The following is a 144179-nucleotide window of genomic DNA, read 5'->3' as shown; positions in this document are numbered from 1 at the left end:
TATAGTGCAGAAATAGGGATATGAAACATTACAAAATGTCCATTGTTACAATGGGTGCGGTTACGTTCACAATCAACGTGTCATTATTTATAGTCTACATCCGTTCCTGCAATATGTGCAGGGCCCATTCTGCAAACCATCTTCACTCGAAGTGGACCTAGGTGCGTGTTTATTTGAAAGGAATGCAGACTATCTTTTCTGTGCACAAAATGAATCTCCTTGTGGTACAATAACTTGAAAGATACCTCGTCCTAACAAACAAGCTAAAAACGTTGATTTGTACCAACTAGAGGCGGCACAACATTGGCAATGCTATCTGGAGTTCCTTTGATAAAACCTCTCCAACTGAGGGATGTTTGTTCTTCAAAATACTTCGTTACGTTTGTCAATTTGTTAAGGTGCCTCCGAGGCAAGTCGCACGTTAATATAAATGGAATTTAGATTCGTTAAGAGAGTGAGATATTGCTTGAAAGAGTCGCAACATCAAAACACATTTTGCTACAATGGAGAAGACGTGGGGCCAGAATTCACAGATGGATTACATGTTCCTGTGTGAAAAAATGTGGGCGAATGAAAATTAATACAAATTTCCACATCTGTTTTGCCAACGTGTCACACAATTGCGAGTTACCGTTCAAAATGAGAGTGTCTAAAAGCGTTGCACACAGTCCTCTGGCGGAGTCAATGCTCTTGGTCCTCTCTCCCGTGTCTTTAGTTATTTCTAAGAATGGGCAATTTGTATACCTGGATGCTGTCGGGGAGAGTATTTGCTTCTTTAACGTTGTTGTATAACTCCGCACTCAGCAACATTCCACCTATATGGCAGCGGTCTATAAGTAATCGAGTTTGGTCCAAGCCATATAGTGATGAACAGTATGAACATCGGTTTATGTGATTATGATATGATGACAACCAAGTCAGCGAGCCTGACTACCCAATCCCGTTAGTCGCATGTTACGACAAGCATGGGTTGCGGAGGACCAGTTCTATCCAGCATATTCACGGGTAGATCTGAAAGTGGAGTAAGACGATAGTACTTGATGCAGTACATTGTTTAGGTCGGGACGCAATAGTTGGAATGCCATGTAGTGATGAACAGTATGAACATCGGTTTATGTGATTATGATATGATGACTATGAATGGGAAGGTGTTTCTCACCACAGGCGGTAATATCACTCATATAACCAACAACTAGTCAATAGTAACAGCATTGATCAACACCTGGCAGCCCACAAAAGAATCGTGGTATATAGATGACAATTGACACGCTATCTACTCCCAGTAACATTGACCATGTCTGCTAACTTCCACGTTAATTATCTGATGATACCTGAGTCCAAATCAAAAATGCATTTTGATATGAGTCAGTAAATTCGGATTATCGAAACATGCAATTGTTTAACAAAACATACACACAGTGTGGTGGATTTTGGGTATTTTTTCAATCATCTTTTCGAGCATGCTAGTTGGGTAATTTCACAGGAAACATCTCGTTCCAACTACTGATCAGATTATAGCAGTTATTGCAAACACGATTCCGAGAATAGAGTTAAGTCTTACAAAAAACAGCGTAGAAGCAGAGAAATATGTTTACCGTGTAAATTGAATTTTGTTCTTTGCAGAACGTGCTTGTAGAAAATTAAAACAAAATCGTTTGATGGTGTCATGTGAATATTGCCCACTTTCCTATCTCGGCTTCTTTTATTGCCCTCTGGACATTTATTTGTTTCCACAGCCTAAGTTAGAGAATTCCGTCACCATTGCCCGCAAGAAATAATTAGTGAAATGTTCTCACAAAGTCAGATCCCAAACACCATCACCACAGGAGCTAGACCATCGATCTGATGAAAGCAGTGATAAGGGAGGTCGATTGGCATGGGAAGGGAGTGGGACTAGGTCACATGTGGAAATGTAATGGGCTTTCCTTGTCTTTACAATGTGCATACTCAAATACTGACAGTAATGGTCCGGTATAAATCAAAACTTCAGACATCTCAATATACGATTCAACTGCTTTATGCAGGGGGCCCGTTTCCAAATTTCATTTCTTCAGGATATTTGCACTGATGGGTATCTCCAGTGTGCCCAAAGCGTTTCGAATCTCTTGATGGTTTTAAATAACAACTTTTTTATCAGCAAAGTTCAAGCATCCGCCTACCATTCTGACCTAAGGTCCTTGTTTGAAATTGTTCCTCTTTCAACAATACTTGAGGAAAAAAACAGTTTCCTGACCCTGGATGGTCTGAGGTATTTACAGGTGCAAGAAATTCCCTTTTGCCACTAATAAGGGTATAACATGAACAACAGTATCGCAAACAACTATGCCTTTCATTAGCTAGTGTATTATGTAAGTATGTAACCTCGGTCAACACATTCTACAACTTGATTTGAGTCCGATTCGAATAACAGGACTCTAAAGGGGTGGTCACATCTTACAGACACACACGTAGTTGAATGTAGTTCGAGATGAACGTAGTAGACCGTAGTACACCCGTATTGGACCATAGTTAAACGTGGTTAGGCGGAGTTAAGCATAGTCCTAATTTTTGGTTAGACCACACAAATTTCAACACATTCGAAATATCTCTACGATTAGCATCAATGCCAATGTTACCGTGGTTTGAACGTGGTTGAACGTGGCTGACCCTAGTTGTACGCACTGACCCTTTACTGACCCAACGGCACTGTTGTGTTGACTGCAGTACATCGTGGTGACATGGCATTACGATCAAAATACGCTTTACTATGTTAATCACGACGGTTTAGTATAATAGCGTCCATGATCGTGACACGTGACCTAGCCAGTTTAACCCAATATTATCACTCCGGATCTCTTGAGATAACTTAAGTATATTAGAGTTTGGACGCTAGATTTAAATGTGCATGATACATAAGTAAGAATTTCTTGCTGACTTGACGTTTTGTTAGTTGATTATCTGAGTAAGACGCCCAATCTCTGTTGATAAAATTCTCCGTCAATATGCGGGATATTGTTTGCCAGAATGAATTACGAAGAACTCCATGAAAATCATAAACCTTATTAGAATTAAAAGCTCTGTGACGAATATACTTGTATAGAAAAGAGATTTTAGTCACTCATATGTAAAACAACATTTATTGAACCCAATGAACAATAAATGCAGATGGCCTACAGATACGCACACTTCAAGTCCTTGATGGATCGACCTAGATACTGTTTTAGAACATTTGAAGTGTCCCATCGGACCTCACATGGTCCCTGAAACGCCCTCTATCTTCGTAGGTGTAATGAGGTAGTGATACACGTCTCTATTTAAGGGTTGTCTTGCCGAGGTACAAATGTATCGAAGTCGATCAACAGAACGTTGTTTGCACGATGATACCATTTTCTTTCTTCTATCTTTTTTTATTTTTGAAATGAAGGGAATAAATTTCTGGGGCGTATCTGCAGTCCTTCATCCTTACAGTCATTGCATTTCCAGACTGCATGACACCTCCACCTATCGACTGAGGACAGTAACAAGTTTGCCACAAGGTTACATGACAGTGTGGTATATAAACCAGCTGATAAATTGCACGCGATCATTGTTATAGGAATGACCAATGCAATTTTGACTATCAAGTCTAGATTTACACAATTTACATGTCAAGCAAGTGAAAATCTAGCTTGACAACGACATTGTAATCTATGTCGAAACGACGTCTATTCAGAATGAAGAAACTGTGTGTCCATAATAAAAGTCTTCATTCTTCATCTACTCAGCTTCTAAAATGCCATTCCAAAAAGATATAAGAGAGCACATTTAATATCTGTTCATTACTTTTTAGTTTTTAAGACTTTACTTTTAAGACTTTTTAAGATTTGGATGTGATGATGGGGTGTTTGTAGACATTGTAGACTTGTGTTGTATTTGTGTACAAGTGACACGTTGCGATTCGGTTGAAGGCAGTTTTGTGCTGGCGCCTAGTCCATAAAGCCTCCATCGCAATATGTTATTTGTAAGCCCTTGATAAATAATGTTACGCTTGGGCGTAACGTTACGAACGCTTTGTGGATGTGGAGTCTGGTTCACATATCTTGACAAGGAGACAAGACCCGTCTGAAACTTTCTATGCCTATTTCTGGATCATTCCAGTGTTGTTTAGAGGATCCAAGTTCTAGTAATTATTGTTTTGTTGCCATGTTGGCGAAGGTTACCTTGGTTGTCCTTCATCTGCAAATGTGTCAAGCAGCGGACGATATCTAGGTTCAGCTTAGGGCTTGAGATAGTAAGGGTGGTGGTGTAGTATATTCAGGTACCTGAATCCACATTAATAAACAATATACCTGGTAAGATTGGAAACCCGATAAACGGGGTACAGCTCTGTTTCAAGAGTATATTCATCTTCAACTATGATATAATTCATCTTTTCATTTACGAAACCAAACACGATTCTTCTTGAAAATAATAAAATGCAGACTTTATGAAGAAAAAAACAGAAACAGGCGCCCTTACTTTTGTCATATGTGATAATGCACGTTTTCAACTGAAAATGCTCTTCGCCAGTCGATTTATGTAACACCACCTACGCCATAGTCAAAATCTTTCTTGAATTCACTTATTCGTAATTGTGAAGCACATGTTGTTTCTCCGCGTTTAGACTCGTGAAGGTCTATAAAAGGCGACTAACGGGATTGGGTGGTTATGCTCACTGACTTGGTTGACACATGCCATCGGTTCCCAATTGCACAGATCGATGGTCATGCAGTTGATCACTGGATTGACTCTCCCAGACTCGATTATTTACAGACCGCCACCACATAACTGAAATATTGCTGAGTGCGGCCTAAAACTAAAATTCACTCACTCACTCTCCACATTTAAATAATTTACGGAAACACGTCAACCTCATATTTCTAGTAATCATGCCTGCAATTTTCTTGCCTTAAAGAGACACGATGCTCCTTTTTCCAAAGAACGGAAGAGTATTTGATTATTGCTTCCTGATTGTTTTCACAGGGTAGAGAAACACAGAGGCAGATCAGGAGCAATGCTAATTATATCGAGTCTCACTGATGAAATACCTAAGGATGTGCCTCTCTGATCAGGTGCGTACGCTTATACCTGTTATACTGACATCAGAGAAAAAAAGCTGCCATATCTGGACAAATCTCTGTTGGATGCTGATAATTCCCCCTGATCCTCATTGAGACTATGCCAACTGTAGACACTTGACATTTCTCCCAATGAGGATGTACCACATTTGGCCTCTTAAGAATGTATGGACACAACGAAAGCACTTAAGAATGCATGGACAAGCTAGTCTCCCTAATGGAGAGAGCGCTCGTCACTTATGTTCAGTAGGATCACCCAGTTAATTCCAGTCCTGTTGGAAAGACATTTAGCTTCAGCACACCGCCTGAAAGTTTATTTTTGAGACTAAATTATACCAAAGTGCATTCTTGACTCTGAGCTTCGCATGAGGTTGTTTCCTTTTGAATTCGTTGTTTAACGCCGCACTATTCACATTAACGACAGCAGAGAGGAAATAATCTGGACCGGACATCAGGTAGTACGATAGATAGGTCATAGTACAGTTTCAGATACGAGGGTACTTCAGACGAACATAGCAGAGGATACTCAGATGACATTTAGTCCCAGGAAGGATATAAGGCGGAAACTATTACACTGGGTGTCATTATTAGGAACAAACATGGATGGCGTGCATAGGACATCAGTGACTTGTTAAGACTGGCTTAGAATCAAATATGTAAAAAGAATAGCCTGTGTCTGGCGTATAAACGCACAACGTCATAGATTGCCTTGGAACATAGGAGGCCATCCATGTACCTCATTTTCTTTGAAACTTGACTTGAAACATATTTGGTGTCAATGTCGCCATCTGCCCAGCATAAGAAATCATGATGACGTTCTCGGGGTATCATTAGAGAGTGTAGACAAAACAATTAATCGTATTTCAGGTGACTGGGACAATAGAACTGAAAATGTGGAATGTAAGAAATTTGGTTGGTAAATATTCAATAATTAAGGTCCTAATTTTCTCATTTTTCTATTTGTTTCCATTGGAACTATCCCCACATATCCTCTATTGATTCAGCATCAACCTCTTATCCAATAAATAATACAAATCACACGCAGACTAACCAGATGGTAATACGCAAGTGATATGCTTATTTTTATCCAAGTCTTCAAGCGATGTTTTGTATCATGACGTAATGGTCAACCACTACTCTGTTCTACACAATTTCACACAAGGACGCATCGCACTTCCAGTCTGGAAGAACATAATTGTATTGTGCAGTATTATTCCAAGGATTCATAACTACGGAATTGTCAAGGTTCCTCCATCCGGAATAATTCCGATTTCACTTTTAGATTACCCCTGACAGATTCTGTAAGGTAGATTGACAGTTTACGGGTTCGCCTTCAGTTGATGCAGATGTGGAATAAAACGTGGGTATAGCTAATTATCAGCAGTCGGAAAAGTTCCTTCGTAAGAAACGTGTTTGAGATTTGCAAATAATGTCACTGCAGTTGGAGGACAACTCTCATTTTGACAGACAATATTAATAATTCCACGTTCTTACCAAGATATACAAGACAGTCCATGACAAATGTACAGATTGAATTAATTGTAAGAGCAAGAATGGGTTTCTGGATTAGCCATAAGGTCCTTCTTGACTCTGTCATTACTGAGCGTAATTGCAGGGTTTGAAAACTGTCTCTAATGTTACAGACGAGCACAGGTGATATAGGGGACTAATGAAGGGGTTAGGTCAGAGCCAAAATATTTTGACAGTGGTATTTGAAAGCTGGCTGACGCATCAGTAACATGAAACTGGCCAAATGATTAGGGAAAGGAGATTGGTGAAAAAGTGTCCAAATACGCTGTTAAGACAGCTTAAATTCCACTCCAGTGTTCACTTGAGGATGCAAGAATAGAGATGTTTGAAGAGTCACTGAGCCATAGTCAATTTTGCCATCCGTTTTACACGTGTATGATCGGTCGAACGAATGCCCAAGCCGTGTCTAATGTGACATTTGATTTGCTTCTTGAAGCAGTAAACGACATCCAAAAGACAATTGCCGTATTATCAATAAAGAGAAGGACAAACCTGGATTTTATATAAAATGCACGTATTATAAACTAATGAATTTATTTTATATTACAGTTTTTTTCGAGCGTTGAGTCGACTGTTCTAGGGTTATTTTGATCGGAAGTGGTAGGGCACTCTTCAAAGCCTGTAGGGTCTTTGCAGAATATGTTCCATATGATACTGTTGCTGCCAAATATTGAAACAGATGGTTCTTAAAAGCCATTTATTAATTTTCTGTAGGGTGACGACCGCATTCGTTGAAGACAATTCCCGTCAAATACGTTATGAATGATCCTAGAAGAATACACCCATGAAGATCCGGGGTAGAACCCATACTTGCCACAAAGGGCTTGTCGTAACATGCAGCTAACGTGATTATCACTACAACTGGGACCTGTGAAGGTCCCGCGTAGAATAGGCCTTCAGGAATCAATGCTTCCCATAAAAGGCGACTATGCTTGTTGTACGAGGCGACTAAGCGGATCGGGTGGTCAGGCTCGTTGACACATGTCATTGGTTCCCAACTACGCAGACTGATGCTCATGCTGATGATCACTGGAGTGTCTGGTCCAGACTTCATTGGTTACAGACCGACGCTATACAGCTGGAATACTGCTAAGTGCGGCCTAAAAATAAACTCACTCACTCACACACAGACTAGAGAATACTTTGTGAATAATGCTGGCCACGTATGTCGTGAATGATATTAGCCAAAACCATTGTGAAAGTACGTTGTAATCTTTACCAGACATATTTACACTACAAGCAATCCAGCTCTCCCACCAACAAATAATGTGAAATGTACAAACGTTTAAAAATATACCAGTCATGCAATAAGGAATACCGAATTTATCTTACTCATTTATATCAATATATTGAAACTGGTGACAGTTTACTTGCATACTTGTTCATCTCCATGGTCACCTGTTTAAAGGTTAAAAATTACATGTTCAAAGTCTGATATACATATATGTGCCAGTATAGTCACTTTAGACACACATGTGCGCAGTCTGTAACATAACCTTGTCGGGGAAGGTGTGTTGGACACAACATCCAGTGTCTCTTGCGTGCGTCTGTATGTTGTGAGTATGGAATTCGAGCATTTTACCCACACTTTGAGTTGACCAAAAACGATATACTGGAATGAATACCTCTCAATGCGACACCGAACCCAATTCACCTATTCACTACATATCATGTTCAATGCAATGCGGATAGTGCCCACCATAATACTGTATTACTTTCTGTTAGTAACCTAATTCATGCGACGTGTATCAAGTTGATGATAAAATTGTCATACTTACAAAGAAACAATTATCGTTCCCCTCCAACAAGAGACGTTCACAATACATTTGATGACAGATCAAAAAGCCTAATACACATTCCCTGTCTACAGGAAATTAGGAAGAAAGTAATTTATAGTGCAGAAATAGGGATATGAAACATTACAAAATGTCCATTGTTACAATGGGTGCGGTTACGTTCACAATCAACGTGTCATTATTTATAGTCTACATCCGTTCCTGCAATATGTGCAGGGCCCATTCTGCAAACTATCTTCAGTCGAAGTGGACCTAGGTGCGTGTTTATTTGAAAGGAATGCAGACTATCTTTTCTGTGCACAAAATGAATCTCCTTGTGGTACAATAACTTGAAAGATACCTCGTCCTAACAAACAAGCTAAAAACGTTGATTTGTAGCAAGTAGAGGCTGCACAACATTGGCAATGCTATCTGGAGTTCCTTTGATAAAACCTCTCCAACTGAGGGATGTTTGGTCTTCAAAATACTTCGTTACGTTTGTCAATTTGTTAAGGTGCCTCCGAGGCAAGTCGCACGTTAATATAAATGAAATTTAGATTCGTTAAGAGAGTGAGATATTGCTTGAAAGAGTCGCAACATCAAAACACATTTTGTCAGATTGGAGAAGACGTGGGACCAGAATCCTCACCAGATGGATTACATGTTCCTGTGTGAAAAATGTGGCCGAATGAAAATTAATACAAATTTCCACATCTGTTTTGCCAACGTGTCACACAATTGCGAGTTACCGTTCAAAATGAGAGTGTCTAAAAGCGTTGCACACAGTCCTCTGGCGGAGTCAATGCTCTTGGTCCTCTCTCCCGTGTCTTTAGTTATTTCTAAGAATGGGCAATTTGTATACCTGGATGCTGTCGGGGAGAGTATTTGCTTCTTTAACGTTGTTGTATAACTCCGCACTCAGCAACATTCCACCTATATGGCAGCGGTCTATAAGTAATCGAGTTTGGTCCAAGCCATATAGTGATGAACAGTATGAACATCGGTTTATGTGATTATGATATGATGACAACCAAGTCAGCGAGCCTGACTACCCAATCCCGTTAGTCGCATGTTACGACAAGCATGGGTTGCGGAGGACCAGTTCTATCCAGCATATTCACGGGTAGATCTGAGAGTGGAGTAAGACGATAGTACTTGATGCAGTACATTGTTTAGGTCGGGACGCAATAGTTGGAATGCCATGTAGTGATGAACAGTATGAACATCGGTTTATGTGATTATGATATGATGACTATGAATGGGAAGGTGTTTCTCACCACAGACAGTAATATCACTCATATAACCAACAACTAGTCAATAGTAACAGCATTGATCAACACCTGGCAGCCCACAAAAGAATCGTGGTATATAGATGACAATTGACACGCTATCTACTCCCAGTAACATTGACCATGTCTGCTAGCTTCCACGTAATTATCTGATGATACCTGAGTCCAAATCAAAAATGCATTTTGATATGAGTCAGTAAATTCGGATTATCGAAACATGCAATTGTTTAACAAAACATACACACAGTGTGGTGGATTTTGGGTATTTTTTCAATCATCTTTTCGAGCATGCTAGTTGGGTAATTTCACAGGAAACATCTCGTTCCAACTACTGATCAGATTATAGCAGTTATTGCAAACACGATTCCGAGAATAGAGTTAAGTCTTACAAAAAACAGTGTAGAAGCAGAGAAATATGTTTACCGTGTAAATTGAATTTTGTTCTTTGCAGAACGTGCTTGTAGAAAATTAAAACAAAATCGTTTGATGGTGCCATGTGAATATTGCCCACTTTTCTATCTCGGCTTCTTTTATTGCCCTCTGGACATTTATTTGTTTCCACAGCCTAAGTTAGAGAATTCCGTCACCATTGCCCGCAAGAAATAATTAGTGAAATGTTCTCACAAAGTCAGATCCCAAACACCATCACCACAGGAGCTAGACCATCGATCTGATGAAAGCAGTGATAAGGGAGGTCGATTGGCATGGGAAGGGAGTGGGACTAGGTCACATGTGGAAATGTAATGGGCTTTCCTTGTCTTTACAATGTGCATACTCAAATACTGACAGTAATGGTCCGGTATAAATCAAAACTTCAGACATCTCAATATACGATTCAACTGCTTTATGCAGGGGGCCCGTTTCCAAATTTCATTTCTTCAGGATATTTGCACTGATGGGTATCTCCAGTGTGCCCAAAGCGTTTCGAATCTCTTGACGGTTTTAAATAACAACTTTTTTATCAGCAAAGTTCAAGCATCCGCCTACCATTCTGACCTAAGGTCCTTGTTTGAAATTGTTCCTCTTTCAACAATACTTGAGGAAAAAAACAGTTTCCTGACCCTGGATGGTCTGAGGTATTTACAGGTGCAAGAAATTCCCTTTTGCCACTAATAAGGGTATAACATGAACAACAGTATCGCAAACAACTATGCCTTTCATTAGCTAGTGTATTATGTAAGTATGTAACCTCGGTCAACACATTCTACAACTTGATTTGAGTCCGATTCGAATAACAGGACTCTAAAGGGGTGGTCACATCTTACAGACACACACGTAGTTGAATGTAGTTCGAGATGAACGTAGTAGACCGTAGTACACCCGTATTGGACCATAGTTAAACGTGGTTAGGCGGAGTTAAGCATAGTCCTAATTTTTGGTTAGACCACACAAATTTCAACACATTCGAAATATCTCTACGATTAGCATCAATGCCAATGTTACCGTGGTTTGAACGTGGTTGAACGTGGCTGACCCTAGTTGTACGCACTGACCCTTTACTGACCCAACGGCACTGTTGTGTTGACTGCAGTACATCGTGGTGACATGGCATTACGATCAAAATACGCTTTACTATGTTAATCACGACGGTTTAGTATAATAGCGTTCATGATCGTGACACGTGACCTAGCCAGTTTAACCCAATATTATCACTCCGGATCTCTTGAGATAACTTAAGTATATTAGAGTTTGGACGCTAGATTTAAATGTGCATGATACATAAGTAAGAATTTCTTGCTGACTTGACGTTTTGTTAGTTGATTATCTGAGTAAGACGCCCAATCTCTGTTGATAAAATTCTCCGTCAATATGCGGGATATTGTTTGCCAGAATGAATTACGAAGAACTCCATGAAAATCATAAACCGTATTAGAATTAAAAGCTCTGTGACGAATATACTTGTATAGAATAGAGATTTTAGTCACTCATATGTAAAACAACATTTATTGAACCCAATGAACAATAAATGCAGATGGCCTACAGATACGCACACTTCAAGTCCTTGATGGATCGACCTAGATACTGTTTTAGAACATTTGAAGTGTCCCATCGGACCTCACATGGTCCCTGAAACGCCCTCTATCTTCGTAGGTGTAATGAGGTAGTGATACACGTCTCTATTTAAGGGTTGTCTTGCCGAGGTACAAATGTATCGAAGTCGATCAACAGAACGTTGTTTGCACGGTGATACCATACGCAACAAATACACACATTCTGATATATCGATCAATATTTAGTCGGATGCCTGTAGCTAAGGTAAAAAAGTGTGTCAACTTTTTTGACACCACTGATCACGGCATTATGGAGCTCCAGTCAGTCGTTGGGAACTGGGGAACAACATACAACCACCATAGCGATATTGTCATCTATTCAACTTACATTGGTAATGGTGATAACAATCAATGTCAACACTCAAATGAGAGATCAATTCCATTTTCTTTCTTCTATCTTTTTTTATTTTTGAAATGAAGGGAATAAATTTCTGGGGCGTATCTGCAGTCCTTCATCCTTACAGTCATTGCATTTCCAGACTGCATGACACCTCCACCTATCGACTGAGGACAGTAACAAGTTTGCCACAAGGTTACATGACAGTGTGGTATATAAACCAGCTGATAAATTGCACGCGATCATTGTTATAGGAATGACCAATGCAATTTTGACTATCAAGTCTAGATTTACACAATTTACATGTCAAGCAAGTGAAAATCTAGCTTGACAACGACATTGTAATCTATGTCGAAACGATGTCTATTCAGATGTCTATTCACGCTTTGTGGATGTGGAGTCTGGTTCACATATCTAGACAAGGAGACAAGACCCGTCTGAAACTTTCTATGCCTATTTCTGGATCATTCCAGTGTTGTTTAGAGGATCAAAGTTCTAGTAATTATTGTTTTGTTGCCATGTTGGCGAAGGTTACCTTGGTTGTCCTTCATCTGCAAATGTGTCAAGCAGCGGACGATATCTTGGTTCAGCTTAGGGCTTGAGATAGTAAGGGTGGTGGTGTAGTATATTCAGGTACCTGAATCCACATTAATAAACAATATACCTGGTAAGATTGGAAACCCGATAAACGGGGTACAGCTCTGTTTCAAGAGTATATTCATCTTCAACTATGATGTAATTCATCTTTTCATTTACGAAACCAAACACGATTCTTCTTGAAAATAATAAAATGCAGACTTTATGAAGAAAAAACAGAAACAGGCGCCCTTACTTTTGTCATATGTGATAATGCACGTTTTCAACTGAAAATGCTCTTCGCCAGTCGATTTATGTAACACCACCTACGCCATAGTCAAAATCTTTCTTGAAATCACTTATTCGTAATTGTGAAGCACATGTTGTTTCTCCGCGTTTAGACTCGTGAAGGTCTATAAAAGGCGACTAACGGGATTGGGTGGTTATGCTCACTGACTTGGTTGACACATGCCATCGGTTCCCAATTGCACAGATCGATGGTCATGCAGTTGATCACTGGATTGGCTCTCCCAGACTCGATTATTTACAGACCGCCACCACATAACTGAAATATTGCTGAGTGCGGCCTAAAACTAAATTCACTCACTCACTCTCCACATTTAAATAATTTACGGAAACACGTCAACCTCATATTTCTAGTAATCATGCCTGCAATTTTCTTGCCTTAAAGAGAGACGATGCTCCTTTTTCCAAAGATCGGAAGAGTATTTGATTATTGCTTCCTGATTTTTTTCACAGGGTAGAGAAACACAGAGGCAGATCAGGAGCATTGCTAATTATATCGAGCCTCACTGATGAAATACCTAAGGATGTGCCTCTCTGATCAGGTGCGTACGCTTATACCTGTTATACTGACATCAGAGAAAAAAAGCTGCCATATCTGGACAAATCTCTGTTGGATGCTGATAATTCCCCCTGATCCTCATTGAGACTATGCCAACTGTAGACACTTGACATCTCCCAATGAGGATGTACCACATTTGGCCTCTTAAGAATGTATGGACACAACGAAAGCACTTAAGACTGCATGGACACAACGAAAGCTAGTCTCCCTAATGGAGAGAGTGCTCGTCACTTATTTTCAGTAGGATCACCCAGTTAATTCCAGTCCTGTTGGAAAGACATTTAGCTTCAGCACACCGCCTGAAAGTTTATTTTTGAGACTAAATTATACCAAAGTGCATTCTTGACTCTGAGCTTCGCATGAGGTTGTTTCCTTTTGAATTCGTTGTTTAACGCCGCACTATTCACATTAACGACAGCAGAGAGGAAATAATCTGGACCGGACATCAGGTAGTACGATAGATAGGTCATAGTACAGTTTCAGATACGAGGGTACTTCAGACGAACATAGCAGAGGATACCCAGATGACATTTAATCCCAGGAAGGATATAAGGCGGAAACTATTACACTGGGTGTCATTATTAGTCACAAACATGGATGGCGTGCATAGGGCATCAGTGACTTGTTAAGACTGGCTTAGAATCAAATATGTAACAAGGATAGCCTGTGTCCGGCGTATAAACGCACAACGTCATAGATTGCCTTGGAACATAGGAGGCCATCCATGTACCTCATTTTCTTTGAAACTTGACTTGAAACATATTTGGTGTCAATGTGGCCGTCTGTCCAGCATAAAAAATCATGATGGCGTTCTCGGGGTATCATTAGAGAGTGTAGACAAAACAATTAATCGTATTTCAGGTGACTGGGACAATAGAACTGAAAATGTGGAATGTAAGAAATTTGGTTGGTAAATATTCAATAATTAAGGTCCTAATTTTCTCATTTTTCTATTTGTTTCCATTGGAAGTATCCCCACATATCCTCTATTGATTCAGCATCAACCACTTATCCAATAAATAATACAAATACCACGTAGACTAACCAGATGGTAATACGCAAGTGATATGCTTATTTTTATCCAAGTCTTCAAGCGATGTTTTGTATCATGACGTAATGGTCAACCACTACTCTACACAATTTCACACAAGGACGCATCACACTTCCAGTCTGGAACAACATAACTGTATTGTGCAGTATTATTCCAAGGATTCATAGCTACGGAATCGGTTAGCTGCAGAGCCGTCAAATATGTCGAGGTTCCTCCATCCGAAATAATTCCGATTTCTCTTTTAGATTACCCCTGACAGATTCTGTAAGGCAGATTGACAGTGGAATAAAACGAGGGTATGGCTAATTATCAGCAGTCGGAAATTTCCTTTCGCAAGAAGCGCGTTTGAGATTTGCTAATAATGCCACTGTAGTTGGAGGAGAACTGAAGCGGTAAACTCTCATTTTTGACAGACATTATTAATAATTCCACGTTCTTGCCAAGATATACAAGACAGTCCATAACAAATGTACAGATTGAATTAATTGTAAGAGCAAGAATGGGTTTCTGGATTAGCCATAAGGACCTAGTTGGCTACTCTGTCATTACTGAGCGTGATTGCAGGGTGTAAAAACTGTCTCTAATGTTACAGACGAGCACGGGTGATATAGGGGACTAATGAAGGGGTTAGGTCAGAGCCAACATATTTTGACAGTGGTATTTGAAAGTTGACTGACGCATCAGTAACATGAAACTGGCCAAATGATTAGGGAAAGGAGATTGGTGAAAAAGTGTCCAAATACGCTGTTAAAATAGCTTATATTCCGCACCAGTGTTGACATATGCCCCATTGGAACTTCTACCTGGCACAGAACGCCATGCATGGCAGACGTCCGTATGATCAGTTCACTTGAGGATGCAAGAATAGAAATGTTTGAAGAATCGCTGAGGCATAGTTCAAATTTTGCCATCCGTTTTACACGCGTATGAACACTGATGCGAAATCGATCCAACGAATGCCCAAGCCGTGTCTAATGTGACATCATTTAATTTGCATCTTGAAGCAGTAAACGACATCCAAAAGATAACTGTCGTATTCTCAGTAAAGAGAAGGACAAGCCTGGATTTTATGTAAAATACACGTATTCCAAACTAATGAATTTTTTTATATTACAGTTTTTTCGAGTGTTGAGTAGACTGTTGTAGGGTTCTTTTGATCGGAAGTGGTAGAGCACTTTTCGAAGCCTGTAGGGTCTTTGCAGAATATGTTGCATATGATACTAATGCTGTCAAATATTGAAACAGATCTATTGTAGACAATGTATTGTAGACAATCCCCGTCAAATACGTTATGAATGATCCCAGAAAAGTATATGTTGTGAATGACACTAGATAAATACATTGTGAATGATGCTAGTAAAATACATTGTGAATGATCCTCGAAGAATACACCCGTGATGATCCGGGGTGGAATAGGTCTTCAGGAACCCATGCTTGCCACAAAGGTCTTGTCGTAACAGGCGACTAACGGGATCGGGTGGTCAGACTTGCTAACTTGGTTGACACAAGTCATTGGTGCTCATGCTGATGATCACTGGATTTGCTGGTCCAGACTCGATTGCTTACAGAACGCCGTCATATAGCTGGGATACTGCTGAGTGCCTGATAAAACCCAACTCACTCACTCACACAATGGACAGATAGAGAAACAATAGCACTTCCTTTTACAGTTGATGTGATGACAGACACTGCCAAGGGAGATGACCAATAAAGGCCATAAATGTCATATACGGTAATCAATGGGAGTGACAAAGAGGAACAGGGTAGCTGACAAAACAATGATACTCTGCGGTAGTGATAAAGATTAAGAATGTAGATTGAATAATAACTAAATATCATATGGCCTAAACTTGGCTGTCCTTAAGTAGACACTGAAACTTTGCAAACGTTTAAAATGATACGGACCATGCAATAAGTCATACCGAATAAGTTTTAATGTTAAGAATTATATGTTCAAAGTCTGTTTTACATGTGTGTCTGTGGAGTTCTGTTGGAAATTCGTAAATAGTGACTCGGTAAGAGCAAAACTCTTACTGTTGAATAGTTTGTTGTTGTTGAATATTTCAGTCTAAGTAAACTTATCCTCAGTACTTTTCGTTACACTCCACCACTGAGTCTAACAAAACCTTATGGGAGGTCGCGTCAGGTAACCTTTGAGTTTGACCAATCAGAACACAGCTTACCATATCGGGAAAGTGCACATTCGCACATCCCTTATGAACTTTTCATCTCTAAAAGGTTCGTACCCGAACGATTCTGAATGCTATTTAGCGTACGAGCGCTCCCGGTTGATGCACACGGCGTACGTACAGCCATGACAACGGTGTGTAAACAGTCGCTGAAAATGGTGTTTTAGAGAATATATGCAAGGATGTTATCTTGCGGAAATATTAGCTAATGGTAACCATGTCATCAGAAACCCCAATGCGTATATACTGCAGGTCAAATAACTGTGTTATATGCTGATTTTTGTTTGTGGAGAGATCTGTGTCAGTGACCTGAATATTTTGAAAGTCCCTCCGATCCCTAAATAGTAGCCGTTGTCTGATTGGTCTATTTAATCGGCTTGCATTTGATTAGACTGTCATTGGTCACTCAAAGGTTACCTGACGCGACCTTCCACTAGGTTTTGTTAGACTCAGTGGTGGAGTGTAACGAAATACACCGAGACGAAGTTTACTTAGACTGTTGAATATTTCAATTCAATAAAAGCTCAACGCGTGTTCCTGCATCTACTTTGTCTTTGTGTGTTTCCTTAAAGAAAACGATTCACTTACTAAATTGTGATACCTATTCCAGTATTCCCTGTTATAATGGCTGTAGCTAAGACGTCACGACTTGGAGGACAATAAATTGTGCACATTCAATTCCATTTCCATGGAGATTTGGCGCCTTGTTCAGTATATTACGAAACAAGCGGAGCCAAAGACAAAAACCAGTGTAGCACTTTAGAAACACGTGTGTCTGTAACATAACTTTCTCATGGGAAGGTGAGTTGGACACAACATCCATTTTTGCTTGCGTGCGTCTGTATGTTGTCAGTACAGAATTCGGGCATTTTACCCATACTTTCAGTTGACAAAAAAGGATATATTGGAATGAATATCTTTCAAAGCGACATCAAACTCAATTCACCAAATCACTCCATATGATGTCCAATGCAGTGCTGATAGTGTCCATGATAATACTGTATTCATCGTTGTCAGTAACATAATTCGTGTCATGTGTATGAAGTTGATCAGAAAATATTCGCAATCCACATGATGACTGATGAAAAGGACTAATACACATTCGATACCCACGTTAACAGGAAAATGCCGAATGGTAGTTTTGGCGGTTTCACAGAACAGTGCTGTAATTTGTAATGCAGAAATAGGGACATGAAAATGTTCATTGCTACAATGGGTGCGGTTACGTTTACAATCAACGTGTCATTATTCATAGTCTACAGCCGTTCCTGCAACATGTGCAGGGCCCATGTAGCAAACCATATTTCTACAAAGTGAACCTTGGTGCGCGTGTATTTGAAAGGAATGCAGACTGTATTTTCTGAGCACAAAGCCTATCCCCTTGAGGTGCAATAACTTGAAAGATATCTCTAACAAACAAACAAGCTAAAAACGTTGATTTGCACCAAGTAGGGGCGGCACAACATTGGCAATGCTGTATGAGGTTCCTTTGATAAAACCTCTCCAACTGAGGGATGTTTGGTCTTCAAAATACTTCGTTATGTTTGTCAATTTGTTAAGGTGTCTCCGAGGCAAGTCGCACGTTAATGTAAATGAAATTTAGATTCGTTAAGAGAGTGAGATATTGTTTGAGAGATCCGCAACATCAAAACACATTTTGTCAGATTGGAGAAGACGTGGGACCAGAATCCACACCAGATGGATTACATGTTCCTGTGTGAAAAAAAGTGGGTGAATGAAAATTAATACAAATTTCCATATCTGTTTTGCCAAATGCGTGTTGCCGTTCAAAATGAGAGTGTATAAGCGTTGCACACAGTCCTCTGGTGGAGTCAATGCTCTTGGTCCTCTCTCTCGTGTCTTTAAATATTTCTAAGAATGGGTAACTTGTATACATGGATACTGTCGCGGAGATAGTCGTATCCTAATATATATAGTTACAACGTATTTCGAATATTCTAAAACCTCAGTTGTGGAAAAGCACATTTAGCGTTACGTGTTTTGAAATCACAAACTACATCTGATTACATTAAAGAAATTTAAGCATATACCGATGTGGGTGTTACTCGGGTGTTTCGCTCTCCGATCAGTTTCGGCCTTTCCTACACCAATAGAGCTATTCCGTTAAATCGATATTTGCTAGAAAATAAATATATTGAAAGGCAAAGATTATGTTGACAATAAACAAATTAGCAACGAAAACAGGTTAGTAATTTCTCTCGTAGTATATTTGGTGTTTCTTTTAAATGAATAGTCGAAAAAGACTGGAACGTCTGGTGTTTGCTTCCTTAACTTTGTTGTACAACGCCGCACTCAACAATATTCCAGCTATATGGTAGCGGTTTGTAAGTAATCGAGTTCGGTCCTGATATGATGACAACCACGTCAGCGAGCCGGACCACCCAATCCCGTCAGTCGCATGTTACGACAAGCATGGCTTGCGGAAGATCAGTTCTATTCAGCTTATTCACGGGTAGATCTGAGAGTGAATACGAGTGAGAGTACGACGATATTACTTTATACAGTACGTTGTTTAGGTCGCGACGTATCAGTTTCTTGGGATAAAGTTCCCAAAATATGCACCACGTTGAGAATATCGCAACTGTATCAATCGACGAGCACGGGTAAGTCTTGGATTAGAAGTCACGATCAACAGATCCGCATATGAATAAGCAGTGCAACTCGACTCTGTGATCTGAAGGGCCTTACATGTAATAGTGACGTTCACCCGTGCGGACAGAACTGAAATATTACATATATGTGATCAATACACTAATAATAAATCAATCTGCTCCAGACTAGGGATTATATATTTGTAATTTGGTAAGGCCAAATGCAGTTCTTCACATGATTATACAAATTGAAGTCAATATATTTTGAGAATCTAGTTCCCCTTCATGCACAGTGATGACATCAACATTGCTTCTCGGGGTTCCATATTACACTCTTTCCTCAGTGGATTGGTTGGTGTTTTTCACCTCAGACAGTTATATCAGTTATAAACAAACAAGTTGTTAATAGTAGCAACATTGATCCACACCGGGCAGCCCACAAAAGAATCAATATAGATGAGAGCATACACGCAATCTAACTAATCTGCTAACTTCCATGTTAATTATGTGATGATCTTTGAGTCCAATTTAAATATTCATTTTGAAATGAGTCAGTAAATTCAGACTGTCGAAACAGGCAATTGTTTGACAGTGTATACCTGTTTAGCGCGCACAGAGTGGTGGATTTTCCCATCATCAACGAGCATGCTAGTTGGGTAATTTCACAGGAAACATCTCCTTCCAACTGTTGTTCAGATTATAGCAATTACTGCAGACATGATTCCGAGAAAGGAGTTAAGTCTTACAGAAAACAGTGTTAAAGCAGAGAAATATGTTTACCGTGTAAATTGAATTTTGTTCTTTGCAGAACGTGCTTGTAGAAAATTAAAACAAAATCATTTCATGGTGCGAGGTGAATAGTGCCCACTTTGCTTCTTTTATTGCCCTCTGGACATTTATCTGTTTCCACAGCCTGACAACTTAGAGAATTCCGTCACTATTACCAGTGTATGAAATAGCGTCTGCACGGCTGCCCGCTGCTTGCTAGTTACATGGCGGGCTTACAACTTTTTTTGTAGCCTGCCATGTGCGCCAATAGATTTTCCAAGCGTATATGTTTGACCATGTCTTTGACTACGAGAATTTTTTTAGAAAATAATTTACAATTGTGATAACTAGATGATGTCTGTATAGTTCATGATCAGTCAAATGAATTAACAGTGACAACCAAGTCATGGTCTTATTAAATTTGCTTTTGCACATGTTTAGTTTTACCTCACTACAAGTAATTCATTAATTACTTTCTTTTAACACTATATCTCAGTTTCCTATATTTAATACACGACAGGTTACATGAAACAGGGCCGGCAACACTTTTTAGCATTCAGCCCTGTAGGCTTCCAGTCCTTTTGAAGGAGTTTCATACATTGCCATTACCCGCAAGAAATAATTAGTGAAATGTTCTCACAAAGTCAGATCCCAAACACCATCACCCCAGGAGCTAGACCATCGATCTAATGGAAGCAGTGATAAGGGACTTCGATTGGCATGGGAGGGGAGTGGGGCATAGGGACATGAGGAAATGCAATGGGCTTTACTTGCCTTTACAAAGCGTATACTCAAATACTGACAATACTGGTATAAATCAAGACTTCGGACTTCTCAATATACGAATAAACTGCTCTGTCCCGGAGTCCCTTTTCCAAATTTCCTTTCTTGAGGTAAGCATGGGGGATGAACATCCACTCGTCAGGATATTTGCACTGATGGGTATCTCCAGTGTGCCTAAAGCATTTCCGATCTCTTGCTGGTCTCAAGATCTAACGATTTTTATCAACAAGGTTTAAGGATGCGCCTACCATTCTGACCTAAGGACCTTGTTTGAAATTGTTTGTGCAACAATACTTGAGAAAAATACAATTTCCTGACCCTGGATGGTCTGAGGTATTCTAATTTGCCACTAATAGGGGTATGACATGAACAACAGTATCGCAAACAACTATGCCCTTGATTTAGCTATTGTATTATGTAAGTATATGACCTTGGTTAATAGATTCTACAACTTGATTTGAGTCCGATTCGAATAACAGGACCCTAAAGCGGTGGTCACATCTTACAGACACACACGTAGTTGACTGTAGTTAGTCAAGAGATGAACGTAGTAGACCATAGTACACCCGTATTGGACCATGGTTAAACCTTGTTAGGCGGATTTAACCATAGTCCTAATTTCTGGTTTGACCACAACAAATTAAACTCATTCAAAATATATCTACGATTAGCTTCAATGCAAAGACCCTACTGTTTCTGTGGTTTGAACGTGGTTGTACCTGGTTGACCCTAGTTCTTCGCAGTGACCCTTTACTGACCCAACGGCACCGTTGTGTTGACCGTAGTACACCGTGGTAACATGGCATTACGATCAAACTACGGTGTACTATGTTAATCACTACGAACTTGTATAACAATGTTCATGACGGTAACATGTGACCTAACCTGTACGTTTAACCCAAGCACATCACTAAAGATCACATGAGATAACTTAAGTATATTATAGTTTGGACGCTAGATTTTAATGTGCATGATACATAAGTAAGAATTTCTTGCTGACTTGACGTTTTGTTAGTTGATTATCTAAGTAAGACGCCCAACCTCTGTTGATAAGATTTTCCGTCAGTATGCGGGATTGTTTTCAAGAATGAATTACGAAGGCCACCATGAATACATTATTAGCATTAACGACTCTGTGACGAATATACTCTAGAAAAGAGATTTCAGTCACTCAGGTATATAACAAGTTTTATTGAAACCACTGAGCAATAAATACAGATGGCCTACAGATACGTACACTTCAAGTCCTTGATGAATCGATCTAGATGTTGTTTTAGAACACTTGGAGTGTCCCTTCGGACTTGACATGGTCCCTGAAACGCCCTCTATCCTCGTAGGTGTAATGAGGTAGTGATACACGTCCCTATTTAAGGGCTGCCTTGCCCTAGTTCATTAGTATCAGTGGTGCCCTTCCTGAACACAAGGAGACCAACTATTGTACATGATTGGCGTTCACCATCAAGCAAAAAGGTCTAAATAACAACCTTTCTATGCATATCACGCTACTACGTTTCATCAAGACAAGCATCATAGTCCAGAGCAATATCGTTATTTGTGTCCGAGGCATAAAGTATCAGATACTGTGATAGTTATAGACCCCAAACGCGGGCTCCGACATGATTATGTTTGGAGTAGGTTGAAGTACGACGGCCTATATCGGAGTGTTGAGAACTGAAATAAACAGTGATGAAGGGTATCGACTTTTGTCTTGTGGTTGCTTTGTTCACTTTTAGATTCTGTTTTAGAACATTTAAATATTATTTTGGCTTGCGCTAGAAAAATGTCAGTATCTGTTGGAAGAGTTTGACTAAACTATCACAGAATTCGAGACTTTGTGGTTATTTGTGGAAAATGCCCAAAACAATATATATGTCGGACGTCGCCAATGAGCGGACTTTACTGTGTTTTAACCACATATAATGCAGCCTGAAGTGATGTAGATCCAATTGTCTCTTGGACATGTGCATCGTCTATAGTAACGTGAGTACTCATCCTCATTATTCCGGTAAGATGTCCAGGCAGAAACACGAGGCTACTGCAACGTCTCCGTCATCCACATAACGCCTTCGTCCATTTCAGTGAGTCACTGTTGGACTGTAATATCATAGTGTCCTGTAACTAAAACAAGCCATGACGACATCAGTATTGGAATAGAAGTATAGAACCCTTTCCATATACTTCAGAAATAAACTAGCATCCCCCAAAAAAAGAAACCAAATATTTTTTTCTGGTCTAAAACAAAACTAAAGCAAAATATGCTAACATTACTTTTTTATTGTGAAAAGGAATCACTCAGCAACAATATTTAATGGATAACAAGAAGTAAAACGTCGCAGCTCGTGATCTACTATCACATGAATGACACTGGGGTGCATTATTAAGTATTCGATCACCAGTGCAGAATCGACCGAGAGCTTTCACAACTTTCTCGGCAGCAAATATTGTTGAATACCGGGTGTGGCCACCCATAGCAGGACCGAACCCATCGTCGAACTGAGTAGGTGAGTCTTCTTGCTCCTTGATAAGGAATCTAACACCATTCGTTTTGCATGGCAGCTACCAAAACATTCCTCGTCAATGGTTGATTTTGGCGTTTCTGAATATGACGTCCCAGTTATTTCCAGAAGTGCTGAGTTGGGGACGGATCTTGAAGAGCTGGAACTTGCTTTCGTCAAAAAAGTTCATTTTTCACCAATTCCGCTGTTGCCAGTATGACACAGTCCTGGTTCATCTCGATCTGGCACGTAGGTGTTGGCACATCAACGTCATGCCCTTGAAAGGTCGACTGGCACGCCGACCATGAATGTGGAGTCGTCAGGCCACAGTCTGATGACTGGTTGTCCAATGCTTTTGGCGTTTCATGACGTCACAGTGACCTTTCGGCTCCTCAAATGAGAAACCCGCGAATACCGGTCTTATTGTTGGGTCATGACTTTCGATCTACCACTCTTTGACCTGTCTGCAGCACTGACAGTCTGTCGTAGACATGGGACAAGTCTTTTGATGCATGATGTGCGGCATCCTATGGTTACAGCCACATGCTCTTATGTCTGTTCCATCTGTAATGATGTAACAGAATAAATCTGGTGAGCTTTTATGTCTTAATAGATACGGGTAACTTTGTGTACAGTTTCCATTTTATTCGTGGAAACTCGGGGTTTTTTTCACAACATACGAAATGCAGGTGCAAATGTTCGCTGGGAATAGACATGTTGTGGTCGAGATATGTATCGTTTAGCTATTTTAAAAAAACCCTGATAATTTACAGTCGTTTTTATTTTGGCGGCTTTTCTTTTGGTCGCTAGTTTATCTGCTGAAAGCAGAACCCATTCTATAGTTGTGATTCTGCCATGAGAATATTTTTCATCAGTATTGTAGCTGTACAATGTATTTGAGTCTCAAACAGGATTTTCAGTGACTGTCACTATGCGACACGATGACAGGGTATGTGTTTATGGAAGGCCAAACATTTAAAAGTATTAGAAATTGGGACATGACTGATGGGTTTATGGTCGCAGTGGATTCTGTGAACACCTGTGAGAAGCTACACACTTAAAAGCGCACATTTATGAATGCCAACTATTTTGGGTTTTTTATATTTTGAGGAACACGTTTGGGGGTATGTTCTTATTTCTTCATCAGGTAATAATGAATGAATAAGAACATAATCCGAAACCTCGTGTTCCACAAAATAACAAAATACAATACATCCATGAATTCTCGCCTTTAACCGGAGTTGAGTTTTTATTGCAAACCACATTTGTTGGATACAGTAGCAAGGGGGAAATGTGTCAACTTTGCTTGACACCACTGATCACGGTCATAGGTAGGACCAGTCATGGAAGACGAAGACGAATAATCGTTGGGGACTAGGAGACAACATACAGCGGCTGTGAAATCTGTTCAACTTACATTGGTGATGATGGCAGCAAGCAATGTCAACATTTGACTGAGAGATTAATTACATTTTAAACCTAAGGGGACTAAATTTCCAAGACGCACCTGCAGTCCTTCAGCCTTACGGTCATTGCACATCCAGACTGCATAACACCTCTACCTATTGACAGACAAAAGTAACAAGAGTATCACTAGGTTACATGACAGTGTGGCATTTAAACCAGCTTATAGGTTGCCAACGATCATAGTTATACGAATGACCATTGCAGCTTTCACTTACACTGCCAAGATTTACAGTATCTACTGTAACAACGACATTGGAATGTATGTCGAAACGACGTCTATTCAGAATAAAGCAATTGTATATCCGTCAAAAAGTAGTCTTCACTCTTCGTCTGCCCAGCTTCTAAAATGTCAATCCAAGGTAGGAGACAAAACTGGTCTGGAAATTTCTACGCTTATTTCTGGGTGATTCCAGTGTTGTTTGATCCAGAAAGTTAAATATCTGGTAGCTGTTGCTCTATTGCAATTTTTGAGAAGGTGTTGCTTGGCTGTCCTTTATCTGCAAATGTGTCAAGAAGCGGAAGATATCTCGGTTCAGTTCAGGGATTGAGAGTGTGTGGGTGCTGTTGTAGTATTTTCAACAGTTACTTAAATCCACACTAATAAAACATACATCTGGTTAGATCGGAAACCCGATGACAGGGGGATAAAAACCTATACTGTAATTCATGTTTTCATTTGCAAAATCATGCATGATTCTTCTTGTAAATAATATAAAGCACAGATTATGAAGACAAAGAAACAGGCTTCCTTCTTTTACATATGTGATAATGTTCATTTTCAAGAACTGAAAATGTCTTTCGTAAGTCAGCTGCCCACAACTGCCAAATACCGTCCACGCCATAATCAAAAACCTTCTTAAAATCTCCTATTCGTAATTGTACAACACATGTTATTTCGCTGCATTTTATTTAATTTATGAAAATATGCAAAACTCATATTTAAAGTAATCTTTCCTGCACATTTCTTGCCCTCAAGACTTTTTCCAAAGAAAGGAAGGGGATTTGATTATTACTGCTTCCTGATTTTTTCACACAGAAAGTACAGAAAGAGACAGACAGATCAGGATCAGTGCTAATTATATCGAGCCTCTCTGGTGAAATACCTAATTCGGCATAATGATGAAAATGCTAGGCGAATATTACCCCGTTAGGGATGTGCCTCTCTGATCAAGGAGCGTACACTTACACCTGTAACGCTGGCATCAAAGAAAAACCGCTGCCTTATTTGTACAAATCTCTGTTGGAGATCCTGCTAATCCCCTCATCCTCATTGAGCCTATGCAAACTGTAGACACATTGACCTTTCTCCCAATGAGGATGTACCAGATTTGGCGTTTTAAGAATGCATGGACACAACGAAAGACAGTCGTTCTAATGGAGAAAGCGCTCGTCACTTATGTTCAGACGGCTCAGCGAACCTGACTACCCAATCCCGTTAGTCGCATGTTACGACAAGCATGGGTTACTGAAGACCAGTTCTATCCAACATATTCACGGGTAGATCTGAAAGTGGAATAAGGCGATAGTACTTTATACAGTACGTTGTTTAGGTCGCGACGTATCAGTTTCATGGGATGAAGTTCCCAAAATATGCACCACGTTGAGAATATCGCAACTGTATCAATCGACGAGCACGGGTGAGTCTTGGATTAGAAGTCACGATTCAGCAGATCCGTATGTGAATAAGCAGTACAACTCTACTCTGTGATCTGAAAGGCCTTTCATGTAATAGCCACGTACAGCGACGTTCACCCATGTGGACAGACCTGAAATATTACATATATGTGATCAATACCGTAGTAATGAATCAATATGTCCCAGACAAGGAATTCTACATTTGTAAATTGTTAAACCCAAATGCAATTCTTCACATGATTATACAATTTGAAGTGAATTTATTTTGAGAATCTAGTTCCCCTTCATGCACAGTGATGACATCGACGTTGGTTCTCGGGCTTTAATATTACACTCTTTCCTCAATGAATCGGTAGGTGTTTTTCACCTCAGACAGTAACGTCAGTCATAAAAGTTCCACACCTGGCAGCCCACAAAAGAATCTTGGTAAATAGATGAGAGCATACACTCAATCTAACTAATCTGCTAACTTCCATGTTAATTATGTGATGATATTTGATTCCAGTTCAAATATGCATTTTGAAATGAGTCAGTAAATTCAGACTGTCGAAACAGGCAATTTTTTGACAGTGTATAACTGTTTAGGAAAACACACGCACAGAGTGGTGGATTTTGTTTTCCAATCATCAACGAGCATGCTAGTTGGGTAATTTCACAGGAAACATCTCGTTCCAACTGTTGTTCAGATTATAGCAATTACTGCAGACATGATTCCGAGAAAGGAGTTAAGTCTTACAGAAAACAGTGTTAAAGCAGAGAAATATGTTTACCGTGTAAATTGAATTTTGTTCTTTGCAGAACGTGCTTGTGGAAAATTAAAACAAAATCGTTTGATGGTGCTATGTGAATATTGCCCACTTTTCTATCTCGGTTTCTTTTATTGCCCTCTGGACATTTATCTGTTTCCACAGCCTGACAACTTAGAGAATTCCGTCACCATTACCCGCGAGAAATAATTAGTGAAATGTTCTCACAAAGTCAGATCCCAAACACCATCACCCCAGGAGCTGGACCATCGATCTGATGAAAGCAGTGAAAGCTTGGCATGGGAAGGGAGTGGGGCAGGGGGACATGTGGATATGTAATGGGCTTTAATTGACTTTACAATGTGTATGCTCAAATACTGACAATAATGGTCCGATAAAAATGAAGACTTCAGACATCTCAATATACGATTAAACTGCTCTATCCAGGGTGCCCTTTTCCAAATTTCCTTTCTTGAGGTAAGCATGGGGGATGAACATCCACTCTTGAGGACATTTGTACTGATGGATATCTCCAGTGTGCCTAAAGCGTTTCCGGTCTCTTGCTGGTCTCAAGAACAAGGTTTATATTACCAGAGTTCAAGGATACGCCTGCCATTCTGACCTAAAGACGTTGTTCTTCAACAATACTTGACAAAAATACAATTTCCTGAACCTGGACGGTCTGAGGTGTTTAAAGAAATTCACAGTTGCCACTAATAAGGGTATGACAGGAACAACAGTATTGCGAGCACACATGGCCGTGTGTAGTTAGTGTAGACGTATTATGTAAGTATATAGCCTTGGTCAACACATTCTACAACTTGATTTGTGTCCGATAACAAGCGGCGATCTCTGTAGTTAGAGATTACCAAAGTAGACCCGTACTTGACCATAGTTAAACGTAGTTAGACGGATTTATGCAGCCTTAAGTTGTGGTTAGACCACAGAAAACACAACATATTCAAAATATCTCTACGATTAGCTTGAATGCCCAGACCCTACTGTTACCGTGGCTTGAATGTGGTTGAACGTGCGTGACCCTAGTTCTTCCCAGTGAGCATGACTGACCCTCCGGGGCTATTCAAGCAAGTGTAGTTCATTATTATCCGTGGTGGCCTTCCTGAACACTAGGAGACGAACTATTATACATGACTGGTGCTTACAATCAAACAAAAGAGCTTAAATAACAACCCGTTTATGCATACCACGATACTACGTTTCATCAAGACAAGCATCATAATCCAGAGCAATGTCGATATTTGTATCCGAGGCTTAAAGTATCAGGTACTATGTTGGTTATAGACCCCTAACTCGGGCACCGACTTGGTTATGTTTGGAGAAGGTTGAAGTAAGCTGGCCTATATCAGAGTGTTGAGTACTGAAATAAACAGTGGTAAAGGGTGTCGACTTTTGTGTCGAGGCACTGTAAAGTGGACAGTCGTCAGTGCGTGTCTTGGTATAAATGTATCAAAGTCGATCAAATGAACAGATCGTTATTTGCACGATGATACCACACGCAACAAATACACACACTCTTATATATCGACACCTATTTACTATCAAACCTCGTTCACTTTTAGCTTCTGCTTTGAAACGTTTAAATATTACTTTGGGTTGCGTTGGAAAAATGTCAATACATGTTGTAAGGGTTTGACTAAATTGTCACTGTATTCGAGACTTTGCGGTTGTTTGTGGGGAAATTACCAAAACAATATATATGTCGGACGTAGCCAATGAGTGGACTTTTACTGTGTGGACTTTATACATATAATGCAGTCTGAAGTGATGTAGATCCAATTGTCTCTTGGACATGTGCGTCGTCTATAGTAACGTGAGTACTCATCCTCATTATTCCGGTAAGATGTCCAGGCAGAAACACGAGGCTACTGCAACGTCTCCGTCATCCACATATCGCCTTCGTCCATTTCAGTGAGTCACTGTTGGACTGTAATATCACTGTGTCCAATAACTAAACGAAGCCATGATGACATCAGTATTGGAATATAAGCATTGTTCCATATACATAAGAAATAAACTAAAAAAGAAACGAAAAAACAAAACTGAAACAAATTACGGTAAAACATTAAATGCTTTATTGTGCAAAGCAATTATTCAGCAACAGTATTTAATGGATAACAAGAAGACAAAAGTCGTAACTCGTGATCTTTTGTCACATGAATGACACTGGGGTGCATTATCCAGTATTCGATCACCAATACAGAATCGACTGGGAGCTTCTACAACTTTCTGCGCAGCACATATTGTTAAATACCGTGTGTGGTACCGAGACCATGAATGCGGAGTCGTCAGGCCACAATCTGTCTGATGACTGTATGTCCAATGCTATTGGTGCTTCATGACGTCACAAAGACCTTTCGGCTCCTCAAGTGAGACGCCCGTAAATACCGGTCTTCTTGTTGGGTAGTGAATTTCGGTCTACCACTCTTTGGCCTGTCTGCAGTACTGACAGTCTGTCGTAGACATGGGACAAGTTTTCCGATGCAGAATGGTCCTAGGCACATGCTCTTGTGTCTGTTCCATCTGTAACATACTGATTGCTCTCTCATTCTACTCTGTTGTTAAACGAGGCATGTTCCTGGTTGTAAATCGATTACACTGATGTACTAGAATAAACCTGGTCAGCTTTTATGTCTTAATTTTGTGTGGGTAACTTTGTGTACAGTTTCCATTTTATTCGTGTGAATTCGGTGTTTTTTTCACAAGATACGAAATGCAAATGCAGATGTTCACTGGAAATAGACATGTTGTGTTTAGCTATCTGACATTTGACACTCGTTTTTATTTTGGTGGCTTTTCTTTTGGCCGCTGGTTTCTGCTGAAAGCAGAACCCATTCTACAGTTGTAAATCTACCATGAGAAAATTTTTCATCAGTATTGTAGCTATGCAATGTATTCGAGTCTCGAACGGAAAATTCAGTGACTGTCACTATGCGACACGATGACAGGGCATGTGTTTATAGAAGGCCAAACATTTAAAAGTATTAGAAATTAGGACATGACTGGTGGGATTATGATGGCAGCGGATTCTGTGAACGGCTGTGAGAAGCTACACACTTAAAAGTGCACATTTATGAATGCCAACTAGTTTGGTTTTTTTTTTTTTGCATATTTTGAGGAACACGACGTTTGGTTGTATATTCTTATTTCTTCATCAGATGAATAACGAATGAGTAAGAATATACATGTACTCCGAAACCTCGTGTCCCTCAAATTTAAAAACGTTATATCTATGAATTCTTGCCTTTAACCGGAGTTTTTATTGCAAACCACATTTGTTGGATACTACAACAAGGGGGAAATGTGTCAACTTTGCTTGACACCACTGATCACTGTCCTAGGTAGCACCAGTCATTGTTGGAGACGAAGACGAATAGTCGTTGGGGACTGAGAGACAACATACAACCGGTATGTAATCTGTTCAGCTTACATTGGTGATGATGGCAGCAAGCAATGTCAACATTTGACTGAGAGATTAATTACATTTTGAACCTAAGGGGACTAAATTTCTAAGACATACCTGCAGTCCTACAGCCTTGCGGTCATTGCACATCCATACTGCATAACACCTCTACCTGTTGACAGAGGAGAGCAACAAGATTATCACAAGGTTACATGATATAGTGTGGCATTTAAACAAGCTTATATATTGCTTGCGATCATACTTATAGCCATCGCAACTTTCACTATCAAGTCAAGACTTACACCATTTACGTGTCAGTCAAGTGGAGTGTAGCTTGACAACGACATTGGAATGTATGTCGAAACGACGTCTATCCAGAATAAAGAAATTGTATATCCGTCAAAAAGTAGTCGCCATTCTTCATCTACCCAGCTTCTAAAATATCATTCCAAGGTAGGAGACAAAACTGGTCTGGAAATTTCTATGTCTATTTCTGGGTGACTCCAGTGTTGTTTGACCCAGAAAGTGTAATGTCTGGTTGCTATTGTTCTATTGCGATGTTTACGAAGGGAAGAAGCGGAAGATATCTCAGTTCAGCTCAAGGATTGTAGTATCGACAGTTACCTAAATTCACACTAATAAAAAATACATCTGGTTAGTTCGGAAACCCGATGAGAGGGGGCAATAAACCTATACTGTAATCCATGGTTTCATTTACGAAACCAAGCATGATTCTTCCTGTAGATAATATAAAGCACAGATTATGAAGACAAATAGAAATAGGCTTCTTTTTTCTCATATGTGGTAATGTTCATTTTCAAGAACTGAAAATGTCCTTCGCCAGTCAACTGATCTAACCCCACCCACGCCATAATCAAAAACCTTCTTGAAATCTCTTATTCATAATTGTACAACACATGTGATTTCCCTGCATTTTATATAATTTATGAAATCACGCCAAACTCATATTTCAAAGTAATCTTGCCGTCACATTTCTTGCCTTATATACTTACGATTCGCTCCTTTTTCTGAAGAACGGAAGGGAATTTGATTATTGTTTCCTGATTTTTCACACAGAGTACAGGAAGAGAGAGACAGATCACGAGCAATGCTATTTATATCGAGCCTCTCTGATGAAATACCTAATTCAGCATAATGATGAAAACGACGGGCGAATATTACCCCGTTAGGGATGTGCCTCTCTGATCAAGGTGCGCACACTTACACCTGTAACGCTGGCATCAAAGAAAAACCACTGCCACATTTATACAAATCTCTGTTGGAGATGCTGCTAATCCCCCCCCCCCCTGATCATCATTGAGACTTTGCCAACTGTAGACACTTTGAGATTTCTCCCAATGAGAGTGTACCACAATTCTCCTCTTAAGAATGCATGGACACAACGAAAGACTTTCTAATGGAGAAAAGGTTCGTCACTTATGTTCTAACGACTCACTCATTTGATAATTCCAGTCCTGTTGCAAAGACATTTGCTAAAGCACACCGTCTGAAAGTCAATTTTGAAGTAGACTAAATTATAACAAAGAGCAGCTTTGACTCTGAGCCTCGTATGAGGTTCTTTCCTTTTGAATTTGTTATGTAGCGCCGCACTATTCACATTAACGACAGCAGTGAGGAAATAATCTGGACCAGACATCCAGTAATGAAGACCATTACCATCGATCACTGCAACTTAGATGCGGTGACATGCATCAACCAAATCCGTGAGCTTTTATCAACCGACACCGTTAGTCGCTTCTTACGAGGAGCATATGTTGCTGAAGACCAATTCTAATCCGGATTGTCATGGTTCAAAGGTAAAGGTTGTAACTTGCTCTCAAAACGTGTTATCTGATTTGACACTGATGGTTATGGGAATGTGGTTCTGACTGTTTTGGAATATCCTTAATTTCTTCAAATCTTGAAGCATTTAGAAATTGAACATAGAACATACAAACCATAGCTACATCATATTACAGTTCCAGATATGAAGATACTTCAGACGAAGATAGCAGATGATCCCTAGATAAATTTAGACCCAGGAAACATATAGGGCGGAGACTATTACACTGGATCCCATTGTCAAGTACAAACATGGATGGTGTACTCGGGATATCAGTCATTTGTGTGTCTGGTTTAGACTCGAATATTCAAATGTCCTGTGTATAAACATCATACATTCCCTTCGAATACAGAACGTATTTCATATTCCTCACTTTTTCGAGTATTACTGTTGGAATTCTATTTGGTGTCAACCTCGAAACGTTCCCAGTATTTGATATCAAATATAAACAAGGGGTGTTTTATGAGTCATTGCCGAGGTTTTTCTTGGATACAAAATGTCACGTATATCGCAAAGCCAACAAAATGCATCAGATCCGAATTATGAACCTCAAATGGCGAGGACATCTGCACTTTTCAGTTTATTAGCGACGCAGTTTTTGATGAATGACATCTCAAGTATTATAATTGATGGTAATATAACACAGACAAATCTAAAATATAGTAATAATATTGAGCAAACATTGAGCAAGTTTCAGGATTCACAATACAGATTTCAATGCAAGTTTAAGGTAATGGGTCACAGTATGAAATACTAACTCACCAGAATCCTAATATTACAGAGAGACCTTATATACTAAATGAAGCTTGTTTATAAAGTGCAGTCGGGCATGAAGCGTCAATCTTGGATGTACGGTAGGATATCAAAACGTTTTGAGCCTTGCATATTTATACTTGACAAATAGTAATGGGCAGGGCACTTAACGTATATTAGTGTCCTAGCTACATATTCCCGGTAGGATCACATAGCCGGATGCATTTCTTCAATGGCAGTGCCTTGTAGAAGAGATATACCCCTAGTGAATGTGAAAAATGGACAAGGTTGAATATAGAGCAGTAATAAATTTTCTTGTCCAGGAGGGCAACACGGCCAAGCAGGTTGACGAGCAACTCACTGCTATTTACAAGGAGTCTTCCCCTTTGCTGCAACCATCAAACGTTGGTGGAAAGAGTTTCATCGAGGAAGAGAGAGCTTAGATGATGACCCCCGTCCTTGACGACCCTGAACCAGTACCACCCAAACAAACATTGACACTGTGCATCAACCAGTGATGGGAAACCGTCGTATCACCCTGCACGAGTTAGAAAATGCAACCGGAACCGGATCATACGGATCCATTCACAGCATTTTCCATGACAATCTAGACCTGTCCAAGGTGTGTGTAAGATGGGTCCCAAGAATGCTTTCTGATGACATGAAGCTTTCTCGGGTCAACATCAGTGGCGCGATGCTGACTCGTTACCATGTCAACCCAGAAGACTTTCACTTCAGAATTGTAACCTGTGATGAAATCTGGCTTCATCATTATGACCCTGAGAGCAAGCAGGAGTCAATGGAATGGAAACATGTTACCTTTCCAAGGACAAAGAAGTTCAAATTGACCAGGTCCCCAAAGAAGTGTTATGGCAACTATTTTTTGGGGGGACAGTAAAGGTGTTATCCACATCTACTACTTGCCTTATGGTACGACAATGAATAGAGAGTAGTATGCTAACCTTTTGAAGCATGTACGCCAGTCCATTAAAAAGAGAAGCGGCGACGAAAGATCCAGTCGAGCTGCAATGGAAACTGCGCGCGAGTGCGGGTACGAAATTTTACCTCATCCTCCCTATTCACCAGACCTAGCCCCTAGCGACCTCCACCTCTTTCCTCGACTGAAAAAACACATCTGGGGCCAGAAATTTCAGGATGATGGTGAGCTTATCGCTGCTGTGGAGGGTTTTGTAGGGGACCAAGATGTGGAGTTCTTCAGATCAGGAATCAGCAGTTGGCAAACCAGATGGGAGAAGTATGTGAAGTTGGAAGGGGAAAATAAAGCAGTATGAATTCCAAAACTTTCTTTTTCAGGGCGAGGCTCAAAACTTTTTGATATCCCCTCGTAGATGTTTTGACAGACAGACGATCGTGGGCTGAATGATGTACACAGTTCAAGTAAGTCCGAGAGTAAGAGTATGTCTGTCAACACACCAACCAGCTTTTATATATATTGACACCGTGTTGGAAACATTCGAGCAAAGCGTGGCTGTATCAGTATTCAGTCAGAACGTTCACGAACAAGAAATACACAGTAGACTGCTAAGGGCAGGTAACCAGAACGCTATTAAAAAGGCCTGCCGCTAAAAATACTATTGAGATTTAACATATATGATACGAAATGTAACCCATATAACTATCACCTAATCAGTGATTCTACAAATTTAGAAAAACACACTACTGTAACACTGTTCTATTTGTTTAAAAGAATAAACTGTAATTATTAGCAGGTGAATCCGAACAGGTTGTCCTAACAACGTCACTGCAGTTTATTAGAACAGAGTAGAAGAATAAACGTGAGGTACATGCTTTTGTGTAATGTGTCGAGGACAACAGATCTAAAATGTGGAAAATAGCAAATTTGGTTGGGAAATATTCAATAATCTCAGTCCTTACTTATTATTGTTTGATTTGTTTCCGCTGAGACTGCTCGTATCCCCATATATCCCTTGATGATTCAGCATCAACTAATTATCCAGTTACAATAAATTGCACACTATTAACGACTGAGACTAACCAGTGAAACCTCATGTTTCCGTTTCTGGTGGTCTATACCCAGATGGTAATACCCAATTGATATGCTTATTTTTATCCATGTCTCCAAGCGATGTTTTCTATCATGACGTAATCGTCAACCATTACACTATTCTACACAACCTCACACAAGACGCAGCACACTTCCAGGCTGGAACAACATAATTGTACTGTTTAGTATTATGCCAAGGATTAATGGCTACGGAACCGGTTAGCTGCAGAACCGTCAAATACGTCGGGGTTCCTTCATCCGTAATAATTCCGGTTTCACTTTTACATTACCCTTGACAGTTATCTGCCCGGCAGATGGACAGTTTACGGGTTTGGCTTCAGTTGATGCAGATATGGAATAAAACGAGGGTATAGCTAATTACCCTTCGTAAAAAACATGTCGGGGAGTTGGAGTTGGAGGAGAACCGAAGGGATAAACTCTCATTTTCCACAGAAAATATTTAGAACTCCACGTTGTTGCCAAGACATGCAAGAGAACCCATGACAAATGTACAGACTGAATAAATTTTAAAGTTGAATTATTTTTCCAACATTTTCATGGTAAGATTTTCAGCAGGAATGTGTTTCTAGATTAGCCAGAAGGACCTTGTTGGCAGCTCTGTGATTACTGAGCATAACTGCAGGGTGTAAAAACAGCAATTTCTAATGTAACCGACGAGCACAGGTGATATAGAGGACTAATGAAGGGTTTGATTCTGAGCCAAAATATTTTGACAGTGGTATTTGAAAGGTATTTGAACACACCAGTAACACTAAACTGGCCAAATGATTAGGACAAGGAGATTGGTGAATACGCTCTTAAAACAGCATAAATTCCACACCAGTGTTTACATTCATTGTCAGTGTAAGGCACCACCGGAACTTGTGCCTTTCACAGAATATCACCGCAGACAGCCCGATGATGCAATAGCTTTAGGGAGGCAAAACCTAGATGTTTAAAAAACCATTGAGCTGTAGTTCAAATTTTGGCATTCGTCTTACGCGTTCATGAACAATGATGCGACATTGGTCCGTTGAATGCCCAAGTCGTGTCTAATTTGACATCGCTTAATTAGTTTCTTGAAGTAGTAAACGGCATTCAAAAGGTAATTGACATATCATCCATCAATAAAGAGAAGAACAATCCGGATTTTTATGTAAAACATAAACTTTTTTTGTAAAATGTTTATGTAAAACATAAAATTAAATATTTTCGTATTCCGAACTAACGAATGCATTTTATATTACAGTTTTTCGAGTATTGAGTCGACTAAAGTAGGGTCCTCCTGATAGATTGTGGAAGAATACTCTTCGAGGCCTTCTGGCCATATGTAGCATATAATACTGGTGCTGTTAAATATTTACACGGATGGTTCTTTAATGCCATATATTTATTTTAGAAAGGATGACAACCCAGAAAAATACTTTGTGAATGATGCTAGTCAAATACGTTGTGAATGATACTAGTCAAATACGTTGTGAATGGTACAGCCAAATACTTTGTGAACGATCCCAGAGAAATAGGATGTGAATGATGCTAGGCAAATACAGTGCGAAGGATACCAGCCAAATACGTTGTGAATGATACAAGCCAAATACCCCCCGAATGACCCCTGGAAAATATGTTGCAAATGATGATAGCCAAATACGTTGTGAATGATACTAGCTAAATACTTTGTGAACAATCCCTGAAAATTCGTTGTGAACGATGCTAGCTAAACATGTTGTGTTCGATGTCAGAAAAACACCTTGTGGATGATGGTAGCCAAATATGTTGGAAAGGATTATCATACCAATGGACTTCCTTGTGAGCGATCCTAGAAAATACGTTGCGAATGACACTAGCTATGTATGTTGTGACGGATCTTATCCTAAATACGTTGTGAATGACAGAAGACAAATAAATTGTGAATGCTACTATATCGATTATACTAGCCAAATGCATTGTGAACGATCTTAGAAGAATACACTGTGAATGATGCTGGCGACGTATGTTGTGAATGACACTAGTGAAATGGGTTGTGAATGACAAATACGATGCCAATGATCCCAGAACAATACGCCGTGAATGTTTCTTGCCAAATACGTTGTAAATTATACCAGTCAAATACGCTACGGAGGATTGCAGCATTGCTACGTTGCGAATGATATGATGTTCAAAGCAATGCGGATAGTGTCCATGATAATACTGTATTACTTTCTGTTAGGAACGTAATTAATGGTACTTGTATCAAGTTGATCATAAAACAGTTATATTTTCAAAGAAAAAATTATCGTTCACCTCCAGCAAGAGGCGTTCACAATCCATTTGATGACAGATCAAAAAGCCTCATTCACATTCCCTGCCTTCATGTTAACAGGAAATTAAGCAGCGGCAGTTATGGCGATTTCACAGAACAGTGGTGTAGTTTGTAGTGCAGAAATAGGGACATGAAACATTATAAAAATGTCCATTGTCACAATGGGTGCGGTTACGTTTGTACTCAAGTCATTATTTATAGTCTACATCCGTTCCTGTAACATGCGCAGGGCCCATGTTGCAAACCATCTTTATACAAAGTGGACCTTGGTGCATGTTTATTTGAAAGGAATGCATGCTGGTCGTAACAAGCAAGCTAAAAACGTTGATTTGTAGCAAGTTGAGGCCGCACAACATTGGCAATGCTATATGAAGTTCCTTTGATAAAACCTCCCCACTGAGGGATGTTTGGTCTTCAAAATACTTCGTTATGTTTGTCAATTTGTTAAGGTGCCTCCGGGGCAGTTCGCACGTTAATATAAATGAAATTTAGATTCGTTAAAGGAGTGAGATATAGCTTGTGCGACCCGCAACATCAAAACACATTTTGTTACAATGGAGAAGACGTGGGACCAGAATCCTCACCAGATGGAATACATGTTCCTGTGTGAAAAAATGTGAGTGATTGAAAATTAATACAGATTCCACATCTGTTTTAGAAACTTGTCACACGAATGCGTGTTGTCGTTCAGCATTAGAGTGTCTAGAAGCGTTGAACAGTCCTCTGGTGGAATGAATGCTCTTGCTTCTCTCTCTCGTGTCGTTAGTTATTTCTAAGAATTCAAGCATATACCGATGTTGGGTGTTACTCGGGTGTTTCGCTTTCCGATCAGGGTGAACCTTTCCTACACCAATAGGACAATTCTGTCAGATCGACATTTTCTGATAAGGAAATATATTGAAAAGCAAAGATTATGTTCACTACAAAGAGATTAGCAATGAAAATAAGTTAGTAATTTTCTCTCGTAGATCTGCATAAAAAGATGAATGTCATCGGGCACATTTGTTTTCAAAAGTGGCGACGGCGGTAGGACTTTCTTTTAATTTTTGATAGAAAAAAAGTGACGCGGGAGGAACAGAACTTTATTTTTTCCTCTCATAATTACAGCTTGGGAAGTTTAGCAGGTGTTAATGTGTTTTAGAGTCAGTGATAATCGTTTTTATAAACACTCATTCTTGTAGTGGACAAATGGATGATTGGGACGCAGTCAAATCGATTTTTTTTCAAATGGCAATAAAAAATGTCACGCGCCGGTGCCCGGGAAGCATTTCACTTTCTTTATTTAGCCTAGTATATCTAGTTCTTGTGTGTTTGTTTTAAATGAATCAGTCGAAAAAGAGAGGATGGTCCACTTGGTGAGTCAAAAGAGCAACGTCTTGTGTTTGCTTGTTTAACTTTGTTGTTTAACACCACACAGTGTTCTGTAAATAATCGAGTCTGGTCCAGACAATTCAGTGATCAAGAGTCTATATGAGTACTTTGTTTAGGTCGCGACGTGTAAGTTGCCTGGGGATGAAGTTCCAAAACATGAGAACATCGCTGCTATATCATTCGACGAGCACGGTGATCAGCAGATCCTTCGACAGTTAAGGAAGACAACTCTACACTGTAATCTGTGGGGCCTTACATGCAAGAGTCAGGTACTGCGAACTAAAATAGTACATATATGTGATCAATGCGGTGGAAATGAATCAATATGTCCCAGAATTCTATATGTAAATTGTTAAAGTCAAATGCAATTCTTCACATGATTATACAAGTTAAGGTCGATTTAGTTTGAGAATGTACTCACATATTCACACATAGTCATGACATCGACGTTGGTTCTCAGGGTTCGATATTACAGCATTTCCTCTATGAATGGGTAGGCGTCTTTCACCACAGACAGTAATATCAGTCATATAACAAACAATTGGTCAGTAGTACGAGCATTGATCCCCACCTGCCAGCCCACAAAAGCGTCGTTGTATATAGATGAGAACTTACACACAATCTACTCCCAGTAGCATTGACCATGTCTGCTACCTTCTATGTTAATTATCTGATGATATCTGAGTCCAACTCAATTACGCATTTTAAAATGAGTCAGTAAATTCAGACTGCAGAAATAGGCAACTGTTTGACAATGTTTAACTGTTTAACAAGACACACGCACAGAGTGGTGGATTTTTGTTTTTCAGTTATCTTCGAGCATGCCAGTTTGGGTAATTTCACAGGAAGCATCTCGTCCCAACTGCTGCTCAGATTATAGCAGGTATTGCAGACATGATTCCGAGAAAGGAGTTAAGTCTTACGAAAAAACAGTGTTAAAGCAGAGAAATATGTTTACCGTGTAAATTGAATTTTATTATTTGCAGAACGTGCTTGTAGAAAATTAAAACAAAATCGTTTGATGGTGTTATGTGAATATTGCCCACTTTTCTATCTCGGTTTCTTTTATTGCCCTCTGGACATTTATCTGTTACCACAGCCTGACAACTTAGAGAATTCCGTCACCATTACCCGCGAGAAATAATTAGTGAAATGTTCTCACAAAGTCAGATCCCAAACACCATCACCCCAGGAGCTGGACCATCGATCTGATGAAAGCAGTGATAAGGGAGGTCGATTGGCATGGGAAGGGAGTGGGGCAGGGGGACATGTGGAAATGTAATGGGCTTTACTTGTCTTTACAATGTGTATAATTATTCAAATACTGACAATAATAGTCCGACATAAATGAAGACTTCAGACTTCTCAATATACGATTAAACTGCTCTATCGGGGGGGGGGGGGGGGGGGGGGGGATATTTTTCTTAATTTCCTTTCTTGGGGGATGAACATCCACTCTTCAGGATGTTTACAGTGACCGATATCTCCAGTGTGCCTAAAGCATTTCCAATTTCTTGCTGGTCTCAAGAACAACTTTTTTTATCAACCAAGAACAAGGATACGCCTGCCATTCTGACCTAAAGACCTTGTTTGAAATTGTTTGTTCAACAATACTTGAGAAAAATACACTTTCCTGAACTGAAAGAAGAAAATTCATATTTGCCACTAATAAGGGTATGACATGAACAACAGTATCGCGAGCAACTATGGCCTTGATTAGTTAGTGTATTATGTAAGTATGTAACCTCGGTCAACACATGCTACAACTTGATTTGAGTCCTGCTCGAATACCAGGACACTAAAATGGTGGTCACATCTTACAGGCACACACATTGTTCACTGCAGTAGGGGCTGAACGTAGTAGACCGTAGTACACACGTATTTGACCATAGTTAAAAGTAGTTAGATGGAAGTAAGCATAGTTCAAAATAGACTACTGTAGGTGTGACATGAACTTTAGCAAACCCATGATGTAGCCGTGGTGAGACCACAAAAAATCAACACGTTCAAAATGACTCTTCGTTTAGCTTGAACCGTTGGACCGTTCTGTTGGCTCAGTAGTACAGCGTGGTAACATGGCATTACGATCATTACCGTTTACAATGTTAATCACTACAGTCTAGTATGAAGAGCGTTCATGACCGTGACATTAGACCTAGCCTTATAGTTTAGTCCAATCACATCACCCCGGATCTCTTGAGATAACTTAAGTACATTACAGTATGGACCCTAGGTTTGAATGTGCGTGATACGTAAGTAAGAATTTCTTGCTGACTTGGCGTTTTATTAGTTGAGGACCTAAATAAGACGCCCAATCTCTGTTTATATAATTCTCCGTCGATATGCAGAATGAATTGCGAAGGACTCCATTAAAATCATGAACCTTATTAGAATTAAAAGCTCTGTAACGAATATACTCTAGAAAAGAGATTTCAGTCACTCAGATATAAAACAACATTTATTGACCCCATTGAGCAATATATACAGATGGCCTACAGATACGCACAGTACAAGTCCTTGTTGGATCGACCTAGATGCTGTTTTAGAACACTTGGAGTGTCTCATCGGACTTGACATGGTCCCTGAAACGCCCTCTATCCTCGTAGGTGTAATGAGGTTGTGATACACGTCCCTATTTAAGGGCTGAATTGCCTCCTGGGCAAATATTCAAGCAAGTATAGTTCATTAGTATCAGTGGTGCCCTTCCTGACCACAAGGAGACCAACTATTGTACATGATTGGGTTTTGTCCAGAAAGGCAGTTACCACCAAGTAAAAGGACCGAAATATCAACCTTTTCATACATACCAGGCCAATAAATTTCATCAAGAGAAGCATCATTGTCTAGAGCAAAATCGTTATTTATGTCCGATGCATTAGGTATCAGGTACTATGTTGGTTATAGACCCCTAATACGGGCAACGACTTGATTATGTTTGGAGTAGGTTGCAGTAAGGTGGCCAATATCGAAGTCTTGAGTAGAGATTTAGACAGTGGTAAAGGGTATCGACTTTTGTGTCGAGGCTCCTGTAAAGTGGACAGTCGTCAGTGCGTGTCTTGGTACATACGTATCAAAGTCGATCAAATGAACAGAACGTTATTTGCACGGTGATACCACACGCAACAAATACATACATTCTGATATATCGACTCCCATTTACTGCCACGGTACCAAAATGTCAAACCATGTTCACGTCTAGATTCTTTCTTAAAATATTAGTTTGGCTAAAAGAACTGAGAATGTCAATATCAGTTGTTATGGCTTGACCCAAGTGTGACTCAATTCGTGGAGGTGCGGCTATTAGTGGGAAAATGTCCCAAACAATATGACGTTGCCAGTGAGTGGGTTTTTACTGCGCGCAATCCACAGATAATGCAGCTTGAAGTGATGTAGATGCAGTTGTGTCTTGGAACCTCGTCGATTTTAACATGAGCACTCATCCTCATTGTCAGGGTAGGATGCTACGTGAGAAACCCGAGACTACTGCAACGTCGCGGTCACCCACAGAACGTCGTCGTCCATTTCAGTGAGTCACTGTTTGACTGTAGGATCACAGTGTCCTCTAACTAAAAGAATCAAAGATGACATCAACATCAGTATTGCAAGAAAGGCCAAGACCATTAAAACGTTGATAAAATATACGAGAACGAAATGGACCAATGGAATGACATTCGGAGTGGATTCTTTGAACGCAGTAATGCACATAAAAACGCAAATATATGGATGAGAATATGTCTATTTTGAGGGCACAATGTACTCGAAAGCGTCTTGTTCAAATAAAGAGTTTGGCCTCCACAAATTCTCGCCTTTAATCCGAGTTGAGTTCTTATTTCCAACCAAGTGTGTCTAGTTGTAGCTAAGGGACGTAACTCTGCAAAATGGGTGTGAACTTTGCTTGCTTGACACCACTGACCACGGCACTATGTTGCTCCAGTCACTGGGTAAAGACGAAGACAAATTGCGTTGAGGACTAAGCAACCACCATGGCGAATCTCTTCCACTTACATTGGTGATGGTGACAACAGCCAACATTTGAATGAGAGATCAAGTTCATTTCATTTCCTCCAAATCTTTACAGTTGAGCCTGAAGGTATTAACTTGTTAAGGCAAATATGTAAAGTTTCAACCATACACATTCAGAATGCATAACTTTACCTGTCGACGGTAAATGGATAACATGATATTTATTCTCAAGGTTTTGGATATATTTCTAAAAGACAGCCTATTTGTAACAGACAAATGATCTTTTCAAAGTTTGATTCTAGATTAAAACTGGCACTCCTTTACATTTGAAAGTCATGAAACAACCGTATATGTTCTTTTTAAGCCTGTTTTTTTGGGCTAGAATTGTATTGTAAAGTAAACCATGTAACATGTCATATTTGGGATTACACATATGTGTATTACAGATATGTTACATGTGACCACTTTGGCATTGTGTAATCATAAACTAAACCAGTTTAGGATAACTATGGGAAGGTTATGATGTGGATCTCATGATCTTAGGACTGAACCTAGTAGATGAAATAAAGAACAGCTTGATAAGAGAATGTATGAATATGTAAAAGACAATGTATCGAAAATAAATACCGTTTTTTATTAGTGTATGATTATTATAATTACTGAAGGATTAGATATATTGCAGAGACGTTTGACAAGTATCCGTCTTTACATAAATTGAATATACTAATGCCATCATCACACATTGACGTTATTACACATGCAAACGTAAAACGTTGAATCCTCCTTATTGTTCATCCTTTTTGTTAGACATCCCCCAACAAGTATGTAAGCTAGTAACCACCGTCGTAGCTATGGTACAGAAATACCACTAAAGACAGTCTGCTACTCCGTATACATTGCCAGCCATCAAGGCTATACTTATGACATTGGAACTTTCACTATGATTGGGGTCAAGAATTTGCACCATTCCTAAAGTTCCTGGTGCTACGATTTAACTGTGGTAGCAACATAAAACTACTTTATATATGGTCTTACAGTCCCTCGACTTTAAAGATGAATTTTGTTGATAGTGAAATTACGGTCGGTGGAAAGCAGTAACTGATGACCTCCACTCAATAATATTAGAAAGCACACTTCATATTTATTACTTAAGAATTTTTAACTTGTGAAACTCGATTGATAGTGATGTTATGTGGCGGTGTATGTAGACATTGTAGAACTGTGTTGTATTTGTGTGATAGTATGTCCACGTTACGATTCGGTTGAAGGCAGTGGTGTCCTGGTTATTGTATCTAGAGTGTGAGACAATGCTGGCCTGGAAGGTTCTCCCCCTATTCTGGAACATTCCAGAGTAGTCCGACACAAAGAGTTCTGGCAACTATTGTTTATACTTAAGAGGGACGTGCTCTTTCGTTCGTCAAATCAGTGAGAGTGTCAGTGGGGACATTTGTAGCATAGTGTCAACGCTGTTGCACTACATGAAAAGTAAACAGGTGAATGTCTGCTTGTTGGTTATTGTTGAGAAGCAATGTATGTTCGTCTTTACGTACCCATAAATTGTCATTCCGGAAGTGAAACGAACGTTTTCAAACTGTTCGTGTTGAGCGGTCCATTAGGATGTACTGTTGCCGGCAAAACTATGAAATGACTTTTTTTCCAGTTTTAATGGAATCTCTGCCCATGTAACGTCCAGACACGATTCATCCATAAATGTAACACGTGCTCATAGTAACATCTAATGACACTGAAAAGACTGAATATTCCCTTGTCGAATGTAGCCAAATGCATGTAGTGGAAACAACTCACAGAAGTCAACCTAACATGAATCTGTCAACCAGGCATTGACGGTTGTCATCGGAAAATTATGGAAAATCGTTGTCTGGCACCTTTAGCGAGACAATACATGACAGCAGACTATGATAGGATAGTAGACTTCAATCAGGCGTGATAACGATATCAAAAACACGATTACCTCCTTTTACGACCGTCACAAACAATATGTCCAGACGTCGTTGGTAATGTGTGGGGAGGTCGTGGATGTCACTAACGCCGTGTACTCCTCCAGCTACAGTGCACCCTGGTTATGATGCTGTCTACATAACACCCTGGTTATAAAGCCACCCTGGATAAAAATGCCATGGTTTTGCCAGAACGGATTTCCTGCCTATATAATACCCTGGCTATAATGCCACCCTGGATATAATGCCATGGTTTGCCAGAACGGATGTCCTGTCTGTATAATACCCTGGTTACATTGCCACCCTGGAGATAATGCCAGGTTTTTGCTAGAACAGATGCCCTGTCAATATAATACCCTAGCTATAATGTCACCCTGGATATAATGCCATGTTTTGCCAGAACGGATGTCCTGTCTATATAATACCCTGACTATAATGCCACCCTGGATATAATGCCATGTTTTTGCCAGAACGGATTTCCTGCCTATATAATACCCTGGTTGTAATACCAAGCTAGATATAATGCCATTTGCCAAATGTTTTATTTTCAAAGTCATTTTTCCTGGTTATAATGCCAATGCACTGGCTACATGTAGTATTCATACCTTAAGTGGTTACTTGACATGACTCAAATTGATTGACCAAACTGAGTAATGCTTAAAATAGTCTTGCAATCTCCAGATGATGCATACTGTTCAGGTTCATTATCACGTTTTGAATGCAGTGTAGTTTTAAAAATATTCCACTTCTTCAACTTCATACGGTCAGTGAATTTGCAAATATATATACTTTGTCAGTTTAATTTGCTTAATTTCAGTGAATGTTATTCTTATAATGACGGTGAGTGAGGTTTTACGCTATTATCAGCAATGTTCCAGCTATATGGCGGCAGTCGTAAATAATCGAGTCTGGACCAGACAATCCAGAGATCAACAGCAAGGCTTCGATTCCCCACATGGGTACAATGTGTGAGGTCCATTTTCTGGTGCCCCGCCGTGATATCGCTGGAATATTGCTAAAAACGGCGTAAAACCAAACTCACTCACTAATACTGACCATTTTGCTTAGAACCGTGTCTCCCTGTATGCACATGAAAGTCGTGGACCGAGGAGATACATGCACGTACCCCTTGTTGTTCTGTCCGCTTGTTTTAGTAGCTTTTTGATACAATCAGAAGCCTGACACCCTGCCGTCCGACCTTACATCACCTCTCAACCTGTAACTGTATGTGAGGTCGAGTAAGAAATCATAAATTTTACACCCATGGTCTGAAGCTTTTAAACCTGCCTATCTCTATACCACTCGCCGGGAATCGAACACAGACTGCAATAAATGCCACGATAAATCAAGGACGGGGAGAGCTTTGGAGAGTTTCCTCCTCGCAATGACAGGATTTAGTGGGTAAGTAGGCAGTGTAATTGATTCCATCCGTGTATATTGAGTCAAGGGGGCAGATATGACCACGTCATCCCGCTGTTGTTTGGTTTGTATGAGACACAGTTCAAAGATTAGACCCAATAAATAACCCATGACGAGTGTTATCTAGATGAATAACTGCCCCTTTGATGTTGCATTACCAGTTCGTGTGGAATTTGTCGAAAATGAACACACAAAGTAAATTAGTCGTTATTCGATTGATACAGAAAGCTCAACATTTCATGTTGTGACGCCTTAGGTAAATGTATTGGAAAAACATTTCTATATGATTGTACTTAAAGTTGGCATCATCACGGAGTTCAGTGGTGCGCTTTGTGGTGTAAGGGGAATAACTCTGGAAATATTTTGAAGCGTCCGTAAAATGTCAGTAGAAGCCATAAATCGCCCTCTGTAACACAACTTCAACATAGGAGTCGTAATTGTGCAAGGGGCAACTGCAATCTTGTAAGGAATTTGCTTTGACAAAGTACTGACAAGGCTAAAAAACTGTAGAGTAATTGAAGGCAGACCAGGTTAACCGTATAAGCAACCACGTGTTTACGTTTGTAGATTTCTAAATTCTGGAAGTCAACTTCTAACACGCATTTCAGAAAACAACTGAGACATTTCCAGTAAAAACTAACTTGCCTCCCCACCCTCAACTCCAGCATCTTATTGGCTTCTAACCATTTCAATGAAATTTATAAAAGTAAAGCTTTCAAAATCATTTATAGAGGCATTTCCATATTTCATCTGTAAAGGATGTCCGATGTATTTTTTTAAATTTTTCGCTGCACCACATGTTCCCGCTTTCTGTTTTACAGATTTGCAAGTGTTCTCCCGAATGTGTTTGTGACGACAGTTTACGGTTAGGCGGGTTACGCTTAATAGCGGAGAAATCTCGTATTAATACTATGTAGACGTATTTCAAAACACCTGATATAGTCATGATTACACAATGCCAATTGGAAAGTGGTCAAATGTAATATAGGTAATATTTGGGACTACACTTTCTTAGTAAAGTACAAATTTTAGTCCTGTTTTTGTTGAGTTCCATCACGAATTCGAACCTGCACCGTCAGAGTTAGGCACCTATTGGCGGGAAGGCGAAAAGCGGTACTCTTTGTTGATTGGTGTTGTTTTTACATTGTTTGTACAAGGGATTAGGGAAGGATTATCGCCTTACCCACCTGAACATGTTGTTGAACAGTTCTCATCTTGTCATGTTGGTGACTTTTTTTCACAACAATAATAATACAATAATAACAATGCAATTAAAATTTGATAAAATGGGTTGGTTTGCAACTTTAACATTATGGCTCCACACCCTACCTAATATGCCGCTAAACGACCGATGTCATCAGTTGACCGACTCCGTCACCACCACCTGGATCGAGGTTAGTCTTCCGATGACACCATGGAACTATTGTTTGACCCTCGCTCATATATATGTATATATATATAGCACTTTCAGCCATTCATACATGAGAATCTTTTCTACCTGACAAAATTGTGTATTAATGATATTGGCATTATTGGTTTCCTCTATATTCTCCCTGAAGGTTCCCCGATCTACAATTTTGGTTTCAACGATATTGATGAACTAGAATCAAAACTGACATCCTATAGAGCAAATTACAAATTACATACATGTAGTACCCTTCGGAGATTTTAACGCTCAGGTTGATTCAAATGACCATTATTTGATTGAAGATGATCATGACACTGGTTATCTCCCTTTAACAGACCTCTATTTACCTTACTGTTTCAACGAACCAAGAAGAACTGAGGACACTGTGACTAATACGATTGGTCTCACTCTCCCAGAATTGTGCAAGCTATGGGGAAGGTATACACAGTGTAAATGGTAGAAAGCAAGGGGACGAACGGGGACCGGTTACTTGTACATGTATTACCCATAATGGATCGAGTCTCGTAGACTATATACTGGCTTCAAAACAATTGTTTTAGAGCTATTCTAGACATGATTGTTCATTCTCGACCAGACTCAGATCACCTATCATTATCATGCCCCTTACACCTCGGTGTTGTTTCGGGGATAGTAGCCGATAGCAACGATAATGAAGGAAGCACTGAGTGTTATCAAATTTACAAATTCAAGGCATGTAAGAACAACGAATTTCAATTTGGTGTCAACATAACCTCTGATGTAGCATCTAATATTGGTGATGACTTTCAACAATTGGTAAACGTAAATATCAATGCTGCAGCGGACAAGCTGGAGGAACTCATTAGTATGAAGCCATTCACGCACATAAAGTAGGTAAACAAAAGTGGTTTGATCAAGACTGAGCGTGCTTAGAGAGAAAAACATCTTTCACTTAAACACGTTTCGGGTGTGTCGGTCCAGAGAAACTCTCAATTGCTATATTGATGCAAAGAGGAATTCCAAAAGTGTATACCGGGATAAATCTCGACAATTTAGTAACATGATCGTTGATAAAATGTGTGTCGCAGCCGCAGATGGTGATTGCAAGAAGTTTTAATCAAAGGTAAAATCCCTTACACCTGGTTTGGGAGGAAATAACTGTATTCCCACTGGTAAATGGGTTACATATTTTCAGAAATTACTTCATCCTGCAACCAATGTAAATCATAAAGGTTTTGATGAAACCGCCCGTGAATATATATCACATTATGACTGTGGCAATGAAGACTTCTTTTCTCAGATCCAATCACTAGGAGTGAAATAGAACAGACTATCAAATCCCTTAAGCCTGGAAAATCCCCGGACACTGACGGAATACCACCCGAGGTTTTAAAAATGCAAATTTCATTGTTTCACACTTAGAAGTGCTGTTTAACACTGTATAACTCTGGGCGGCGGGGTAGCCTAATGGTTAAAGCGTTCGCTCGTCACGCCGGAGACCCGTGTTCGATTCCCCACATGGATACAAAGTGTGAAGCCCATTTCTGGTGTCCCCCGCCGTGATATTGTTGGGATATTGCTAAAAGAGGCGTAAAACTGAACTCACTCACTCACACTCATTGTATTACTCACCGTTGGATTCCCAGACAATTGGAACATATGTACGATTGTATCACCATATAAGAAAGGTAATAAGTATGACCCGAACAATTATCGTGGCATATCAGTGTTGAATATGATGGGTGCAATTTTCTTTCCTATCCTTGGCCCCAGAATTCGCATCCGGATGGAAGTGCCTGATATTTTGCATGAGTGTCAAGCAGGATTTAGAGCTGACTATTCAACTGTCTGAGAAATCCCAAACATCGACTTTATGCAGCTTTCATTAACTTCAGAAATTCCTTTGTTTTTGTAAATAGAAATAAGCTTTTATGTGTACTTCTCACCAAAGGTGTCGAGGGAAAAAAAGTTTGAAGTTGCTAAAAGATATGTCTGATGAGGCATCAGCTTGTGTTAAAGTTGGAAATAAGAGATCTGAAATGTTTAACACATCGTCTAGTGTAAATCAGAAATCAGAAAGATGGTTCTTTAATGGAAACCAAATGAATTTCGTATCACGCTATAAATATGCAGGTGCTGTTTTACCACAAAATTGATATGATCGAGGGTATGTGAAACACTCATTCCTCAAGCCAAAAAAGCCTCGTTCCCTATATTTAACATGTTTACAGATTTTCCACACATATCCTTGAACGCTGCTGGCGCACAATATAATAGTAAGATATCCCCAGTATGATTGTGCGGTAGTGAAATCTGGGAGTATTCACATCGTCCTCACAATGAGAAAATCCAATGTTTCATTTCCAAACGTTTCATGTGTATTAATAAGAATGTTTCTTCCAATCCTATACTTGGTGAAATTGGCAGTCTAATTATAATTACGTAATACGATAGTTGTATCAAACAATATCACCTATGGACGACAATCGACATTCCAAATCATGTTATGAAATGTTTAAGTTGTAAGATGATAGTGACAGCTGCAACTGGGTTATGCGTGTGCGTCTACTCTTATTCCGTACCAGATTCTCTTTTGTTCGGATTACAGAGGAATGTTGGAACATAGACAAGTTTACAAGTGAATTTAGACAAAGATGTCATGATACTGAATTTGGTAATTGGCATTCTAGGACAACATCATCATCTTTACTAAAAGACTATGCAGCAATCAAGTCTGTCCCGGAACCTGAAAATACATACTGGAACTTGTCACAACGAGGGCCTGTTACGACGCAAATTGTAATAACGCGGCAAAATCCACAACAACGTTATAATAATAACAACATCTATTGAGATCAGTTTCATTATTTCTAGAGAGTAACTTGCCTGTATGAAAAAGAAACAACTACACTATGCCCGAATAACCCTGTTGTTATATGTTTGTACTCTAAGACTGGGCCTTATGGCCTCAAATACTGAATAAACCTCTGCTATTAGTTCGTAGGTTAAAGGGTTAGACATTTCTCTTAATTTATTTTAACCCGCGAAGATCCGGGTCAATGTTCACCCTGGTCATTGAATCTCTGTTTCGTAGATCGATGGTCATGCTGTTGATGACTGGATTGATGGGGTTTTTTTCATTTATTTACGGCGTAAGCTAAACTCACTGTTTACTATTCGTAAATACTTAATTGTGTGTCTCGTCAGCCAGCAAATCTTTCTCAAGATACGCAGTGAGACAGTGCTAAACTCAAGCCACTATTAAATGATACGCGAAAACAATTGTGGACAAGTGCCTCCTCAACACTGATCCACAACATGAGTATACGAGGTTTGTGGTTGATCATAAGCAAAAATCATTTACGATGTTCTCGCAATGCTGCAGAACTGCTAGAAGCTCTCCTAAAATGTCATTGACATAGAAGCTCTCCTAAAATGTCATTGGGTTTATCACAGTGAGCCAGAGAATGAACAACAGTGGAACTCTCATTCTCCGAACTAGACACCAGTGACTTACAAAAGGAGTCCTACATATGTATATATACCAATGCTTATCGTAGGAGAGAGCGACAAACGGAATCGGGTGGTCAGCCTCGCGGACTTAATTGTTACATGTCATTATATCCCATTTGCGAAGATACATGGTCATGGTGTTCATCACTGAATCGTCTTGTCCAGACTCGATTGTTTACAGTTTGCCGACATTTACCTGGTATATTGCTGAATGCGGCTTTAAACATCAAACGAGCAAAACAAAACAGCTAAATCCCGAAAAACAAGCTTTCATAATCCATGTTATGCTGCCTTGCTCAGACAGATGCATAGAAATCCAACCCCCAAGGGAGTATGTTCCAAAATATTAACAAAGTTAGCGTTGTCATTCATAGTGAAACTCAGGCAGTATAATGGATTTTCGGTGTTGTAATATGACGATAAGAGAAGTTCAAAAAGGTTTCATTCCAAACTTCCACGAACATTTTTTCTCAGAGTGAAATTTTGGAGAACCCTTTACAACGTCACAAATACGGCTATTTAGTACACATTTCAACTGCTCACTTCATAGTTCATAGTCATCTCTAACACCACACCGTGATCTATTGCTTGTTTTTTCTCCAAACGCATTATGAGCCCATGATTGAGGTCGTGCTTTGCACCAGACGTCTATAGTTGTGTGTCTTTTCTCCCACGTTATGTCATGACCTTTCAGCTTAAGTATTGTGTAAGTTGACCTCGTTCGTATGACGACCTTTGGAACAAAAGAAGTACATAATTGTTTTTGGCATTAGACATTCAGTAATGGCATCTTTTTGTCAACTGAGAGAATGGTCGAAGTATTCGCTCGTCACGCCGGAGACCCTGACTGGTTCCATTTCCCCACATGGGTACAATGTATCAAGCCCACTTCTAGTGTTACCCGAGGTGGTATTGCTGGAATATTGCTGAAAGCGGCGTAAAACCACACTATTATCCTCGTGGTTTGGTAGACTGACAGTCATGTCGATGCCTACTGAATAAAAAAAATGACATTCGGATCAGTCGTGGTTTAAGGAAACGGCGTGCTGAATGTTTCCAAATCACAGCACATGATTTGAGGTAAGGGACAGAATGAGGTCTTATTTGTGAAAGCGACCGTCACAGCTGGCCGGACGTCGCGTGGGGGAAATGGATGTCGTGTTTGATTTAACAAATACATGAGTGAGTGAGTGATTTTAGTTTTACGCCGCACTCAGCAATATTCCAGCTATACGGCGGCGGTCTGTAAATAATCGAGTCTGGACCAGACAATCCAGTGACCAACATCAAATACATAAATTACGTTTTAAATGGACATACTGAGCCATATAAATATCCCCGACCTCATTCTATCCTTGAATGCCAGAATTGTTGAACTTCTGTTAATATCCTGACTTAGCATTAAGCCCCCATCCCTCATGCTAAATGCAGTAACATCAAACCCATCATCTCTCCGGGATCTCATATTCATTGAGGTTACAGTCAAGGTTCTGAGGTTTATATTAATTCTGAGTAACGCTGACTCCATTTGGACAGTGTTCACCAGGAAGTCGGGCATCCGAATGTGTAAATCTTCAGAGCTTCCCGATCCCCCTCAGAATCATACTGGTCGATCTTGGTCATCCCATATACAGTATCCCAGTATCTCAGTACATCGCTGGAGATAACTAAAACGTTATTGAAACAGTAATAACACTACTCCGATATGATATATGGTTTCTTTATTATTATGAGGAATATTCGTCTACATATTTGTAGTCCCCGCTGATCCTATTGGACTATCCCCACCCATGCACTGCTTCCACAGGTGAAACGGATATCATTCCCTCCCGAGCTGTGAACGTAACTTTTTCACCTGCGCCACCAACATCTGCATCGGAAACTGCTTCGCTTTCTTGTGTAATTCAGGTGCGAGCACGTACAGATGCCCAGCTGGTGTTCATTCACACCATTGTTTATCCTGAAATGAAAAAAAATATAAAACATGTACATCACGGAAATTTTGCCGATAAAAAACAATCTGTGAATTCTCAACTGCCACTACTGCTAGAATACATATGAAATACATCTACGTATAAAATGCTTTTAACATGGGTGTTCGCACTGATGGTCTGATTAAAGTGACTCCAAGTGGGTTCGAATCAGGGTTGGGCCTGGTCAAGTCCACAAATCTGTACTAATCTATCAGTCAGGAAGTGTACATTCCAAATGAAACGCATGTAACACAAGTACTTCATAAAGCACTAACATATTTCCATGTCTTCTTTGGGCTTTTTCCGCGTTGTTATATATGAATTGTACAGTAATGGTATGTTGCTTCAAAAAGTCCGTCAATTTTACATCCGGCAATGTGATGTTACTTTCCTATATTTGTAAATACGCCGCCATACGCCATTCAAATCGCCATTAACAGTGAAGAGTTGTCTTCTTACATGAGTAGTGGTGTCATTACACTTTCTTTGCCAAACTTGACGATGATGAGTAATGCAAGCGTTAAAGGTTCTAAGGGGTTCGTTTCAAGGTTGATGTAGTGTGTAGCCTAAAGAACGAAAATGATTCGATTTGATAATTGGTAATTCATTTGATAACGACAGAAGTGCATTTTAACTGAAGTACATTGTAACTAAACCGTTAAGGTATTTTCTTTGAATGTTGGAAATGTGAGTCTTATAGTTTAATGACTTCAGACAGGTAACCTAATCGAAGTTGTGCACATTTGGTACCTGACTCTGACAGCGAGAGTTTGGATAGTGCGACTCAACCAAACAGAGGTTTTACTGTACTTTACTGAGAAAGTGTACACCCAAATATAACATGCTACACTGGATCAATCCTAAATAACACTGTGTATTAATAGCAAAAAAAAAATAGTCGGGGAATGGATAGTCTGTAGATGGGAAATAGGTATCCATTTTGTAAAATGCTTACAATTATTCCCTAAGGATACTAAGTGAAAATCATCTCCACCAACCACCTACTTAGTCTTTCCATAAAATTTAGTTTAATGAAACAAACAATTATATCAAATCACATATGAATATAACTTTTAAACTTTCCTTATGTCTCAGACAGTGTACAGGGACATATTAGAAAGAGAATATCTATGTGCAATCTTCAGATGACATAAAGATGACATTAATTCTCTGGTACCAAAGAATGAAATATTAACGCACAACCCTATGAACCAATCTTACGTTATGTGCTTATCTGTCTTTTCATCAGAATCACCTTTGAGAAACGTAATAGTGGACCTGGAAATGGATGACACATTATATAGTCTCTGAGGTTATGTCATGTTTGCTGTTTGTCTTATTACTGCAGCCTTCCCATAACCATGTTAAAACTATTTAATAAAACATAACGTTCAAGATTAAAAAAAACCCCACCAACATAGCTGTCGGAGAACATTTGAAAGAATATATAGGCGTCTATATGTGCACTGGATAAATCAACATCAAGGAATGCATAGCGAGCTCTCTCTTCAGCTGCTTTTAAACCAGGTTTTGACAAGTTGGTCATTTGCTGAATACATACCAAAGAAAGACTTCGGGGTCTATTTTACAGACAAGATAAGCAAAATCAAACTGGAATTAGATAATGTGGATAGCGATACTGTTGACATGAAATTCCTCATTGCTTGGAGATCTCAGATTTACACTTGAACACTCACTGTGGAAGATATTGCGAATGTGATCGGAAAAATCAAAACTCACTGCATATGCGCTGGACCCTATTCCTATATTATGTTTATAACTGGCACTCACAAGACCACACAAGACCATACAGTCTCAAACCTGAGCTTTGTGTTCAAGATTCTGGAGACAGCATTTGACCTTCAACTGGCAGAGCATCTTTACGAAATCAACCCGCCAGTCAGTAGCCTTTGATGCTGTAGACAACGGTATACAGTACGACTACTACGATAGGAAGTGGGCATATCAGGAATACCACTTTCATTAATAAGCTGATATTTCAGCAACAGACGATTGGTGATTATAAATCTGAAAGTATCACGCTACACAGTAGGGTTCCCCAGGGATCTGTTACGCCCGGTCGTGTTTGTGCTGTACACATGCAGTCTCAGCTCCAGCATCAGACATGCACCTGCTGACAACAAGCAAGCGAAGCAGTCGATGCACTTACAAGAAACTACTGATTGCACTAAACTCAGTGGATCCAGACCGTGAATTCTACCGAATATAACGTCAACAGTGGCTGTTGGAGACTCAAGTCATACCACTCCCCGACAAAGCAAAGAATCTGGATGTCATCTTGGACTCTCCTATGTCAATGAGCCGTGAAAGTAGAACAGGCCTTCAGCAACCCGTGCCTGCCATGGGCCACTATGCGTGTAGCAAGAGGCGACTAACGTGATCAGGTTCCCAATTGCGCAGATCGATGCTCATGCTGTCGATCACTGGATCGTCTGATCCAGGCTCGATTATTTACAGTCCGCCGCTGGAATATTGATGTGTGGCATAAAACTTAACTCACTCACTCACTCCTTTGTCATTGTAGATCCAAGTTAATGAAGTGTGCCAGACCTGCTACTGCCATGTAAGAAGCATTTGTAATATCCACCATCTTATTACCAAACACGTAACGAAGATATTAGTCCCATAACTCATTATGTCCTGTATTGACTGCAGCAACAGTCTCTTGTATGGTTTGACTCTGGAACTGCTGAACAAACTCCAGAGGGTAAAGAATAGGGCAGGTCATACTGAGTTGTACATGCTACGCAACACAGCTGTTGATGTCCCTACACTGGCTACCGATAGAAGCCTGGATCAACTTGAAGATCTTGTGTTTTGCCTACCACTGTTTGAATGGTACAGCACGGAAAGGTCTGAAAACCAATGCCTACTTGCAGTATAAAACTCAGGACTGAACTACCAGATCGTTTAAAGTAGCAGCACAACAGTTATGGAACTCACTACCTCAGTACATCAAAGTATCCCCCACCCTTGAGACAATCAAAACCAGCCTTAAAAACATTTCTCTTCGGAGAGTTCTATCAAAGAGTTCTATCTCCTCCCATGAACTTTGCGTCTGTGATAAATGTAGTTCCTTGAGTATGCACCTTTGTGGATACAAATAGACACTATCATTATATCCACACAGGAATACTGATCACAAAACACAATCATGTTTCTATATAAGATTTTATTCAACCAATCTGTTTCTACACAGTAAGAATACAGATCAGGGGCAGATAACTTACAAGATGAAATGGTTCAATGGTATGAATAGTATAATACACTGCTTGGCCTATAAGCTTTCTGTCTCTCTAATCATCTTTGAAATCTCTGTCTTTGCATTTCTCCTCTTCTAAAAGTAAATTTCTGTAATCTTATATCAATGTATACAGGAAACTAGAATTAGTTTGACTATGTCTCTTAATACCATGAAATATAGAGTTGAAAAATCATGAGGTATTTACATTATGTGATTCAAATATACAACAGAAATGGTAACTGCAAGATTCCTCTATCAGCCGCCACACATATGAACCTTTTTCTTTATAGGATATGCTTTAAGAAATATAACAAACTAGAACAAGGTCATAACACTTGCAAAGAGAAACAAAGCACCAACTTAACCTCTATTTCCAGAGGGTAACTGAAAATACACCCTTACTACAATCTTAGCCTTTACCAAAGTCATTTTACCTCATAAAACATAAATAAGGAATCAAATTGTATTCTAAACCTTAGAATGTAGCAGCAAACCTATGACCAAAAAATCTGAGAGTCACATGTTACTTAACAAAGTAAGACAGTTGTTCAAGTCCATTTAACGTTGTAAGAAAGTAAGATTTTACTTAGGTCATGTCCAGCACAATACAACTTTACAACAGAAAGACACATGCCCTTGGCTACCTTGATAAGCAAGTTGCATGCACTTGCAGAAACTTTTACATTCCATTTAAACCAAAGACATATTTCAGTATGTATAACAGTCTACTGCTACAGCTGTGTTCCATCAACAAAAAGGTAGACTTTTATTGACCCAGGCCTTCTAAAGACTCAAAACCTTATCAGTTTACATATAAGACTTGTGTCTGCCAAAGATTGTGTGCAGTAAAAGGCAGAGTTAACCCTTGTTGTAACCATGTCCTCAGGTCACTCATATATCTTTCTGATGGCTCTATCCAGAGGAAGATATATCATGCTTCAGTTACCAGGAACAGTCTTGAAAAAACCACTACAAAAATCAGTTTCTTGCAGGGAATCATCTTTGGGATGATTAACAAAATCTGTGTTGTCGATAAATACTTCCTATAATATCCCTGAGAATTCCAAGCACCCAGTGGTGTCTAAAATGTAGCGAAAGGACAGTGATGGTCAAAATTCCATCAACACCTCTAATGATAACACAATTAACTTTAGATGCATGAAGACATTTTAACTTTTAAGCTAATATTACAAAACTCTTAACTAGTACCCTGCAATTTGGAATCACTACCCCTTGGTAGAAATCTACAGTAAAAACAAGCACAAAGATGTCTACAGCTCAGCCACATTAATTTAAGAGTATTCCAAATAATCATATAATTTGAAAAACATTGATGTAAAAACTTCAACGCTTACACAAAGCAAAAATTGGAATGATCCTACAGCCAGAATTCGGGACCATTGACAATCTGACTGTTGATCTTTCGGGATCTTCTGAGAAGTAACTGAAGAGGAAAAAACTGTAAAGTGTTGAAGATATAAAAAGTGATTGTGAAAAACACAACCATTAATTACAGAAGAAACCATATGTGTGAAAATGTACTGCAGGATCTTATCAGGAACCATGTCTGTTGTGTAAGAGTAAAACTTACTTATGACAATCAAAGCCTAAACTGTCTTTGTTGCTTTTCTTCTCTTTCAAATGTCATTATTGATCAGTTTTCATTCCACATAAAAATGACCACAAATGTCTGAGTTTGTACTTAAATAGGAACTACCGTACAGTTTAAAAAATGGTGGACATTACACACACAAGCAATGACATTAGCTCAATTGTGTGTGCAACTGTCCAAGAGTAATCTGCCACTGTTTCACAACATGACACTGATTATGATACTTTAAGAATTCAAGTCTGTTAAAGGCAGAACTGTTTACTGTTCTGATTTTAAGGGTTGAACAACGACAGATAAATTAATAACATTATAAAGAGTCATGTTTTGCTTGAAGGTATTAAATATGGCAATGACTTACAAAAATGTACAGTGATTGTATTCACCTTTTATAACAATGAAATAATATGATCGAACCCTGAAATTAAAATGAAACAAGATTTTGGAAAAGACAATGTTTTGTCAAATATTTGCCCAGATATCTATTCTGAACAGCAAAATAAACACAGCTCTGCTTTTTGTCATTTTTTGAAATAGGAGACATTAACATGAATGCTTACTTTTATGAAATTTCACATTCTGAAAACTTGTGTTTCTTTTGCTGTTCAGTATATTTAGAAATGTAGAACTTGTAAATATATATCAACACTGAATGCAAATAACAGTTAACATTTTGTTTTCCACTTTATTGTCTTAGAATTACATCACAACTAAATTCTTACAATTACATTACTATTCTTATATCAGTACCTTGTATCAAGATTCTATTTTGTTTATTCCTTCTCTTCAATGGTGGTGAAAGTTGCTATTTTGTTTTCACCAATGGAAAACATCTGTCAACTACATTTTTAAAACATCTCAAAAGAAAACAGAACAAACTAATGTCCATGCTAAGAAGACTAACACAATTGTCCTTCATTTAACAAACTCAATGGTCAGTTTTCCTTTCAGCAGAAACTCAGGATAAACAATATTCAGCTTTGCCTTGCTAAATACAGGTGGCTTACATTGTAAGCTTGCTGTACGACATATACCCCAAAAAAGTCTTTTTGAATTGTGAAAGACATGCATTCCAATGAAGGTGTGATAAAAATAGTATGATGTTGAACAGACCTGAACAAAAGCAGAATTCTCAACATTTTGACACATAAGTCTGTCCTAAAAAGATGTACCTCAAATTGTATTAATTACTCATGAGAACATGAAGTGATGTGCTACTTTCATATTATGCAGTGGTTCCTGAGAAACATTAATACATATGATACTATATGTAATCAATTGCATCTCTCAAAACTCACTCTTTCGCTTTGCCTATTATTTCTAACCAATATTCACATCATATAACAAGCAACAGCCAATCAAGCACCTGCAGTTCAGAACAATGAACAAATGGACAAGTGATGCTGAAATGAAGTAGTTGCTGTTACTAATGGCTAAATGAATACTAGCCCCACTCTAAGGTAGAACAAAATTGTTGATGAACCAACTCAAATGTGTACCAATATAAATAACACATACTTGAGTATATACTGCACAAGTGACTGCAGCTGAATAACATTTCCTCATTGAACATAACAACATAAACACAATGAGGTAGGGTGACACATAAGCAGTCATCAAAGTGATAGTATAAATACTAACAGAAGTGGGTGGTAAACAGGGCTGTTAGGTTCTTTGTAACACAACAATACTCCCTGGACACAAAACGGAGAACCATCAATTCACAGGTGATTTCAGGTATAAAAAAGTACTACGTGTGAACTGGTTCAGTAGTATAGACTTTCTACATTGTTACCTTTCAAACAATGTTAAACAACCTCAGTCATTAGACTTGTGTTATGTCTTAAGCTATTTCACACATAACATATAATTCTTACCTATACCATTACAGTATCTGTATTGGATAATAAATGGTTCCGTTTCACTTTCAGTGTCAGTGAGTTTCAATGGATCTTTCATATGATGATATCAAAAGCTAAAGACAATATCATAGCTGTGCATGTTGTTCTTTAGTCCTTCAATCTGATTCACACAGATTCAATAAAAAAAGATTTCATGAAAATCAGAAACAAAAATATACATAACAATGAATTCCCAGAAATTCTCACAAGAATTGAAATTATGCTTGTTCATTCATAACAACTGTGGTAACAATTTGGAATATCCCAGATTCACTCAGTACCAAAGTTTGCTCAAAAATAAGCAACATATCTGGTATTTGCTTGTGCATCATATACTGAGTTAACAAATATCCAAAGTGCATACATCACCACACAGCCAGCTTTAGCTCTCTTTAACTTGAAAAGCAACACTAAAAATGGTTACCTATAACATTTAAACATTAGTCTGTGGAGACTTCATGTTCAATGAGGAAAAATAGATAAAAATGATTGAATGAAAACCATTTTGACAGAGACAAAGGGGTATATGTACACTTGTATTCATTTGATTCCTAATATATTCATATAAATCTCTATGTACAAAAAGAACATCACATATTGGGTTTTTTCATGTCTCAAGGCCATTGATGTTTCAGAATTTGCATCATGGACTTTCAGACCAACTGTCTACTGAAACTTTATTAATGCAACTATCTTACACAACTTAGTATTACACAAACTTCTTACTCTTGTAAAGTGATTATCATGCTACTGATGCACCACGAAATACTGCAAGCCCAGACCTTTGTCCTATACTATCGTAAGGTCAGTATCTGTGAAACGACTTCTTCCCTTCAATATTATCTTAGAAAGCAACCTAAAGCAATGTCAATGTCAAAAAAAATATCTTAAATATATTAGAAATCAAATAACCAGTTTGTGAGAAATATCTTGAAAGCAGCAATTTGATTAGTCACAGATTTCAAAAACATAATACATGACTTTCACAACTTGTTTTCTATATCTAATGTATCCTGTATGAATTGTTTCATACCTTTTAGATCTTTAGATTACTGCAGGTATCTCCAGATAAAACCTTTCAGATGATTTTGTGAATGATTTTTCCCCATGAATTTTGCTGAACATATTTTCCTACTCAATATTAAATCCTTTTCATGTTGGAACATTTGTTTTAAAAAAAAAAAACAAACCAAAAAATAAAATAAACCAAACAAACCAAAAAAAAACCCCAAAAGCAAAAACAGATATGTAATGTACATAAAGCTTGAATGATTCATTAATCTTACATTTCAATCATATATGGAACATGTTTGGACTAAAGAAAGTGACAGCATGAACTTTATTCCATTTATCATTTTCTTTTTCATTGATTCTAAAAATCATAACATTGTCTTTTGTTGAAAGGTGACTTAGTTAAGTCTTAGCTTGCATTCATTTCATGATGTTTTTCATAACATAATCATCATAATTCTACAATATGATTAGAGAAATGATAATTATTCTCTGAGTGAGGTTTTTATCAGTTTAATTTATCCTACCTTGAGTTGATATTAAACATCTTTAAGAATTGCCAATTTCTGGAACAAAATCTCTGAATTATAATTTTGGATCAATTTTACTATTTATTTAAATAACAATAAAGGAAGCAAAAAACAAATGCAAAAATGGTTTTCAATAGAAAATGATCTGAAACAAGAAAATCCATAACTTAAATATCAAACACATTTTGGCCTCATGAATGTATTACATGCAGAAAGATGGCGACAAATCATGCATATTGGTAATAATGTCAATCATTTGCAGCAATTAATCCCACTTCCCTCAGCTTTGTATAAAGTCCTTTCTGAACACAACCCATTTGAAAGTCTCACCACTTCATCAATCACACCATGCTGCCTTCCCGAAGACTGTTTGAAACCTTTTGGTGCCAGTGGTTCTCTGTTGAAGTGCTACTCACAAGCTGAATTGGTTTGTGTGACCCTCTCTCAAGGTATGCATGATGTTGTTATGAAAATACAGTCTTTTCCAATTAGCAGGGTGATTAATTCACATCTTCAACAATTTTTGTCTCCATGGCTTGGATTTCACAGGCAATCAAATGTCTTCATTTGATTAATTGGTGTGGAGTCATTGCATGTTCTTTTCCCATGAAACACTTGATTTGTCACAGTTGCTTCATCACACACTTGAAACAAATGCAGTTCCTGGCATGACATTTCATGGACACGACTGGACCTGCATGCCACATGATGATATCTTAAATGCAACATATATTCAAAACAGTTCCCATTATGAGACACAAAAATGATGAGATGATTAAACATTAATGAAGTCATTACATACAAATATAAGTTATGAAATTTGTAAAATATACACTTATCTTTAACCCAGATAAACAGTATGACATATCATCATATGACCATACAGGGAGCCAAATGATTTTGATATCACATGACAGTCACATGACTTTGTCAACCAATGGTGTGGCACCAAGTCCATGGTCCTCAAGAAGTAGTGTGCCTTGGGCACAGCAACTTAACAAGGCACTGTTATTGCACCAGTTCTATCTCCTCTGTCTGTCTCCTCATCATATCACATGCATACAAAGAGGGTAGAGCAACGTGTAGACAAAAAATGCAATCCATGCAGATCCCTCCAACAAGAGCCCAGAGGCTGATGAACCTTGGTGTGGACCATAGGTAGAACCTGAACCTGTCCCTGAAACACAGAATAATTCTGTAACCATTTAAACAATTTTTAATCCAATGAAAAAAAAAATACTTGGACATGATGATACCTCAAGATAATGATTATATTTTTGCCATGATTCAACATAATGTCAATGTCATTCACATCACATCTTTGAAATGATTTTTACAGTGTAACTGTAAGTAAACAAATTCTTGGTATTATTGTGTGGATTAGACTACCAGAAAACTATTTGCTGCAAAACAGCTCAACTGTATTAGAAATATCTGTTCTCCAATGTGGGTAAAATAATTGTTTTTTAGTCAAAGACATGACAAGCATGACTTGTAACTAATCTTAAACAGGTAAATATCTGAAGACTTTAAGAGTCCATTTACTGATTGTAAACAAATCATGTTACTCCCAGGAGACAAAACTATATTTCATGTCTGCAACCATAAGATGAAGAGGATACTATTGACATACTTTACATCATGGTCTCTCACCATGCACTTGATTAAATGCACACTTTCATACTGTCAGCGAGTCACGTGGTTATGTACAGCAATTACAGCTTAAAATGGTGACAGATTGGTAACAGTTTCTAATGTAAAATCAGCAAACCTTGTATTTTTTTTCAAATGTTAGGATAAAAGAAATTAATATGCACTTGATACAACCTCCTTCCATGCATTTGATATGAATATTTCTAGGATATTAACATAATTCATAACATCCAACCTCCATCAGTGCATTCAAGCTTCTTATCTGTTAGAAACACATGCACGAACCAGGAACAGAAACAGTAAGCACATCTACTGTACTTCTATTAGTGTTAATCATTACATAAAGACAATGAAGCACTATACGCACAGAAGAAGTATATTTCACATAGGTACAGATGAAATACAGATCACAAATCTGATGCACATGACACATTAGAAGTCATAAAATACAATCTTTAAATAATCTTTCAAACTAAAAATAATTTCAAACACTGGCCATGTGTCAAAATGAATAAACTACTGAAAGCCATCTAAAAACACTGACTACGTACTCTGTCACAATGTAATTACCTATTGTTTCAAAATCAATTTAGATTGAGATAAGAAACTGTGTTCTTAAGAAATGTATGTTTTTCAAATTCACTAACCATGTTTTTCAGGACAGTTTCTCTTGGGATTTAAGAAATTAATAGCTTGTTATTTGTGTCAAAAGTGTGCTGGCTCATTATTTCTACAACTCAGCCATGGAGCTGATAAAAGGAACTTCTACAGTTTACTTATTTTTTCACAGCAGTGTAAAGTTTATATTCACTTAACAATTTTATAAATAACTGTAGCATTTCACAAAACACATGTAGCTGCTTCAGTGACCAAATAATGAGATTGCCATAGCCTTCCATACATAGTAATGCATGATAGTAAGATGTCAATGTACACATTTGATCTTGAAATACTGTGCAACAAACTGGTGACGGAAGTTAAAGTAAACAAAACAAACCATATCAACTGCTACAACCATTTCCAGTGTTACAATAGTTTACCATGTGAGTTCCTTCCTTCTACATCCAAATATTAATACACTTTGGAACGTATCTTCCAAAATTCTGAAGCCATATTGTAAGGAAACAGAATGCAAAAAGAACTAAAAATCAAAAAGCCAAATATTCAGTGCTATGCATGCTGCATTCATTATTACCAAATCTGGAAATACTTATTCACTGTACTTAGTATTCTTGGTTGTAGCACTTTGATTGCGGTAAATATTTGAAATAAACTAAGTGCTATGGTTATTGCTACTAAGACTCAACACTACGATACTGAAGCACAGTTAACATGTAGACTGACTGTATCGTGCTCCGTGCTGGTTGGACTGAGATTTGGGATCCACGGGTCGCGGTACTGTAAGCAGCGGGGAGAGAAAGTCAACCAGTTAGCCACGCAATAGTCAACAAGTCACACCCATGTTACCAAATGGTCACAAGTGATTTCTGTTATTATCAGCAACAAAAAAGAACAAACATAACTCAAACCAAAATTTAATCAAATACTTCCCTCTTTCTACACATATATTTAGTGATTATAGTGAAACATTACTAGTCAAAAACTTGAAACCAGGAAACTCTCATCTACCAAGTGATATCTTTTGAGACATGGACATGTACACAAAATTTACTTGGCCTAATGCTTCATTTATGATGACATTTATTAAAAAAGACAGATAATTTTACCGAAAATGCTTTCAACCACATAACAAGGATTTCATTCTAAAAAACAATCTTTACAAATGACAAGGAGGAGAAGGCTAATCAAGAATGAATTTCATTCACTATCATTGAAACAGCTTTTACTTCATTATATATTGCAAATTAGTTTTATCTATGTGATATCCAATAATTTATAGAGAAATCACAATATCTTCACATCACATTATGCCTGTGCATACTACAATAAATATGAAATAGAGAATTTTGAAAACAGACAAGTCACTGACCACACAGTATACATGGGTGCAAGGAGTTCTTCTGTATACTATAATTCCATTGGTCACTATGCTGATCTCTAATCACTGTTGATGTATTTCCTGGCTATGCAAATATTTGGCATATCTCTCATTTTTTCTTATTTTCTGGGTAAATATATCCCTCATATTACATCCCCAGGTTGTCCTCATTTACCAAAAATGGAGAGCATTAGGTAATGTAAAGACATATATCTTAGCACGAGTAATGAAATATGTTTCCTGACAATGGGATGAACCATGCAAGTCATTCAGTCTTTCATAAGAATGGCAGGTGAAGATGTTAATGGTACTATGCTGATTGTAACTGTTAGTGCTTTTGGGAAAACATGCATTAATGATTACCCTAATCAGCAGACAAACAGAAAACAACTTTAATAATCCACAATTTTACAGAAACAGAAAAGTTTTTGAAGATTATCCATTCTTTACCCCAAAATACCTATGTGGCATTTTGAAAGTTAAAAACATGTTTTAAATTAATGAAATAACAATACAATAGAATAATAGCATATCTAAAAAGCACATCTTTACAATGCCACATTCTTATATGCCAGCAGTAAACTGTACAACAGAACTTTAACTAAAAGATTTCTCAAAAGTTCCAAAACAAAAAGGAAGATACTATGAAATAAATAATAATAATTCAAAAAGTTTGTTTGATGCCATCCAAATTTGAACCAGTCTTTAACAGCACTAACCACAACAAAGCCAACAAACAAGTCCACACTTGGTTAATATACAGCAAAGCACATAAAACTACATGTTGGGTAAAAAGCAAAATCTGGAAAACATGTTAACCAAAGAAAACATAAAAAATACTAGATACTGTAGATCCCTACCTCTTTTCTTATTCACTGATCCAGCTGTAAACAGAAGAGAATAACAAATTCATCAGATAGTGATCAACTTCCCAATAAGAAATCTTATAAGAGGGATCAAACCCTGAACATCAGCCTATAAGGTGAATACCTTAACCATTAATTAAAGCAACATCCTTCTTAAGGTAAGCACATACATGTCTTCTATTTACATTATCACAAACCTTGGACTGTGTTAACAATCCCTAATAGTACCTACTGTTTTCCAAGTCACAAGCATTCTTCGATTGCTGCACATATTAATCACATCGCAATCACATTTGTGAAACACAAATATGGTTTGGCTTCATATGCTTTAGAAAAGTTAAGTGTTCGCACTTGGCAACGATAGCAATCAACTGTGCATTTTCTCTCAGACCTACCTGTGAATCAGTTAAGAACCTACATGTACCATTGATTCAGTTCGAGAACCCAATAGTATAACCTGACACAAATTTTCAGGATACAGAAGAAACTATGGAATACAAGACTTGAAAACCATTGTCACAAATAAAGTTGATAATAATATTGTTGCCATTGTGTTTCGTGATGTCAGTTTGTTCTCGCCTCCCATCTCACCCCTATCATAAAACCCAATTCAATTTTGCAGACCACAGCATGCATAACATCAAACTTAATCACAAAAGTATCACTATTTTGTGAGCTTAGTACTGATGACACCAGACTTGACATATATATATAACAAAAGCAAAAATAGATACAATATAAATTAAGTTGAGTAGGAAGACAGTGCAGCTCACTTGAAATTTTAGGAATGTTTGTAACACTGATAAATAAAGTTTTTCAAAATAAGATAAAAATAGGAGCAAATAATAACCAGATGCTGAAAATGCATGTGTGTGATAGCTTGATCAAAACTGTTTGAAGCAAGTATGACTGTGTGTCCACATGGTTATACGGATCTCCAATGTTTTCTTTCCACTTTGATACAACCCACAAGCAGGGGTACTCTACCCCTTATACTAAGTTTCATGTCTCTATTTAAGGACATAATTTTATCTGGAACATGAATTATGGAGTCTGAAAGTGAGAAAGTTTTGTTTTCGCTCTTTTTAGTACTTTTCTAGGAGTATCACAGCAGGGGACAACATAAATGGTCTTCTAACACTGTACTCATTTGGGGAACTGAACCTTTGTTTTTAGCAATGACAAGGGAATGCATTAACAACTAGGCTACCCCAACACCCTTTGTGTCTTAAAAAACTGGGCCTTGTTTCCTCAGGGGTGGTACATGCAACTGTGATGATACAGAGTACAACCATGACTGAAGGTAACCTGTCTGCTATACAAATAATCAGCTATACAAAGACCCCTTTTGGCATCTGGCATGGCTTAACACGTATGTACAAGCGAAATCTGTGTCCTTAGTCATCTCAGTCCTTTAACAGAAGCTGATCATAGTTTACATGTTTCAAGTGGGCATTCTGGTTCTGAATGATTTTTTAAAAGATTAACACACAGAGCAGTGTGTCCCATTTCCTTCCAGTCAGGACTGTCTTCTGTCATGGAAATTTGTTTGATATTCCAGTAACCACTTTGTGGAACATTCTGTGTCATGAATTTCTTCTTTATTTCACCTGCCCTAAAATATTTATACAGAGATCAATTATCTTACCATACACTTCTAATCAAAAGTATGTACCGGTAATGTAAACCAAACCTTAACTACATCATGCATAAACAAGTCACAGTCTGTGACTTTAGCCACTAGTCCAAAAAGGAAGTCTAGCAAATGTCTGTTCAGTTTAATTAGATCCACTATAAATAAACTTTGTAATAATTCCAGAATCTTTTGAAAAGTGATAATAAGTGCCAACCAAGATAGTAATCTCAAAAGATTTTGGCACAAGCTAAAGCTATAGTGGAAAAACTCAGCTTCAGCTGGTGATGTAACGTTCACCGGCTATTTACAATCTGTGCATCTTCATATGCACAGCAGCTACAGCTAATGAGCCCTACGGGAGTCAGTCGCTGAATGGAGCATTTTAATTTGCAACTGTACCGGAAAAGATGTCTTTAAATTGATAATTAAAGAATTTAAGAGGAGTTTATCTGGCAATGTTAAGATGACCTCTCTTGTATAATCCTTAGATATAAGCCATGTTCACTTACCAACCATAACTGTCACTTTTAAACTGGCAATTTCCTCGTCTGAGCTGCGGCAGATATACATGCCCGTGTCCTCCACTCTACTGTGATCAATGATTAGCTGGCTGACTAATGACTGATCACGTAATGACCGATATTTTGTGATTAAAATATTGGGGTATTTATGAGAGTCTATTTTATCTCCCTCTTTAAACCAGTCAATTTCCTCTGGTATGTGAGGTCCTCCTGTTGCATTGCATGTCAACCGAATTTCCTGACCATGGTTGGGAAACTCTTTTCCTTCTATTGTTACGCCAGGTTTTCGGATAGGAGGACCTGTGAAAAAGCAGAATGAACAGATTTATCAGCCTTTTGAAGTGTCTGTTTGAATCAAATCACAAGGCCATTTTATTTTAGAGATATATTGTCATGCACCCAGTGATTCAAAACTATTATTCAAGTGCAACTTGAATTATTTGACTGACTTCAAAGAGATCAAAGGAAAGAAATAGAAATTTTCATTTGGTCTTGATGACTCCGATATAACAACAGGGTGATCTGATAAATCTCATATAATATAACAGGACGATATTGCTGCCATTTTCTAACTTTAATGAGTGGGGCAATGCATTCAGTCAGCAGATTGTGACCCATATCACAACCGCCTATGATGTGACTGAGTAAGTGAGCAAGCGAGTGAGCAAACAAGTGAGTGAGTGGTGAGTATGGTTTTACACTGCTTTTAGCAACATTCCAGCAATATCAGAGCGGGACACCAGAAATGGGCTTCACATATTGTACCCAACAGCCTCTGGAAGCAGTCTGTTTCAGGCAGATCACTGAGTCCAAGCATGAACAAAGATCAGTTCTGACAATGAAGCCACTCAAACATTTTATACAAACAGGAAAAACAAGATTAAGTTTTTGGGGCCAGCGTATGATAAGAAATGTTTCGTTAAAAATAACCCAACATCCATGATAACATACTTATGAATCATAACCACTGAACTGTACAGCATACCTGGATGTGTAGCAAACAGCTTAAACTGTCAACAAAACCAGCCACTGACTAAAAGTTACTGATAGCTTTACATCAAATTTCAAAACAAATCCAAATACAATTTATTATGATTTATGTGAAAGTTCAGCTTCCTTAGCAACAGTATCTCTTGGGTCATTGTTTGTGCATTAGCTCCTCTCTATGATTTATCAGTCCTCAACAGAAATTAATAAAGCCAAGCTTGATGAGAATCTTCATCATTTGTTTACAGCATACAGCTTGTGATGCATATACTATAATAAGAGCGAACTCATGAATATGCATAAGCCCATAACATATTATTTTATGGTTTCAGGTCAACTGATGGGACTTGAAGTTTTTATCAAATGGGAAGTAATATCATATATTATTATTATTATTAATTCAGCAATTGTTTCAGAGGAATGCATTGTATTAGGTTTTTCTTTCGTTACACACCCAACTTCAAACAGTTCATCTACCTTGGAACACTGTTTTGCTGATTCAATGAGGCTTGTGATGACAAGAATGGATAGTATCTACGTTTGTGGCTAAAGGGTTGTACCACTGTCCTCATGCATTTCATTTCACAAGTGCCAAGGGTTAAGTGTAAGCAAATACATTACACAGGAATTTTTGTTCATTTATTTGTTTTCAAATGTTCTGGTACACTTTTTCTTCACAGGAAAATGTTGACAAAGTAGCAAATGATTTGATGTTGAATGTTGGCTGAAGGAACCATCACAGAAGTTCCAATTAAGCCATTTACTAAATGTCTTCACAGATGCTATGTGGATACTGTATCCTTGTCCTTTGCAATAACCCTTGTTATCTATTGTATTTCCCTCCAACATTTCAGTCACAAACTCCTCTTGTGGATGATTAAATATCCTCTCATTCATTCTGCTCTCATGAACTCAACATTTGACTCCATGAAATGTATCGGTTTGCTCCATTTTTGCTCATTCCTTACTTCTTAGGATCTTAATTGAAGATTACTAATCAGGACGTCACCATTCACAAGTGTCAGCAGACTGAAGTCATAAGACACCATGGCTAACGGTAATCTCTCTAGGTTTCAGCTACAACTTCATTGCTTCCTCTTCATTTCAGTAACCTTCACTAATCATGACTAGGTTAACCTGCATTCAGTTTAACAGTGTGGACATAGCCTAGTCAGTTGACGAATGTGGCTAAATGGTCTACAGGTTCTGGTCTTAACTTGTCACACTGAAATGTGGTGTGTGGCAAGGATCATTCTAATGAGGGGTTGTGGTACTGAAAGCTAAATGTGATCCAAATCTTACACATATGCAAGAGAATTTAATAGAATGGTCAAAACAGTGACTTTCAAATGTAGGTCAAAACTTTTACTGAATTACAACAAGTAATTGAGTAACACTAGCAACTAAACATACACAAAATTTAATGAACATTTGAACAAAAATGGTTGAGTAATAGTCATAAGTAGCTTTTTCAATATGGCTGCCGTGTCTTTTCAAAATCATGAGCTTTCCACAGAAACTAATATCCAAGCAAATTTAAGCTCACATCATCAAGCAAGTTGCAAATGGCAGATGACTTCCAAAACTATAATATTCAAAACTATCAGAATTAGGGATTACTGTCGGTAATAAATTTTACAAGTTCATAATTTTTATCCAGTTCTGAATGTGCTTAGTAAACAACTGATGCTTAATCCCATTTAACATTTTTGTACATTATCACACAGAACACTTACCAATAACTGTTAATGTGATATTTCTACTAAATTTTTTCTTGTCTGTTATCTGACATTCATAAACCCCGCTGTCCTTCTGACGAGCATTTTTTATAAGTAGATTCCAGTCTGAAACTCCTGGCTGCTCATGGCGAATCTTGTTGTCCACAAAAACCCTTTTATCTTTTATCCATGTCAGTGTCCCCACTGTCATCACCTGTCCATTTGCCAGACGACGCCAAGCCACCTGTTCAAAGAAAGTTGACAACATATGTATAAGAAGTAGGGGTGAAACAGTAGTCTCTTACCAAGGTGTGATACCGTACTTATTACAGTACAAGGCCTTTGCTTTGGTCTGTTGCATTTCAGTATAATATGACATATGATCATTATGCAGAAAACTGAAAGCAACCGACATTACACTGTCAAGTTACATGACACCACCCCCACCCCCAATAATCTTTGTTATTTTGAATGAACAAAACTGTCATTTTTTTACTTCATCAAAGAATGGTACAAAATATTGTATTTTTTTATTGCATTATGGTATACAGAAGTGATGGGAAAATACAGCAGTTCTGCTAATACTAACAAGTAATAACAAGTCCAATATCTGACGACAGTAAAACAAGATAGTAGATTATGTTGGATTCAAATTCTTTTCAAGATAGTGCTACTGAACAGCATGAATAATTATCTTTAATTCATGTGAATAAACCCAGGATCTTAACAAACTAATGGGATCAAGTGAGGCTCAATGACTTGATTGATACATGTCAACTTATCCCAAATGCTCATGCTACTGAGCACTGGACTGTCTGGCCCAGACTCAATCATTTATACCCAGTTGCCATATAACTGGCATATTGATGAGAGAACAGTTAACACCAAAAAAAAAAAAAGAGGGATAAAAATAGAAAACAAAAAAACCCCCCAAAACACCCAACAAATTCCATTCTGGTGTAAACTAAACCAACAAATTCTATTCTGGTATAACCTATCTGTCAGCAAGCTGTTGATCATCATCAAATGTTAATAACTGGCAAAACCACCTGCATGTCTGCACCCACTGAAAATATATCTCACAGAATGATTTACCTGTCTTGTGCCAAGGTTTTTAACTGCGCAGGGCAAAGTGGCCATATCTCCCTCTCGCACAGTGATGTTGATAGTGGCTGCCAGAAAAGATGGATTTTTTTGTCGTTTGTTGGTAAACTGCAAGGATTCTGAAAATAAAAACAAAACAGATTCAGTAATAAAGCAGCATTTTATGAACTCCCTAATTTGGATGGTGCCATTGTCAGCTCAGGTACTTAACACATTAACACATTATCAGTCAAGAAATAGTAATTCACTAGTGGCCATGGAACTTAATTTAGGTCACTTTGTCTACTTCAGACTGGCTTGGGACCCACTAAAATGTCTGAATCAGACAGCAGTCTGAGTTACACAGAGATTTCCTATTTCGATGCCCGATCATCTCAACTACATTTTAAAATTTAGTTGTAATCACAGAAAAGATAAATAAGCCTAATCTGGACAAAATACTCAAACCAATCAACTGGTTGTCTATTCAAAGTTCATTGGCCAAGCAGACTTCCTGCTTAGTCCAGATTATAAAGCAGTGGTTTTATGTGTAACAATCTATTTGTGCCAGCGCTACAGAGTCCAAGATACAGAGTTTTTTCATTATGACAACAATGAAGGATTACATCAGGACCGTAAGTTCAGTTGGGTTTCGACAGCAATCAGAGTCTGAGTTGGACAGAGTGGACTGTATACTGTTCATGTTTCTAGACAAACAAATGAGGCTTACTTGTCATTGAAATGTCACAGAATCATTTGAAACATACTTATTATTTTAAGCCAGATCGGACAATGTTATACAGTATTCAAATATTCACACACAAGCACCCCATCCAGATTACAAAGTACATTTCTCTGGTCGATTTCTGCTTGACCCAACACCAAATGAGAACAAACTGGAAGTTTTTGTGTGAAATAATATCACTAGAGAGGAGCAAGGAGATTCAGCTACATCCAGCATCACTACACCCAATGGCATGATTTGTTTCCAAATCATACTGTTTGCACGTGTTTTTATACATTCATGTACAATGTAAATGTATATCATGTTTGTAAAAATGAGATTCAGCTACATCCACTGCAGCTCATTGCGAGACATCTTTCAATAATTATAATGTATGGATATTGTATGCATTTATGTACAATGTTTAACATGTTTGTATCAATAAGATTTATCTACATCCAGAGTCACTGCACTCAGAGACTATATAATAGATGGTTTCTGCTTTACCAGATTACATGGTGTCATTCCAATTTCTACTAAATGCACATGTTTCTATATATTCATGTGTAACATGTCCGTATCCAACCTGACTGGGTTGCACTATGCAGAAAAAGGGTCTAATATATTCTTTCAATGCGTGTGCTTAAGGAAACATGACTGCCAAAAATTGAGTATCACACTATGTACAACAGCAATAAAACTGCCATCACTTGAAAGATAACACCAAACCTTAATGAATACAAAACCCTTGAGGTGTTATTCTATGCATCTCTCTTCATGTAGTCACAGTTAAGTAAACATATTTTGCCAGCATTCCCCTGGTCTTGTCAATGGCTGTTCACTGTATTATGACATACTTGAACTTACATGTCAGCTATGAAAGACTATACTGGTAACAGCTGCCAAAGCAAACAGAACTCCATCGTCAACAGGCTATATGATCAATTGTAATCAGTGACACTTCATACATTGAAGTGAAGTGAGTGAAGCATACTGTCTAGCCTCATCAACTCTGTAGAATTTGATAACACCAGATGACATTTCTCAGTGTTCACTTAGAATATTATCCAAGCCATCCTTCTTCAAGACTATACATGGAATGTGTAAACAAACACCTTCTCTGTAGAGTTAATTATTTGCCTGAGCAGATCTGTTGTAGGTGTGACATGCCATCTCTTTATTTTCTATGACTTCATGGCAAACCACTACAAGAACCATTTTTAAAAATATTTAACAACAATCATCAAATGATCAAATGAAATCCATTGAAAGAATAAAAGCATGATTGAACAGGCGTAATAGGATATTTGTTTTCTTTACCTAACAACTGAGGTTTTCATTATTGACAACACCATCAGATCATTCTAACCAAACTGCCATTGTGCTGTTATACAACTTAAAGGACTGTCTCTGACTCTCTACTTCAAATGTTAGCCATGATGCATTAACATCTTTAATAGTAAGGAAGTGGAAGAAGTAACCAGGCCTGAATAGTTTAATGTAAGACTGCTGTCAGTGACAAATGTTCTGAAAGGCTAATTAGGACATTAGGACATAACCAGTTATTATTGTTTGTGGAACCGCTGAACTTACACAAAGAACTCAGAACAAGTTGCACACTGCACATGTTATAGATCTTCACATTGGAAGTATCCACTGAATAGATATTGCTAACAGTTTGTTCATCATAATGCTTATAATATAGATTTCAACACATAGATAACATGTAAAATTTGTTTTTCATATCAGTATTGGGAAATTGGTTCAAATCTCACAACTGATGATTGCTTCATTACCAACGAATCATTGAAAAAAATTGGTTAGCATAATTTTTGCTGTTATTGGGTTGCATTACAAATGGATAAGCACAGAAGCTGGAAGAGTGAAACAAATGCACTTGCTGTCCATGATGAGGGTAGCTTAGACTACAGTACAATTCCTAAAAATTATGTCACTTTAAAAAAATTTTAAATAGCAATTATGATGAATTTTATTTTTATTTCTTTCCAGTAGAGCATGAAAGGCAAATGCTAATATTTAAAAATCATAATTATTATTACTTTGAAACAATGTACTAGTTTAAGGGCAAATACGGCCTAATCATGAAGTTCACTAAAGATGGGAAGGCGATCATCTTCTGTGTGCATAAATTTTGTAAGAAAGAAAGTGAAAGAGAATGTGTTTACTGTTCTACCTCTATATACAGAAAGACAGCAGCTTTAGTGGTTGGAATTTCTGAAACCAGGTACAAAAGAGATATTAGGGAACAGATGATTAACAAAGTAGGAGTTGTCTCAAGGCCAAGAAAGGTTGATGAACTGAACAGCTTTCAAAAGGAACTTGCACAGAATGCCATCACGAAGTGTTTTTTCTTGACAACAAGTTTATTTCATTGCAACTTCTAAAGAAATACATGCAAACAGGACACTTGTTGATTGTGATTTACGATACATTTTCTATGGAAATTACTTCATTCTTTTGGATACAGGTACAAGAAAGTATGTGGTAAAAATAGACATGTTTTATGTGACAGAAAAGATATAATTCTACTGAGAAACAACTACCTTTGAAAAATAATACAGAAATGTGAAGAAGGATTTGATGCCATCTACCTGGATGAGATGTGTTGTCACAAAGCACAAGAACAGTGGTGTCATCACATGTGACAGTTTCCAGAAAACTACCTATTGGTAAAGGTGAAAGGGTCATCATACTTCACATAGGCTGTAGAAGTACAGGCTTTCTTCCAGGTTGTGACCTTGTGTTCCGGGCAAAATTGCAGGATAACCATGAGTTCCACACAGAAATGAACGGTGAAGTGTTTCTTAAATGGATACAGCAACAACTGCTTTCAGCTCTGCCACCAAAGTCTGTGGTGATTATGGACAATGCCTTGTATCACAATGTACAAGAACCAGTAAGCAAAGTATCCACCTCAAACACAAGGAAAGGAGACAAGGTGTCTTGTGACATAAAATTTCCAGTAAAGATGACAAAACCTCTATAATATCATAAAAGCCAACAAAACAAGATCAGTATACAAAGTGGATCACATGGACATGACGGTCTGAGGTTGCCCCCCCAAATCATTATGATATCAACGACGCTAAACTGATCTTCGGCATGGTTAAAAAAGAAACTGGGAGATGGAGCAACACATTCAAACTGTTCTATCATCATATCTGTGGACAGTGACAGACGTTATAGTGGCAGTGAGATCAATGGAAATTCGAATTTGAACTTTGGAAACTAACTCTACTTGTTCTTGCTGTTTCATTTACAGAATATACTCCCTTCTGATACAACCTAATAATAGTGATTTGAAACTATGATCTTTTTTTTCATTTAGGAAATGTAGTCTAAGCTACCCTCATCATGGACCACACATGCATTCGTTTCACTGTTCCATCTACTGTGATTATCCGTTTGTAATACAACACATTTGATTTGGAACTCTGATTGTTTGTTAAACAATCTTCCTCCTAAGGCGAATAAAGTTCTGAGATTTAAATGTTCAGTTGGCAAAGTAAAATTATGAGGATTCATAATTTTTATTACACTTTCTTTCATTTACTATTTTTGTTTAAAGTGAAATTCTTTGGTTTGTTTTCAATGCAAACAGACTCTAGTCAAGTGAGTTTTCTAAGAAATAAATACACTCTCAGGCCCTGATAACATAAAAGATATGTTCCTTCTGCAATTGTTTCAAACAATAGTTCTAAAATCGTTCTTGTTCGATGACAAAATGTGATCCTTTGCTTGGTCGAGTGTTCACTGTGACCAAGCTTTGATTATTTCAATGAATCAGAAGATCAGTATCTCAAACAAGTTTTCCATTCAGCCCATTCCATGCACTTTAGCTGACAAAGCTGCTGATGGCACAGTGTCCTTAACCTGATTCATGGTGTCAAGTGTGAATATCCATAGAAACTGTAGGTGGTCACCCTGTACTACTGAATAAAGCATTCATAAAATCTAACTACACAATATGGAATGCTTATACATGTTAACAGCAATTAAGTAGGATGATGTCACACGTAGACCATCAGTGAAAGAAGGACACAAATGGTCACATATGGAATAGCATTTCATGTTTCTGTTGAATAAGTTCTTAGATAACAATACCTCCTTGAAACAAAGTACTGCGTCTCGGTCCAACTGAAAGCTTCCAGGACCAAACACACCAATGGAATTCACTGTCACAACATGGTATTTTTCTTCACAAAGCATTTTTCAGGAGTTATCTTCCTTCTCTTCCTGATCCAGAAACGTTTATCTGACAGTTACAAAACTTTGGACATGTGTTAAACCTCTAACGAAAACCATTCCATATAGCTGTTGTAAATGGTGTGAAATGTATACTGAAGAATGTGACTGAACACATAGCTGGGGTGATAAGACATGCGCAAGTAAACTTGGCAATGTGCACGATACCTTGTTAAAGAGACAACTAACATCCCCTGATGTCAGATAGCTTACTCAACATACTTAACTCGTTGAAAGATGAAATGGCAAGTGAGAGTTGTAAAAGCATGTTTGACAAGAGTATCTGCACAGTAATGATTAAAATCTTCTAAGAAACTTCTTATTACTATTTTAGCCCTGACTCATTGTATTGAAGTAGGTCGTATCTTTCTGAACAGATTATGAAATCTCCCTACTTCATTCACAATTGTAAATAATGATAACAATAACACATAGTGCTGAACTCCACATCTCTCAGGTATTCAATAAGTGCACACAAGATAATGGACATTATGCAAGCTGCCTGTGAGGTGCTTGAAGGTTAATAGTCATACGACTTATTCAACTAGGTACCCATTTTCTGCATAGTGAACAGGGAAAATTTTGAACAAACTCACTTGTCTAAGGTGAGACCACATGTGTCATGCGTGCGTCACTGTGGGGCAGGACAGATGTCCTGGAAACTCTCAGGAGTCTAGCTGTCACAAATGGTCACCCATCCAATGACTCTCCATGACCAGCATTGCTGAACTTTAACTAGTTTGTGATCTTGGCTCTATGCACACCACCACACAGTGATGTTTTCCCTTTTAAGTATAATAAATTGTCACATGTTCAGGTAGATAATAGGCATTCTGCACACTGATCTAATCTTCAACAGTAATCTTCCTATCCAACTGGCAGTGCAATCACACTATCACACTGATGCACATATTACACATGACTGAAAATGGCACTGAAATGAACATATTTTACAGATAAAACAGTTCATTATAAAAAAAAAGAATGTAATAAAAAGGAGCCCTGAGACTTTCTTTACTTTCAGAAATTGCGGAAATCTAGACCTGCCTCATAATCTATCCTTGCATGGGCTTACTGGAATATATTTGTTTCAGGGTCTGTATGACGGACTAGTTTTAAACTAAAATATCAAGCATTGGTCATCATATCCTGCTGTGCCTTCTACATCATCTAAGCCAACAGTTTGTATAATAATACATGTAGCCCAACAGTGAGTGAGTATGGTTTTGCACGGCTTTTAGCAATTTTCCAGCAACATAACAGTAGGGGACACCAGAAATAAGCTTCACACCTTGTATTCATGTGGGAATCGAATCCAGGTCTTCACTGTGCTGAGCGAATGCTGTAACTACTAGGCTACAACACCACCCCTAGTGTTCTAAGCCATGATATTGATGGAAGATTGCTGAAAGCAGCATAAAATCTAGCTCACTCACTGTTTATCTTTCTGTCATCGGTGTTTGTATTCCCTGTTTTGCCTTGAAAACATTTGCTGCTGAATCTTTGCATTGATGATCACAAAACTAGTATATTCTCTGAATTGCATTTATTAAAAAAAATCCTAACTGCCATCTCATAGGTCATGGTTGCTATATTCAAATGGCTGAACCCTTTTAAGAGAAGAGAAGAAAATGCTTTTTTGTTCCATGGGAAGTTTTGTTAGACCTTTGATAATATATCATCTGGAAATATGGAATGCCATAAGAATGTGGCATCAGCATGTAATGTCTGTGTATTCAATTTTGGACCTCTTTATAACCTTTGACACTTCATGTATCTAAAGATCTTAGCAAATTATATTTAAACGTCTCTGAAACCACTTTATGAAACAGAAACCTTGTATATGGAATCTTCAAAATACTCAAGGAATACGCTGTCTATCATTAAAATTGCTGCTTAAGGGTTGTCACAATTGAAATATCAGTTACTCTGCCATATCTGTATGTATCTCAAAAAGTGGCATGCATAAATTTGAACATTAATTTATCATTTTTGGACTGATGATACCATTGCTTCTGTGTCATCTTTTATTATTTGTAGGCCATTATGAACTTTTTTCTCATGCATGCTAATCGATACAGTTACAAACATGCAAGTAATGTTCTTTTCAGCAGGCCAGTTTGTCTTTAAAACAAGTAAAACACAAACAGATGTACGTAAACCTGTAATAAACAAATAACAGGAAAGTTACATGTGTATACAATGAAAATTTGGAAATGTGGTAAATGTGGACAAAGTACTGTTCAAGAGGCAACTTGTTTTTGTGAGCATGCAATCAGTCAATATAATTGTCACCACAAAACATTAGTGAAGCATTTACATATGCTGATATTCAATTAGTTCCACAAGTCACTCTACATGATTTCATAGAAATATGCTGCTCCTAGGGCGATAACAAGAAAGTGGACCCGCCCTTATTGTTTGTTTATTGCAGACAGAAATGCAAATCTGGTGTTCCAAAAATGTTTAAATCTGACATGCATTCACTGTGTGATCCACATCAAATAGTTCATGTGCCAATACATGTATACAGTATTAAAATAAAACATGAAGGAGCAGGTCTTTACGACAGGGTGGATAACACTTAAAAGACATCATAATGAGTGAGTGGTTTTATGCCGTGTTTAGCAATATTCCAGCAATATGTGAGGATGTTACCGATAGCAATGGGCTTCACACATTGCACCCATGTGGGAAACTGAACCTGGGCCTTTGGCATGAAAAGTGAATGCTTTAACCACTAAGCTATCAGAGTAACCTGTAATATTATTATGCTGGATCCTATCAGGCAAGTTATTGAGGTGGTTAGCAACAAACTTTTATCGTCTGACACACACAGGTAAAAGTCACAGTTACAGTTGAGTCTAGTAAGCATACAGTCTAAACTGTTTGTCACTTTTGAGAAATATGTGTAACTGAGGATCTGACAACAGACTGAATGCACTCATTTGAAAGCTGGATTTGACAAAAACAATTCAAACATTATCAAACAATTACCACAAAACTGCAAAGTTATGGTCTAAAACACACCCATGTTACTTATCAAATACATCTCCACTGACTAAGCATTTGTCTGTGGGTTTAATAGCTACCTCAAAAAAATGTCAACTTATTCTTCCCCATATTCTCATAGCACAATAAGCATTCCTGGGTGTTCATAACAATTACATAGCACTGTCCAGACCAGAAAATAAACACAATGTCAGCAAAAAAACATCCTACTTATCAAACTTGCCAAGTAAGTATAATAGTGAGGGCAAATGGTTTTATGTGCTTTAAGTGATATGGTAGCCAGGACACCAGAACCTGGCTTCACACATTATGCTCAGGTGGTGAACAAAACCATATCTTTGGCATACTGAACGAACACACTAACCACATGGCTACCCCAACATTCTGTAAATTTTGTTAAGAGTTTAGGTTTATGCCACACTCAGCAATATTCCAGCTAAATGGCGGCGATCTGTAAATATTCAAGTCTGGACCAGACAATACAGTGATCACCAGCATGGGCATCGATCTACACAATTGGCAACTGATGACAGGAGTCAACCAAGTCAGCAAGTCTGACAACCTCATCCTGAAAGTCACCTCTCAGAACAAGATCAATTCTAACCTGAATCTTCATGGGTCCATACATTTTGTAAAACAGAGCAAATAAACCAGTAAATGTGCTTGTGAAGATGCAAGCCACATCAGTTTGTCTCTGATCAAAATTACTACCCAGAATCCAATTTTATCTCATAAATAATGATCGTTGAATAATGACACCAATGAACCATATATGAAAAGAATTCCATGCAGTATCAAAATTACATTTAATTAAAACAATCTATCCGAACTTTTGAAAGAGATTCCACAGAACTGCTCTTCTTTAGAATTCCACTTGTTCTCAGATCATCCATGAAAGATATTGATTTTCATTCAAAACAATTCATGACTAATTTTGACATCTGATCTTCAAAATGCAATCCTGTGGAAGAATTCCTGGCAGTGAAATATTTAATGTCATTTTGATACTAATTTCTCAGTCATAAGAAGATGACTTATATGATACTATTATAAGATTTCAATGCCATTTAATGCATAACAAGCTCATTCAAATATCAACTATGGAGACCGCAGTTTGCAGTAATAACAGAGAGTCATTAGATTCAACTTGGTTGAAATCAAAATGGAAAAATGACACCATTTTATCCTTATAGGTGCACTAAGGGGTACCTCTTTTAGAAACTATTAAATAATCCATGCATGGTATTTTTTCACTACCACAATCACTCTTTGAAAACCAAGGGGATATAAAAGAATACATAACAAATCCCTGGACAGTTTTCTTTGAAATTATTTCTTGAGCAGTGTCGGTTTTCTATGACATAGCTGAAGAGTTTCTAAGAGAATGGGGGTAATCTTTCACTAATTACAATCAATGAGGATTAAAGTACAAAATTGCAAAGGAAGCATTTTTCTGTGAAAGATCGAATCATGTTCGGTTGAGTTCACTGTTGCATTTACTTCTCTCTTGCACACAATATCCAAAATATCATGCTGTTCATTTGGGAGCTCAGAGACAGGAACCATACACTTTAAATAAAGAATCTGAAAAAGTGTTCCCCGAAAAATGCAAATGAGGAATCTTGTTATCACTGGTATCAAAATAGCGAGCATTAACTATGAATGCTCAAAGTTCACAATCAGCAGTTTGATGGGCTTGAAGCTAGACTTATTTCATCCATTTACCACAGTCGGGCAAATGCTGTTCTCACATTGACAGAAACTCAATTGATTCAATGACAAAAATGGGCACTTCAGAAACTGGCTAGGAGGAAATCAGACAGTTCAGACTACCAATAAGGCTTTTGGGTCATTTATTGCAAAGCTAATTAGATTAAACAATCAATTGATCACCTGCATCTGACATGTCAACATAGAACAAAATGTTAATTTATCAGATAAATACTTTGTTCACAATTTAATTTGATAACAAAGTCTTCATTTACAGAAGTCAGTCTTGTACACTGAAAACAGAAGAATTGATCCAGTTTAATCGTTTTCTGCCCTGGAAATGATGGACAACTTACAAATAAAAAAGAAAGTAGCTGTCCTTTCTTGAATCAATAGTATCTTCAATAACGTTAAAAGTAAATGACAAAGCTCCCAAAATAATATCAATCATGGGAAGTATGCAAAAAGTGATTCAATTAAGAATTTCACTAAAGGAAACATAATCTGCAAAGAATTATTTTTGGACAACTTCAAGCTCAAATTATATTAACAAGCTGACACACAAATGGCACTGCAATGTAATATATACATCCTTTGGGCATTGTATGTAGTGCTAGCTGGGTAATACCATTTTACATCCTCTTTCATGTATAGTTCTCTCCTGTAAGTCAAAAACATAAAAAATATATCAATCATAAGAACATTTATTCTCTGCGCTGAATTATATTTTTGAAATGGTTTTGTACTGACACATATTTGAAACTGACAAAATATTATTTTAGGTTACATCCTTCCTCTTGGCTTTGGAACAGAAAATATAATCAGTGTGGCCTACTCACCACCATGTCTCATGACCTAAAGGGAGTACAGATAGCATTATAAATTCAACACTGGGAACATATTGCAGAGACTGCTCAGATGGCACAATGTGAGATTAACATATCCCCTTAAAGGAACAGATAGACTCCATATATTCATGTATTTCTGTGTATATGCCACTTTTGTTGGTTTCACAAGTGGATGTGACACAAATTAAGTTGTCAGATCCACAAGAGGTCTATACAGTGGTCACAGTATCCAGTTCTTACTGCTAGGGTACACTGACATGTCATCAACAAAGTCACTGAGCCTAAGTACAAGGGTATCGATACAGATCACAGAGACAGGGTATGAAACTCATATTTCAGATTGACCTCAGAGCTGGTTAGATGTAAAACTTGACATCCCTCAACAACACTTACCTACAAATATCTTCATACACATGTCAGAATTTTAACTCAATTATTGGGCTGGTGACACTGAGAATCTTGCAGTCTGTGTTGAAAATACCCCATCCCGGATGGTATTTTGGAGACTGATATTCACAAAATATTGACCTATTATCAGCAAAGTGACAGAGTTTAGTTCAACACCACTCTTCGCATTATTTCATCAGTATCATACTTTGGGACACCAAAAGTGGGCTGCACACATTATACATAAATGGGGAATCAAACCCAGGACATCAGTATGACAAGCAAACACTGTAACCACCTGCCCATCATATATCTACAGCCGTAGCAGAAATAACTCTGAGTAATTTTAACCACATAATCCACAAGCAGTCAGTGAAAGACATAGTATTGCTGCCACTGTCTTTTAAGACCAGATAAGTCTGCAAAGGATCAAATCTCTTCAGAATCCCAATTTACTCTTACATCTACAGTAGCAATGATGTTCAGGAAGCACATTCCCTAAATATCTGTCATATGTATAAACAATTGTCTTCCAGTGAAATTCATCTAATTATGGACATACTAAATTTTTTTAAGACTTTCACTCTGAATGTTAACAGCTTAAATATATGATGCATAACAAAATCAACAGCTGTGTTTACTATGCAACAAACAGCATTCTTGGAACCTTAATTGTTGCATGTGTACCAGGGTTTCAGATTTGCAAATATCAAAAACACATTATCTTAAACAATGCAACAAACTGTAAAAATCTACTTTCTATTTTTGATAACAACTTTGCCAGAAGTTTTATGGCATTGCATATTTTTAATGTGTATGGTAATTTGTGATGCTTCATTTACATGGTGATATGTATGTTTATGTGCTTTACTGATTGTATAATGAGTGAGTTTGCTTTTTAGCAATTGTATGAAAACCTCTTAACTTGTCTGCAAAGAACTGAATACAAAATTCATTTGTCATTCATGTGACATAAACATTCATCTAATTTAAACAAAAGCTGAAACAAAAGCAACTCAATCAACATCTTATGTTATAATATCTTATTATTATCACAATATCTTATTATCAACATCTGTCATCTTATGGATGAATGTTGCTGTTGAATGAACATATTCTCTCTGTAAAGTGATATTCTGGATGGTAGGTAATCCTACTATGGCTGTGAGTTATATAATAATTTATGAGAACAAAGCCATCTGTATTATATACCTGTAAGTCTAGCCAGTTCTAGTATCAAATCTGAATCCAAAGAAACAACTTGAGAGGGAACTGTATTGAGCAATATAAGATTTCCTTGACAAAATGCCAGTCAAGGTGAAGGGGTCAGTAGTGTTTTCCCAGTGAGAATCAAGGTCAGAAGGTGGAAAGAATGAGAGATGACAGCTACTAGTAAAACCATTATGGGAAATAGGTACTGCTTGCAGAATATTCTCACAAGATAAAATTCCCCATATTTTCAAGACAGTCTCTGTACTCCAAGACTGTACTCCAGAACAGAACAGTAGAGACTGATTGCCTGGAAATGTGCCACAAAACCAGTGAATTTAGCTCCATAGGAAGAACTATTTGAATTCTTGTGACAACGGTAATGTAAAGGTTATGCCAGGGTTAAGGAAATGGTATAGAGAAAGTCGACCGTGTTTGTATGACATTCAAGTTAAAATGTGACATGGATTTTATGACATCTCGACTGATTACCGCATATTTAGAAAAACTCAGGTGGAAGAAATATATACTTAAATCCTTCTGACACAAAGTAAATGTCAGTTAGCTATGTCTACATTGCATGTGTCATTTCAAATTTCAGAATGAATACAAAACAGACTATGTTAAAACACAATAACATAGAACCGTCAATCTTAGTTTTACTATCTCATGTCAAAAACAAGATGAAAACATGATGGCTGTTTTCCGAACTGTACATTATATATCAGTGAGTGAGTGATTTTAGTTTTATGCCTAACTCAGCAATAATCTAGCTATGTGGCGGCAGTCTATTAATAATCGCGCCTGGACCAGATGATTTAGTTATCAACAGCATTAGCATTGATCTATGCTGAAATACAATGTGTCAGCTATGTCGGGGAGCCTGACCACACCATACTTTTGGTTGCTTCTTACAACAAGCATGGGTTAGTTAAGCCCAATTCTAATCCAGATCGTCACAGGTATTTCAAGTCAGTTTATTGAATTGTTTTGTATGGAAGCCCCTGTTTCCTCCTTCATATTTTACATATATACTGCGAATACCAGAATAACAGTGCACCATATATGTGAAGAAAAGAGGTGATCATGCAATATCTTATTTAGCAAAATATTATGTCAATGAAGGATCTATTGTCTATAGATCAGTGTTTGCAATAATTTGCCAGTTGGCGATCGAGGGCCCACTGCTGCCTACAGGCTTTAAAAATCTACAGGCCCTGAATGAAATCTGCATGCATTTTGTGGAAGTCAAATTAATAAAAGTAGAATTTTTCACATTTGTGTCTACAAAATCAATTAGCGAAGCCTATGGCATGGAAAGAAGTTAGTCGTTACAAACTGGTGTTGACATTTCCATGTGCAGAGCACTGAAATGCCAGTGAAACTTACAGCTATCATAACACGAATGGTTAATTCCCATATGATAATAAAGAAAACAATTATGGGAAACATTCCACTTTAAAAAACCAAAACTGCTCTAGATATCAATCCCATAAATAGTGAAAGTATTTTATTACCAAGACTCTCAATATACAGTCATTGTGTAAACAAGTTCAGTTACTGAAATGTTATGGTGAGAATGTCTTTTCATCAGTGTAAGCATTGTTAAGGGTAACAATTATTCACAACAGAAAGTCAATGTGAAATAACTTTTGATGATAGCAAAGTCAGTAACTATCCTCTGTGCGAAAATGCTTCTGACATTTTTCAGCTCTTTATTGCAAAATATTCAAATATTAATGTGCTTTTGTTCATGCAACTTTGAAAACATTTCTTCTGATAAACATGATTCTTCTTTTATGTCAGCAATCAGAATGCTTTTCATTTACAATTTCACATAACTGTGATACAAGTTTAAGAGAATAGATCATAGTAATCACAAAAACCAACTAGCAATAAATCAATTGATTACAATCATGAGAGGCTTAAAATAATACTGTTGTTTCAGACCTTTGAAAGATTGATGCTTCTTTTATAGATCACATAACTAAGAGTTGATCAGGCTTACCAGAAACATGGGACATCTTTTTCAAAATATCCTTGAATATTAAAATTATCAATTGTATTCCACATGTCAAAGGATGTATTATGAGTGAGTTTTGTTCATGCTGCATATACATTTTTTTAAAGTCATAAGGGGTCATTTTCCTCTATCTCTTTTGGGTTCCCTTCTTCAAATTATAACGTTAAAACTCACCCGTCACATGGTGAAGAATCTACCCTTGAGATCTGCAAAGTATATGTATTTCAGAAGAACAAAAATCAATATACATTCCAACAATTCCCGATCTGTCCTTGGACTGGAGCAAAGATGTAATGATGTTTAAGCACTCTAATTCAAATGTCAACCCAATCATCAAGATTTGCCCTCGGATCACTCAGAGAATCTCTTCTCACAATTCAAATTCTGTAGGGAAAATGTCTGACGAAATTCTTGGCATTTAGGTGTGTATGTACATTACGGTAGTGGGGTATGTCACAAGAACTAGGATGGTCATCCATGCATATTGTTCTGTAAATGAACAAAGCCTTGAGACTGCCTATGTCCTGCCTGGGTTGAATGGCCTCCTTTCAGTATAGTATCCACCATATGACATAAAATATATAATACTGGTCATTGTTATCAATGAAACAACACTGTTCAAACACATGTTACACAATCATAACACAATCTGCATATACTGGTATGTTCTATTGTTTGGCAGTCATTCAGCCAAGGTACACATTAGCATATTAATATGTACATGCTATCATTATGATGACACAAACTGATCTGGTTACAAGCTTGGGAAAAATTCCATCTTTCATCATTAGTAAATTAAACTTAGACATGTATATGAACAGACAATGACCTGAAGACACCCAGTGGTTTATTTCATGCTAATCCTGGATAAGTAACTTGAATATAACTTCGAAAATTTATGACAATGCGAAAAACATTCAGTGAAATAATACACATAATTATTCTCTTTCAAAAACAAATGAACATACAGTACCAGATCAGTGATAATGGTATCCATGCAAGCAACTGGTACTTCATTTGCAGCTTGAACTATCTTGTATCAGTACATTTATTTGCATATTCTAATGAATATGATGAATATAAATGAATGCACCGATAAACCTCTTGGTCATATGCATCAGCTCCTAAGATGTGGTTTTCTTATTAAAGGAAATGTACAGAAAAGGATTCATTAATCTTTCTTAAGAAACAGTTTGACAGTATGACCACCCCTTTAACCAAACGCCAATTTTACTCAGACGTTGTTACCCCAACCTGGAAATGGCTGTGATGACAAAAGCACTGTGCACCTGTTACATGATGAGAGGAATACAACCATGCTCATTGTGAAATTGAATATGCATACAGCAATATTGCAAGCAATTATTTTTCTTATATTTTTCTATTTTATGCAGTGGTAAATCTCTAGTATAATGAAGGCAGAAAATGTCTGAGTCGGAGAGCGCAGTGATTGATGTTATGAACAATATCCCACACTCACAATTACTATGACATGCAATCAGTAAAGTCACGTAGCCTGGCCCAACAATATGTTATCATTTCATAAATGAACAAATTCTGTCATCTTTCATTAATTTACTGTTTAGCATGTCTACTCTACTTTGCATGGACATCATGTGGCATCAACATAACATGGCATTTGAGGCCAGTAAAAAGACTGATAGGCATGTTACCCACATCCTGTAGTGTAAACTATCTTGGACTATTTTCTAACCTTTACATGTTTTTCAATTTACTTATTTCAAAATAGTTTTCCTTAATTTCCCCAAAAGTGTGAACGATCCATACTGTAAAACATCTGAGTGAATGCTAGAGGATCTGTGAAGTTGTAATCAAGAACATGAGCTTTTATATATCATGGTAATGCTTTTCTTAAATCAGTCCAGCACACAAGACAACTGAGATGAAATCATTAAGAAGTATTATAGGCAAGCCACTTTGGTCTTGTACATCAACAAAGAGGACTGTGTTTTTCGTATTCTGAGTACACTACCAGCCGCAAGTAGGGAGGTTGTTTCATAACACCATTTTGTGTGTATCAATATAAGGTTTCATAATCACATTCCCATATGGAACGTTGATTAATAGCAGCAGGAAATTTGCCACCGCACTGTGTATGTGATATAACAGGGTTACCAACCACATGCATTATTCATACCACCATATGTCTGTATCTGTATTTGGTTCATTAAATCATTATATAACATATTCATGACAAGGCAACCATAAATGCTTAATGCTTACACATTCCAGTATATAGTACATGCATGTACACCTTGGTGATTTCAGTCACTGCAAGAATACACATCCTTCATTCCACTTGCCTAAACTATTGACCTGATACAAGTTTGCTCATTCTTTACTTAATTCATTATAATTCATTATGTTTATAGAAATCTTAATCATGTGATAAACAATATCAATATTACACAAATGATCGATCATATTACACTGTATGAAATCTATTTCTAACACAGCTGAACAAAAATCAATACAGTTGGTCAGCTTTCATACCCTGCTTAATATTTCAAACATTTGTATTCAAGGTGCGAGAATTCAGTTTCAGAAAGGTTTGCATCCTTGTTATTCCAGTTACATCAGACTGTAAAACATGTCTCAATCTAAAAGCTATGATAATTATTACAGGTCTTATCAAACTACTTTTTCTCTTCAGCTAATAACAAAAAGGGAATTTTGCATCTTTCTCATAAGCTGTGTTGAAATTACCTGTTTACAAAACAGGTACCAGATTCAAAATTTTTGCCAACAGCAAGCTTCACCAGTGAGTTCATTTTTTGTATCCATGTAAAACTGAAAGTGCAAACTGAATCAGTGAACAATATATTTCTTTACTTGACTGTCTCTTCAGGACAGAGTTACTTACAGGCCATCTTCACATTGCCAGACTATTAACGGAATCGCCAAATGACAAAACATGCACTTACTTTCCTATTTCTTGGTGTCAATACTGATTTTCAGTGACTGATTGTGACAACATACATATTGACTTTATACAATTATGTTTGAAGTCAGCACCTTATATATCTCCAATAGATAATTATTTTCTAATTCGATATTTTTTCAGTCGATACATACAAACATTTGGAAAAATGTACATAAACAATCAAGAAAAAGTTAAATACAAATATCAAGGTTCAGCACTCTTTATCTGGAACTTGAAGGTCTTCAAATGTATTTTGGGAGAATCTAATAGATTTCAGTATCTTTTAAGGCAACATGGCCATGCAGAGACCGTGATATGTTTTTCAATATAACAGCAATGTGGACCATAGCTTATGAGACTGCAATTTTATAAACAAATTAGAAAACATTGCTGTGAACAAGCAAGTGAAGTTTCAGCTTCAGTGTTAATGTGGCATCTTTGGAGATGATGTTTACAATACAAAGAAATACACTTTGAAAGAACTTACAAGCATAGTTCAATGTGAAATATTTGAAATAAAACACACAGAATGTATGTTTTGAGCCTAAAAAATAACTACATATGTATTGTCATTTGAAGAAAATTGAATGAGTACCGGTAATGGCCATATATAGCTTGTATATAGTTTGGATGAGTCTGAACCTGTTTAGCAAATTCTGATGTCATCATTGGTTTGACAAGAAATTGAAGTTTCAACCGAACACTCCAGTAATTACCCAATATTTAATCAGTCTACAAAATACTTTGAAAGGATAGGGCAAGGTAAAAGTGAAAATAAATATCAAAATTTCAGTTGTTGTCAAACATAAACAAAATAAAACATGCATGGTCTCATTACACAAGTTGCAAAATTCATTACATCTTGCAAAAACATGTAATTGGCACAAATAGATTCTTCAATACTTGAGATCATAATTAAATTAGATTTCAAACCTCTTCATGTGAACCTGGTGTCCCCATTGGTCAGAACAAACAAGTTTCAGCTTCATTGGTCAAGTGGTTCCCAAAGAGAAGATGTTAACACATGACGATGGACAAACAGGCTATTGCATAACAGTACTCGACTCATCTTGCCTAATTCTTTGAAGTTATTTTACTGGGGACTTTTTACCTGAATCAACCAAAGCTAAGAAGAACATGTATGTTCAGACGCAAGCTCCTTAGTTTAGTTTACAAGAAAATGAAATGCAGTAATCTTAATCTCTTCATATAAAACAGTTTATATGAAACAGAAAAAAAATTGTTTTTGAATTCTTCATGTTTTATGATGTTTCATCTGAAACTAAAATTCTTTTTACTTGGATAATTTATCTTTTGCTTACTTGCATGTATACACTGAAAGAAAATGATTGAATTACTCACTCTGCAGAATATTAGCAAAAATCTTTTTGCCAGAACAAAACATACTGAATCTTGTAGAGTGTGGGAGCCAATTTTGCTTCATCGAAAAATATACTCATGAAAATGTAGCATAAAAAGTTTTAAAAGACATATGGTTTATGGAAATAGATTATGTTGTAAAACTGTCCTGAACATATTTTTCTCTAAAAAAATCTTCAATAGTTTATACCAAAAACACTAACCTGACAATAAAAGTTTTATGTGAAGGAAAGGTGTTTCACTTTCGCTCTTGAAATCAAACATCAAGGACAAGCAGAATGCATTGAACATCCCTAAATTTTCCTGTTGTCCATGAATTGTAATTAATGGTGTTGTATACTGCTGGACATCCTCCTCAGGAATTCAGTGTCAGCTCCTCCGCTTTTGCAGAGAAAATGCTTAACGTTATCTGATGGAGAGCAGATCAACAGGCTAAAACATTAGCACACTTTTACCTTCTGTTCTATTAAGCTAAGTGGGTTGTGTTTTTATGACACTTTTAGCAAAATAGCAGCCCTATCACAGCCACAGCCACAGCCACATCAGCAATGGACTTCACTCATTGTCCCCTTGTGGGTAATCAAACCTGGATCTTAATCTTGATGAGCCAACACTTTAACTACTGGGTTACCTCTTATGGTGAACTGAGATCTGAAGGAGCAAACAACTGTCCTTAAACAGGTTCTCATATTGCATTGCTGCTTCCAACATAAGACAACAAAAACAACCCAGAAAACATCCAGTCTCAGAAGCCTTGCCACAGACAATTTGAAGACATGAAACATCAGGAAGGACAAGGCACAAAAGATAATAGCCATTCATAGAATGGTTAAGTGTATCACATGATATCCATGGGCATCAACATAGCATCTCTACACAGGAGATAATATTCCTGTCCTCAAATATGTCACTCCTTTGTAGGCAACAACTAGTAATTAACCTAACAAGTGGCATCTTAAAAACTCAATAAGCCTTGATGACCACCAAATGAATTTATAATGTCCTGTGCTACTATCTACAGCAATACTCTATTGCTTCACAAATGGCTAACCAGAAACCAAAGTCAGCTCTGATACTGAGGTTATCAGGATCATCACCCATAGGGCAAAGGTCAACAATCCTTTCAAGAAAATCAAATATTAACTTAACAAAAGCTAGTACAATGAAGAAAGCTGGATTTCTACAATGTTTTGTTCTGGAACATACTTTCACTCTGTTTGGTGACCCTCATGGCACTTGTCAGAGTGGTCATTAGCTTAGAATGACCAGTGCATGTTGAGAGTGTAAACCATCACAGTGTCTTCACTAAAGTTCTTCAGGTTACCTATTGAACTTCTTGTTGTTTCTTAAATCAAAGCGTGTATCACTTTCTGAAGAAAAGAATCTCTCATAGTGTAGATTTCAAATAATGCTTTTCATTTATATACACAGGTGGCAAGTTGAAAATATCCTGAGTGCAAAACCTTTGAACAGTATTGACTTTATGACTGTATGCATACATCAATCTCATTGTAGTAAGCTATTATATCTTCTAAAGGAATAGCCTCATCAGATGTTTCACATTGTAACTGAATTCAAATAAAACTAATCATGAAGCAAAGGAAATTCATTTAAACTGACAATATCAGTGAAGTAAATCTCTTAAAGTAATAAACAGCACAAAAGAATTATCAGATTCCATTCAATCATATATATTTCATCGTCTCAAATTGCTTTAGATATTGTCTTTCCAAACTGCAATTTATTAGAAAGGACAGGTTTAAATCAAATTCAACAGCAATCATCTCTACCATATGAAAGCCACCAATAACCCTTAACAAAAGTAGGAATGTAATAACACAAAGTATATACTCCCAATAATTAAGAACAGCTACAAATAGCTTTGCCTAGTATAAGAAAAGTCAGTCATTATTGATACTTGGTGTATTTAATAAGACTGCTCATGAAGTGTCTCTTGGTGCTGACATTTGATCAGGTTTGTTGGTTTCCAGTAGCAGAGAATGTCAGTCATTGAAAGTCACAATTATCTCCCTGTCAACGTGTCAGCTCACAAGGCTTTTCATTGCCCTATCATAGTATCTTACAGCAAATAGGAGGATAAATGGTCCAACCTTGCAAATATTCAGGCGGTTTGCTTCACCAGCTAGAAGTCTGAGAAATTACTTCTGTGTATCAAAGATCTTTTTGTCAAGTTTAAGCTCAAGAAGAATAGCTCTTGACTAACCAAACATAGCACTGACTAAGAACTTGTTCTTGACAGTTTTATAGACACTTTGCAACACTATTTGGGCCATGTTCACTTGAGTATCAGTTTTCAGTAAGACTGCAAAGCATTACCAGCATACTACAACATCCATTTTAAATGTTACACACTGCAGTGTCTCTTATGAAATCCCACAATATTCCATATAAATAACTGAAGAATTGATCTCTAGGGTTTCTGTCTAAAGATGTACAGACTGAGATTTCCCACTGTTATTACTTTTCAAAACAACATATTTATTTATGCTGTAAACAATTCCTGTTTCTGTCAGACACTTGAACTCATGTTACATCACAGTGCAAGTCTCAACTTGGAAAACTAATTCACAAAAAAATAGAAACGTTACTGATTTACCAATACAAGGTCTTGGTTTTCATGCAAGTATTTTGGTAATTACAACTTACTTTTCACATAGACAGAATAATGTTACAGTCATGTTTTTTTTTGTTTTTTTTAAACTAGCATGACGTGCAAAGTTTACACTGGATAAGGTCTCAACTTCTTGTCAGTGAAGTTACATTTATCAGTTTTCCATGCATAAAGGCTAACTACGGAACACTTTCTGTTATCATGCAGATTTGACAGAACTAGCACAAACCACAAACGGTACCTCCATACAGATATTTTCTGTTTAATCTTCCAGTTACCAACAAACATTGGAGGTATCTACCTTTGATGTGATGAGGTATTTGCTTTTAATACAGTTAATAAAAATGTTAACATCAATGAAGTAAAGAAATTATTACTTTCTTTCTCAAAACTATAGTATGGTGCTAGAATAATAGTAAGGCTTTGTTGGAGCACAAATGTCATGTTATTTGTTTGGTTAAAGAGATATGAAAACCAGTAATACTGATGACAAGTTTAGATCTTACCAGTGTATGTGCCTGAACTGAAGCTGCTCCATCATATGAACACTTGATATGGCATGACATAAGCAACAATGTATCATTTAGTGTGTATAATCTGCTGGGTTATCTTGTAATCAACAAATCAAATACTGTAATCTCAGCCATTTGTACTCAGAGATCTTTCTCTCCATCAAACAACAGCATAAGAACTTGCTCCTTGAATATACAGGAATGTACTACAAAAGTATCGAAGATGATAAGCAAACAACTTCATGTATACCAATGCAGCATGAATGGATGTGGATAGTGCCAAGTACCAACGAAAGTAACCTTATCAGTATGTATGTCAGTGTTGGTCGGCACTGTTGAAACATCCAAGTTCACTATAATCAATGTTATGTCAACAAGGACCCTCCCAAGAGGATTTGCCATCTTTCATGTTGCTCCAGCTGTGCATTTGTATTGTGAACAAGTAGAATACATTGTCACTTTCTGTTTATCCAGAGCCTTCTACAAATCTACTCAATTTGCAGTTTGTCTACATCCCACAGTACATACAAATACATTAGACATGTTCTTTCTACAGCTCACACCATCAAGTTTGAGATTATGTTGAAAATCTGAGACAAAGTTTACATTTTGAAAAAATTATTACAAATTTTGTTCTTATGAAACATGAACAAAGATATTATCTGCCCCATAGATGCACAATTTCTATAGATTTAATGTATGATGTTTCAATGAAACATAGTTACAATCCCATAGAACCCGATAATGCCTGTGATTCAAGCTGGTTTCTTCAGACAGTGTATCGGAACCATCTTTGTTGTTCAAATGCAGATTTAGTGTTGTCAGTGAATAGAAAATCTCGAACAGCAGAGAAATTCCACAACAAATCTTATTTTGTTAACAATTTTTATTACAGAAGTAATTGCATAGGGTTAATGCAGTAAAGAGAAACAGCGTCTTAGCATTCCAGTGTACATTGATAAATACCCACAGACATATTGCCTACTTAGGATTACAGAACAGTGTCACACTGCTCATGATCCTGACACGGAAACAATACAGACATATTGGGAATAGGGACAATAAAAGAAATACAAACTGATCTGTTTCCACTTAGTGAACCTATTTAGACGGAACCAGTGCACCTTTATAAAGGACTTTTAATAAAACCTTTATGCTTTTCTGCTCACATGCTCTGATTTCAAAGGCAGTGTTGGTATTAGCAAGGACATTTCGATCAGTCAATGGGCGTAAGGTCCTTCTGGTTATAAATAACTGCACTGTCTGTGTAAATGCCAACTGTGTAGCTACTTCCCCCTCAGATATGAGTGAACAGCGGGTAGTAACGTCCCACCTATAGGCCTATGCCAAATCACTACAAATACTGGGGTTATATTCACCACACATGTATAGGTATAGGATAATCTGATAAAATCTGTGAAAACTGCTTGTAGGACAAATACTAGAAGCACTTAGATCTTTGACATGCAAACATACCATTTCAGCATGAAACATATTGCAGTACATCGGAATCATGACATAAAATGGGTGGGTTGGCAGATTACATTGCTGGTGTCGTTGAGGTCAAATGGTCAAGTAGACTGTGAATAATGAGGCATACTGGTGATTGAAAGCATGAGCACCAGTCAACTCCATGAGGGAATTGATGACCTGGAATCAACTGATACACAGATAAGGCCTCATAAAAACAAGTCACTGAGGATTTATTCAACCAGATCCAAATGAGAAATATAATTCATACCAAAGAGATAATGATAAAAATAAGCCATAGGAGTTACAATGTACTTATGACAGATAACAGATTCACGATCATTTCTCTTTCCATTGTCTACCAATCAAATTCAACCTCCCTGTAATTGTGCATTGTTTTTTATTGTGTTCATTTGCAACTAAAGAATTCATGCTGGAAATAACTATTCAGAAGATATTACCAGAAGACAAAACATAGAGAGTCTTAAGTTAGGATGCAATCTGTATTCAGTGTCCATGACTTTGCTGTTAATTAAGCATAAAGACAGGCAGCAATGAAGATGGTGTTCTGAATTCAGGAGATACCTTGGCTGCCTCCATTAACTGACTCTTAAGCTGATGTACGACCTTCTCGACTATCCTAAAGATGGTGAACAGATAGCTGCACCACTGAATAACCCATAAAACACAACACTGTTTGTTTGCTAGATGCATAACTTTATATAAATCACAACTCTCTGAGAAACACCCCGGCAAGCCAATTTGGCTCAAATGGATTAAAGAAACGGTGGTCCATATTTTTGTCTCTCTTCAGAAGCAAGAAACAGACATGATAAATTGAAATTGTTCTTGTTTCAATTTGTCCTTGTCTTCAGTAATAAATTCTCTGTAATGGTACAATTGCATTATTTTTAAAACTGATTGTATTTCTGTTTCAATTCGAAAATAAATAATCTGCAGAGTAAGTTAAGACAGATCCTAAATGTTACGTGACAATTATTCTGACAATATGTTCTGTGGTTAAGTGATTCTGTCTCTGGGTTGAGAAATTATTGTGTATATTCATTACAATCAACAAACCAGGCCAATAAATACTAATTCACAATGCAAAATTGTGGAAATGTGTGTCAGATAAGTTAAAGGTTGAAACTTTAACACTTTTCACTGAGCCATTTATACATTACCTCTTTGATATTAGAAAAACAACTCTCATTTCCTATTCATTACGTGATATTACTACCATTTCAGATAGTAATTGTGCAATGGTTAGCCTGCTGAAATGAATGGCCGATGGTTGACTTGGGATTTAGGACATGGTCATTCTTGGGTAATAAAACCCCCACATAAATGAATCAAATATGCTCCTTGAAACTCTATAAGTAACTTTTTATCATCAAAAGGTATAACTAGATTAGATATGTTTCTTTCTGTGTCCTTGAAATCAGATAGTTTCTATTGGAGAGAGAGCTTTTTTCATGATAAGGTGACAGGTCTTGAAGGGAATCGTATGTTCTAATGGCATAGTATCTGAATTCTGCTGATGAGTTCAAGAGAGTGTTAGAACCTACGTGCACATGTTACAACCATCCTTATTCCAGAATGAACGAATCTTCCTAATCCATTTAGTCAAATGTTTCAATGTGCTGATCAATACCACAATATCTTTAAGTGGTATTTTAGAAGCTGAAACATCAATGAAGACAGAGTTGACTTTTATGGATTTCATCTTTATGTTCTTTCAACATAGCATTCAGGTACAGATACCAGTACTCATGCTTGATAAAGGTACAAGCATCTATACTGTCATGATGAATTGAAAGAACAAAGAAATTGTAATCTTCGAATAAACTGCAAAATCAGTAATAAATTGAGCAAATGCTGATTATTGTATCAAAGATATTCTAACATAGAGATGTATTTATGCTACAGAATCATTTTGGTTCTAATCTGAAAATAATGTGATGTATTGATTAGAAATGATATTAACCTGTGCAATATTATCAAAAAATCATTTGACAGTCATAAACATTTGACTTGAGATTCCATCTCATGAGAAAGTTAATAATATCATATCTGTCGATGCCTTGTGTCCCTATGTAACCAGACAATAATACGCTTTGTCTCCATTGTCCTCAGTTCCCAGTATACATTTGAAGAAAGTACATCAACAGTAATGACATTACCAACTAATACACTAGCATTCTACCATGTGGCTTGAACGAATCAATCATGCCAACTCATATGGGGAATTAATCCCAATCCAACACAAAATAACAATCAGACAATGGATACAGTTTGGGCTGACGAATGAACACAAAATATGTCCAAGTGCGGAAAAAGTTCAAGTTTAGGCTATGTGGTTCCAGTAAAAACAATGATGAAACAATTTCCGATGGATCATTTGATTGCCAGACTTTCAGCTCAATTAAGTTACCAGATTTTAACCATGTATGCTGTGATAACACCATGTAACAACTCGCAGTCACTGGGAGCACCCTTCTAATCGGATCTCATGCTTCGTCCATAATTTGTATTGACACACCCATCCATACCATCAAGGTGATGGATTATTGACAATGTGTCACATAATGCAACAATGCTTGCAGGCTTTCCTTCTGTGCGCTGGAAGCAATTCCCGAGTGTGCATGATAATTACTCACTGACCACAAATCACCCACATTAACAGTGGACTCCAACAACTCACAGAGTTTACCCATCATTTACCCATTTTGAAACCATATTACGGATGTAATAGGCAACTGTGAGTTTGGTTATGCTTCTTTTAGGAGTATTCCAACAATATCGCAGCAGGGGACACCAGAATTGGGTTTCACCTGATGTAACAATGTGGGGAATCAAAACCAAGCCTTCAGTGTGACAAACACTTTAACCACTAGGCTACCCCACCACCCAATCGGCAATTGAAAGACAATCCATGAGACAAAATTTCAAATGACTACACTCCAATCACATGGGGTGAAATAAAATCAAGAAATATATACTGTTAACACCTAACACCTTGCACATTCCTCAGGTAGATTAACATTTAATTTGTGAAAATATTATTTGATATAGAACAATCTCTCCATTTATATAGAGGAGCACCTGATTCATCAGCTACTTCACACAAATAAATCCACTTCACAGAAATCCAGAACCACAGTGCTACTGTGGTAGTAAGTCTGTGTTAAACCATTTCATACATGAGAATCACAGTACTAAGGCTGTAGTAAATCTGTGTTGTGTAATGCAATGATCATTACATCGTGTAATTTCCATTGTTCAGTATTATCAGGGATACTCTTCCACAGGTCACTCGCTTGCTAGCACGATAGCACGTGTTAACATCAGCTGTCCTTTTGAAAAATCTACTTTGAGACATTTTTGTTCATACTAATAATTCAGATATCTTATTGCAACTGACACTGTCACACTGCCCTCAAAAATATAGTGTAACACTGTCATAAAGCATTCTAAAACACCTTTCCCGTTTTGTGAAATAATAAGATCAACAAGAAAGAAAGAAGTTATGGAACTATAACCTTCAAGCATCAATGGCGGATCAGAAAAGATAAGCGAAATGTCATATTTTTCACACACCTAAATTACACCCTAACAATTTTTTAAGTCATAAAACTGTCACTGCTACTTGCTAATACCTTTCAACTAAAGGTATGTTTTCCTTCTAAAAATTTAACGAATGAGTGAAAGTTTTTATCGGCACAATTTAGTCTATCTTCGCGGTGAATCGAGAATAGAAGCCAGTGAGCTATAACATACCCACTTGAAACTTTACTACAAATCTACTGTCCTAATACAGACACTAACACCAATTACTTGACTTACACTAAAGTGACAAAACACTTAACCTATCTTCTGGTTACACTGGTTACGTAACGACCTGAGACATACGTTCAGCATCTTTTCGAGGAGTTTCTTCTCCCCTCTAATATAGGCTCCCTGGTATCATGTTCCTTGTACCATCTGGTTATGAAAAGCATATCTAATGATTCAGCATTTATTTTCTCATGAATTATGACAATTTTGTCGTAACATATCTAACATTTAAAATATCCAATGTTTTCCCAAGCACAGGCAAACTGTAGCCCAAATGGGTCGCTCAGCATAGAGAATCGAAAATGGCCAGTCTTCTTACATCTGAGCGAAGCAAGCAAAGGTTGGCAACATACTTTCCTCGCTTCAGTTCGAAAAATACTTTTCAGGTCAAAATAAAATATCGCCACCATCAAAAGTATACACCTATTTCTTCACTCGGTTGTGCTCTCACATTTCCAGCCCCATGTTGAACAGTTACTCACTTGAAATATTTTTTACTCAACATTTTAAACGCAAATCATAGTAGATCAGACTGTTCTTCACCTTCATTCCTCCTTCAAGCTGACCCGTGAAGGTCCCGGGTTAGAATAGGCCTTCAGCAACCCATGCTTGCCATAAAAGGCGACTATGCTTGTCATAAGAGGCGACTAACGGGATCAGGTGGTCAGACTCGCTGACTTGGTTGACACATGTCATCGGTTCCCAATTGTGCAGATCGATGCTCATGTTGTTGATCACTGGATTGTCTGGTCCAGACTCGATAATTTACAGACCGCCGCCATATAGCTGAGGGCGGCGTAAAACTAAACTCACTCACTGACTCCTTCGTGCTTCTGGTTCAACGGATTGTCTGGTCCAGACTCGATAATTTACAGACCGCCGCCATATAGCTGAGTGCGGCGTAAAACTAAATTCACTCACTGACTCCTTCGTGCTTCTGGTTCAACGGAGGGAAGGAACAGGAGGGTATTATTCCGTATGGAATACTTACAGTTACCTCCCCTGCTTCATTCACCCATTATGCCAGAAGTCTTTATGTAGAAAAAATGTTACGAAAATTCTAACAATAGCCCCCAACAGGTTCATGATAAAATTAGGCAATATGGCGTTTCTTTTTAATTTCTGCTCATTCTTGTTCCATCACTCCTTTCAACCGGAAGCTGGCAGGGGTAATGGAGGCGAAGAACAATCTGAATACCACAACTGGCGCTTAAAATGTTGAATAAAACATATTTCACATGAGTAAGTATTAAACATGGGGTGGGAACTGTGAGAGCACAACCCAGTGAAGAAATGGGTGTATACGTTTGATGGTGGCGATATTTTATTTTGACATGAAAAGTATTTTATGAACTGAAGTGAGGAAAGTACGGAGACAACCTTTGGTCGCTTCACCCGCATGTGACCCAAGTAACAACACGACATTCTCAAAACTTTTCCCAAGGTTTCATTGCAGTTTTTCATAAATATTTTCAACAACATTTTCATAGCATTTACAAAATGTTATTGAAATGTTTCTTTAATGTTATTCAAGAGCATTGTGAAGCAACATGGGCAAAACTATTTCACACAATATGTTATTTCAATGTTTTGAAAGTGGTGCTCAAATGTTATACCAGTACATATCTAATGTTTTGGAAACATGGTGGACAGATGCGCCAACTCATACCAATAACCACCAGTGTAACTGTGTCATACAAATGGCATTGGTGTCAGCAGGAACTTATTCTTAAAAGGTTACCCAACTGACGCTCGGTGTTCTTAAATGGATGTGGTAAGTTTGTGGATGGTAACGTCATCACATATTTACAACACTATTTCAATGTTCCAAAGTGATGTTGTGAAAACATTACGCAGACACCACACAACACTTTTGTCATATTTATGCAGGTTTGATATCATCAAGTTAACTTCACACATTCATAGATTTAGATCCAGTGTCACCAACACAATTATAAACATATTTGTGTGGGTGAGAGAGAGACAGTTGTAAAGTTAATATTTATTGTCAGGAAGCACACACAGCTATATATTCACACATGTAATTGTTTTCCTGAAGCATGACATGTCATTAAAGTACCCTACAAATGTTGCTAAAATCCTCGGAAAATTCACAGCTGTTGATGATGTTTTAAATTGGTGTCTAAAGTATGACTCACCACTTTAACACACTTGCACTCCTCAAAAACATTTTAAAATGCTGCTAAATAATATCTTGTTACTGCTGGAATGATGTTGAACTATTACTGATGGTTGTGCCATTAACCATCTTTGTTTAAAAGAATTCTGACTGCAACCATTGCTTGCCTGTACTGAAGACTAAGTCCATGGATGTATAGTTGTTCCATCCTTTAAAGGGGCAAGTCTTGATAAGTGGACAGAACCCCAGTCTGTTATTTATATTCTTTCTAGAAAATATCATTTAAACAAAAATGTGTTAATTGTAACCTTTGAGACTTGAGCAAGTCTATCTGAACCCTACAGCGAAATCATTGTGTAGCAACTGGAACATTAATCTGAACTCGGATGTGGAAAGTTCATTTTACAAAAACAGTCTTGGCTGGTATGTTTATGTACATTTTGATATTCAAATGATTTAAGTAACATGTTACTCAGAAGTCTTAGAAAGGGGCTTAGAAACTTTGTACTGCCAGCATTTCTGTCTTAGATTCAACTTCATTAGGCCAGAGAGAACATTATGTATAGTGTTGTGAGCGACTACCATGAGTGTTAACATTGTAATTTGTAATGTTTTATATAAGCAGTAAGTGTTGGGGTGGACCAGTCAGGCAGAATTATGTGGCCACAATTGCAGCCCAACTATTGCTGATTGCTATCTGTTATTTCTGACAAGTAATTTTAAAAGTCAGCTTTACAACTAAGTTTCATTTTTGTGAAAGCATTACAGTTTCACTCATTTCAGTTGGGACTGGTCAAACCAGCTCTTGTTATGGTTATGGTTAAAGTAGGTTATTAAAGACAAGTTTATCATGATTTGAAGGCAACTGTGTATCTACACCAAAATGTCCAACTTCTTGCAATAAAGAAGTTGCCTATCCATAGAACCTGGTTTTCTTTCATCTTTACTACTTCCAAAATGCCTCTCAAAGAAGTTAAACATAAGGAAAGAAGAACAGATAATTCTTGTTAATCAGCACACGTTAAACTGAATGTGGATGATCTTGTTGACAGATTCTTTCAGAATAAGTCTCATTTCAAACACTATATTGAAAGTAAGGTTGCTTACCCTAGGTATGTTTAAAATGCCCCTCCCCCCACCCCACCCCCCACAAATTAATTCATCATTTTCATATAAATATGTTTCCATCCTAAATGAGTGTTACCTCTGCACAGTCAGGCGTGGCGACCAATGGTCTTCTTCGATGAGTTGTCACTGGTCAAGCCATATTCATAGTATATCATTGGTCACAGTTGATTATTTGCATCAAAATATTGATGGGAATAAGGAAACAGGTGTAGACATCACCAACATCAAATGTTTCCACAATACAGAATTAGAAAAAAAAATAGTGTGTAACTATCATGGCAAATTACCATGCTGGCTTCCTAAAACAATTTCAGTCAGTTTGGATTCCAGGTTGGAAAAAGTCAAAAGCAACCCCTGTGTGGCTGGTCAAGACATCTCATTAATGATCTACAGTCTGATGTGAACCAATCAGAGTATGATCAGGCATATATGATGTCATATTTCTCTACATGTTATTTGTCTGAAGGGGCAGTGGATAAAGCTATTGCTTGTCTTGCCGAAGACTTTTGTATGAGTCAACAACACATGGGCACAATAGAGTCCATTTCTGGTGTTCCCTGACATGACATTGCTGTAATATTGCTAAAACCTAATCTCAGTAAAACATGAAAAACAAAACAAAGGGTAGGCAATATGTGAATTTGTATGCTCGGTACATGAGAAATGCCAACACTGTTGATTTTGAGGAAAAGCAGTTCAGCAAGTAAGTACTGACCTGGCACAACACATGAGATAGTGGCAGATTTGTCTGTGTAGGCCCTTAAAATCTACCAAGATGTTAGACATAACTGCCATGTGCCTGGATGATAGCCTTTACCTTTCTCCTCATGCACCAGTGAGCCTACTGATATATACCTGAGGCAACAGCTGCCACTCCTCATGCAATACTGCCTTCCAATTCACCCACAACATGTACAGGAGTCACTGGGGTTCCCTTTCCTATTAGAAGGAATTATCTGTTTCCATCAAAATTATACATTTTAACTGACAATCCATATTTGTACCTGCACTTGCCATGAAGAAGTACATTGGCTCTCTGGTCACAACACTTGTGTGTTTAATGTCATCCATAATACAATCAAACATCTGGCTTTATCTCAGAATGCATGCCATATTAACTAATTGTTAACTGGGCTTTTCATTCTTAAAAACTTCAAACCACATGCTGACAGAAAAGTTGCTTATCTGTAAACATGCACATTCACACAAACAAGCGTTTTCTGAAGAATATGTGGAAGATTATATAGAAACAATTTTGAAATGTTACATCCATATGTTCTAAGAAAATGTTGCTTAATATGTTTGGCATCATACAAATTTATGTCAATGAAGTATTTTGTTAAAAGATTATCGCCAAATGTTTAGGAAAAGGTTTCTAAAATAAGTCACATGAATAATTTATTCTAAACAACAATTTCCTAGACATTTCACCAAATGTTTCTGGGATGTTCTTATTACATTTCCATGTCAGCTTGGTATTGGCATGTATAGTTAAAATGCCATGCATCCTTTGCGTATGATATGAAATTAAATGGGTCTGGTAGTTTAAAATGTTCGTAAATCAATCCTGGAAGAGCCAAACTGCATGAAACCTGTTAAGCGTGGATGTATGATAAAGTTACAAAAACGTCCTACTTTTGGCAACAATAACTTTGGCAAAATGCCGTGGTACAGAAAAAAAAATCAGAAAAGCCTCTCATTTATACAACAAAGTTAACATTCTTGGCAAAACAATTCTTGTGTGAATGGTCCACTAATTTTATTTAATTCAGCATTATTTAAGCTTTGTCACAGTGGCCTGTAGCGAAAGCATGATCTCCCCATTCTGCTTTTACACATGTTAACTTCGGAGGACATTTTCTCAAAGGGTCCTTAAATGAGTACACTACCAGACACATACATACAGAGGATTAAATTTTCTGCTCTGTAAATTTAAACATTAAAACCAGACAACAAATCTTGAACATCTCTCAAAAATTATTCTCAAGTAGCAAAACAATGCTGATGAAACATGTGAAGGTATCACTGAAAATTGGTAATGACACCAGGTGGTCACAAAGATGGTAGGCGTGTCCTGTGCTACTGGATACCTGGCATCATGCTTTGAGTGAAAGTGACAGGTTTTCATTCTTGAGATAATAATTCACTGCTTGTCCATATAACCATTTCATTGGTGCATTCTTTACCATGCTCAAAGTAGCTACAATACTTAACTTCAAATTTCCAAATCCATATCATTTCGACCAAACAGCCCATAACACTCTCACACTGATTCCTTATTCACAGAACTAAGACCACTGTAAAGAGTAAGGAAAGCAAATGAACAATTTCAGTGGTGCAATGAATACAGAATCTGCCTATACAGCAGAGGCTTGGGTGTTTGAGAACCAGCCTTGTCTTAACAAAAGATGTCTTAAGCTTGTTCCCCTACCTGGTCTTTCACAACCAGGGAATAACATTAGGACTGGCTGACTCAGATTGCAACATACTGTCAGCATACTCTGTCTTAGTATTAAACTGTCAGGGGGTATCTTACTGAGTGAGCATCAGCGAGATTAGTTTTACACCACTTTTAGCAATATTCCAGCAGGGACACAAGAAATGGGCATCACATATTGTGAGGTGGGGAATCGGACCCAGGTCTTTGGCATGATGAGGGAATGCTTTGACCACTTGGATCCACTTCCCCTCAGTGGTTTGGATTCCTACAAGCAAGATTCCTAACCCCATATATGCACATCACATACATGTACAACTATTATCAACACAATATAAAAACCCTGTTCACCTTACTCCACTTCAAAGGAAATGTTGGTTCTATGCACTTGTAGAGAGTCTGTTCCAGAAATACCAGACAAGAACATGCAAGATTCAAATGGTCACACAACACTTGGATTACATAATCACAGGATATCTCAAGACAACGTTAATGTTACTGAGTTTACTTTTAATGAAAAAAAAAAATACTACCTAAAACTAATCACACAACTTTCAAGAGAGTGTTGAAGTAAATCAATACATTAAGCACACACAAAGCTAAAACAGCTTGCCAACTCCTTGTATATAACATGCAAGGCTAATCATAAAACTGTTTGAATCCTTAATTCACTTTTAACAGTACCATTTTTATTAACAAAATGCATTCATTCCCACAAAGTATGGATTCTAAAAATATTTTTAAGGGCAGGTCCAAACTACAAAACTGAACTAGATTTAACAACGGTTATTGATAAATTTCGACTTCCTCCCATGACAGCTGTTGTACATGAATGATTTTCAGATCAATAACGGCCATTGCAGTGCATTATTCACAACCATTTCCTCATTAGTACTAACTATACTAATAATTACAGTCTACATCTCCATGACTGACCCATTGCACAATACAGTTAACTGCCGTGAACATTATTCGGTCTTTAAGTACATTTCAATGAACCATTGACCATAAAATCCCCTACTGCTAATTCCCAACCTGTATCAATAGGATCAGCAATAATTGGCATTTGGTGGCCATACACATGTTCAGTATGGTAATGATCTTGAGAATGATATAGGGTTGCTTATTTGCTTATTGTAGGGTATAAGGGGTCAAGTAGAAGTCACTACCTGGAAAATCTCCCTCAGGTGAAATCTCATAAGGGGAATTATCCCAAAGTGTCCCATGGTTTCCATTGCTTGTAGCTAAAAGAAAAATAATCAGCACTGTTAAATTGCAGACTAATCTTCAGTTGATTAGTAATTTACTTATCAAATTGAAACTGATACTAATTGCTTGATAGGCATTAGAAGTTGGTCAGTCAATAACGAAGCAAAACAACTATGTGGATGACGACTTGTTGCCTCCTGCATACAGCAATGTTTCCATGTATATTCTTCAATTTTAACATGCAATAGTGTAGATTCTTACACTGTTATCAAGCAAAAAGCCTAAGCATCTACAACAAAGGGTATGGGTTTACAACTTCTTTAATATTTACGTTTCTGGGCTACTTCTTGCTCTTTCATCAGTTTGTTCTGTCATTCACCTGATGAAGGTGCAAGAAGTAGCCTGTTGTAAGTATTAAGGAAGTTGTAAATCCATACCATTCATTGTTATTTTACGTATCAACTTTTTAATGCCAGTCAATCATCTATAACTACACTGAAATGTTGCTCTAAGCATAAGAATGAAACTGTCATCCATAAAGTTGCTTCCACATAAACAACAAACCATTTCCATAATCATTAGAAATCTCTATTAGAACTCCTGTACATAAAAATGGAAAAAAATCATGACAATGTGATATAATTTACTGACAATTTTTACTAATACCAGGGAAAAGGTTAAAAACTGTTAGAAAGGACTATAGTTTCAATTTGTCAGACATGTTTCAGCAACTTTTATATCTAATGTGCTACAATTCAAGAAGTAAAATGGCATATGACTAGACAAAATGTGTACTGGTTGATCAGAGGTACATGGGTGGATGTACTGGACTTGTAGGAACTGCATCTCATCCAACCGACAGCAAAGGTATTGTTAAAGCTAGGTCCAGTTCAAATCCAGTACAGTAATGGTCAAATTTTATTGTGATGTTTTTAACCTTGTTCATCAAGTATTTTCAAGAATTTACATTCTACTCAGAGCCCATAAAATGGTCAACATTCCCTTTTCCTGAAATACCATTTGACAGCATTTTCAATAATTCAGCTGTTTGTAGTTGTTATTCAAGCAATCATTAAGAAATTCAGAGGCAGTGAAATTCTTAAAGGTCATCTGAATGGCATTTCACATCCCAATAAGTCATCTCATATCATAACCTTTAAGGCGACTCAGCTTGTTGTAAGAGGCGACTAACGGGATCGGGTGGTCAGGCTCGCTGACTTGGTTGACGCATGTCATCGGTTCCCAATTGCGCAGATCGATGCTCATGTTGTTGATCACTGGATTGTCTGGTCCAGACTCGATTATTTACAGACCGCCGCCATATAGCTGTAATATTGCTGAGTGCGGCGTAAAACTCAACTCACTCACTCACTCATAACCTTTAACGTCAGGGAACTATCAAGACACATGGATTTACAGTACATGAATTCTTGCATCCTATATGCATAATAATTGACAATGGATGCAGCTATATTTATTAGTGTGTCCACAAGGACAAAGAAAAAGTCCAAATACTTTCTGTAAAACTTTCGATGCTGCTAGATGGGTTATGGTATCATTTGCACTTTAATTGCTGTAACAATGTGCTGATCGGGATACAAACACCATTACAACATCCTATTGATACAACTAATAAAATGTCTGGGACCCCAACATAATTGTCCAGGACTCCAGAAAATTGGGGGTATGAGTCCCAGGGACCTTCAAATATAGGACCTGAAGACACAAGTAGTATTCATGAATCTGTTAAGGAGTCTCATAGTTTAGTTTTATGGCACTTTTAGTAAATTATTCAAGCAATATCATTTGGGACACCTTCACACTTTGTACCAAAGTGTCTCTGGCGTTAAGTGGGAAAACTTTAACCACTAGGTGAGCCAAAAGCACTGAATCTGTTAGAGAAGTATGTAATCATAGGTCATGTTATTATTCTAAATATGTATGAAATATACCTTTATGATACATCAGGGTAAAAATATAATCAGATTAGAAAGTTCACATGTAAGAATGAATAACCACAGTGAGTAGGTGAAATGACACAACACAGGTTCATACTGGAATAGAGGAACTGGTTAATGGGTCAATGTATTTTATGAGGCATCAGGGTTGGCATATATACTTTCATTTATATCATTTTTTTCAGTTTTCAGAACATCATTATATAAACACTTCATATATGCAACAGCTGACAATTAATAGACAAACTTCAAGAAAATCGCCATAAAAACTTTAGCAACACATGGCATAAATTATTATTTTTTTAATCTTGAGTAACATTGTCAGCATTTTCAAACAGTTTAAACTAAAGACATATGGCCTTATCTACCTTCATTCGCATGGCTAATGACATCAACAAACAACTGGTATACCTACTTCAAAAGCTAGAATAATTTTAAGTAACATCATATGTGTTGAGATTTCAGAATGGAAAACACATCCTTGCCCATACTCTGATTTATCACTTATGTGAAAGAGAATTTGTTAAGTCCAGCTTCATACTGAACAAACTTACACTCTTGTACTGCAGAACCTTCAAGCTTGTCTTTGTAGGTTTTAAATTGGAAAAATGATATTCTACAATATGTGCTCTTGATTAGGCCATGATGGGCTAACAATCTGACAATGAATGTGTCTTTGCCTCCTGTCCATTCTCTGCAGTAACGTATCATAAGAGCTATAACAGTTGAATGAGAAATAAAAGAACACGTGTCATAATACCTAACACCTTGAGAATCAATAAATATATTCTTAAGTACTCTTTCCTAACTGTGAAGGTACCTGAACTTATTTGCAAGTGCTTTGGAGTGATATATTGCAATAATTTTTTTCTATTTGTCAACAAACACAGAAAGTTATTATGAAACAAACTGATACTATGTCGTGGGTCCTGATCCACAAAGCGCTTTGTGATATTACGACCTGTCGTGACTCTATAGTTGATCAGAGACTTACGAATGTCATAGCACTACAAACGCTTTGTGAATGGGGGCCCAGGTGATTTTCAGAAAGCTACATCAAAAGTGTAGTAGTAATACAAACCACCTCTCAGAAACAATATTGCCAAAACCTAATATCATTCATGCTTTGTTGACATAATAATTTAAAGTATTTCTTACAAATCATTGTCCTAAAAAACTATAATTGTATATGAATATTAATGCTATTTTCAAATTGACATATTCAAACAAACGTAATGTTGTTTAGCAATGTCCAACATTTGGCTATTGGTACATTTTAAAGAAAAGGAAAGTTAAAAATAGGTGTGGTAGCCTATTGGTTCAAACATTCACTCATCACACCAAAGACACGAGTTTAATGTGTAAGGACCATTTCTATGTGAGCTACAGAGTTTAGTTTTACATCACACCCAGCTATATTCCAGCTACATGGCAGTGGTCTGTAAATAATCTCAAATGACACAAGAGCTGATTTAATGCATTTAACAAATGTCATCTTAAAATCAAGTATGAGATGCTAGAATGTAACTCTCATTCCTTCTTATGAAACATAAGTAACACAGAAACTTTCAAACCATACAATGTAAAAAATGTTGACAGTGTTTAATACAAATTCAGAAATAGAATACTATTTTCATAAAGAATTTATCTATCTTATGACTAAGTGAGCAGGTAACATAGCATGTTTACCAGTACTTCAGTCATACCAGAGTGGGCCAAATGTATGATGAAAGAAAGTATGAAATGATTCATTGGTTGGTTTGTTGTCTAAAACAGCACTCGGCAATACTCCAGCTATATGGCGGTGGCCTGAATATAACAGAGTCTGGACCAGACAAACCAGTTATCAACAGCATGAGCATCATTCTACACAACTGGAACAAAATGTGAGTGTCAACCAAGTCAGCAAGCCTGACAATCCTTTCCCTTTTGTTGCCTGTCATGACAACCATAGGTTCCTTGAATATCAGTTCTAACTCAGATCTTCATGGGTCTCACGTCCATGTCTCTGATGTGATATGATTACTGGAATAAGAAACCATCTTCACTCACATATAACTCTTAGTGAGTGAGTTTAGTTTTACGCCACACTCAGCAATATTCCAGCTATATGGTAGTGGTCACTAAATAATCGAGTCTGCAAAAGATAATCCTATTACCAACAGCAGGGGCATCAACCTACACAATTGGGAACCAATGACAAATGTGTCAACTAAGTCAGTGAGCCTGACCACGTAACAGTTAGGTTCTATAGTATATTTCATAGAAAGCAAATGAAACAAATTGCCTGTATTGTGTATTTTCTAATGAATCCATAGGCACAATTTAGACAGTTTAAAGCAAAAGGAACATAACAATGATTCACTGAATCATATTATTAAAGGAGATCAATCCTAAAGTTTAAAAACAGGCGAATTGAAGCTGCTTTAATGTCTAGATTATTTTAGAAGGCAGTTTGATAATTCAGCATTATGATGATTAACAACACATTCGTTTGCAGAATTGTGAGATCGTTTTTTGTTAATTTTAATTTTCATGAAATCTGAAAGTGAAATAAGGTGAATAATTCATAAAATGAAATCTTGAATCATCTTGACAGGCAATTGCAAAAGCCTTGTGAACTAGTAACTTTTTTCACTGACATCTGAGCAGTGTGAAGTGACATTTGAAAGCCTTTTCTTAAACCAGACATTCTGACTATGTAGTATGTAGACATGCATAACTAACTGCCCAGGGCCTTTTGTCAGATGAGTGATAGTTCCACTCAGAAATGCTTTATAAATAAAGCTGAGGGTTCATCTGTTCAATGCACAGAATTCTATTTCTGTCAATCATGATACTGATTTTTGCTGAAATGATAAATCTCCTTACTTTCATTCTTTTCTCATCTGAAAACCTTTATTCTGGCTTAACTGATGTTATTTTATTGTGACATTTTAGGTACAGTTTTCTTACATGTTCATAAATTGCCCTGAACAATGTTTTTTCTCTCTTCTATTTCTCAACTTCACAACCATTGTTGTTAACAAACACAATATGGATTGGTATAAAAGCTGCATTCAGCAGTAATTCAGTTATAAGAAAATATCTTAACTTTATGTGGGATGGAAGCCTAAGATACTGTAGACTTCCGGCACCCCATTCACACAATGGTTCTTGCATTATGTAGTTCTTAAATCATTGATATAGTATAGTGATAGGTGATAAAGCTAATAATGTTCTGTGGATCGAACCCAGAGGTTCTCTTTGGAGTAACCCATGACCATGGTGTGGACAAAACAACTGGGTGAGCCCATGATTCCAACCAATAATCACTGGTTTCTGGTGCACACAAGGGATGCAACTCTGCATAGCAAATAGCAGCACAACTTGGCCCCCTGTGCCCTCTCAAGATAATGAACCAGTCTTGTTAAGGCACTGCTCTGGAGCATATACAGCTGAGATAACACACCATCAAGATACCCTATTGCCAGGCAAAAATGAGCATTCACTTATTTCGTTAAGTTGAACAAGCAACAAAAGGATGTCAGAAACCGGATATTGACTGAAACAATTTTGATGCTCTTCATATTTTTGGAAGAACTGAGATTGGAAAGACATTTACAGAAGATGGGATGTGTTTTATGGAAGTGTGCATAACTGACTTGATGTGTAATGCAGATTTTACATAACTTGATGTTACAAAATTATTACTTATACATACATGTTGAACTTCAGGTCAATAGATGTGATGTGGTAAACCCAAACCCATGGTGCATTTTTTCAACATTTTAAAACAGTACACTGGAATGTCATTTTTCTTTCTTTGAGACAAAAATTCTTTTAAACTGTTTTACATATGGAAATAATGTTTCTAGTTTCAGAAACAATTGAACCTCCATCCACATCATCAGAAAGTATGCTCTACAGACTGTTGTCTTTGTGCAGATCACTCATAGTGGAGAGTGTTGTCCACACAAGTCTGCAACATCTTCCTCTGTTTCTGTCAACTTTTATGACAATTTAAGCAAATGTTCTGGGAGCAAGGAGTACTTGAGCAAATCAATGTCCATTAAACTGACAGTATAAAGGTCCATTACATTCCTGTGACAAATATAGGAATTGATTACACTTGGTTTAATGATTGGTACATCCTGCCAACATGACAAATGGATTCTAACAGTTGCTGGTGGCATATGACATTGAAACAAATGTTGAAAATTGTATTGACTGCATTATCATTGTAATATGCTGTGTATTACTGACTTGCACTCCTGATCAATTACAGTGACACCCAATGTTGTACAGTCCAAACATCACACCTGTTACAGTCACATTCACAGTGTAACATTCAACATGTAGTTCACGAAGAGTTGCTATAACTAAAAGAGATAAATCTAGAAATTACCATACTATATCTGCTACACACTGGTGTTAGATAGTATCCACTTCATTGCAATAAAGAATATATCAAAACTGTAATGCACTATTAAGTAGGCAAATGCATCATGAAAGCAATTCTGCCAAAGAGCTATTGCTTTGCTATCCTGAGTTTAAGTCAAGTGTCGTGGTGAGAGTCCCTGAGACTCATGCTCTTAATTTTCAGGGGTCCTGGACTTCAAAAAGGGGATTCAAGACATCTTAAATATTATTATTAATATCATGATATATTATTGTTGCAAGTCAGGTATATTGTATTGCGTATCATGATCATCACAGTATTAAACTGCAAATGATATTATAACAAAGCTAGTAGCAGATTCAGCGATAACTTATTGTAACTTGAACAAAATTTTTCAACAACAAAAAAGGTCTTTGGACTTCTTCTGCATCCCTGTGGAGGCGCTAATCTATTTTGTTGTGTCCGTTGTCAATTTTTATGCGCATCTGACACAGGAATTTCCGTACTGTAAATCCGTGAATATAGATTCTCATCTGTTATAAGTAACTTCTTTTACATGTCTATTAAAACAAAAAACTGCAAACATTTATCCCCAACTATTTTGACATCTGTGTCAATCATGTATCTCTGTTCAAAGGTATGGCCATAAAACTGCCTTCCTTATATCTGACATCTGCATCTGAGAGCAACTGTTTTCAATGGGCAGACCCCAAGACATATTCAGGATGCATATGCAGGTGACCTACAGTTTCAACTCCATTTTTATATGATAATGTCATCATCCTTAGTTTCTCAAAAGGAACTACTATATCATGACAGCATATACCACGGAAGACAGAGCTTCCAATGAACATCCTGACAATTCTGAAACTAATATCAAAATCAGATATTCTGCTGCGAAGAATCTGAAATAAACCTTTCACACACTGACGTAGCCTGTTGTAAATATTGTGTATCATCATGAGGCACTTTTTACTTTATGTCCTAGAGGAACTATATATTACAAAGATATTGTCAGATCTCCTTGCCTGTATATAGGATTCAAATGTGAATTGTCGGTGGAGATACCATTCTCAGTCTGGTTGATTGGCAAGTTCAGTTTTGCTCATACATGGCTGGACAGGGAAGTTATTCATGAAACATTGCAGAAACAAAAATCACTTTTATGATCAGTTTTATGTTCAATGTCCCTGTATTTATTTGATGGGGTCATTGCAGCTCTCTGTCATCTGATGTGATGCAAGTTAAGCTTATTCACCTTAACCTAACACTTCAGGTTACTGAAAAACAACACTTCATAGGAGTGAGCGAATGAGTGAGTTGGGAAGGAAGTGAAGTTTCACAATGCTTTACTCCACCAGTATCAGGGTGGGGGACACCAGGTATGGGGTTTACACACTGAACTTATGTTGACAATCGAACCTAGGCCTTCAGTGTGATGAGAGAGGCTTTAACCACCCTGGGCTTCATGGGAGACGAAATATGTAAAACTAGGAAAACCTGCAGCTTTAAAGAAAGCAACTGTCTTGATTCCTGAGTTGTCTCAGAACTTGTGAACAGTTGGCAATGTCCATATTTTCTGTTTAACATATATATTTGAAAATAGAAACATTTACCCTTAAATAAAACATACCTGACTTCTTAATCTTAACTCCACCATCCTTACACCTACCACATCCCAACACACCCTCAATGTTACACTGTAACCTCTGTCTGTGTGTTAAAACATTGGGTCTAATTCATTATCAAGGGATTATCCTGACACTTGGATAGTCTCAGTCCTTTCATGTTGTGTTTGTGCAAAGTGTTTAAGAACTCATATATCACTGGTTATGTCACTGAAGCAAACAAGCCACTTAACAGTAACTGTTTCAACACAACTAAGTATGTTGTTAGGACAGTGTGTCTTTATGTATTTATTAATGTTCACATATATCACTTGCCCTCTGCCACAACAGTGGTGTTTTACATCCAGTATACATAAATTTCAGGCTGCGGCACTAGTTACAAAGTTCCACCTTTCATCTTCTCTTGATTGATAGATCCATGAATTTGAAACAATGTAATGATACCGGTATATCATCACATATTTGATGGCCCATCCTGAATTTCACTGAATGACCAAGACTACATTGCACTTGAAAGTTAAAAGGCTTGAAAGCACTCAACAGCAAATATCTGCCATAGAATCTACAGTTTGGAAAGTAATTTGCACTGAAACAATTAAACAATCATGTCTGAACTTGAAATAATTGTCTATAAAACTTGAATAATTTAGTGAGTGAGGAAGTGAGTGAGCTATGGCACAGGCTTCTATGTTAAGATGCTTGTTCATCTTGTAAAACGATTTGCGCATTTCATTATCAAGGTCTTAAAACTGCAATGATACTGCTATAATATTAAGGACAACACAAGTTTTCACTTAAAAAGTGTTCCTTCACTGGAGCAACAGTTAATAAGCTCCCTCTACCATGAAATGTACCCTAATCTAAATCAGCCAATACACATTTAAACTAGCTTGAATATGTATGCCGTGCATGTGTTAGTCAAAAGAATAAAATTCATGCATACTAGGACATATTTGTCCTACCCCAGTGGCCAACATTGTTATGTAGGTGTACATTTGTGTACCCACTAAACAGAAAAATACCCTGGCTACATACCTGCAGTACCCCATGTGACATCCACCCCTTAAGACTTAGCAGATGTGACAAAAGTCAAAAGCCAGTGAGTTTAATCCTATGTGCCGAACTACAAACAACTTGAACAACCTGACAACAGTGATATAAAGTTGAAATAACATGGTCAAATGCATACTTATTTCAAGAACACATACGAACCTGCACTTAATACAAGACTAGTTTATAAGCCTTCACATGTGGAACATATTTCTTTTGCCCAAAATACCGTAAAACACATAAAAAACAAACTTATATACTTCTACCAATAACAGATACATCCAAAGAATGTTCGAACTAACTTTCTTCAAGTTTTCAAAAACTCGAAAGAAATGAAGAGTGGCAAATTATACAATACAAATGTACTAGTGATACATTAATGTTATCACCCAATGTTTACTCAGAATATATTTTCAACAAATCATGAACAGTTAAGGAATAACTGCTGTGGAAATTTAAACAATGTAACATATTGCACAGATATGTAATTAAAAGTGCCATTAGCTTGTAATTACTCAAAGTCAAAACATCTATTTATGGTTCAAGAAACCACAGCTGTTGTCATTACCAATATTTAGCATTATACACCACAGATGTATGGGATATAACTAATATAAAACCAGAGCATTTAAATGTAGTACAATACACACAGGTATTGGGTTCTTCAGTGCAGGCAAATTTTCTCTTTCTTTCATAGCACATGATTTCCTTAATTCTGGAATTGTGAGTCAATATCATATATGTTTCTTTCCATGTCTACTTTCAATCAGTTAGTAAACTGCACAAACTAGCAATGCTTCAGGCTGGTAATCATACACGATAATGAAATAATAATGTGGCAAAGATTAGTCATTAACTTATCATTGTCCACAAGGGATCCAAGGTATATTTCATGATTGCAGTATTCAATATAGTCAACAGATTTGTTACTCATTCCATGAAAGCCTCTTATCTTAAAAAAACAAAACAAAAACAAATAAAAACTGTTATATATTAATTCCTTTGTTTTACACACAGCATGTATTACCCATGGTGGTACTAATCACAAACACATGCAATGGCAAGTCAACTCTTTACCTGTCAAAGGAACATATGGTAAAGACCAATAGGCAATTGCATCAATTGAAATGCCAAAATCAAGATCAAGATCAACTTCTCAATAGAAAAAAAATAATACTTATCATGATTATAGCTATATAACACATTTTGTTACTATGATTTCAAAGATCTGTTTTCATCTTATAACTCTTGAAGAATTTTCCACTTTTGGTAACAAGATTGCCATAAAATGTTTTCATTACCAAGCACTGGAATTGAGTTAGTCTCTTGGTTTAAAGGGTAGATTTGATGCCTAGACGTTTGAAAGGGAATCCTTTCAAAGTTTTCTGGCTTATTAAAGCGTGATTCCAAAGCTCCATAGAAACTGTATAAAGAAATGTATATTTCTTGGTGTAACAGATATAGCACCAAATTCCAGTCTCACAGAATGACATGCTCAATACAACCAAGGAAAGACTTTCATTGTATACATCAGAATTGAGTGAGACAAGCAGAATTAATACCTTGTGGAATCTCAAAAACTAAAATGATAAAAATGAGAATACTTGCTTGGATTGGCAAAATAAAAAGACCAGAATCTATCCAACAAGTTTAACTGTGACCTCAGGTGTATCAGCCATCTGACATTGTTAAATCATTGTCGGATAAACTATTCCCTTTCAAGGATTCCTGAAAGACACCATCTGAATCATATGAAAAAAAATCCCCACAGTGTTAAAAAAGTAACAAGTGACAAAAGGGATGACTTGAACATTTTTGTTGAACAATATTCAATCATCTCCAAACAGAAATATTTACATTTCTCAACTTCTAAGGTTTGATCATGCCATTTTTATGTAAATCTCAAAGAGTGTCACTTAAAAGCTGTTTGGTCAGGGTTACAGTAGTCTAAGCCTTGCAGACCTTTAAAATTACATGGTCGACATACCATGAACACTTTCTCATTTGAATTATTCAAGACTTTTGTTATGTCTGATGCAAACTCCTTTTATTGACTTGTACTGAATGTTCATGTATATTTTTATCTGTCACTGTACATATGTATGATATGTGCAACAGGTGGAGCAGGACATTGTCACATTTATGTGAAATCTTGGTGTCAAGAACTTTTGACAGTGTTTCATAAAATCGTACTCACAACAAAGTCAGAATCACCACATGGACTCTCAGAAGAATTTTGATATTATGGAAACAGTCCCTACTGCTTTGTTAGTCACATGACTAATTTCCTACTGCTTTAAGACAAATATCCAAAAGACACTCCTTAATCCTCTGGTGCCTAACCCAATCAATGTACAGCTGGATAATACAAACGACCCTAGTGATTAGGTGCTGACATCCATGTACATGTATGATAGATCACATGCATTGAAACAGAATTAACAGTGAATAATTCACTTACACCAAGATGGCACTGGTGTGTCACCAGTATCAGTATTCCCTGTGTGACAACCATCAGGACTCTGTTGTCATTAGTTATTCACCTTCATTACCAGTCAGAATATGCATCATAAACTTTGCTTTTCAGTACTGACACATGACAAAGAACCTTCTCAAGTATCACTATGTCTTTCTGTACCAGGTACACAAGACGAAGTACCAATTTCGGTACTTTCATTAGGAAACATACTCCCTTTGCATTGAATAAACATTTTTATTACCATGCCAACTAGATAATATAGACTGATTTCTTGATAAAGAAATGCAGTTATCAGTGCACAATGAAATTAATCATAGTTTTCAGCATGCAATCAGGATAAATATTCTCCATCTTGATGAGTGTTTCACCAACTTCACATGAACAATAGCAGTTATCAAAGTTATAACGAACAGCTACAATGACATTATTGACTTGGTGTTGAATAGAGGTGTGAACACTGTCTGTGGATCATTGTTGCTAACTTCGAAGTATTGACTTTGACATGCTGCTTCATGGCTCAACAATACCAATAATAACACCAATTTCAACAATACATCTGGAAACCATATAGTGGTTTATTTATCTAATACAGTAGGACATCAATATTTTAAATGTTCATAAATATGCGCTTTGATAGCTTCACAGGGATAATTATCCAGCTTAATGTTGAAATATATGTATGTTCAAGACCCAAACAACTCATCAGGACACACGACTAATTTCCTGATGCAAATGAAAGGCATTTTTTGAGACAGTGTTCTTTACAATGTCATTCATCCAACCTCTGAAAGTAGAAATATACATGCCTTTACGACCGCATGCTTTTACAAAATTCAATTAAGAACACAAAGTTTTTTTACTGTCTGATAAGTACAGGAAAGAACTCCAATATGTCTTAGCAAGCTAGATTTCAAATTAAGTGGTTTTGTGCCTATGAATAATTTAGCAGAAAAGTGTCAAATAAGAGACCTTTACACAAAGATGTACTACCTATTGGGTAAGAGGATGGGCTGCTCAACAGCTGTTAAGGTTGAACAACCTCACTTAATCCAGACTGATTCAATGCTATGTTTCGAACCTCCCTAGTATGGTGATCTATCTTCAGCTGTTCACAAAACATAGCCTGTTTTTACCTTGTACTGTCAGCTACAGTTAAACTGTTTTAGATCTAATTACTAGTTTTAAATTCAAATATGCAGTAATCTACTTATTTTACTGTCCTTCAGTGACAGGTTTTTACCATTTACCATTCATTATCATGAATAAAATTACTTGTTCTCATTATGATATGGCCTAAATATTGCCAATGTGATGAAAATTTGTGACTCACTCACTATGTTTCAAACCAAAATTGAAACACCTCTGAATCCACATCTTACCAAAAATATAGCCACTATCACCTACATGAATAAGAACATTATTCTTAGCTCTAAAATTGTGATTTACTACTTATTGACACATCCCTTTCATCTTCTTTGAAGTATTCAGATAGGCTAGTGGTTAAAGCATTTGCTCACGAGGCTGAAGACCCAGGTTTGAATCATCACAAGGTTATAATTTGTTAAGCCACTTCTGGTTTCCCTGTTGTGATATCCTTGGAATATTGTTAAAATTTGCATCAATCCTTATTAACTCCATCCTTCATGCTCATCAGTACATTACAACCATCAAACTCAAAAGACAAGAGTAAATACATGCCTGGGAAGAGATAACTGCTGCAGATAAGACACTCGACCAATTTAAAACACAGTACTGAACTACCTTCTCTACACTCGTTTGTCTGTACCTTATACAATATTTACAACTTAACCTTTAAAAATTCCTATCACATTGATTGATTCTGTAAATTAGAATCATGTGTACAGCTCACTCATTGTAATAAGTACCTGATTTTTATCTTAATCTGATTTATCCATAGTTAATACATAACTTGACCATGTGCTGTTTCAACACACCTATATTTGTACCTTTGATTTGATTGCTTCTCAAATCATTAGTAATGATATATGCCTTTCTTGTGTATGCTGTACACTTTTCACAAAAATATAACCACATGCATCTGTAATGAAGTGTTCAAATTATACCACTGTTTCAAAGTCTTCAATGTACTTTTCCAACTTTCATTTTTCTTTCAAATTTTCATTCAATATTGCTTACATGAATTCCAGTAAGTAACACATAACGTATCTAAGTGCTACACATGATTTATCTTGAATAAGAAAACACCATCACATGAAACTAAAAGCTATGATTCCTTGTACAAAAGCATTTGCCATTCATAATTACACTGATCATTGCATTTCCCTGAGTTGTTTTATGGGTATTTATCATCTGCAGCACCAGTAGAAGAAAAACAATGTGTACAAAGATGATTGATACTTCCTGGTTAACATAAAACAATTACAGGATAATCTAAATCACAGCATGTACAAGTATAACCTGCCTAAAGCATCATATCAAGCCATCAGTTTTTGCAAATCTATATTTCATTTATATAATTTACATTTAGCATATTCATTTCCATCATATAATACCAACATTCAACATGTTTCTAAATGGCACTCCTCAAACAGTATTCAGAAACTAGAGAAGAACAAACTAAACAGCCAGTTGTAATGATATGACAACTCCAAGCCCCAGTCACTGCAAAATGAACTTATCCTCTTCCTGCACGCACAAGCCTGAAAATTCAATGTAATCTCTATGTATTATCAAGTGCACAGGTAAACCATATTAGCAAGTGGCTATAAGTTTACCTGCACTACAGATGAGGTAATCCTTAACAATGCACTCAAAATACTTCATAATAACCCAGCAACTTCTTATCAATACCTGGATTGTGAACTTTGCACACAATGTCATGTTTCAGTCATAAACCATACTATCAGCATATCTAACCGAAGCACTCATGAGGACCAAATTAACCACATGCCAATACAGGTGTAACGATGATTAATTATAGACAATAATGTGGAACCAGCCTTGTGACCTTTTAATCCTCAGTTGAAACGTAGGTGGATGGAGTCTACCTGCCTAATTAGGGGACTGGAATTAGCTTTCAGATTCTTATCAAGAACATTTTCCCTACAAGGTGATGAGCTTGACTACGGATTATAGGTCAGGCTGATTACTCTTAACAATGGTCCAGACACTGCTTTGTCAAAAAGAAAGACGGAAAAAAGATAGAAGCGTATACAAGAACTATCGATCAGCTGACTGTTTGTGATGGGCTTCTTCTTCTTTTGAACAATTACCCACTGTACAGAAAAGAATGACACAGTACTTGACTTCCTTCAAGTTTAAACCTACATACACAAACTTAAATTCTACATAGATCATCACTGGATAGACAATGCTTATATATTTGCAAAACATAAGGTTCTGTCCTGTTTATGTACCAAACTATAGTAATATAACTATGATACTAGAATGCTGGCTATTTGCCATGGCCTATCAGTTTCTGCATCCATCATTTCCCAGAATGAGCAAGTTTTCATTCTCGACCAAAGATAGGTATAAACGGAAGAGTGACTACTCAGCAGTCATGCAGCTATACATGGTTTTGTAAAATAAATTGCTCCGAAGGTCCTAATGTAGACGTGTAAGAGGTGACTAACAGGATCGGGTGGTCAGGCCTGCTGACTTGGTTGACACATGTCATTGGTTCCAATTATGCAGATCAATGGTCATGTTCTTGATCACTGGATTTCTGGTCCAGACTCAATTATTTGCCGCCATATAGCTGGAATATTACTGAGTGCGGCATAAACTAAACTCACTCACCTTATGCAGACACACTTGGTACATTGCCATGTCCTTGCTTCACATGACTGGACTTAAGGTGACCTTAACTGCATCATGATATCAGGGCAGTTTCTCTGAAAGAACTTAGCACCTACTTGGACACAGATTTCAGAGGTTTGAGTTTGGAGCCACTTGTAAATAAAGGAAAGGAAATAAAGCACAATGGCAAATTCAGATGGTGAAAACATTAAGCACAGGAAAGGTGCTGACAAATTGACAGAAACATGAATGGAATGAACCATGATCCGAACACATAAATGTTACTTGATCCACTTCCACTAGGACTTTACAATATGATAAATATGTATGATTACTGAAAAATGCATGGGTAGAAATAAGTGTTTAGTTGACAGACTTTGTTACACCATATTCAGTATCTATACCTCATTAAATGCAATGAAAAACAAATCCAAGTAAAATATACAAATATGTCAATTTCACCACCAGCTTATTTAATCATAAACACAAAATTCTATGGGTAACATTATAAACTCAGTGATAGTGGATGACAGTGAGGTAATGCTCCCTCTGTACTATGTGACCAAATACCCTTTCAGTTCATGGGGACATACTAATAAATAAAAAACAGTTTGACTGGTTGGCCAATTAAATGCCAAGATATTACCTGCAATTTATATGCTGGTATATCAAACCATCTTTGGGCAATATGCAAATGTTTTTGGACACTGTTGATATTTAACAAGAGACTATGTTTTATGTGTCATTTACAACTTAGATATGAGACTCGTAAATTACATCATGCTATACATAATATATGGCATGTTAAGTGTACATTGTCAACATAACTTGTGTGTAAAATATATTTATTGCTTTGCAAGTTAACCAAACATAAATCTCCACAGTTGGAATTTCAATTTAGTAAGAATGGAAAACATTCAAGAGTACAATAGAACAATAAATCACACTTCTGTAAAAATATAACCCTTCTTGAGTTGCAGTAAGATACAATAGACATTCAAGTATTGTCATTATTTATACATTAACAGTCCATAGGATAAACTATTGTTCTAGCATACCGAATAAACTGCTACAGAAATTGCAATATATTGACCACTTTCATCGTTACTTCACACATTTCCCATTTGATCTCCTTATTGGCTTTCCTCTAAGCACCATTGACAGATAATTGACATTAGGCAGAAATGGCATATAATCATTACTCACATGTGTTCAAAATAGGAAAAGAAAATACCTTAACACAATACATTTGTGCCTATCAATACTTGCAGGCCTGTTTAGTGTTTAATTCAGTGCCCCAAATCAATCATCTTATTGTACCTTTTTTAAAACAAAACTTTATTTATAGTCCTGCTCAATCATTTAATCAAGATTTGGGTAATCTAAAGCATTTTATATTACACAACTAAGGGGAAATCAATGCAAACAGTACAGAGCCATGCAGCAAGTAAACATATCTTATTACAGAGGTACTTAATATGGCACACAATTCAGGATCTCTGTTCTACAATGGAATCCATGGGCTGTGACTGTTGTGAGTTATGTTAATGCATACAGCACCAGGACATTTCTTATGCAAAATGCGAAACTATACCTCAGGTTCACTAAGACTTCGTCATGCCAATATCTCTTGTTTACCTGAATCAAAAACATGTTTTCCCCTTCAGGTCTCTTTTGACAACCATTGATCCAAAACTGAATTCTGCTATAGAAATTAACAATAACCTCAAGACCACAATAATTCTTGGTATGTGGCACCAGGTTTTGCTGAAGGGCATTGTAGCATTTTAAAAGAAGCTCATGTAGTGTAAATGACATTATTGAAGCCAGCAGCCATAAATATGTTCGTCTTTACCACAAAGAGTGAGTTCTGTCATCAGATCCATGATAGCACGAAAATTGACAAAATTGGTTTGCATTGCAATAATCTGTTCACCATTTCAGATCAGTAACTGATAACGTACTGGAATCAGTGTTCTGGTGCACTACTGGTGTGACATCTGAACAACAAACATTTGCCAATTCATATGTTTATATACACACTGATCACTCAATTTCAACACATGATACTAAAATGGTGTATCTCTATGTATTGTGAAATAGACAGTATTTGGATAAGAGCAGTCACAGCATTCTTCATAAACTGTTTTTTTATGGTACCCAAAGTAAATGAAGTCTTTTGAGAATTCAAAGACATACAAATATCCTATATATGGAATATAGTGTGCATAATGTGACATGAAACATATTGTGTTCATAGTATTGATTAGGACTTTTCAATCTTTAGAGAAACCAATATTTTTATGTTATCAATGATCGCTAACAATATGTGTGACCTTGGCCAGTACACTGTATGGTGCAGCTGTTGTGTCTGCACATGAACATGACTTGGGAACAAAATGTCTTGAGGTCAATAGAAGAATCTGTAATTATGGAAGCAAATGAGTTAAGCTTTCGCGACTGGAAACAGCATTCAGTCTCAACTATTTTCACATACAGATTCCATAGGTTTGTTTGAAAGGTTCTGAACTTGTATTTATGGATTACCAGAAATCAGTGATGACATCAGATGTTAGCTAAAAGGGTAAACATGGCCTCCTCTATTGGTAGCACCTGTCACTCACACTATTTCCATTAGATGAGTAAGTGATGGCAAATAGAAAGGTGCGAAAATGCCAAGTAAAAACAATATCATGGAATAACAGTGCATGACATTGCCAGATGTGCCATATCAAGGAAATTATCAATATAATTTAATGTGTCTGCATCAGTCTATCTGAAGACAAATATAATTCAGTTCATTCTAGTAGATATTTTAACGCTTAACCCTACTCAAAATGGTGAATGGAAACTAGTCTGGGCCAACAGAATTGACTGCAGAAACATTTTCTGCACAGATTTAAAATGCAGGTCAACTTTTTGGGAACAGTGATCCAGCTATAAGACGGTCACGTCTCAAAGTACTGCCACTTAATACATGTTAAAACAAGCATTGTTTGCTCTGGGTCAGTTCTTATACTTAATCCCACAAATAATGTACATTATACAATGTAGCCATATGGAGAATATTGTCCACACATATATCATGTGGTCCTGTGTTTGTTCTGGAATGTTTGACATGCCTTTGCATGTATTATGATGGAGTCTACCTATTTGTAAACACCTGGTTTCATCAGTATCTCATAGTGATTCATTAAAACATGTTCATAATGTATTTCTTATGATTATGGAAAGTCTTTCATTCATTTACGATTGTTATAATTAAGGCAACGGTTTTATCACTTTCATTCATCAACCAAGGATGGATCTTACAAAAAGCACCTACATACATATATTGAGTGCATGTCATTCAGCATAAGAATATACGTAACATTTCTAATTGTATAAGTAAGGTAAAAAATAATTGATAGTTGACTTAACACTTTCAGCAATTCCATTAATGTTTGAATTCAAAACTGCCTGAGATTCCTATCACTATCCTCAACAACCTCAATACATGAAAATATTGCTGTTATTTGCAATATTACATCTGATACTCTAAAACTGAGCAAGGAATAATTTGTCTTTATTGAAGTATAATTCACACATATCAGTGTAGCTAATGTTACACATATTTAATAAATGGAAAGTGTGAAGGTACTATTTTCAATAGATGCTGGATCACATGTGAAAATAGACTGGATATAATAAATGATGTGGAAAGCTTCAGTCAACATTATTGCACATATCGGTTCCATGATGCCACTATTTCTATCAATAATTATACCATTTATTGCACCCTTGGTTCCAGCAAATGACCATCAATTACAGAGCCATTACAAATATGAGATGAAAGGAAATGCACAAGAGTGATGACTGTGAAATGGAACCTAGAAAGAGCAGTATGATCTCCTTAAAAGTTAAGCAAACCAATATTTCTTAAATGGAGCCATTTAAGCTATACTTGCTGCAAGTGTTAAGTTCATATCCTGAAGATAAATGTGGATGTGCAAAGAGGTCTGTAACCATGAGCAGATATATCAAGGTCTCAGAATGTTGGCCCATGGACAATTACCCTACTGTTAGCATAGCAGTTCTGTTCTTTGTCAGGCCCATGTGGACAAGTTGAAGGGTTACACACCATCATTTACAATCGCTGTAGCTTATACCCTGTCAAAGGTAAAACATGTATTTCAGTTTGACAGAGCAATTGTTGTCACTTTTCTGAATGTGCTAACTGACAATACATGTTGTGTGACTCAAGCTTTGGCAATAAAAGCTTCTTGATGAAGAAATGATGAGGTCATTTTTGTTACAGTCATATTTTCCCCAGGCTATAATTACAGACCTAAATAATTTAGGTTCATGCCATTACTTGTGTGGGAGTGAGTGAGTTTGGTTTAACACTGCTGTGAACAATATGTTCAAACAACATAAATTCAGCGTTTAATTTAGAGGATAGAAAGAGGACTGGCTAATGATCTAGATAACAGTGACTGATAATCATGAACTGAATGTTGATTACTGATAAAATACTGGAAAAGTTCAAAGGAAATATTCATTTATCATTTCACTAGTCAGTGGTGACATATTCATGCATGACTTACTAACAATTACAATCGTGTTGCACATTCAGTCTTAATCATCAGGTAGTAATTTGTCTTTAGTGCATGTCTGTGTAAGAAAACTGAAATTTTATTTCATTAAAATAGTTTCTGTAATATGTAATCAATGACACAATATTCGCTGATGATTTTGTGATTATTGATATCCAGGTGTAGCTGTAAATATAAGATATTATCACTTATGCAAATGCCATGAGCATGGGTATGGTGCTGACAAATATAGACACACAATAGTAGCATGTCTGGACCTGAACACATGATCATTAGCACCTGATGCTGGCAAGAGAAGTAACTCTACACAGTGAATTATGTCACCTTCTGTAACTGGGCCAGCATCCTCTGTGATTATTTCTTCCTGCACATCACGACTTATAAAACATTAGTGGATAATCTAAGCAGCATCCCAAATGAACCATGATGAAGATATTAATCAGGAAGAATACTATCACAAATTTTAAACAATCTGTCATGCCTGAATCCAATACGTAATGGTTGTTAACATGAACAAAATACGACCATACATGCTGATTGCACTGTCACTAAATTCCTACTTTGGTCAGTTAGATTTAATCATATCAAATGATAGCTGTGAAATACATAGATCTTTATCAATTAGCTATATGTCATGACAAACTGTAAACATGAGCACAGACGCTGCATAGCCATTATGTTGCGTAAACAGGTCTATATATTACTCTTGAGCACATAAACCATATTCAAACAAATTGAACAGCTTACAGATACATAGAGTGTCCATATATCACAATGAAATGTAATGAAATTTTATCGACCAACTCCTTTGTCTGAGCAATGTGATTATAACTCACATAGCATGCAATCTGTTCTTTGGTTTAGCAGAAACATGTACTGATGTTTTCAAAATATTAGTATCAAGATTATATTCCACTTAATGCAATCAGCATTCATATACAAAGATTGGTGAGAATAGGACCAAAATTATTCTTTACTTCAAGATAAAATACTGTAGTGACTTTTGAAACAAAACATAAAAGTAACTATTTTACTTTAACTTCCTCTGTTGCATATACAGATTATGCTTACAGCAAAAAGTTAAAGATGATTTCATGAAATAATTTTGAAAGAATAAATGACTACTGACAGTTTTCAGAAGCATTTCTTTATAGCAAATAAATCCCAAACAGACTTTGCCTATCTATTAACTGTTTCTTTTTCTTCCTTCATGAAAGATTCATAATTATGGCAGCAGTTTCTGAAATTTTTGTGATTCTGGGGTTCATTACAACATAAAAATATGTAGAGTCTTGTAAATCCTTATAGGATTAGATTTATGATAGAAGCCCACTGACTTTGATATGTGATCTTTAATGCTACATAAGCAGCGAATCATAATCTTTTGTGTATAGTTTCCCAAAAGTGTCATACTTCTTGAGCGTTTCATTATCTTTCATGTTCTTATAAATGTCAGCAAAACTAAACACTTACCTGTTGATGAAAGTAGTGGGTTTAGGAAGAAATGGAGAGCTCCCAAAAGAATATGTACATTCCAGAAAGTTGGCACCTTCATGCTTGGTACAGACGAGAACAGACTTTAGCAATACATATACACAAGGTAGCTTGGTTCCGTAGATCCATGAGGGGCATACACACGAGGCATGTGTCACCAGCAGTCTGTGCACCAATAATAAATTATCACAGGATATATTAAAACACGACACAAAATCTGTATTCCAGACTGATACTTTAAATGGTGTCCATCAGAGCTTCATCCAAAACTTCATCCACATGAAAACACTGATAAGGTATTACATTTTGCACAAAAAGATAAACAATCACACATTCATGTAAATATGTTGTGTTTCTTCTTTCAAAGTTAAACTGTGTTACAGAAGACAAATATCTGTTTACTATTTCCCAAAACACAATATATGCTGATTAAAACTTATATCTATAAATTTTCATGTCAGCAGCAAAATCATGAAATGTAAAATATCAGCAACTCACATTACAACAACAGTTGTAACCAGGACCGCTGTTGGTGTAAATTAATAGCTTGTACCCACAAACATTATACCATAATGATCACAAGTTGTTTTTCTGTAGCTATTGGAACACTTGAACACAAGTTTATAACTTTTCTTAATAGAGATGAATTTTCAAGATAAGAAATAGATCAGCAGTAGAGTAATCAATTTGGGTGTAGAAACCAAATGTTTGAAACTTGCAGGAGTGATTCAAGATTGTGAACTTCCACATCAATCATTAGGGGTTTAGTTATTCCAATCTGTGATTTCTCTCATCAAACTCAAGTCGTTTTTCACTGATAGATGCGTGACTTCATTCCTTGATATTATTGACTTCTGGGGTGAAGTTAGCTTGAATGTGTCCTGTGTTGGATTAGGCACATCCCACAGCATGACCTTAGATCCAGCTTTTCCTTTCGTAATTCCACAGTTCAATACATCCCAGTCTGTCTTTTTTTTATGTACGCAATTGTCACAGCACACCAAAAGCCTGTAGCAGGAAGGTTTGTTGCAGTACCAATGTGATAAGAACCCTGTAACAGAAAAGAAAGAACTTTCATAAATAATCAGGTGTTGTGCTCTGTGATAGGATTTACGATTTCCACCCTTTGATGTTTATCAAGAGTATTGACACTATTGTAGCGTGCAGTAGGTACAATATCCCGTAAACTCTCACTGAAGGATAAAGGTAGAGGGAGATACTGTAGTGTGATCAGCGTTATACGATGCAATCGGCCACACGCCTGGTCGTTGACAAACGCTCTGACTGGATTTAACGACACGGCATATTCACCTGCCTGGCTCTGGCATTGTGGCTGGGCACGAGACTGCTACCTGAGAACTTTAGTCACTCAATAATTAGTCATGGAACTTGCCACAGTTTAACACTGTGATATAGGAAGAATAAATTATTAACATGAGCTTGTCATACTCAATAGTCACACTCTAACTCAACAATGACAAAGAGCACTGAGGTCCTAGAATTGATTACAATGAGTTGGACGTGAAGCTGGGGGTGATTCACTCTAAGCAGATTGAAGGGCTTTCTGCTCAGTTCCACAGGAGTTACCATTATTGGCTAATGAACGAAAGGTATCAGGTGGAAAAAGGGTTTTTCTCATATAACTCTATCTCATAGTTACTGTGATCATGTTTTTACAACTTTAACAATTAAAAAATTCATGGAATTCAACACATGACTTTTTGTAGCCATTTTCCATTTACTGTAAGGAATAATCATTTTCAAAAAGCACATAACATTCTGCTATTCATATGATCATGTGCTTGTGTACAGAAAAGATGACATCATAGGGAATTAACTACAAGTTATGAAGCTGCATAATTCAATTACCCATTCAAACCGAAACATAGCTTTGTTGAAAATGTAGAAGTGTGAGCTATATTCAGTTCTCAACTGGTGCTATGCATAATGGATGAAAAACACTGCATTCAGCTGAACATCTCTCAGACTAATTCTAAATCTGTCCAATTCTCAGCCAGGTATAAAAAGATCATGCACCACCTGTTCCTAGTGTAAATGTTCAATTAGTAAGGTTATGTGAGCTGACCTGACTTCAAACCACCTTCAATTGGTTTGACTCATACACATTCCAGTGCAAGAGATCGCAGTTGCCAATTTGTAAATATTTCTGGGGTAAGGCAGTTTGAATTGGATGTATTACAACAAGGTATTGAAACCAACACATTGCTCAAGTACTTTGCTTTCATCTTAGTGAAAGCACAATGTTTGACCTGTCCTGTATGGACGATTTTCTCCCTCCCATCTTGTCTATCAAACTATGGCTGGTCGCCAGATTACAGGTAATGGACAATGCACTTGTCAAGTTCTCTTTCACATCCTCTCTTCGCTGGAGGCCAGCCTACCTCAAAGCCAATGTATTTTCAAAACTAGGATATTAAAAGTCAATAACCATGGAATGATCTGCCTGAAGGAATAAAACACACAGATTTAAGAAACCATACAACAACATACAGTTAATGTGTAGATGATAGGTTACAAAATAAACGGGTAAAACATTTCAGTTGAGTCCTCTTTGATCCTGTTTAATTAGCTGTAGATACACAATATGTCATTAACAAGTATGGTGGAGGTCTGGAGCAAATATGTGTACAATTAATAGGGAGTGGTCTGCATCATTTCATACAGCTGCCATTTGCATACAATGCATAAATCTCATCAACCTATACCAGGAATACTAATGAAGCAGGAAGTCTCCCTCACATTCCACTCAGTTACATTCAGTTCACTTCAGTTTCTGTCATTAAAAGATCATTCATACACATCATGAAATCACATATCTATCATAACTTCTCACATTGTTTAATGCCAGTCAGCAATGTTCAAACTACACCAGGAAGAAGCTGAATCTAATCCAGACAAGGAGTTTCCTCATTTGGTATTCTTTTTATGTGACATTCAGGAATAATATCAAGGTATTTGTAATGTACAACAATGATATATCCACATAAGCCATTACCATGGTGTATTCACATATGGTACTGCTTTGATAGACTCGCAAGGAACAATTGTGACATACACACCTTCAGTACAACTATATATCACCATTATGTATTCAAACAGTTCACTTAAGGTAAAACAGCACTCATGCATACACATAAGGTACAAGCATGATATATTAACATAAAATACTGCTATGATATATCATGATCTCACAGCAGCTTATCACAGATGTGATATCTTTAATAAGAGCCATGTGATAAATTTAATATTAATACATTCATTGCTGCATTCTGCTAACTACACATGAATGGTCACTGATGAACACGCTTGTATTTATTTATAAACCTGTAAGTAACTTTATTTGCACTTTCACAGTGTCTTTGTCTTTGCTGTTCTAGGACATTACAGATATCTCTTAATAAAATGACCATGTCCTAGGCATTTAAATCTTTGCAGGATCAATGTACATAATAAAATGTATTTCAAATATTTCATCAACAGTTCACATATGCCTACTACCTTGCAAAACAGGATTATATGAAATAGGCAACGATTTTTCAAAGATGCACTAATACTCACAGAGAGGAGACTGACTCATTGAGTATGATTTTACGCCACTTTTAGCAATATTCCAGTAATACAATAGCGAATGGATGGGAATGGACTTTGAACCTGAATCTTCAGCGTAAAAGGCCAGCACTTTAACCATTAGGCTACCTCACCTCCCCAGAGAGGGAGGGCACAAACAATGAATTTTCACAAAACTTACAATACTCTATACATATGGAAACATATTAATTTTCAACCCATGATGAGCATATAAACATATTCCATCATAAGCACACAGCAAATTTACCTCATGTCTTACATACCACTCACAAGAAGTAATAAAGAAAACCCTTTCATATTAATACAGTTAATACATCATGCCTGTTTATTATTTGTCAGCATCATACATCTGTAGTAATAGTGTCTGTTAAGCACTACATGTTCTTAACTGCCCATCTCTGATGTCATCATACAGACTATGTTTCCACAGCACATGCTTTTTCTCTCTTTGTATTTTACACATAATCTATTCATGTAGGCTTGGAGACTATGGAGATATAGATAAATCATTAACTCCATCATATGTACACAACCTACATGTTTATACTTCTTGATTGCATATATATTCAAGAGTAAGAAAAGGTAACAAGTTACTGAAAACAAATGTAAACAAAAATATTGACATAAGAAAGGAAAACAAATGGTTCTGCCATCCAATTCCCATATCAATAAATTAAGAGTAACAACAAAGTGACACTTGTATCCCACATTTACCTGCCTATCCCTATGAAAGTGCACTGAGCTGACGAGGGTATCCTTATTCCCTGTATTCCCTTCTACTTGCACAAGCATCCAGGCAGAACAGTCCTTCAGGAGAGAGTCCATCTGACACCAGAGTAAGACCTGGTGAGGCCATGTGATACGACCATGCAAAATACCACGAGTATGTTTAGGGGAATACAAGCTATTGCACATACCTGCCTACTGACAAATACCATGGCAAGCGTGATCAACCCTTCAATATTCACCTACCTTCAGTGTGAAATACTTCACGTAACATCATAGCATGTTCCACGCTTGTTGTACACTGTGGTGTGTATGGTGAATAATTATGCACAATGGTACATGTGAAATGAGACCTCACTGAATAAAGAATCACATTACAAGACCAAAGCAGACTGTCAACATGTCTTTAGTAACATTTCACCTACAGCATTCATTCAGAATTCATAGTGAGCTTGAACTGGAGTGGCTGAGCTGTGACGAATTCAAGTTACAGTCTCACAGCAGAACTGGTAGTTAAATAGACATGTTCTACAGACTTCGCAACAAAATGCATGAACAGGAATTACTGTTTCCTGCTAATATATTTCAGTCTTGTGACTGTTGTGTGGCTATTTCAGAACAAGATTATTTGAAGATTATGTTGTCCAATAATATCTACCATTAGTTATTACAAACATACACTGCATCCAAGTCTTTCTATATTGTCCATTCACCACATTCAGCCTTGATGGTGCCTGTTAGTGTAGTCATTCTCTCAAAGTAGGTAGCAAACCTACAGCCCTGAGCCCCTTTAAGACATGCATGGAAGTCACACTAACACTGAGGCTTCCAGCAGAAGAAAGTACAAGCAATGAATTATTTAAAATATCAACCACTGACACAGCTTAAATAGTGTGAAACTGATAATTATTTAAGAAGCAAACTTTTTTCTAAATATTACCTGTGTGTTGCTGTCATGGTTGCATTGTTGATATATTAATGACTTAATTGATTATGAAAGTGCATATAGATAACTTATTCCCTACGCAATTACACCTCTAGTGTTGAAATAGACTATATTGCACCTCATCATTCACAATGGTTATTTACCATGTTTGAATATTTCACAATATACTGAGGAGAATACTCATAATTTTTACATCCAATTCCTCAAGAAATAACATTCTAAAAAAGAATACAAGTAACTCAAGGAGCTAATGATGATTGTTTCATTGTGAATGCATGCATATGAAATGTTTCAAAATCAGAAAAGCAGTATGCAGTTGAAATATGATACTATTTGATTATTTGTTGACTGCTGTGAAGCAAATGGATATATTGCTCAATGATACGACACCATTTAATGCTGTAGTGAATCAGGCAACTTATTTGTTGTTCCTGCTGTGTGGCTGTATGAAATTCATACACATTAATTAGCATTGCACACTGCAATGGTATAGTACAGCTGTCTCCAGTAAACTGACATGATAAATAAACTTTTCATCACACTGAAAGTCTCAGTCCAGTACAGTGTTATTCTTGTCCAGTGTTCCGCTTAGTTTATTCCCTTGTTTCATAACGTTCCACACAGTCAGAAAAAAAACTCATTTACATTCTCTCTGTTGTGTACAGTGTTCATCTTAATTTAGAACAAAGGTCTCACCATTTGTGTTCCCCTCGATCTGGAAAAGTGTTCCCACAGTCATGTAAAGTGTTCCCCTCAATTTAGAGCAGTGTTCTCCCAGTCTTGTATAGTGTTCCCCTAAAAAAAGAAGTCTTCTCCCCTGTGCTATACATACAGTGTTCCCTAGGTTTGTAACAATTTTCTCTCCAGACCTATAAGACTTTAACTTATTCTAATACACACTTCCAATGCTGTGTACAGTGTTCTCTTCTGTCTCATAACATGCTGGCATTGGCACAGTAATCCCATCAGTCTATCACAGTATCCCTCTCAGTGCCTTTGTCTAGCTGATGTTCTCTTCTCTCTAATACAGTGTGTGCCTTTTATAATAGGTACAAATGGAAAAGGCATAGTAGTCTTGCCCTGATGTTTGAAGGTGTTGACATAACCAAGTGCAATGTCAGCTCTGTCTGCACTGGGCACAGTGTCAGAACAATTTAAAGGTCAAACAGGTGAGGGTTTGATGAAACACCCTATTCTATTTTTGATTCAGGGTATCATATTGCGTTACAAGAATCTGATTGGGTACACAGTGCACAGAATAGCCGTATCTAGTAATGTTGGGCAGACACACAGGTATTCAGATGTCAGCATGTCATGAGATCTTGTCTAACATTACATCCTCTACTGCCCAATCTGACTCAGTATGCAATATAGGTAGGCAACTTTTTAAATACATAAATGTAGAAATTATCATATATTCACATAACCAGTAATAGCAGAAACATTTCTAACCCTATGATTGAATTTGGTATGTTTTACAATATTTTTATCTTACTTAATTTGTACTTTCTCTCTAACTATACTTCTTTGAGTCCCTTGTCCGATGCACTAATAGGAAGAGCAACATTTCACTCTGCAGGACAACATAACTCTCGTCTCTCTCTTGCAGAACACATTAATCTGCTGTTTCCATTATGGGTTCCTGGCTCACTTAGCTGTGCTGGACTACTTTTACTTTTATGAAATAACTGTTGATTAGAACAAAATATGTCAATTTGAAAGAGAAATGTCTGCAATTACAACATGAACTGACATAATGGAAGGTAAAAAAACCCACATCAACAAAACATCATTATGCCCTAGAAAACATACGCATTCTAGGAATCAGGGCTGATGAGGTGAATGGCAAAGACAGTGCTAAACTACTACTGTTGCATTGATACAGTCAGTCGGACAAGCACAAAGTAAATGATTATGGTTTTACCCCTATGTTAGCAATATTCCAGCAGTGGACACTAGAAATGGGTTTCACACATTGTACCCATGTGGAGAACCAAACCCAGGTATTTGGTGTGAAAGCAGAACAACTTAACCACTTGGCTACCCCACAGCCCCCAAACCAATATAGAACATATGTTAATACTATTTAGAGATTAAATTACATTGACATTTCATCTATTATTCTAACTACTAGATTCTATGTACATTTGAAACAAGAAAAGTTAATTAATGATGAAAATGTGACTGAAACATCTCACAAGGAAAACAATTCAATTATCACAACACAGCCATGAGTTCATTTTATGTCCCATCAGGGAGCAGATAAACTGAACTGAAAATTAAGTATTCATGTAAGAAAAATATACAGTTTCTTAAGGTATAATGTCAGCAATTTCCTCAGCTTCCACACTCCATGCTAATTCTGTGAGGAAAATAATCCCTTCCTGAATTGCCGGAAGGGGAGTAACGGAGTAACGTGTAACTGCTGTTCTACAAGGTAAATATTTACCTGAAATTATTATATCAATTATATTAATAAAAAAAATATTAATGCTATATTGATGGGGGATTAGATTCCTGTTAAGCATTAAAGCATATACACACAAATAATGTAGATATGACAACACATTTTTGTACTTTACACACAATGACTTTTTCAATACTGAATAAATATCAAAGTAACAAATGATCACAATCAAAAAGAAAAATCAAAATGCTATTTGATAGTCAAAAGCATAAATCAACCATGTGTGAATACAGTTGTGTGCATGAATGATACAGAATCTCTAGATGTACTACATATAATCCTTGAGAAAGAACTGGTACTAAACACACAATCCTAAATAGAACAACACTCCTGTTAGGTACCATTATAACATGAGTAGGACAACAGTATTAGACATGGATCGTGTAAGCCTAAGAAATACTCACCTTGCCAGCCCAGTATGACTCGCACTGTCCCCATTCAGACTATAGTGATAATGGCATGCCACATCCCACTGTTACATCATAAAATCCGTCCTTGTCATTGACTCAACACCTCTGTCTTGACTACAATAGTGTACCGATGCTCTCCAATTACAGACTCAGATCCCAAAGCCACAGATCTGACCAATCGCATCCTGTAGCCCTCTCGTTACCTGTTTTCCCTTTGGGCACGTGGGTAGCAAGGGTTTGAATTTTACGGAAAGCCTCGAATCAATACGTTAATCCTCCCTAAAAAGTCGCTTAGGCGAAGCAGGCATACCTTTCACAAGCAGGAGTATTCTCAACTGTTAGGCTGAGGCAGTGAAAGCTGCTGTAGTGAAGTGGAGTGTTTAGTCACACGCTATGCAAACTGTCTATCCAACATACTTAATCATCACAATTGACCATGTATTGACAAGCAAAAAGACCAGAATCTAAAGATTATGCCCTCCTTCAAGCTTGCTAAGTGTAAGTTTACACAAGCAGTCGATATTCAACAGACCAGGGATAACCATGTAGGCAAATGCCCCATGTCACTGCAGTCCCTTTTGACACTCTGGGGATCATGTATTTACAGATGTGCAATTTACATAATTTCAGCTTCCGCTTTATTCATTACTCTTGTTATATCTTTATGACTCAAGCTTTTTATCCTGTCAATTTGGTTGTGTTTGGGTAAAGTTCACAAGTTACTGTTCCACTGAAGCGTGTTAATGTCATGAAAAATTCCACTTGGTTCAGGTTTGGGTTGAGGTCCGACTTCCCTGGAAGCTGCCTTGCATCAAACACTCTTTTACAACAGCCCTGACTTCAGTAAAATGTCCTCAAGCTGAGCACTTTTATTGATCAGGTCTACATTCAGCTTGTCTTGTGTCATAGTTAGGAATGTAAAATTTAGATGTGTTAAAGTCATTCACACAAATTGAAACTATCCTTATAACATCAAAAGGATGACATTATTTTTTTGTTACCAAGAATCTCTATTATGAAACACGCAGAAGAATCCCCTGAGACAGAAACAAAGGCAATACTATTATTTCCTTTTATCAAATTGAAAATATCATTGAGAACAAAGAAATTCAGTTTAAAGAAAACAACACCAGAAATGATTTTTTTTCCACACATATTCAACAAATATTTTCTGGAACTTTAAATAACCCCTTCTCACATCTGGCATTTGTCCAAACAATTAACACATTAGGTAGGCTGTGAAAATCAATGTTTGTTGCAAGGTTTACTGAACTAACTGCATAATCTCTATCAAGCTACATTAGACAATACAGGTCAGTCAATATAATCAAGACTATATTGACCAACCAGCTTCACATCACAAACCAAGCTATACAATACATTGTGCAACAGTGTCAACAATTCACACTGAAGTGACACAGAAGCAAGGAAATCGCCCTTCCTATGGAGACTGAAAACTCTATGGATTCAAAGAACTCCCCATGGAGTTGAACTAAAACGGTGATCAACTCCCCTGTATTGTGATTGTGCTGACATGTGCAAGCTATACACCATTTATCCACTCATGTGTACCAGACCATGATAAGAACACTTTCTATGCCAATCTTACCTCATGTTTGATTCAGGAAGACAAAGTTTGATCTCCCTCAGTACTCTATGATAGAAATCAATATGCAAATTAGCTATATAGTGGTAATGAAAACCATAATGGAATGTTAAGTAATGAAGTAATTAGAAAAAACCTGCAAACAAATGTTACTGCAAGTATCTTGTCAACATAAAATCAAATGACAATACACAAGCACTCACAAGACACAAAAGTTGATGTAAGCATTCAGTAAATGTCATCTTAAAAACAAATACAAGTTATGAGACTGTAACTCTCATGCCTATATATAAGACATATATGAAGCACAGAAACTTTCAAACCTCAAAATGCTGAAAATGTTGACAGCATTTAAAACAAAATTCAGAAATAGAACACAAGTTTCATAAAGAATGTATGCATTTCATGACTAAGTGAGCAGGTAACACAGCACTTTACCAGTACCTAAGTCATATCAGAGTGGGCCAAAGGTATGAGGAAAGAAAGTATGAAATGATTCATTGGTTGGTTTGTTGTTTAACATAGCAACATTCCAGCTATATGGCAGTGGCCTGAAAATAACTGAGTCTGGACTAGACAGTACAGTGATCAATAGCATGAGTATCAATCAAGGCACCTGGGATACAATGATATAAAATGAAAGTTGTTACCATTTTGGTGAAATGCACAAGCACAAATATGTTGTGGACAGAATGAGAAACACTATCAGTACTACTCAGGATACAAACTCACAATCATTGGTTTCTGGCATGTTTAAGGGAGGTAACGCTGCATGGCACTTCGGTCAACAAGGCCACCTGGACCCTTTATATCAATATATTTCTGGTTCAACGCTTACAAGATAAAAGTCTATATCAAATGATGCCATGAACACTCCTTCCATATAGATTACCCTCATCTATCCAAAAGATGAACCCATGAAAAACTGGTTTTCAATTACCCATGCCTGTCATAAGAGGCAAGAAAAAAGATTGGGTGGTCAGGGTCTATGGAATACTGCTGTGTGCTGCATTAAAGAACAACCAAGTACAGATCATATTAATAATGGTAATAAAAGAAATCCACTTGCAATTCTATTCATATTGGTCTGCAACCCTTTATGAAATAAGAGAATAAATTTACAAAACTACAGAATTTACTAATAAAATGAACTTGTCCCAAGGTTCTGTTGCACCTGTATTTTCATTTGTCCATTATCAGCATAGGACAGAAACAATGTGAAGCAAAATAGGTGTGGTACTTAAGAAGAACTGAGTAAACCACACTATGCTACAACAAAAGGGTTATATCATCTTAATCAACATTAAATAGATGTTTATGATATTCCACATTTATTTGCCTTCACCATATTTCATTATTTACAAGCCCTTATGACACTAATATTGCTGTTAATACTGCCCACTGCTTGATGAATGGCATTCACCCTTGTCACCTCCAAACTCCAGACAACTATTTCATATGCATTACATCTGTATTTAATGATTTGACTGTCATTGATCAAAAGGGCATTCCATAAATTCAGATGAAATTCAGTCTGTTCATAAATATTAGGTCCAGTGAAATCTGGCATCACTTAAAAATATATCATTTGTCCAAACCATCACAACTTTCATTGAATGAGATTTTGATAACAAGCCAATATGATTTGTTTGCAAGTTGTCATGAAACAAAACTCAATGTACACCCAAAGTAAAATAATGGACCTATCATCCTGTATGTCATTTCAGTCAGTCAAGCTATTTAACGCTTTTATCATATGCAGTGTTTGTCCTGTAGTTCAGATCACAGGCACTCACTCACTGATAAGCTATTTAATGTGAGTAGATTAATACTACCTTGTCTGCTGATTTACAACTGTATTCTGAAACCAATGCTGATCCCTTTCCCACAGGACTACTGTAAATAGGCAGAAGAGGTCTGGTGCCTCATGCTTGTTTATATGCACCTTCTAAAATTGGTATGGGGTGGTTACTAACTGACTGGATCATCATTCATGATCTCCACACCATGTTTGTCTGGTCCAATTTGCATTATTTATCAGCCACTGTGAAAGAGCCTCAGCAAAATCTCAACAAGCCAAATGTTTTACACCTCCAGTTAAGCTTTCAAGAAGTTTAATGGTAGACATGTGGAGGACATTTGTATCTGTGATGCATCGGTGACAAAAAGGCATCTAGTGCAATTCCTAGCTTGACTTGAATCATATGTTCACAGGGTTTTCTTGTCTCTTTTTCTCAGCGTAACAACTACGTACCTTTACATGCGTTTAAGATGCATGGTTTTAAATGATGCAGAAATGTACATTTAGTACCCTCAAATTAATAGAATGAACACAAAAAGACGTGCATGGATCCTGGAGGATGTACAGTAATGATCATGGTACAAATTCTTGACTAGAAATGTCAATGCCCGAAGCAGCGATCAGCAAATTTTACAGTACATCATACCATTTCACAGATTCAGGGGGTGCTCATATTTGAAGACTACTGAAGTTTTGTACATTTATTGTTATCTGTCTGTCTATCCATCTATTTATTCATTGTTATTATCATTTCTTTTTGGGGGGAGAGTGAGGTCCGTGGCATTAGTTTCAAATCAAAGCCGGGGATAGGAGGCACCAGTGAACATGATAGACTCCAGACCACAATTTTTCATCATGGTTTGACAGACTTTCCCACAAAGGCTTGTCAGAAGGGTACAATTATTGTGATTCTCAAAAGTATTTTTGTTGCTATTATATAACGTTTTTGAATGGTAGTAAGAAATGATACACAATGAAGTTTGTGTGTTTTGCTTATGGAAGAGTTACATATTTACTACTTAATCCTATTAGATGTCAGAGTTTATATCAGCCGAAATTATGATAAAAGTACTATCAGTTGAATGAAGCCAATCCCAATCACATTCCAAGGGTTCCTTGATGTCAGCTGAGTACATCTGTCACATTGTCATATCTTACACAGTGTAACAGGTCACTTTCATCTGTTTTATTTTGAACCAGTCTATACATTCAATTAAACACATGAGTTTGGGAACTTCCAACAGAAATATCCTAAAACCGGAACAAATTTTTCTATTTCCTTCCACAAGGTATCATGGGAGAGTAAGCAATACAGTCACCATGTTTTGTTTGTTTTTGTACAACGTACTCGGCAATATTTCATGCTACATGACAGCAATCTTCATATTATCAAGTCTGTTCAAGACACTCCTGGAGATGACATCATGAACATTGATCTACACAAGTAGGATACAACAACATATACATCAACCAAGGCAGCGAGTCTGACCATCCGATCCAGCTGATCACCCATTAAGACAAGCATGGGTTGCTGAAGGCCAATTCTGACTCAGATTTTCATGGGTTTCACAGTGATGCATGAAGTGGTTCTGTGATGGACGTAGCTATTGCAGTTGTATTAGTTTATTTATCTACGTAGGACAATACATAATGTGCACCAAAAGGCTTGCATTAGGCCTGTCTGTTCTCATATCACAATATGGTGTTTGTTTTCATACAAAAGCAAAGCAAATCATGACGTGAACCATGACCTGTACAGTGGTCACTGCAGCAGAAACATGCCGTAGAATAAGGCAATCTCAGTAAGCCCAGGGGTTATCAGTTATTGTTTACAAACAAAGGTTCAGAAAGGATAACACGAGTCCAAGTCCATAATGGATAAACATGTAAACATATACAAGGTAATCAAAAACAAATGACATCAGCTAAAAAGTTCCAACACTGTATCAACAACAACATAAGCATAGAATTTTCTTGAACATAGCCGAGACTAATGTAGATACAAATGGTAATATTGAAACACAGACTTTAAGAAGCGTTCTGGAGATTGTGGTATAATTAATGCCTATAGAAGTCCAAGCTTGTGCCATTATTAGGGTAGGATCTGATCAGCTTATATTTAACACCTGGTGTCATCACTATTTGATAGTGATTCATAAAGATATGCTTACAATGTAGTCGGGAGTGTAACATTTTGAGTCTAAACAGAGATTTCTTTTGGCTATGCATACAATTTTGTCAATGTTAAAAAAATACTCTGAGTGGCAAATTATACTGTTGACTAAAAGAAGACTCTTAAGAAAACACGAGAGACGCAAATTTTTTAATTCAAGTTCTGAATGTTCATTTTTTTGTTTCTTTTCCAAACCATTACCCTCATTACTATTATGCAAAATTGACAAATGAAACACATGGAGTTCCCCCAGCAAATTTAAAAAAAATGTTCTTCTGATCTATTCTGTGTACTGAGAGACATCACAATTTGTATAAAGGAAATTTGACTTATGCCAATTTCCTCAGTGATGCAAGTATCAAACTTGGTATGCAAACTTCAGCTTGTAAATATGAATGTCAGCCTACTAATACAATGCAAAGTGAATGAGTATTCTGCCTGTACAAAGATAGTTCTTTGTCTCAAGTGCTTCTCTATTCAATGATGACTTCAATCGGGCTTCTACTTGAGACATGAGTTGTTGGTTTGCCATCATCTCAATCAAATTTGTGCATTCCCCAGTTGATCAATAGTAATAACAGCCTGTTCTAGTAATGGGAACAGGTCATGAGCGAGATAAACGAACTGGACAAAAGATATTGAATATAGATTGATGGAGTATGTACCCTGTACTATTAATGTGCACTCTGACCACTGTTCTAGTAAGAGGGGCCCTAAAATAAAATCTTTAATGAGATTTTGGGGAAACAAATGAAAAAAGATTAAAAGGTTCTGCTGCTCTACCTACCTCCCAAAGACACATACTCTATTTTAATTGTTCCTTTGAATTTAGATCCATTGGGTGTCCAGTGGGGTCACAGTCCTACTTACTATTTCAAATATACATGAATGTCCTGACTATTACTCCTAATACAGATATCTATAGTTGTTTATAGAGATGGAATACTCACGACATATGTCTGTGGCTAACATTCATACATTCCCACATTTTCTGGATCTAGTTTGAATGAGTAAGCACAAAGACAGATATAATTGTGTACTGAATCTGACTATAGGTTTGTTCATGAGACGTTTCAGGCTTTGTTTTGTTCACGATGTCCTAATTCAATTTCATTCAGTTAATAGGATCTGTCAAACTACTTATATCATCCTGAAAAGTCCATTAACTTAGTTAACATACAGTTTTTCATTCATCACATTTTTTAAAATTCCTCATACTAATGGATGTCATGTCTTTCATGTGAATGGAGACCTGATGTTTTTTTAAAATTTATTCCATAATCCAGCCATCAAAAGAGATAGCAGAAAATCATAAAAACAAATAATGATGTAGTCATTTCCAAGTACTCAAGTATACACATTCTTTATACGGACACTTTAAACATGATCATGGAATACCAGATTTCATTCTGAAACCAATTCTTTATAATAGCACTTTAGAAGTGTTGGGGTGCTGCTTAAAATACACAAATTTAGCTCTGGTACCAATCCTATTGGAAATAAGATCACAGTATATAATCACAATTTCTATCCTCAAATAATTCAGATTTATCAATCAAAATATCTACAGGAATACATTTTAGAAAAAAAAAAAAGTTGTCACTAGAGCAACAGCAACTACTCTTCAATACTGCTTCATGCCAGTATCTTTCCTAAAATGAGCATGTGAAGTGACCATCCACTTTTCATAGCGTATTTCCACAAACCACCAGCTCAGCTGAGTATTCCCCCACTGCATACATTGTGGTACCTACAGTGTGACAATGACATTTTTTACCATAAAAGATCTTAAGAACTACTTCCATCACTGAGGCCTCAAGGAAACACTTGCCCATTTAGCCCAAAGGCTTGCCATACTTTGAAATGTCATCATCCTAAGCCTCGAATTACTTGAGACAAACCTATTTCCTGAGCTTTGATAGTTGTGGTAGTTGAATTTATCTAATGTCATGCAACTGTGCAGTAACCTGTTCCAGCAAGGCAGGACTCATTCACCCTTTTTCACAAATGCCAGAAGTCGTTCTGTTTTGTAAATCAATGGAACAATTCAGTACAATCTGTTGCTCTCATTCTTAAGGTGTTGCTGAACTTCCTTGACAATTCCAAATTGGCATTTTCAAGATCTTGAAGGTATGCTTGGATCACTTTCCACAGATAACAATGAAACAGGCATCTTATTTTCAATTTCTTGTCTCAGTGCTAAACATCTCAAAGTATTTACATACAATTGCTGAACACACCCAATCAGGTTCATATGAAAGTACATTTATTATTGACTGTGACTTGAGGAGTGTTCCTTTCCATGTGCATATCATCTATTACTATCGTAACATATTTTGTTTTCATGAGAAAAAATGAGTCAATACAAAAATTATGTGTGTATACAGATAGACACATTGCTCACACAAGACACAGCTCAGCCAATGGTTAAAACCTTCATGCAATTGATAAAGGACATACACTACGTTGTTCTGATTTTGAAGTGTGTGATCCTTATCAGCAAGAACACTCCTTATTAATTTACACATTAGAAACCTAACATCCTCTATAGTTTATAACTTGTCTTCAAGTCACAAGAAATAAATATTGAAATCTTTATGTTAGAAGTTATTAAACAATCAAAGGTCACCAATATTGGTAAAAATGTGTTTTCAAAGTGTACCATTAAGCAAAGTGTACAGAAGTACTTCAGAAGACACTGTAACAGATGATGGTTAGAGGGGTTGGGTTAAACATCACTATAACAGCATTTCAATTATATCATTCTGTTCTAGCATGTGCAACAGAGCCGTGCTCACATAGGTCAAACATTTTGGTAAAAGCCACATGCACAGGTAAGATGCTGACAGACTCAAAGATTATGAACACAGTGATTTCTATAATTCAAGTACTTTACCAGTGCATTCTGCTGGAACACACATTGAACTGCTGCACTAAGGACACAGTAAAGTTCACATGATCAAACAACTTTATTTGAATCAGGGTATTAGCATTAGCAATACAATTCACATTCCATTCCATGGAATTAAAAAGTGTTCTCAAAGTTTTACTGTCAAGGTAATGCTTTAGATGGAGTTATTTGTCAAAAGAATTTTACTGAATAAGGAGTCTGTCATGTTCTATTTGAGTTCACCTGACATGCTATCATATCAAAATTTCCTGAATTACATTTTCCACTATCAATAAACCAAACATTTGATGTTAAGCAATAAGTACTCTTTCACCCAAAGGATCCATACACTTTTCATTTATAAAG

General features: G+C 37.1%; 1 protein-coding gene across 1 annotated transcript; it reads right to left on the bottom strand.

Annotated features, from left to right (window-relative positions):
- Positions 1 to 62483: 62483 nt before the first annotated feature.
- On the bottom strand, positions 62484 to 127861 carry LOC137277791 (zwei Ig domain protein zig-8-like). The gene is made up of 8 exons (XM_067809721.1): positions 127165 to 127861; positions 105778 to 105852; positions 71962 to 72089; positions 70885 to 71110; positions 68150 to 68461; positions 65999 to 66022; positions 64484 to 64537; positions 62484 to 62663 (listed from the first exon to the last, which is right to left on the bottom strand). Exons 1-8 carry the CDS (start codon positions 127244 to 127246, stop codon positions 62533 to 62535), a joined length of 1032 nt encoding a protein of 343 aa, XP_067665822.1. The 5' UTR covers positions 127247 to 127861; the 3' UTR covers positions 62484 to 62532.
- Between the last annotated feature and the right edge of the window lie 16318 nt (positions 127862 to 144179).

Source organism: Haliotis asinina, chromosome 3 (genome assembly GCF_037392515.1).
Source record: "Haliotis asinina isolate JCU_RB_2024 chromosome 3, JCU_Hal_asi_v2, whole genome shotgun sequence".
Taxonomy (NCBI): domain Eukaryota; kingdom Metazoa; phylum Mollusca; class Gastropoda; order Lepetellida; family Haliotidae; genus Haliotis; species Haliotis asinina.
This window is presented reverse-complemented; position numbering and strand designations above follow the sequence as displayed.

Coding starts and splice junctions, on each gene's coding strand:
- LOC137277791 (XM_067809721.1), bottom strand. CDS start 127,246: ATGAAGGTGCCAACTTTCTGGAATGTACATATTCTTTTGGGAGCTCTC. Junction 105,853..127,164: donor CCCACTACTTTCATCAACAG/GTAAGTGTTTAG, acceptor TTTTTCTTTTAG/CTACAAGCAATGGAAACCAT. Junction 72,090..105,777: donor ACCTGAGGGAGATTTTCCAG/GTAGTGACTTCT, acceptor TTTTATTTTCAG/AATCCTTGCAGTTTACCAAC.